The 141,220-nt window shown below is 51.2% G+C and overlaps 6 protein-coding genes across 12 annotated transcripts in view; 1 reads left to right on the plus strand and 5 right to left on the minus strand.

Annotated features, from left to right (window-relative positions):
* Positions 1–4,967: 4,967 nt before the first annotated feature.
* On the minus strand, positions 4,968–14,387 carry LOC108924836 (eukaryotic translation initiation factor 4H-like). Of its 6 annotated transcripts, XM_018736441.2 has the most exons (8): positions 14,373–14,387; positions 13,363–13,571; positions 9,617–9,807; positions 8,441–8,505; positions 8,165–8,258; positions 6,924–6,992; positions 6,384–6,530; positions 4,968–5,876 (listed from the first exon to the last, which is right to left on the minus strand). In XM_018736441.2, the coding sequence occupies exons 2-8, from the start codon at positions 13,419–13,421 to the stop codon at positions 5,737–5,739; spliced, it is 765 nt and encodes a 254-aa protein (XP_018591957.1). In that variant the 5' UTR covers positions 13,422–13,571; positions 14,373–14,387; the 3' UTR covers positions 4,968–5,736. The 6 variants fall into 6 exon arrangements, with proteins under 6 accessions (XP_018591957.1, XP_018591958.1, XP_029106314.1 ...); XM_018736442.2 differs by lacking the exon at positions 14,373–14,387 and having other exon boundaries at positions 9,617–9,804; positions 13,363–13,601; XM_029250481.1 differs by lacking the exon at positions 14,373–14,387 and having other exon boundaries at positions 13,363–13,601.
* A 252-nt stretch (positions 14,388–14,639) lies between these two features.
* mybbp1a (MYB binding protein (P160) 1a) lies at positions 14,640–29,281 on the plus strand. Of its 2 annotated transcripts, none has more exons than XM_029250642.1 (27): positions 14,640–14,873; positions 15,293–15,388; positions 16,011–16,094; positions 16,730–16,804; positions 17,936–18,043; positions 18,438–18,628; positions 19,479–19,646; positions 20,442–20,559; positions 20,673–20,962; positions 21,940–22,050; positions 22,189–22,314; positions 23,195–23,401; positions 23,501–23,615; positions 23,709–23,808; positions 23,905–24,068; positions 24,161–24,286; positions 24,519–24,683; positions 24,761–24,934; positions 25,169–25,326; positions 25,411–25,545; positions 25,638–25,722; positions 25,854–25,985; positions 26,953–27,021; positions 27,201–27,314; positions 27,846–27,947; positions 28,079–28,203; positions 28,389–29,281. In XM_029250642.1, exons 1-27 carry the CDS (start codon positions 14,667–14,669, stop codon positions 28,768–28,770), a joined length of 3,927 nt encoding a protein of 1,308 aa, XP_029106475.1. In that variant the 5' UTR covers positions 14,640–14,666; the 3' UTR covers positions 28,771–29,281. The 2 variants fall into 2 exon arrangements, with proteins under 2 accessions (XP_029106475.1, XP_029106476.1); XM_029250643.1 differs by having other exon boundaries at positions 24,546–24,683.
* A 2,167-nt stretch (positions 29,282–31,448) lies between these two features.
* On the minus strand, positions 31,449–37,718 carry LOC108924742 (thread biopolymer filament subunit alpha). The gene is made up of 10 exons (XM_029250560.1): positions 37,055–37,718; positions 35,879–36,090; positions 35,699–35,759; positions 35,480–35,575; positions 33,989–34,165; positions 33,387–33,512; positions 33,115–33,228; positions 32,919–33,025; positions 32,090–32,472; positions 31,449–31,885 (listed from the first exon to the last, which is right to left on the minus strand). The coding sequence occupies exons 1-10, from the start codon at positions 37,688–37,690 to the stop codon at positions 31,866–31,868; spliced, it is 1,932 nt and encodes a 643-aa protein (XP_029106393.1). The 5' UTR covers positions 37,691–37,718; the 3' UTR covers positions 31,449–31,865.
* Positions 37,719–42,776: 5,058 nt separating this feature from the next.
* LOC114910168 (uncharacterized protein C11orf87 homolog) lies at positions 42,777–43,291 on the minus strand. The gene has a single exon (XM_029250094.1). It carries the CDS (start codon positions 43,275–43,277, stop codon positions 42,777–42,779), a length of 501 nt encoding a protein of 166 aa, XP_029105927.1. The 5' UTR covers positions 43,278–43,291.
* An 18,520-nt stretch (positions 43,292–61,811) lies between these two features.
* On the minus strand, positions 61,812–121,081 carry ddx10 (DEAD (Asp-Glu-Ala-Asp) box polypeptide 10). Its single transcript, XM_018736455.2, has 17 exons — positions 120,725–121,081; positions 120,130–120,190; positions 119,789–119,919; positions 118,412–118,570; positions 117,946–118,066; positions 117,681–117,870; positions 117,031–117,157; positions 116,505–116,667; positions 115,960–116,044; positions 114,104–114,205; positions 109,657–109,744; positions 108,265–108,353; positions 105,503–105,863; positions 75,129–75,248; positions 73,206–73,367; positions 70,297–70,353; positions 61,812–62,157 (listed from the first exon to the last, which is right to left on the minus strand). Exons 1-17 carry the CDS (start codon positions 120,944–120,946, stop codon positions 62,020–62,022), a joined length of 2,376 nt encoding a protein of 791 aa, XP_018591971.2. The 5' UTR covers positions 120,947–121,081; the 3' UTR covers positions 61,812–62,019.
* A 2,234-nt stretch (positions 121,082–123,315) lies between these two features.
* Positions 123,316–141,220, minus strand: part of LOC108924766 (ATP-binding cassette sub-family G member 1-like) — an 18,717-nt gene continuing 812 nt past the window's right edge. Inside the window, exons 2-15 of the mRNA XM_018736318.1 lie at positions 140,157–140,394; positions 132,320–132,437; positions 130,352–130,484; positions 129,309–129,359; positions 128,730–128,875; positions 127,525–127,648; positions 127,168–127,282; positions 126,885–127,033; positions 126,686–126,787; positions 126,428–126,596; positions 126,229–126,329; positions 124,925–125,083; positions 124,525–124,643; positions 123,316–124,405 (exon numbers count right to left, since the gene is read on the minus strand). Of these exons, the coding sequence (XP_018591834.1) occupies positions 124,177–124,405; positions 124,525–124,643; positions 124,925–125,083; positions 126,229–126,329; positions 126,428–126,596; positions 126,686–126,787; positions 126,885–127,033; positions 127,168–127,282; positions 127,525–127,648; positions 128,730–128,875; positions 129,309–129,359; positions 130,352–130,484; positions 132,320–132,437; positions 140,157–140,394 (1,953 nt within the window). The 3' untranslated portion in view covers positions 123,316–124,176. The remainder of the gene's footprint in view (positions 124,406–124,524; positions 124,644–124,924; positions 125,084–126,228; positions 126,330–126,427; positions 126,597–126,685; positions 126,788–126,884; positions 127,034–127,167; positions 127,283–127,524; positions 127,649–128,729; positions 128,876–129,308; positions 129,360–130,351; positions 130,485–132,319; positions 132,438–140,156; positions 140,395–141,220) is intronic.

The following is a 141,220-nucleotide window of genomic DNA, read 5'->3' on the forward strand; positions in this document are numbered from 1 at the left end:
GAACTGGTTCAAATTAGTCACTGCAAATGAAAACAAGAATATTTTAGATGGAAACACAGTGACAAACTCAAAAAGCATCTGCAAGTGCCCTGAAATACTTCTTAGTTACTCATTCAGCTTATGGGAGTGTCCCCACCCCCCCGCAGGGACACATCACCTGTCCCACCTATTCCCGGAGCGCCGACATTCCGTCCAAACATTCAGCTTTGATCAGGCAGTGAGTTTGCTCATGCAAACACTGACATGACCTGCAGCTGAAGGCTGTAACTACGTTGGAGCAGAACAAGTGCAGCATTTTGGTGGGGAAGCAGAGAGGTTCGTCAACTCTGCTCTGCGCCCCTCCACCTACTGCACATCACACAGGTGTGTGTACTGAATATGGGAGCGAAATACACACACACACACACACACACACACACACACACAAACACGTATATATACGTATGTACTGTATATGTACACACAACTGTTATATTTCAATGGTGTAACATCTAACTTCATTTGGGAAAGGTGACTGAACACAAAATGATGCAAGAACGTCAGACCGGTTCACAAGTCAAAACCAAAGTTGCTTGTACCTCTTTTGGATCGTGTCACCTTGATGGTCCGGCCCTCGCTGCTCCTGATGGAAGTTTAAAAAGCCGTAACTGTGAGATCGTTTTGTGTTCTTCGTCTTATTAGCTGCTGTTGGCCCAAGGCCACGTTCGAGAGTGGGGTGCGCAGCACACCTGACCTCTGTGTGAGGTCAAACATGTTGGCTGTGCACTTGTGCTCTCATCAAGTCACACTTTCACACCGTTTCCCTTTTAAACTTCCCTGTTTCACAGAGGACTTCAGTTCCCTCCGAATTACACCTTGAGTTCATAGACGTTCACCGTGAAAAAAGTTTCAACTGCACCGTTACTATTACTATAATGATTACTGCTAAATAAGAGTTCAGGCTAGCGAAACATATTTGATGTCAACGTGTTTCACTCACAAGTGCTGTGGATCGTACAGGTGGTTCTCCTCCTGGATGATCTCTTTTAAAGGAAAAGGAAAGAAAAAACCAGAGCCTTAGAACATACCACGCTGCTACGAGAGCACCACCTCAGACGTTCATTTCTACAAGCAGAAGGAACCCTCGTAATCACTGTGGGGTGATGGCACTACGGTAAAACCAGGTAAAGCAGAGACTCACTGGATCTCTTTCGGCACCGCAGACACACGATGAGCAGGACCCCCATGGACAGGAGCGATGTGACCACCAAGATGGCTCCCTGCTGGCTCAGGACCACCAACATGCCTTTTGGGGAGATGAGGACAACAGTGTCGTGAGAACGAGTGGACCAGGATGAACCAGGTGGATAAAGGTCCATGTTTCCCCGAGTGTGACACGCACGGTTTCAGACACCGGCGACTGCTTCCCGCCCTTTTCTAACACCCGTCGCACATGTGCCGTGCATCGCGGACAGCGGAAGCCGGGCTGGTGGACTGAAACCCCACCCCATACGCTCCTGTAAGAAGGTTGCAGTCACTCTTCGACCGGATGTATGCTAACGTGGCAAAGCAGTCAGGGGCCGCGGTTTCACGCGGCCACCTTAACTGCGCTTATCGAGCCCAGCAAGACTGTGCTGACTGGCAGGAAAGCTGAGTACCTGGAGAAACCCTACGGAAACATGGGTAGAACATGCAGACGAGCACCGGTGGGGGGGTGGCGTTCCGATGGACAGCTGGACTTGTAACCAGAAGGTTTCCGGTTCGAGATCCACTCCCTAGCGGCAGAGCAATGCACAGGTAGCACTCTAAGCGTTTTGTCCTTTGGTCAGTGTATGGTGCCACCACTGACCAGTTAGTCTTGTGTGTGTGTGTGTGTGTGTGTGTGAGAGAGAGAGAGAGGAATAGCTGAAGGACGAGCACAGGGCATGATGCCACCTGGCAGTTATTTCCAAACCAGTGCCGCACATGTGTCCAATGGTGCCCGAGCTGCACGGTAAATTAGAGTCAAAAAAGGTCAAACGTAGTGCTCAGCCGTACACCGTTTACCGTATTCACTGCAATTAGTACACTGTAGTTGCTGCCTGCAAAAATTAGACTTCTGCAAAACATCATCATACCCTGTTCACGAAACATGGTAACTTGGTACTTTCACAGATCTTGTGCTGTTTTTACCTCACATGGGCAGGCTGCCTGAAGAGGTACTCTATTTCACACTGTTTCCCTCACTTGTGCCGTATATTTTATGATGGTGAGGCCCAGATCATCTATGAAACACATCATCATGTGTGTGTAAAGCACTGTGTTCCATGCTGTAAAACAGGGTAAACTTTAGGGTGTGAACGTTGTCTGAGCCCCCCCTCCCCTCCTCCACAGAATCCTGTCAGGAGAAGTGGAATAAGGGTGTGAAAGGTGTGTAAAAACCAGGGTACGACTCGAGTTCGGGGGAATCATGTCACTCCGGTACCGTCAGCGGGCTCGACCCTTCTGGAAAGTACCTGAAACTAAGCGCGAGCGACGAAGACCGTTAGTGACAAAAAAAGGCTGATTAAAATGATCAGAATTAAAATGAGCGCTTAAAACTGTGTGTGTATTATATATTTATAATTATAAGTCTTGTGTGTGCGCGCCGCTGACGAATCGAATAAGCAAACTTAAGCTAAGTACCACCAACTCGTTCTGTAACTTGTAAGTTACAACGCGACGCCTGAGGTAAATGTGCCCCCGCACCACAGTACCGCAGCTGTCGCTACGAGCGATGCGCGAGACTGAGAAGCACCGTCAGTTTTCCCGCCGCTCCCCTCTTACCTTCAGCGGGGTGTCCTCGCGCCGCAGCCGCGCATCACTCCGTCCGTCCGGCTCGCGCTCCGAGCTCTGCGGGGGATTGGCTGGGAGCAGCACGAGGCGAAGCGAGGCGAGGCGAAACGGAGTCACTCGCCCCTCTCACCACATCCGCGCGCAGCCTTATCCGGCGCCGCCTCTTCTGCGTCCCTCGCACCCGAGCTGAGAGCCGAGCTGCGGCCCTTCCTGCCTCCATCATCATCATCATCATCGTTAGATTGAAGAGCAGCTTCCGCTCACCCTCTTTACAGTGTCTGCAGTGTAGCTCTTTCTTATTTACGGGTACATCATCATGTTTACACGTACCTGTGGTCACTAATTAGCCTAATGTGAGCCTTTTTTCTCCAGAACCCAGTGACACTTTCACGCACATATATTGATACATTTAATCATTCATTGACAACTTACAATTATTTACCCATTTATACACGATCTGGGTAATTTTACTGAGCAATTTAGGATAAGTACCTTGCTCAAGGGTACTACAGCTGGAGGTGGGGATCAAACCTGTGACCTTCAAGCCCAAATGCAGCAGCAGCTCTAACCACCACACTACCAGCTGTCCCAGATACATAAACACACAGAAACACAGAGTAGATACCTATCAACACACACACAGCCTCTTCTGCGGAGAAAACACACTTTTGTGCCGCTATCTGCCCGGAGGCCCGAGCGCTGGAAACGCGTTCGTTCTCAGGTTACCGTGGTACGCTCAAGGAGCCCTTGTGGAAAAGTCCAGCCGCCGTGCGAGCCATCGGTTGGCGAGCGTAGTGTAAAGGAGGGACAAACGACACCGGCAGACTTGCGTTAAACGTCAGGAGACCAGAGCAAAGATTTATTGACATATTCCATGTAGTCGACACACTACTTGTAAGACTCTGTCAGCTTCTTCAAACGAGAGCACTGAATGGAAAAGGTACATTTGTACACACTACACACTTACTGGATTATTGATCATGCTCACTGCAAATTTAAAAGTGGATCTCTTCTCCTGCTCTCCTCTCCTCAGCCCTCTCATACCTGTAGTATTTCTAAGGCAATTTTCACAGCTCATACCCTGTTTCACCTCCAACTATGCAAAGCTGTAGTGTACCTGTGTGCAGGGGAGCCACCCCCAGCGGCCTCGAGTGAAACGTAACTGTCCACAAACGTGGTAAAACGACAGCCACGATTTACCAGGGTTATCACAGAGAACAATGTAAAAATTTACAAATGGATCAAGCAGCATAAGAAGGTGCGAAATTAAAGAATGACAATTACTGGTTTTCACAAGATCAGTGTTATTTAAAAAAGAAAAAAAAACATTTTGCTTAGAACAGCAACAAAGAAAACATTTTGGGCTCTCTCATTCAAAAGTTTCACAAAATAGCAAATCTGTGAACCTGTGTTTTTTGCTCTTTAATATTTATGACACCGATGTCAACACGAGGGGAATCCGTTGCTTAAAATCAATGCAGCCGATGAGAGCGACAGTTTCTGGTACAGAGACACACGCGGAAATCACTGTTGTCTCAGCAGGGCTGCACTCTAAAAAATTAGTTCTGCTAGTAACGTTAAACCACACCTGGACACATGGTCATTCTGACTGGCATCACTGCAATCACACATTTTATTGCCGAAAACATTTGTGCGGGAAGGAGGAAGTTCTCTGCAGAACAGGCAAGCTGGACGTGTGTGTGGACGTGCGTGTGGACATGTGTGGCGCTCAGAGTCACTGCACTTTGGACCGTTCACTACTGGGGGGAAAACCGGATCACTGAAACTTCAGCACAAGTAGGACCGTTACTGTTATCAACACCACACGCTCCAACATGTGACACACCGTTCTCGTAAAAGACGAGATGAGATGGACACACACTGTGTTGGACCAACTCGGGTCAGAAATCCTTAAAATGTGTGACCGTTAGAACACAAATACGTTTAACAGTTTAACCCTTATCTGACAGAACTGTTTCATGCACACAAACATATACATAAAACATGGTAAAAATAGAGGTGAGGACAGCAGCTCAGGAGAACCCCCAGTTGAGTACTTAAAGTCACTGCCCACTGAAGAAGCCTTCAGGAAGCGTCACTTCACACCACTGGAGATCTTTGAAGAAAAGAACATGTGTGCGTGCACGCAGACAGACAGAGACACACACACACACACACACACACACACACACACACACACACACACACACACACACACACACACACACACACCACTGCTCAGCCGTTGTTCACAGAACAAAAAGCCTAACAAAAAAACAGAAGAAAGGTGATAAAGAGCTGGGAATGAGTTAGACAGTAAACCAGGTGGGTTGGAGACCAGTTTTGCATGATTAAAGTGGAAAAAAACCCCAAAAATGCACAGAGTTTCAGCCAAATCAGGAAACATGAGCACCAGTCACACAAACTGCGCATCTCGAGATTGTCGCAGAGCCCTTACCCCTCGTACCCATCACCCAAGTGCCCTTTACGCTGCCCTCACCTGTAAGCTGGGGTGGGGGAAGTACTACACATCACACACTGCTCTTCAGCTCTCTCTCTGTGAGAGAGACACACACACACTTACAGAAATGGGGGGAAGAGGCCCCAGTGCCCTACAGCTCTACAGTCCACCTACAATGCAACGTGTACAAAGCAGGCACTAAACACAGGTATCAACATAAACAATTGCTGTTAACCGCTGACATGCACTCGCGGCTGCTTGCTTCACACACGCTCTCTGTGTGTGTGTGTGTGTGTGTGTGTGTGTGTGTGTGTGTGCATGCGTGTGCAGCTGAGTACATGGTTTGTTTGACAAGGGTGCACACAGAGGAGGGTCGCAGCTTGTCTAGCAGGAAGGAACAGTAACGGTGGCGACAGATGATACTCCCCCTCAGCGGCTGGGTCTCTACAGGCATGCCCCCCCGTTGCCCCCCCCACCGCCCCTTAGTCCTTGGCTTTGAGGATGACCTCCTCCCGCGGCTTAGCACCACCAAAGATGGCAGAGTTCGGGTTAGCCACCTGGTTCAAGGGGGCGTCAACCGTGCGCGGCTTCAGCTGTAGCCTCGGTCTCTGTGCTCTCTCTTCTGGGGACAGAAAGACAGACAGACAGTTAGACAAAGAACCCCCCTCCGCAGATGAGATGTTCAGCAAAATGCCACGGAAAATTCATTTGCTCCTGCGCTTGTTGGGATAAAACACGGAAAAACAACCCCTTACAACTGCTCAGAGAGAAGTTCCACAGGGCTGCACAAATACACAAGGGTTGACCAGAAGGTTTTGAAGCCGATTGATTGAGACGTGGAATCGACATGTGGAAGAGAGACGACAGCCAGGACGCTCATCTGACAGAGAGGTGAGGAAACACTATGGCCGTAGCCTTGGAGATAATGGCCAACAAGCAGTTTCTGCAGGAAGTGTGTGGAGTATGAAGGAAGGTCTCTGGAAAGGAGAAGCCCCCCCGACTGTGAGGGACCTTCAGACGCCTCATGACGGGTATCGTCTCAAGACCTTTCAGTGAGCCCTCGTAATTAGCAGGTTGCCAGAAGACCAACGTAGGACATAGACACGAGAAGCCAAACCAGTTTTGACACCTTCAGAAGGTTCTCTGAAGTCTGTGGGACCCCCACGAGGTCCGTCTCTGTAGCGGCCCATGCCTCCCGAGCTCCCTCCGGGTCCCCTTCTGTCCCCAGGACGTCCCCCTCGACTCCTCCCACCCATGAAGTCGTCATCTCTGAACCCTGAAGGGAGAGCAGAGCATTTAGGGGCAGAAACCGGGTGCGAACGCTGCTGCTCTGCTAACCAGCCACCTGTAGAGAGAGCGATGGTGATGGGTATGGGAAGCGACGTTGCTGAGACCAGCACACAGACACTGTCTCACTTTCTCAGACAGACACAGACACAGACACAGACACACACACACACACACACACACACACACAGTTGAACCACGATCACAGGAAGGATGCAAACACTGATCTGCTATCTAAGCTCAGCAGGTGAGTCTATATCATTCAGCTTGGTATTTCAAGGGACTCTGCCGCATTCCTGTAAATCCCCACAAACAAAGCTCAGGAGGTCAGTAGGTCTGGCCCGGCGATGGGGGCTGGCAGGGCGGGGCAAGCTTTGCGCACCTCCTGAATAGTCGAAGTCATCTCCGGAATCGCGTCCCCCTCCTCTGGGACCACGTGAGCCACCACAGCCTGCAAGCAACAGGGCCAGTTACTGAGAGCGAGAGGAGCCACAAGGCCTGGGAGACATCCCCACTCTCCCTCTTCTTGGGGTGTTCTCGGGGCTGGGACAAAAGAAACCTGGAGAAGTTGCAGTTTTAGAGCAGCAAAAGTTGAGGGCAAAAATGGGGGGGGTTTCAAAGAAAGCATGGGACCGCAGGGCCTGGTCCAGAGCACACAGAGGAAACTCTGATTGAGAAGGCCCAGTAATGGTCAGTTCATGTGGCAGAACGCCTCCGAACGACGCCACGGCAACATGATGACAATGGATGGATGGATGAGGGGAAGGACTGTTAGTAGCAATCAGATCCTGCAGAATACATTCACATGCACTCACATTCACATTTAAGTTTGAATTTTCATAGGTACAAGCATTTTTCCAGTTTATTATTAACTGCATTTCCTTTGTTTTCTTCACTTCACTTCACTCTGTCTGCCCCCAAAAAAGTGCTATTGCAGTGGTGTCTAACTATGCAAGCACGAGGGCCAGATTAATTTAAATATTTACATAATGTCAGATTAAGAAATTATCAGACAGCTGCTAGTGTAGTGGTTAGAGCTGCTGCCTTTGGACCTGAAGGCTGCAGGGTTGAATCCCCTCTACAGCTGTAGTACCACTGAGCAAAGTACTTACCCTAAATTGCTCCAGTAAAAATACCCAGCTCTGTAAAGGGGCAAATAACTAAGTACCTTAACACTGCAAGTTGCTTTAGAGAAAAGTGTTGAATGAATGTAAAGACTATAAACTAAAAATGTTGTTAACAGAATACATGTTAAGGAATACCCAGCGAAGACAATAAAAATTGCAGCAGCAGTGTTTTTTTTTTTATATTTTAAAAATGATATTGTCTGCGGTCCAGAAGAAAATCCTCACATTCAATGATCTTTCCACTGGTACAGTTACTCCTTGTAACCAATTACACTGAGTTTTTCGGCAAATGCAATGAACTCAAAGTGATTTGAACCATAAAATTCCTTCATGAAGTCAAGGTTAAATGTAAGCTCATGCTGAACTAAGCTCAGCACAGAGAGATAAAAAACACAAAGAAACCAACAATGTCCATAAAACAACTATGACTAAAGCTCAGAAGCACTCTGTGGTAACCAGACAGACGTGCAGCCAAAACACACAGTGCAAGAGGTACCTCCTCTGTCATCCTTCCGGAACCCGAACCCTCCGCCCTTCTCTTGCCGACGGCCCTCTGCAATGTCTACTCGCAGCGACCGATCTCCCAGGAGCTGGAGAGACACGCCACACAGCAGAGACATTAAACTCCCGCTCTGCACAGCAGTCAGTTGAAGAGCAACAAAGTTCTGGCCTCTACAAATCCTGCAGTATCAGTACAGTGACAGCAGTGACTATTGCAAAATACTGTGGGATACTGCAGAAAGGAGAGTGAAACGTCAAAGGACACACTTACAGCACCGTCATACATCAAGGCTTCTTTCAGGGACTCCAGGTCATCAAATTCTACATAACAGAAACCTGAGGGGCAAAAATAACTCCAGTGACACACAGGACATTACATCAGTTACTCTGCTACACCTGCAGTGCCGTGAAGAAGGATCTGTACCTTTCTGTTTTCTCAGCTTTCGCACATCTTTTTGTCTGGTCTCGTGGAATATGAATGGAGTTTCAAATCAGACTGATGGCCTGAAATTCTCCTTTAGAATGTCCTGATTCAAGGAGGAATTCATGCCTCCTTCAGTGACATCCCCACAGCATCACCCTGCCACCACCATGCTGGACTGTCGGTCGAAGCTTCTTACTCTGAAATACCGTATTTGGTTTTCACCATACACATCCAAAAAATTCTACTTCCGATTCATCAATAAACAGAACATTCTTCCAGAGGTGTGGAAAACATCAAGGTGCTTTTTGGCAAACTGTAGATGAGCTTCCACAGTCTTCCTAGTGAGCAGTGGTTTCCACCTTGCCACTGTCTCATGTATCCCATCTTTGCACAGTGTCTTTCTTACTGTGGGTGAACAGTGAGATGGACTGAGGCAAGAGAGCCCTGCAGTTCCTGGATGTTATTCTTGGTTCTTTTTCAGCTCATTAATGATTCTACACTTTGCTTGTGAAGACAACTTGGCCATGTTCCACACCAAAGAAATAAACACTGGTGTCATATTTTCCCCACTCAGGTTCCATTCACATAGTACTAGAACTGATCTGATCATTTTTGATGACAAAAAGCAGCAACAATATATGAAATGGGGGCAAGGGAGGAATACTTTTCACAGCACTGTAAACATACTTCTGCCCTTGATAAATACAGCTCATCTGCACATGGCCAGACATGGGAATGACCACACAGTCCAGTCATGTCACTTCCACACTTGGAGTGATTTAGTTACATAAAACTTGTAACAAACAATATTTTATTACAAATGCAAATTTATTTTATTCAGCCACTACACAAACACCTATGTATGGAACAACTGTCTGTTGTACTGACTCATGTTATTAAATTCTGTACAGCTGGTATGGAAAGAAAGCAAAAGCATGGCACCGCTGTCATTAGGAGTGTCCGAGCGCAATGTTGCCATTAGTGTAGTAAAAAGCAGCGAAAAGTGGGAAATTGACGAGATACCTTTGAACTTGTCTGTTTCTTTGTCCCGAACGAGCCGGACGCTTCTGACGTTGAGGTCTTTGAAGATGACGTCGATGTCGCCCTGCACTGTGTTGAAAGGCAGGTTGCCCACGTAGGCCGTGTATGGCGGCTCCGTTGGAAGCTCTTTCTGCTTGCGAGGGGCCCCCACACCGCTTCCGCCGCGGGGTCTTCTATTCAGAAGAGAACTTCATAAAGGGAGTCCCCGATGGCCAGAGGAGCCGAGCATTCGAAACGTTTGTGTAGGAACTCGTACTCGGCCTTTGCACTGGGAGCCATAGGGAGTAGACTTAGCGCGGCACATGTACACCAGTGCGCTCTGTGACAGCATGTTCACGGAGCTGCAGTTTTACTCCACTGGCCTCTGCGCCAAACTGGACGTTCACTAGATCCAGCAGGACGTCAAGGGGAAGAACACCAGTACAGGACATATGAACACAGCAGTAATACCAAATGCAGGGGCAGTTCCACAAAAAGGCAAGAACTCGAGAAGATGAACTTATGGAGACTTAAGGAGAGCACAGTGAGAGAAGCCACAAGAATCTCTCTCTTAGCAAAATATATTTTAAAAATATGATAGGGATATGCGATCACACTTTAAAATACCTAATTTTATACCTAGGTAACCGCAGGAGACAAAACTTAAATCGGAACCAACCTCTTATGGCCCTTAAGGAAGTACTGAGCTCTTAATACTACTTTTCACTCATTTGGAACCACTGTCATTTATTTATTCCTGTGTTATTCCCTTGTGTCTCTCACTGCTCTGCAGTATGTGTGCTGCTGTAGCCTTGTACAGATTCCTTTGGGATCGATCAAGTTTTTATCCAAGTACATCTGACCAAAGTGAGTGAATCAACAAAAACAAAGCAAAAATACAGCACGTTCGCTCACGCGGGCCATTCCTCCTCACAATGAAGTGGGAAGTAGGGACAGCTGGTAGCATAGTGGTTATAGCTACCACCTTTGGACCCAAAGGTTGCAAATTTGAGCCCCACCTCTGGCTGTAATACCCTTGAGCAAGGTACTTACCCTAAATTGCTCCAGTAAAATTACCCAGCTGTATAGATGGGTAAATAAGTGTAAGCATACAATAATTGTAACCTTAACATTATAAGTTGCTTTGGAGAAAAGTGTCAGCTAAATGAATAAATGTAAATTATGTGAGAAAACCACCAATTTCTGCATTATCAGATACTTTGCAGCACTTGTGTAGAAGAGTCACTGTCTAACATGTGGCCAGGGTGTCAAAGAGAATGTGTTGCTTGCTGCCATAGCACTGGGGCACCGGTGACTTGGCAGCCCCACTGGGACATCAGGGAGAGACCCAGGCTGAGCTACTTCCTTCCTGCGGAAAGTGTGTTTAGAGGAGCTGCACACACAGCTGCTTCCGACACACTGTTGCAATACACACTTGAAAAACTTTACACAGCACACTGAGACAGGCCAGGGTAAGAGGAGAGGCACAACATTGTGCTGTAATTGCTGTGCCTCATGTGCCATCCTGCATGATGTGAAAAAAAACAAGCCCAGGCCCTGGGAATGACACCAGTTTACCGTGTCACATGGCATTGCTCAGGGGGGCCTAGCCGAAAGCTGTCATCGCCACCAAGTGGTGGCTCAGTGCCCGTATCAAGGGTTGTTCCAGCGAGGAATAAACCTCCGACAGACAGCATGCACAAACAGGAGGAGCAGGAAGTGTAGAGCAACACAACAAGGGCCAAACCACCGCCCCACGAGACCTCTCCATCCAGCCTCTGTGTCACCGGCCGCTTCCATTTCCCCAAGTCTCCTGTTGGACTGCACTGGGAACTGGGCAGCCGGGGTACGCCGCAGCTGGCACCGGGCCGAATTCGGAAGGCTCTGTGCCAGCTGCATTCCGGCAGGGTCAGCAGTGAAAGGAGGGGCCTCAGACTCCCTGTGTGGACGCTTAGCGGGAAGTAGTGGGAGCAAAGCCCTAAGTGTGAGCGAAGAGGCACCTCCTGAGTTAAGGACAGGGAGCCGTACCTACCGCAGCATCAAACTACCATATCAAAACAGGCAGCGAGCCTGTTATTGTTTACGTGACGGCTGTGTGGGGTCCCTCCAGTTGGTCGGTGCTGTTAACACTACAGGGTCTTAATCACAAATCGACAGACTGAGACGGAGCAATCGGGCCAGCAAAGGGTGAGCAGCTCATTAACCAAAATACTGAATTAATTACAGAATACAGCTTTGTAAAACATTCAATATTTTCAGTGGATTAAAAGGAGTATCAGCGCTGATTTTTAACTCATGTTAATCGTACTTGTTTCTAATCAATGATTATTCATTTCAATTCATGGAAGAATTCAAAGAACTGGAAAGCACTAACATACTGCAATACAGAATAATGCCATGATAAAAGACAGTATTTTGAAATAATTGGTATACGTCAGTGCAACCTGAACAGTGTGACTTGCTGAACAGCTATATCACAGAAAATCAGTTAAATACAATTCTTATTTATTTATTTTAAATGTTCTGTCTACTGCTGTTTTCTGAGGGTTGCCACACAAAATTTCCTTGCATAGCATACAATGACAATAAAGCACCTTATCTTAAAAAATTCCAAGGCACAACTAGGGAAAAAAGACAGGAAAAAAGAGCACAGTGAACCAGGAACCGAGTCTGACACCACCGGTCCGAGAACTGCACCTGAAATCATGGGAAAAAATGTTAAAACGAAGGGCATTCTCAAAGTTTGGGAACACATGTAATAGAAGCGAAAAGGTATCATCACAGGTATCACATAAAGAAGTAAGAAAAAATCAAGTGTAAGACCTTCACGTTACTTTTTTCAGCAATGACTACTTTCACAAGTGGAAAAACCAGCGAAAACTGCTGCATCTTGAGGTGTTACAAAGGTTATGGCAGTAAAGACCGTGTGAATAACTCAGAAAAACACACGGGTACTGCGGAATAGGAAAACGAAGGCACCGATCTCCTTGTCAGCTTGGTGAATAAGGCGTGTGGGCTGATAACTCTACACACAGTATCCACTGGAAGTCGCTTTGGAGAGAAGCGTCTGCTAAATAAATACATGTAAATGTCTGACTCGTGGTCAACAAGCGATGCTGGAATGCAACCGCTGACCCCACGCTGTTGCTGTTTACACACACATGACACAGCACACAGGTTCGAGTCCCACCTCCCGCTGCAGCACCTACCTCTGTCCATAGCCTCAACTGCTGTACATCAGTGTAAAATCAGTGTAAAGCTCATCAACTACCAGAAGCGACTCGGATGAATGAGAGCAACTCATAAAAACAACAACAACAACAAGAAAGATCCTCAGCGGTGGAAGCCCCGGGCCATGATGTGCACCACCTGATCTCACCTCACCTCAGTCTGCCGCGGGTACCAAATAACCAAGCAGAGAGCGGACAGCGCGCGCGGGCGGGCGAGCGGCTCGATTTCCGCACACTCAGTCAGTCCCGCTCCCATTCATCTCCGCGCGGCTCCTTCCGCTCCAGCACTGACTGACTCGGGCCACAGAGACAGAGGGACAGACAGACAGAGGGACACACACACACACACACACACACACACACACACACACACACACGGCCACGGGGACACAGACACACACACACACACACACACACACACACACACTTTCGGCCTCGGGAACCACGCCTCGGCGCTCTGCGGAGGGACACAGATTCTGTGACAGAAGCGCTCCGCACCGCCACCGGCTGTGTTCTTACCCTCTGCCGCCCCCGAAGCTGCCGTACGCCCGATCATCGTAGCTGTCGAAGTCCGCCATTGCAGCGAGTGCTGGAGCCTCGAGCCCAGCGAGGACCCCAAGATGGCGGAGGGCGGGGCTGCCCTCGTGGCGCCTGACTGAAAATGCCCGGTGCCGCAACAGTCGGATCGGCACCACATCAGGGGATCACAAGGCCACAATCATTTTACACTTCAAGTCATGATGAAGTAAAGAAGAGAAAAAAACTGTTATAGTCGGTAGTGTTGGGTGTCAAAGCCCTCGGCCGTGCGCGCGTGCGTGCGCGCGTGCGTGTGTGTGCAGCGAGTAGCACTCCTAACGCACAGCGCCTGGCCTGGGTGGTGCGAGAGAACGGGGGTTCGATCCCCGCTCAGTCTCTGTGGAGTTTGCATGTTATCTGGGTGTTCTGGTTTCCATTCACACTCCAAAGATATGCTGTTCAGGTTCACCTAGTGTGTGTGTGTGTTCCACTGATGTATGGATGAGTGACCCAGTGTAAGTGGTGTATCTAAGTCACTGCAGTGAATAAGGTGTGTGGGCTGAAAACACTATGTAGAGTTTATTGGAAGTCACTTGGAGAAAAGTGTCTGCTAAATGAAGTAACATGAATAGTTACAGTTCTGACTAAACATCACCCCTGGGGACACAGACCTACTGTTACCATTATTTATTGCTATTGCTGTTGCACTACTCAAGTGTCATTGCCATTGTTTTGTTTGTGCAGTATTTCTGTTTTCTTTGTCCATAGTCTGTGGAGAAGCATTCGGGAAGATTTTCATGATACATGTACATCCTACATGGTACTTGTATCTATGACATGAATAAACTTGAAAGTTGAAGATGCCAGGAAATTAATGTGGTGCTCTATGATACTTTACTGGCCAGCAGGTGGCTCAGTGATTAGAGCTGCATCTCGCACACCACATGTTTGAGGCATGTTGGTTCGAATCCCACTTCCTGCTGCAGTGCCCATGAGTGAGGTGCAGTACTTACCCTGAATGGATACAGCACAAGTAGCCACCGTATAAGTGGGTAAATAAAACAGTGAAACAGCAGCACTGGGCGGGGCCTCAAGGGCAAAGTGCTGACGAGCAGCAACATGGGAACACAAATCACCGTCCTGTCGTTTCCCTGCACGGCTGTAACCCCTGAAGAACTACAGTATTTTACAGAACTACATAACGTACCGCTGTAGTGCGGAAGTGCAGCGCGGAAGAAGGCGTGGCCAGGGGGTCGCTTCCGCTTTACCCCGGAAGAGGTCGGCGCCGGGTCGCAAACTCGCATGGCATGGCCGCCGCGGCAGCAGCAGCAAGCATGGGCGAGATAGACGGCGAGGCTGTCCGGCCCAGAGTGAGCGATGCGAAGGGAATCCTGCGGCAGAGTCGGGAGTTCCTCGACTTCTTCTGGGACATCGCGAAACCGGAGCAGGAGACGCGGCTGAAGGCGATCGAGAGGCTCACGGAGCACCTGAAGACGAGCGAGAAGAAGAATGAGGTGCGCGCGCCGCGTTCAGATCTCAGACTCAGAGTCTCACACACACACAGCCAGGCACGCGCTCGGCTCGGCTCTGGAACAGAACTCACGTCCAGTACTGGAGAGCTCGTGTAGTGCAGCTCCTTATACTGGTCTTATTCAATTATTGGTGTTTTATATTGTTCTCCGCCGAGATCCTCCCTGGGCGCACGTCACACACGTGGCTGTAGCTACTCTCTTTTACACTATAGTCACACACTGCATACGCTACTCTTAAACAAGTTTGTCTCTCATGATCAGTGCAAACCCTTCTGTTTGTGTTCATACTGTGTGTCAGAGTGAGTGAGTGAGTGAGTGAGTGAGAGAGAGAGAGAGAGAGAGAGAGAGAGAGAGAGAGAGAGAGACACACAGACTAATGCGGTTCCTCTCGACTCGAGCAGTCAGATGAGCTCAAGTACACCCTGAAGAGGTTGGTGGATGGCCTGTCACACAGCAGGGAGGCAGCTCGCCCGGGCTTCAGCCTGGCCTTGGCGCAGGTGAGAGCACGCTCACTCACACGCACGCTCACTCACACACACACACGCACTTTTCCACTTGCACGCTCTGTGAGGCTGCGGCCAGCGGGTGGTGCGGTGATTAAGGGCCCCTGGTTCGGGTGCAGTACACGCGTTCTTCACGTAACACGGTTCATTTACTGTGAAATCACCGCTGGGCGAATTCCCCTGGCGAGGGAGTCAATTTACCGTTATTTATTTATAATGGGAAAAATGGGTTCGCTGGTTGGCTCCTTCGACCGGGTTCTCCATCGGTTCTCGGGAACCCGCATCGCATGAAATGAATTGCAGCGCTTAATAAAAAGTGTCCGCTGAACGAATGAATATCGGTATTGAACGTGCCGCTCCGGTATTTACCGTAGCGACCGGTTGGTTGACGCTGTCAGCGCGACAGGAAGTATGGAGCGTATACGGTACTTGTTGGGGTTTATGGAAGCTGCACAGTGTTTACGTAAAAGCGCGTTGATGCACGTTACACAGCGCTCCGGGCTCCAGCCGGAGGTCTCTACGGGAACCACGCTCGCCATTCTTACCGCTGCACGCGTTGTGTCCGTCGAGTGTTGCCATCGTCATTTTGCCTTCAACCCGATGCGTTTGGCTCCAGGTCCTCGGTGTGTTTGAGGAGATCCCGCTGCAGACAGCACTGGACCAAATCAAGGAAAAGCATGACCTGCACAAAGTAAAGAAGGTAGGAAACTGCTTAGAAACAGTCTAGCTACTCTCTATGCTGTGTGTGTCTTGAAGCCCTGGGCAGATGTGCTCTCTGGTGCAAATAGCGTTGCTGGCGGCACGGCGGCACAGTAAGTAGCGCTGCTGTCTCACAGCGCCTGGGTGGTGCGAGAGGACGTGAGTTCGATCCCACTCAGTCTGTGTGAAGTTTGCATGTTATCTGGGTGCTCTGGTTTCCTCACACAGTGCAAAGACATGCTGTTCAGGTTCCCCCGTATCGTGTGAGTGACACACAGAGAGAGTGTGTTCCACTGATGTATGGATGAGTGAGCCAGTGTAAGTAGTGCATCTAGCAGTGTAAGTCACCGCGGTGAATAAGGTGTGTGGGCTCATAACACTACATAGAGTTCATTGGAAGTCATTTGGAGGAAAGCGTCTGCTAAGTAAATAAATGTAAATGTAAGGTCCCTCTTCACAAAAAAGTTGAGCGCTGATTTTCTTACTCGGCTCAGTGTCCTGTAACCTTGAATCAAACACAGTCCTGGGGATCAGCCACTTTTTGTCGCTCACACAGCGACAGACATGACAGGTAGTTGCTTTTGGCTGCATTGCATGATGTCCTGGAGATGACTGGGATCGTATTTCTCTCAACAGAAACTGGTGAGAAATGCTGCGTTTGGCCGCTTCTTCGGTGTGCTCGCCTTGTCCCAGTCGACCCGCCTCCATAAGGTACGCTCGCATCCCATCCGGTCCGATTCCATTCGTTTTATTTTTGTGCATCATGCTTCCCAAGAGGGATTAGTGCTGACAACCAGACAAGCGTTGCATCACAATAAGTGTGTAATAATACAGATGTCCCTCAGTTTATTCACAGGATGGCCTCTGTAAAAAAAAAAAAACCTCAGATCAAGCTATAATGAGTAACATTTGCTGTATTTATTCCATTTTCATCAACCACATGTCCTGTGCTGGTTCTCTGTGCTCCAGAGTCTGTCCTGGAACCACACATCGTGAGTCAGTGAACGCTGTGGACGTTAAGCTTGCCCATAACAGAACTTTTATTAAGTTTTAACAAGATGTTCAGCATTTGTCTGCATCTCACAGCTTTCAGTTGGCTTTATTATCTGTACGATCTATAAAAATATGAGATGTACCTTGATTAATTCATTAGGTAGGTTTGGTTAAAGTCTTCCGTACAGCTGTGGTAAATAAACGTGCAGTAAGATTTAAAAGCTACATTAAAACTAATTTAAAATGACTAAAATAAAAGATCATCTCCACAAATAGCTATTTAATGCACATTTATTGATTCACCCCATAAACATATGCAACGTTCCTCATCTCGTTGTTCGCTGTGCGGGGGAGGTCTTCCCGGACCTGTCGCAGTTCTCCGCAGCCCAGCTGCCTCTTGTCGCTTCCTTCACCAGGCAGCTGATGGCCAGCAGCTGGTCTTCGCCGAGCTCAGGAAGTTGCCTGGAATGGCCACTAGGGGGAGATGTGACTTTGGTTCTGCCTTCTTTCATCACCGCTGCTCTTTGGCAGCCCTGTAATCGACAGTTCGATACGGCAGCTGTTAGGGCAGCAGGCTAATGGTTACAGCTGTTTCCTTGCCACTATAAGGTCCGTGGTTCGAATCCCACCTCCTGCCGTAGTAGCAAGTGCTCAGTTAATACGGTAAAATGACTGTATACAGGGGTAAAACCAAGTCGGTTAGTCTACGAGTCCGATGTTGTTTGTAACCTACGATGGAGGGAGCAGCAAAGTGACACACAATACAATGCACAGAGCTGAGTTTGTGTGAAGACTGTGTTGTGCTTTTGCATCATGGCTGCTGTCTGTGTGTTTACATGGCTCTTGAAGGAACCCCAGGTCCTGGTTCAGTGTGTCCAGCTGCTGCAGAGCCTGGCCCAGTACAGAGAACACCTGAGAGACCTGCCCAGGAAGACCATGGTGGACATCCTGTCTGAGGTGGGACAGTGGCTGTGCAGGATCTGTCCACATGGTGCATCGGGTCAGGGGGCCGCTGATGCGCGTGAGAGTCCGACAGTCAAGTCACAGCTCTGCGTACATAAGCGCTAAAATAATGGAACCACCTTATAGGCCAAATGTTATCCTGGATGACCTGGGGTCTGCTGGTAGTGTAGCGGTTAGAGCGACTGCCTTTGGACCCAAAGGTCGCAGGTTCGAGCCTCCCCTCCGGCTGCAGCACCTTACACCTGAGCGACGTACTTACCCTGAATTGCTCCAGTAAAATTACCCAGCTGTAAAATTGTAACCTTAACATCGTAATTCATTTTGGAGAAAAGCGTCAGCCAAATGAATAAATGTAAAATGTCTGATGTGACGCCCGTCTCTCCCGCAGACCAACGAGGAGGTGTTTCAGGAGGTGCTGCTGGGGGCCCTCCACAGCGATCTCTCGTGTGCTTTCAGCACCCCAGAGCAGCTGCAGCTCCTCCTCGTGGCCATGCAGAGGTTTCCCGATGTGCTCAAACCCAAGAAGCTGAAGAAGCTGCTGGGGACTGCGACTGTCATCACCGAGGAGAACATCCCAAAGTGAGGGAGGGCCTCATCCTGCCTCGTGTGTGAAGTGAACTCGTCTCCTTCTGCGGTTCCCTCACGGCTCACGAGCGGACAGCCCAGTGCATCACATTGTTTTGTTTAGTTTTTTTTTTTTAAACATAATTTGCAGAAATAAAAAAACGACAAAATTGGCAAAGTAGAATATAAATAGTTAAAAATCAAATTTTTCGACATTTCAAGTGATTTAGTTACATTGGACATTTAGTAAAAAAGAAAAATTTTCTTATAAATGCAGTTTTGGTTTGGAAATGTCGTGAACGCCGTGTCGTCTTCCAGCAGCACGGCATCGTGACCGTTAGTCCTTTTTCTCTTGAGCGCCTGGTTAGTCGATGGAATGAAACCAGAATTGATTAAAAAAAAAAGAATCACTTAATGTAAATATTTAAAGTAACTTTCAGGCACAGAGTTCTCGAAACAGAGGTGGAAGGAACTGTCATCACCCCATTAAGTCCATCGGTCATTTTTCTCCCCAGTGGTGGGTTATTGGGTGAATTAAATGCCAGATTCTTACGTGCATATGACGAGATCACTGTCACGTTAAAATGATTTGAAAAGTCATGTTCATGATACATTTAAATGAGCGCTCGGTGGTGTGAGCAGAGACCCCCGTCGGTGGAGCCCTGCGAAGATGAGCTTTTAGAGGCGCCACAGGTGCACAGCTGGTGTCCTCTTCCCATGTTGGTAGTTTCTTTTGTCCACCACACCCTTGACAAGTCCGCTCACACACAGCCGTCGACCAGGTCGTACAAACGCGCACACACACACACACACGTGTGTACACCGTTATCGGGGCTCATCAGCACGCTGCCTCCGATGTTGTCAGGTTGGTCGAGGTGTTGAAGATGGCTGCCCGCTCGGCGAAGAAGGAGCACGTGCTTCCTGCCGTGGCCCTCGACCTGCTGCAGGTCTCGCTCAGGGAGGACAGATTTGAGCTGTTCTGGAGGGAGGCCGTCGTCGGGGGCCTGCTCACGGACCAGGCGGGACCCAGCAGGTCAGTTGCGCCGCCTTTGTTCTGCCGACGTGCTCTTCTGTGGGCTTTGGTTCCGTCCCAGTTATCGCAAACGTGAAAGCGAGTCGGAAGATTGAACAAGCGACACAAACGAGCGCTGTTTGTAACTCCGTGTGTGTGTGAATCCAAAGCCCCTTTCCGCACAGACTTACTGTCAGTAAAAGTTCGTAATAAAGAGATCCCTCTGTTTGCTGGCTGAGGTCTTTAAAAACCTCACGTAAAGGTGTAATAATTTTTAAAAAAATCTTATTTCTTAGGTTTTTCTGATTTTAAGCAATCGCAGTTAATTAAAAATGACTCCAAATAAAAAATGAGTCATGTCCACAACGTCCTAATCAACCCTGACAGTTGGCTGATTGATCCCGTAAACATGTGCCGTGTTTGTCAGCATCTGGTCACTTTCAGCGTTTATTTCCCACACGGTCAAGGGCTTTGCAGTGCAGAAATCCCTTCATCTGTTAACTGGTTAGACTCGATCAAAGAGTCCCATAAAGATATAGTTTGTGTAATAATTACTGTAGCATTTTTATTCCCTCCGGAGTGCAGCAGAAGTTTAGTTTCACTTTAAATGCGGCCGAGAAACGAAAATGCGTCATCTGCACAAACTCTTGTTTCAAGTGCCAATTTTCGACAGAGTCATCCTGCAAAGGCGTGGAGTGTGTGTTTGTATCTTTGAAAACTGGTAACTGGAGGAGCCAACGTGCTGCAGTAACAAAGCGCCGTGTGTGTCGAGGTGTGTGAAGGGCTGCTCTCCCCCTCCTCTCCTCCTCTCTGCAGCTACATGTGCTACCGGCTGCTGGCGAGCGCCCTGCCCCTGCTGCCCCTCCCGCAGCTGCGCCGCATGCTCTCCGGGGAGGTGATGCGACACTACGGCCAGCATGTCGTGTCCGCTCAGGTGGGTGCGCGCCACGCTCCGGCAGCTCCGGCTTTGGCCGGCTGATTCGGGTACCGCGGTAAACGCGGCCGCGCCTCAGAACGGCAACTCCACGGTGCGCTTCTGTTCCTCAGCTTCCGGACCGCTTCAAGTTTGCCCCCGAGATGGAGACTCGCGTGGCAGAGTTCCTGACGGGCTGCTCCGACGCGGAGAAGCAGCTGGCCGTCATGGTGGCCTTCTCGACGCTCACGAACCAGGGATACCCGGTGGTGCCGAGCTTCTGGAAGGTGGTGCAGAACCTCCGGCCGGCGGTGCTGCGGCGCTACGTGGACTGGCTGAAGGACACGTTCTGCCGACCGCAGCTGGACTCCTGCCTGGACTTCAGCACGCGGAGACAGCGGGAGAACCAGGAGGAGGGGGTGCAGTGAGTGTCCACAGCGCGTGTTGTTATAACGCATATCAACAGATGGCAAAGCTGTGTGTCTCCAGCCCTCGTGGGACACAAATGCACTGCTATGGGCTGTGACAATACACACCCTTCATCATAAGGCCTTATTAGTCAGCACAACAGCGTTTTCGCCCTTTCTGTGGTCATATCGCCTCCGCAACAGGTGTAAAAATTTGATATGAGACCGCAGAGGCCTTTGCTCTGTGTTTGTCGAAGGAGCAGCGCAGTGCAGGTGAGCTGCTCAGGCCACCTTGCGCACCGGTACCCGACACGGTTCGGTAAGGGAAACGGTCTTGAAAAGCAAAAGGAAGCCAGTTCCCTGATTGAATTATATCAGCCGGTTTATTCATGATGCACACGCTTCTCTCCAAAGTGTGTTTCATCAACAGGCGGAGAGACAGGTGCACACAGTTTAACACACAATCTGTCCAGGGGAAAACGGGGTAAAGCAAAGAGCTTAATTAAGAACACAGTAAGAGGTAAGTAAGATAAAAAGACGATAAAAGAGACTTTAAAGAGGCACTTCCCTCCGTACCGGGTTCCCCAGTGGAGAAAAAATTAAACCACGATAAAAATACTTACAGGGCAGCTGGTAGCAAAGCGGTCAGAGCTGCTGCTGCCTTAGGATCTCAAGGTCACGGGTTCGAATCCCACCTGCAGCTATAATACGCTGGAGCAAGCCACATACCCTGATTGCTCCAGTAAAATTACCCAGCTCTATAAATGGAGAAATGGCTGTAAGTAGCAGTGTTGACAATGGATGCATGGAAATAAAAAGGTGATTTCATAGAGCAAATTGACTGTTATTTGAGAGATGAGTGTATTTGCCAAGGAAAGGCTGATGTGGCCTGACGTGTGACTAATGTGCGGGAGCTCAGTAAGGTTGTTGCCATGTGGTGTCTCACCGCGGACGACGTGTGGGACCGTGTTAAAAGTGCGTCCGTCGTTCGCAGGGACAAGCAGTGTGTGTTCCGCCTGCGTAAGTGGATCGTCCCACGACTCGTCTCCATCGTGGAGAACAGCCAGGTGAAGAAGGACGAGGAGCTGGTCATGGACATTGCCAGGTGAGCGATGACGCCCCCTGCAGGTGGTGCTTCTCTCGAACACGAGGTCCCATAATGAGAAGGAGACAGCAGGAGAACCAAGTCCCTCGCTTTGTGTCCTTGTTTCCACATGTTCGTGACCCATTTGTTCCCCCCCAGATTTGTCTTCTTCCATGCGTTTTTTGACGTAAAGAAATCAACCCCTGACATACCAGAGACGGAGAGCACCCTGTCTGCGCCCCTGGACACCAGCACCCGGGACGTTGTGGCCAGTTCCTTCTTTGGGTGAGTCGTGGCCTGACGTTTACATTTACTACTTATTCACTTATCCATTTAGGAGACACTACATGTCAGTAAGCAAAAGTGCATCAGCAACAGAGATCGATGGAGAGGAAGTACAGTACAGTCGTACCTTGAGTCCAAAACCACCGTGACAGGAGTACATAAGGAGAACAAATTTATGCATCTTTGAGGAGATGAAGAGAGAAGTGGTGCTGAAAGCGATGAGTTTGAGACCCTTCTGGAGTGTTGAAAGGGATTCAGCAGCTCTGAGGGGCACAGGGAGATCATTCCAGCAGGGAATGAGACACAGTGGGCTTTCTGTTTTGGGCGCCTGTGAGTAGGGGCATCAGGTGACCAGAGGTGGAGGAGCACAGCTGGGCTTCAGGGAGCGATCGGGTCCTGTAGCTGTTGGGCTTCCGATCCTTTGACGTCTTCTAGGACATAACCGGAGTGTTGGACTCGATACGGGCGGCTGCAGTGGACCAATGGAGAGAGACGAGGAGTACGGTAAACTCGGTGAGGTACTTGGAGCGTTTGAGAGGCCTGGTCGGTTCAGGGTCCGAGTGCTGCGGCCCAGATCTGTGTTGATGCCCACGCTGTGCCATTCAGCGTGTGACTGGAGTGGAGTGGCTTTGATGTGCTGTGGGAGGGAATCGGTGTCGGGTTCGATTTTTCCCAGCTGTAGAGTTGGCATCTCCCACTGAACATTCTCTTTGGGGGGGCGCTTTAGAAGTCACCTCCTCTTTGGAAGCAGCAGCTCATAGTTACTGTGGAGACAGTAGAGTGGTCAGCCAAAGGTGCCATGGCCTCGGGTTCTGCTTCGGGTTATTGAGCGATGCTGGAAACACCGCTGATGTGACCTGTGGCCCTCACACCCTCGCAGCCTGCTGCAGCACCTCAACCACCTGGGCGCCCTGGGCGACTGCACTGAAGGGATCGCTCCCCACGAGCGCCGTGTTCAGGGCGTCACGGCTGATGGCAGCTTGTGGATCTACTGCCTGGTCCAGTACGCCGACCGGCTCCTGAAACACACAAAGTATGTGTGCTGCGCGCGACCTATGACCCCTGACGAGAGGGCAGCCTGGGACAGGTATCGAGCGAACACCTCTTTGTGATGAGTGAACGTCGTGTACGTAAGTGTGTCTGACTCCTGGAAGCGCTTTGACGTGTGACGGTGCGGCCCGTGCAGCATGCTGGCGTCTGTCGAGGCCCTTCGAAAGAGAGCCAAGGCCAAGAAGATGCACGTGGGAGAAGCTTCGGCCTTCCAGCAGCTCCTCCTGCTCATGGGCATCTACCTGTTTAAGGTGGGCGGTCGCGGCGTGTGTGTGTGTGTGTGTGTGGTGTGCCCAGTGTGCGCAAATGCGGGGCGAAGATGCTCAGCAGGCGTGTCCCCACAGGCCCCCGAGGAGAGTGTGGAGCTGCTGCAGGACCTCCAGAACTGTATGGCCAAAGCTCAGGAGAAAAAGGCGAGGAAGAAGAAGACGAAAGCAGCTGCTGGTACGCGCTGTTGGGAGCCTCTCTCTCTCTCTCTCTCTCTCTCTCTCTCTCTCTCTCTCTCACGCACGCAGCCAGTGACCCTGTACTCTGCCCCAGGCGCCGCGGAGGAGGACGAGGAGCCCCACTGGGTGGAGGTCTTGGTGGAAATCCTGCTTTCGCTGCTCTCCCAGCCCAGCCGCCTCATCCGGCAGGTGTGCAACGCCGTCTTCAGCAGGATCGCAGCCCACCTCACTCCGGCGGCTCTGCACTCCATCTTGGACGTAAGTGAGGCCAAGGGCTCGTTGGCGGAACCGTCGCTCGTACCGCGCCGCCAACCGCTTGTCACGTTGCTCCTGTTTGCGTTTCGGTTCAGGTCCTGGACCCCAGGAAGGAGGGCGAGGGGCAGGACGCTCTGGTGGTGACGGACGAAAGGGACACGGACAAAAGGAGGAAGTGCAGCAGTGAGGATGAGGAAGATGAGGAAGAGGGCAAAGGCGAGGTGCGCTCTGCAGAGCCCCCCCCATCACACACACACACACACACACACACACACACACGCACACACCAGGGTGTGACCCTTCCATCTGTCTGGGGGAGGCTGCACATAGTCTGTGTTTTGTAGATGTGATCATAAATAAATGTATCCAAATTAAATGTAATATGACAATGTGGGAGGAGTTTACCAGTACGTGGTGATGTGTACGATGTGTGTGTGTCTGTGGGTGTGGCAGGTCATAACTAGTGAGCGTGTTCCTCAGAACGAGGACTCTGACTCTTCGGAAGAATATTCCGATGACGAATCCGTGGGCGACGATGAGGAGGAAGAGGAGGAGCAAGATGTTGACCAGAACTTCCGGCTGGAGCTGATGAAGGTCCTGCAGGGCCAGAACGCTCTGGTATGTGACCCTCAGACGTCTCGTTCAGGGAGACACGGGTTTGAGCGGCTGCTGAAGCAGAGGCTGCCGTCCTGCAGGCCGCCAAAGAGGACGGCAGCGAGGACGAGGAGCTGGACGACGAGGCCATGATGAAGCTGGACGGCAGCATCGCCACCCTCTTCGCCGAGCAGAAGAAGAGGATTCAGGCCAAGAAGGATGAGAAGGAAAGGCTGCGCAAGGAGAAGATGCTTGTGAGGGACTTCAAGATAAAGGTATGTTGCGCTTCTGCGGAGGCCATGCGTGAAGGAGCCTGTACCTCGATGTACCTCATTGTACCACCCCCTGTCTCGCTGTACCTCGTACTTCAATGCGCCTCAATATCCGTCACTCTCCCAGCTCCTCGTCAACATTATACCTCACTGTACCTCGCTGTCTCGTCATACCTCATTACATCTCGCTGCTTCTCGCTCTACCTCGTGTACCCTGCTGTACCTCGCCGGCTGCAGGTGCTGGACCTCCTGGAGATCTTCCTGAGCAAGCAGTCGGAGAGCCCCCAGGTGTTGGGTGTTGTGGAGCCCCTGCTGGCCGTCATGGAGAACGCCATGAGCCGGGACACGAACCAGCAGGAGCAGGACTTCCTGCGCAAGACGGCCGACATCTTCATGTGGGTCTGCGCTAAATGAGGCCGAAAGTAACCGAGAGAGATGGTGACCGGCGTCTGAGTCGGGTCTCGGTGTCGCTCCTGCAGGAACCAGCTGTGCAAAGCGAAGCGCTACTGCAGGAACATGGGCGACATGAAGGAGGAGCTCCACGACATGCTGGACAGGCTCGTGAGCCGAGCGCAGAAGCTCTCCGACTCCTCCGTGTCGCTCTACTACTTCAGGTGAGACCCGCGCAGCGGGGCGGCTTTTCCGCACACTTCGGGTTCCACATGCGTCTCCTGAGCGCGACCTGCTTTCCCGTCGTGTGTTTCAGCGCGTCCCTCTACCTGCTCAAAGTGCTACGCGGCTCGGTGTCTCCGTCGCTCCGTGGAAACGAGGAGGAAGCGTCCGCAGAGCAGGTCGGCTGCTGGGTTTCCGCACTGCGCGAGCACGTGGTGAACCTGCACGTTCTGTGTGTGTGTGTGTGTGTGTGTGTGTGTGTGTGTGTGCGCACACGCCCCTCCCCCAGTGTGACACGCTCTCGTTGCAGGCCGGGGCCATGGGTGCCGTGGACGTGGACCGGGTGACCGCTCTCTACAGGGGAGCCCTCACTTCCTTCATGACTCACAGGAAGAGTTCCCTCTCCGGAGGGATGTTCACAGAGCTCTTCACGCGCTTCCCAGTGAGTTCAGACCCCCCCCCCCAGCTTGGTCTGGACCCTTACGCCGTGTATTGGCAACACTTTGTAAAACATACCTCCCTCCGTTTATTTGCTGCTTAGATAAAAACTACATTAAACGTAAATGGTCAGTAAAACTTTTTTTGATTTTTTTTTTTTTAAAAGAGCTTTAACATGAAATTACTATAAATAAATAGTAAAAATCCATCATTTCCTACACAGTCCCAGCAGTTGACAGATTGACCCCTTAAGTGTGTCCAACAGTGGAAAGGTCTATAATAGACGTCCTGTTTATCAATGGGTGAGGTTCTGTGAGAATCTCAGATACAGCAGTAGAAGAGACAACAAAACTTTGACATTTTGTATGAACATTGAGCTACATTGAGCTCATTTAAAATCTCTCTCACACACACACACACACACACACACACACAGAGAGAGTCTGAAACTGCTTCTCCTGAGTGGGGTTGCGGTGAACCGGAGGCTAATCTGGCAACACACGGCGCAAGGCTGGAGGGGGAGGGGACACATCCAGGACGGGACTCCAGTCCATCACAAGGCACCCCAAGCAGGACTTAAACCCCAGACCCTCCAGGGAGCGGGACCCGGCCAAACCCACTGCCTCACCGCCCCCCTTTAAAATCGTCATTTTAAAACTGCTATTCAGATGCGGTTTTCTGCTTTCACCACCTTCGTATTGACGCTTAGGAACAGCAGTAAACGCTGTGGAAAGGAGTTGCATGAAGGTGGTCCCACACTCATATACTGCCCACTAGTGGCTGGGTGTGGAAAAACAGGCCAGTATTAAAACAGTAATGTGGACAAATGTTTCTATGCCTGAAGGTTCCTAACTCGAGTGTCTGTAACGTGAGCGGCGGCTCTCTGGCCCTTCGGAACACCAGAGAAAGCGCGTGGTAGCTGCAGAAACCAGGCGCGTTGTGCCACATGTCATCATTGCCGTGTTGTGCAGGTGCTGTGTGTGCGGCTCCTGGACACGGCAGCAGAATTCATATCGGGCGGCGTGAGGCAGTACCAGCAGGTAACCCCCACTCTCTCGTACCGCGGTACAGCACTCTTCTCCCTCTTCTCTTGTTTCCTCTCCATTCTGAGCGTTTCAAAGTGTGTTTTCCACGGGTGAGGCATACGAGCGAGCTCCACTTCTGCAGTGCACGTTGGGTAGAGGCTGAAGCGCCAGTTGGGTATGTTGTCGCCCCCCAGGGTGAGGCGTGTACCGTAGTGCTGAGGGGTCTGCAGACGCGTGACGTGCAGCAGCTGCTCCCGGACCCCCGCTGGAAGGACCTGTGTGAGAAGACACTGGGCTACCTGGTGGAGGTGAGCACCCCGACGCACCAGTGAACTGTACGGTACGCCCTGTGTTCAAGTCCCACACACAGAGACTGAGAGCAAAGGGCAAAGAAAGCATCACATGCAGCAGCTGGTTTCTCTTGCAGTAAGATGTATGACTACAGTAATGGGGAGAAAAGCAGACAAGTAAGTAAATAAATTCTCCTCTTTAGTTTTCCACTTCTCTCCAGTGACAGTGTGATGCTGTTATGGTCCTTATGCTCATGTACCCTTTCATATAGCAGGGTAATTTTTACTGTATCTGTCTGGGGAAGTTACCTTTACTCAGGGTCCAGGAGCAGGAGGTGGGATTTCAACCACTGCACCACCTGCAGGCCCCTAATTTCTTATTTCAGTAAATAGCTGAACAAAGTATGTTGCGATGATGAAGAGGTGAAGTGTGCAGCCAGCAGAAGGAAGAAAGAAACAGGACCACTTCGATGTGAAGCTGGAGGAAAATAAACCGCGGTAAACCGGTGCATGTCGCAGTAACCCAGGGCAACCGTGTGTGTGTCCCAGACCCTGAAGCCTGTAACAGAGTGTAAGCTCAAGGTGGACCAGGAGAAGGTACTCAAAGTCCTGGAGCTCAGCCAGTTCCTCCTGAAGAACATCCGGCAGAAGGTGAGAAGCCAGGGAAGGGTGTTGGGGTGTGTGTGCGCGCGCGTCCAAGCATGCGACCCAGGGGCTGTCTGTAGGTATGTGAGTGATTCACGCTGTCGGTGTGTGCGTGCACCCGTGTGCCCTTGCCCCAGGCGCTGTCGGTGAACCTGGAGCCGCTCAGAGACGCCCTGCTGCCCCTGAAGGAGGCCCACGGCTCCCACAGCTCCAGGAGACTCCAGGACACCTACTGGAACGTCCTGCGGCATTTTGGCATCCTGTGAGTGACCACCGTCAGTGTGTGCCGATCCACTGAACGTGAAGGGTCTGCTCTATAGCGCGTGTGTGTGTGTGTGTGTGTGTGTGTGTGTGTGTGTGTGTGTGTGTGTGTGTTATGTTGAACAGCACTGAGTTGCTGCTATTTTAAACGGTACCACGTTTCCCCACTTTTACCTGGATTTCCAGCAAACCCAAAGGTGAGAAGAAAGAGAAGAGTAAGAAGGACACCGAGTTGCAGCCCCCACAGGGCTTGCGCAAGAAGAAGGGCTTCCTCCCGGAGACCAAAAAGAGGAAGAACCGCAAGAAGCCGGTGGTGCAGGAAGGGAAGAGCCCGGCAGGGGGGCGGCCGGGCTCCGGGGCCACTCCGAGGACCCCCGCGGGGGCCGCTGCACAGGACGAGCAGCACGAAAAGAAAAGGAGCAAGAGCAGTAAAAAGAAGAGGAAGCAGCAGGGCGGCGCTCAGGGAGCAGGAGCGACTCCCGCTAAGAAGGCCAAAGCAGAGTCTGCCGAGCTCCAGCAGCAGCAGAAGAAGAAGAAGAAGAAGAAACGGGAAGGAAAGGGTAAATAAGGGTAAACTAACAACTGTGACTGAGTGACGAACGCTGTACTGACTGAAATGAGGAGCTGCTTTGTGGTGCTGCGATGCTCCTTTAGCCACATGCTCTTTTCAGTAAAACACAGCTGCTTTGTCAGTAGACGCAGATCCCAGGACTGCAGTTCCAGCAAAATGGCGCAAATAATTTGGGCCGGTGTGGCTGCACCCCCCCACCCCCACCCCCACCCCCAACAGTTCAGCTGGGGTCACGGAGCCAAGATCAGGGTTGGGGGATCACCGGCTCCTGTCCCGTTTCAGGCAGAACTGTTGGCCCACGTGGTCTAAACTTGCAACCCAAGATGAGGTCACTCACTTCAGCAGCACTAGCAGTGGGTTACCATGGTATACATTCTCTCACTGGCTTTGCCCTCCCCTGCTCTGAGTTCTGACGGTTGTCTATCTTGCTTCAGTCTTTGTGTCAAATGTTTGTATTTGATACCTTTTTTAGTAGGCAGGACGCCCTGAATTAAAGTTTCGCCATGTGCTTGTGTCTCGTTCTTTGCAAAATTGCCTATCTCTTGTGGTCATGTGCTGATCCAGGGCGCAGGGTCACAGTGCTCTGAAGCCTGGGGTGTGAGGCAGGGTTCACCTTGAATGGGACAGCAGCGCAATGTAAGGCCACCTCTCTCTCTTGCGCTCACGCACACACACCCTGCAATTTGGAGTTCCCAGTCCATCTGAAATACAGATCTCTGGACTGTGCCAGGAAACCAGAGCAGCTAGATGCAAGAATAGGCTGAGTCCGTACAGTGTGAGCCATATTTGAACCCACAGCCCAGGAGCTGCATGTCTCAAAGGTGAACGTGATGCCAACTGTTGCAGGACTTTTATTGTCTGGAAGAGCTGGGATTTGGGTGGAGATACATTCAGGAGTGTGTGTTGCCCTGGACTGAAGTGTGTTCCGCGCAAAGGGCGAAGGGGTTCATTTATGTTTCTAATGCATGTTTTATGTGCCTGATGTGTTTGTTTTTCCGGCTCACGGTTACTACTTGTAGAACTCCACCAAGGAGGAACACTCATACAAACTTATCCAACTTCTCCGCCAACCTGGTTTCTCCTCACTGACTTCCCATTAAACGCTCTCTGAAGTTTCGTAGTTACGCTCCGTGTCCAGCACATAAACGACTGCCTGTCATAGCTGGGCTCACTCATTGTTCACTATGCAGATGAAGGAAGCCGTCTGTTGATAGGAACCAAGGTACCCGCCCAGATGCCATGGACACGTGTCCACGTTTCCACACGTCTACAGAATCGGGCCCTCATCTTCCCTCCTCTTTGCTCCCCGCCGTATTCCGTCAAGGTCCCCTTGGACTCCAAGCAGCTCGGGGGGAAGATGTGCTACCTGATGGACTGAGTGGAGTACGGGCCAGAGGGGCAGTCCCGGGTTCCCACCTGTGACGTCCTTGAGCCAACCCTCACCGAGGGCTTCCGCAAGACGCACCCAGACCAACCCGCTCCTCGCTCTCCCGTCGACAGAAAGCTCCCCTCCTGGAGCGGGATACTGTCATGACCCTTGGGAGTAACACCTGAAACGGCGACACGGAGCACCGGGCCAGGTCCACCGAGCCGCACGGGCACACCCGCTCTCCGTGGACTCGACGTCCAGTTCCCATTTCTACAGGAGGAGTGAAGAGCGAACATCTAGTTTCGGCTTCTCGATCAGCCCTCAACAGCCTTGCCTACGATTAGTTTTGCGTCGTTTTACCTCGTTTCCGTATGCTTACGTTTCCGAAGTCCCGTTCCCGGTGTGTTCCTGCGCATCATCTTGTTCTCCAGTCTCGCCTTTGCCAGATTTTCCTTTTTCCTTGTATGTCAAGTTCCCCAAGTAGTTGTCATCTGACCTCTGTCTGCCTCTTTGATCACTGTTTTACCCCCGTCTCGATACGACATCATGCCAAAAATACCTTATATTGTAGTGTTTTAATTAGTTTTGTTCGATACATTTTTCATAGGGGAACCGATTATTTATTCCAGAAGAAATTACTGCAACCGGATCCCCTCTCGATGGGAATTTGCCCAACGGAACGATTTCGCGTTACAAATTAATCCTGTTATTTGAGGAACGGCCATAGGAAAAGTACCGTAGTATTAATGTAAAACCCTGAGGAACCTTTTGAGTCGCTCTGAAGTTTCGAGGAGCTACGGCTGTGAACACCTTGCCTGAAGGTGGAGATGAATCGTTTTTCTCCGACTCTGATTGTGACTGAGATCATATCAATACCACAGTTGCAGCGGGTACAAGGAATGTGCTGGAAGGACACTGGATAAAGTCACAGTGGGGGGCACTGGAGCAGCTTCATTTTTCTCCTTTTCTCCTTTCTCTTTTCTCTTTTGGCTGCTATTGGCAGTTTTTCTTTTCTTCTCCACTGTTGCCAGCTGGTTTACTGTATTGTTGTGAGTTATGATCGTAATTTTCTATTTTTTCACTAACCCTTATTTAACATCGCAACCTTGTTCGGTCCTCTACGAAAACGAATCGAATTGAATTCACTTTTGTTGTACAAGTTTAAAATGATGAGCACATAGAAAGCATTAATAAATTCAGCTGCCGCACGTACCGTTACGCCGTAGTAGGATCATGTGCTATTTGACTTCTCGGTTATTCACCCTTCCGCGTACGTGTACGGCTCGGGACTATTATTGAGACACCGTGAACATAAGACACTTTTATTGGGCTTTGCAGGGCTTCCAAAGTCTCACTTTGTGGTGAGCGATTAAGCAATTTTGAGCAATCTTCATGCTGACGGTTACATGCGTTTTCCTTGTATTTTCTTCTGACCCAATGTAAAGACATTCGTTGTATGGCACAACACCCTCTTTAATTGCTATGAAAACACAGGTGGCATGAGGGATTTTCTTACGTATGGAGTTCGTCTCCGAAGGCTGGAATCTAGGAGCGTTTCTTACTGACGTGAAGAGTTAGCGGACAGTTTGCGGGTTTGGAAAAAGCGAGAAGCAGGAGAGCAGCGTGAGGCTTGCAGTTGGTTCTTGCGGGCGGACGGAGGCCGGAACCCTGTCCCCCGGACCCGTTCTCATCTCCCGGGCGCCGTGTGGGTTGGCGTCGCTCTTCAGTACGCGGCGGAAGACACTGTCCGACAGAGGGGCGAGAACGTCTTGATCAGGGACGGTCGCAGGAGGCGTCACGTGAGAAACGAGCTCACGCCTGTCTGTCTGTCTGTCTGTCTGTCTATATCTAGACCCACCTCAATTTCTGTCTGTCTGATCACATGGCGGTATTAGTAATCTGGAAATATAAGACAATAAACTCACAGAGAACTGAGACTGTACTCACGTGTGCTGGTGTTGAGGGTGGATGACAGGCTTCCTCCCCCGAAGGAACTCGCCCCTCCGCTCAGACTGTATCCTCCCAGTCCGCCTCCCAGTCCGCCTCCAAGTCCGCCTCCAAGTCCGCCTCCCAGTCCGCCTCCAAGTCCGCCTCCAAGTCCGCCTCCCAGTCCGCCTCCCAGTCCTGTCCCCAGGGCGGCGCCTAACCCGTAGCCGACCCCTCCGCCGCCGCCTCCGAAGGCTCCGCCTCCTGCTCCGAAGGCCAGGCCGCCGCCGGCTCCGCCTCCTGCTCCGAAGGCCAGGCCGCCGCCGGCTCCGCCTCCGCCTCCTCCCCCGCTTCCCACGACGGACTTGGACATGTGCACGGTGATGCCCCCTCCTGACTTCAGCCTGGGAAAGCGGAAGCACGATGCACCAGACTGCGTAGCCCAACAACGGAACGACATCGACCCTCATCGTTGTTATCGAACCTTCGCAGCAATTGCGTGGCTTCCCCCCCAAAACCTTCCTGCCTCGTGTCGCTCTAAACCAGTCATTTGTAGAGCGAGAGGTTTAATTCCACTTTTCCCTTCGTAACGCTGAGCTACCGCCGTGCCGCCTAATTTCGGGAAATGTACGAAGATCGCCGCTCGCGTTCCTGGCGACTTATTGCCGTTTCCGTGAGAGATCAGCCGGTGGACGCGATGCCGAGTTGCGGCCGATAAGAGCCGCTGCTGCGAGATGTCGCTATAATAAGTGCGTCCCGCTGGAGGCGCTGCGCTCCGCACCGTCCGCTCCTTCTCTGCGGAGCACGTACCTGGTCTGAGGGACTCCGCGATTCAAATACGCTGTTTTACCTGTTCTCCTCACTGTCCAGCAGCTTCTTGTAGGCGGTGATTTCTACCTCCAGAGACATCTTGCTGGCCAAGAGCTCCTGGTACTCCTGGCCGTACTGAGCAAGTTGCTGCAAGGAAAGAAAGCAGCGTTCACGGCAACGTTTCGCACGCGCTCGGCATTCGGCGCGTACCCCGCGAAAGCCACGGGCCGGCCCACCTTTCTGATATCGTCCAGCTGCGACTTGAGAGTGAGGATCTGGTCCTGGTGCGTCTCGCGGTGCGAGTCCGAGCTGGATTCGGCTTCATCCACCTGCTCCTGCAGCTGGTGGTTCTGCGGACACACCGCTAACGGCCTTCAGCACAGCACGGCGCCCGGCAAACCCACCGCCCTCGCTTTCCCCGTGTTCGCGCGACAATGTTGTTTCACCGCGGTAAACGGGGGTTTTTCTTTGCCGCGTTGCGCCTTAGCGAGCGGACGTGCGGCCCTACCAGCGTCTTGATCCTGTCGATCTCCCTCTGCACCGAGTCGATCTGCAGCTTGTAGACGCGCAGCTCCTCCTTCATGTTGGGGAGGGACTGGGCTCCCGGTTGGGCGCTGAGGGACAGCAGCGAGAGCTGCGAACACACCGGCACGCGCACGGGTGAGGAGCTGCGGCGCCGGCTTCGGCTTGAGGCCGAAAGAGAGGCTACGCAGCGGCTACGCGTTTTCACAAACGGGGGATCGATTATTTGCTTTTGCATCTTTCTCGATTGCTGAGTAAACGCCGATTGCGAACGGCGGCTCCTGTCTGCTCGGTTATGAGTGTTAAAGGTGGAGGTGTGAAGAAGAAGGTGTGAAGAAGAAGGTGTGAAGTCTGTTCACTGTGCAAGTGACATTGGTTCAGATGGGCTTTTGGCACCAAACCTCTGTGCCTAATGCTGCTACTGGCTTGAGTTTGACGCTTTGACACGACTGCGGGAAAATATGAACCGAATTGTTGGGCTCCTGCCTCCCTTCTGGATGTCGTGGTAGAAGCACGCTAGGGCTGTTCCCGGGGCGCAAGGGGGTCAGCGGAGGACAATGGAGGGTAGGAGAAGAAAGATTCCCTTACGCTGTCCTGCACTGTCAGGAAGGCGTCCTGCTTGCTCCGCTGCGCCAGCGCCTCATAATGGGCCTTCACTTCCGCCAGCGCCGACGTCAGGTCCTGGGCCTGAGCGGCGTTGTCCACCGAGATGGAGACAGCCGACTTGAGGCCACCCGTCACGATGTTCCTCACCTCCTTCACTTTCTGCAGGCGCAGAACAGACAGCGGGAGTCCAACGTCAGGTCCGAACGGAACGCTTTTTGCATTCGAACGTTTGCAGAGAGGCGACGCGATCTGCTGTCCTTCAGCCCGACGTTAGAACACGGAAAATGCCGGCGCACCTCCTCGACGCGAAAGCCGCACGAGTCCCCGCGACCCTTCGTCGGCTCGTCTTACGGCGGGGGAGGGAACGGCACCCGAAGCCTGGAGCCACCAGAGGCGTAACCAGTCCCCTCCCGTCCCGTCCCGTCCCTGTCCCGCCCACCTGTCTCCGCCATGCCTTCGGGAATTAGCATGCGCTGCGGCGCCCCGCCCGCTTTAGCTGAAGCAGGCAGAAGATGGCACTGAGAGCCTCTCGCATAATTTGAATTTCCATGATTGATGGGGAGACATTTTAATAGTACAAAGTGCTTTGGCGGGCCGACGTCTCCGGGGAGCTTGTAGAGCGACACATCTAATTCCTCATATACCGCCGGCTTAAAGAGCGAACGCAGCCCTCCTGCAACCGCGGCCAGAAACGGCGGGGCGCGTGCGTTCAGAGGCGGCGTGCCAGAAGCGCCGTCCTTCAGGGCTACCGGGGTATTACGCTGCCTCGCACGCAAACTCGCGTGAGAGCCGCGGTCGTCGGTAACTGCTGGCCCTCCTTTCTGTCCCGAACACCATTACGCTTGTTTTCTTCATTCATCTGTGTGGCGCTCCTCTCCAAACCATCCCACCGGGGCGCGGTTTGCACGCTAAGGCACGTTACACCGATTTTACACAGCGGAGAAATTGTTCCTGTGTCCGTTCAGGGTAAGCGCCTTGCTCAAGGGCACTACGGCGGGAGGCGGGATCCAAACCTGCGTCTTTGTAGTAGAAGGCACCGGCTCTAACAACTGCGCCCCCTGCAGTGACGCCGCACGGAGTGCAGTGGGAGAAAAGACTTGGCCGTTGGCACTTGCCAATAACGACACGGTGTGTTCGTGTAGCACCGCGCTGGGTGCGTGATCTCACAGGTACCGCATGCGCCTCCGTGTAGGAGCTGCAGTAAAACGCTGTGATTTTTAAACATGTCATCTGCTATTGGAAAGCGCAGCTGGGCTTTCAGGGTCGGAGGGGCTAATTAGCATATTGATCATACAGAATTACAGCACCACTGATTAACGGCGAGGATTTGTTACGATTAATGCGAGAAGGAAAAAATGTAGTAAGTGAAGATGTAAAGGGCAGGAAACAGTCATTGCCTGTAGTGCGGCACTGCAGTATTTACAATATTGCTACTAAAGTGTGTGTGTGTGTGGGGGGGGTCTGCATACTCACAGCGTCATACACCTGCTTGTTCAAGACAATCTGCTCTTCCACTCCACCAATGTTGGTTTGAAGCTCAAAGATAGCCAGGTACAGGTTGTCCACCTCCTGCAGGTACAGGCAGAGGTATGGGTACAGGTAGAGGTACAGGTAGAGCCGACAACGAGCGGCTTGCTGACACCTTAACATCTTTCTTCTGATTGTACGTGCGAGACCAAAGAGAAGAGAGACCTCTTTTAAGTGTGTCCAGTCGGTTTCCAAAGCCTTGGTCTGCGACGTCTCCTCTTCCAACCTTTCCAGGCGCAGAGATGGAAGCAACCGTGGAACAAGCAAGGCAACGTCGTGTCAATGGATCTGGATCGGCGCGTATCCCTCTAAAGTCCTCGAAAAGGATGGACAAATGGAGCAAACCTGGTCTGGATGTCGTCGATGATGCCCTTGTAGTGCTCGATCTCGGCGAGGATGCCTTCTTTGGTCGCGGTCAAGTTGTCGATCTGCGTCTTGTAGGAGCCGATGGCCGAGGTGAGGATGATGGAGGTGCTGGCTGGTCCACCTTGATCTGGGTTCGTGAACATGGAGATCTTCGCCTTCAGGATGGCGTTGCACTGCTCCAGCGATCGGGCCTGTTGGGCAAAGATTCAACGTGCGTCTGCGCGACTCCCACGAACGGTGGCTCCGCGCTCGTGCCGCACGGCAGACGGCCGCGCAGGCGGCCTTCGCGAACCGGTCGCCTGTCCGGCGGTCCGACGGCGCTCGGCTCCTGCGACGCTCTTCAACTCCGCGGCCGTCACGTCGCGCAAGATTTATTGCCGCTGCTGGAGAGCAGAGCCTCGGCCGCCCTTACATTTAATTCTCCTGCTGCTCGGCGGTCTTATTTAAGAGTTACGCGGATGGAATATCAAAGGCGTGTTTCTCGTCCTACTGTAGCGAGAAGGACAAAGCGCTTTGCTCACAAATGACAAGTGGAAAAACACCGAGAGTCACGTGGTGCCGACGTACGGACGCACGCTCGCGTGTCTGTTGATTTACGACACCGAGAGAGAGCGCGCGTCTCCACGCGGTGCGATTCGACGTAAGCGATGCTGGAAAGCGTCGCTACGCTCGTGGGGAGTTTGAAGGCGCAGCGACGTCATGACCGCCATGAGCAAATGTCATTAACGATACGACCGACGACAGCGTTTTCCGTACTCATCGGTTGAGACGCAGCTGCAGGAGAACGGAAAACAAATAGGTCGTCCGCACTATTAAGCGCTCTCATTCATTTTCACGTGAAGCCCGATTCGTGTAAGATCAGGGCCGGTCCTTCAGAAGCGACCCGGCCGCGGTCACGCCTGCTGTATGTGCGCCAAGGGAGCGGAATTCGGGCTTTGGTACCCAGCGCGTGGAGGGCAGGCACGTCCGGCGCCTCTTATTTCCGTCGTTAGATACAGCGATGAAGCGGCGCCATGTATCTCTCAGTAAATACACTCTACGCTTGTGACAATGTGCCACACTCATTTCTGACTGATTGACTGACTGATTGACGGATCGACAGGGAACGTGACTCGGAATTCGCGAGTCGAACGCTCTCGCTACGGCGCGGCTCACCTTGTCGATGAAGGAAGCGAATTTGTTGTTGAGCACCTGCAGCTCCTCCTTCTCCTTCAAGCGGGTGACCTGCACCGTGTCCGCAGACGGCAGCGAGGGGTCGATGATCGGCAGGGGCGACACGCTCGTGTCCACCGTGGTCGTGGATGTGAGGAAGGTGGGGTTGAAGCCGTAGCCCCCGATCCTGAAGACGCGGCCTCCCAGCCGAGCTCTGAGAGGGGCCACGGCGGATCTAAACGCCGCCAACCTGTTGGCCGAGAGGGCTCCCAGGCTCAACCCCGCCCCGCCCCCCGCGCCCAGCCCCGCGCCCAGTCCCGCGCCCAGCCCCGCGCCGAACCCCGCGCCCAGCCCCGCCCCGCCCCCTGCACCCAGCCCCAAACCGAGCCCCGCGCCCAGGCCAGCACCGGCTCCCCCGCCGTAGCCCAGTCCAGCCCCAAGCCCTGTGCCGTAGCCCAGTCCCAGACCTCCTCTGAAGCCCGGTCCAGATCCCGCTAGCCCCGAGGTGCCCAGTGACCGTGACGTCGCCAAACCGATGCCCCCTCCGCTGCCCCGGGCCCCCGAGAAGAGCCGGTTGCCCCCGTACATGGCGCCGAACCTCACGGCGCCCCCTTGGAGTTTCACGTTTCTCTGTGTCATGTCAGCTACAGAGCCTGGATCCAGGTGTCTGAACTCTGAGTCCTCTAGCGCAGGCAGGAGCTCTCAGGTGAGCTCTGCAGCTTTTATAGACCCGTACGCCAACGGGGGGGTAGTTTGGCCCACCGCTCCGATCCGTTGCCGCAGCTGCTGCTGTCATTCAAGAGCTCGGGCTGAAAGACGGGCCAGCGTCTCTCCTGGGGCAGGCAGCCTCCGCCTGCGTGCTGGGACTGGTGCGCGAACCCGGGGCCAGGTGCGAGTCGAGAGCCTATCAGCCGCATCGTTTTCACGGCCCGGAGCAGAGCGGAGGATTAATGCCACCGAATTATTTCCTTCATTGTTTCTGTTGCAACATCAGCTTTTTCTTCTTTGCTTGCGCGCATGCCTGCTTTGTCACGATACGTATGTCTCCACCGCTCGGAGACATGGACACGGCGCTGAGGGACGCCCGCGGCACGCCGAGGAAACGGGTTTGCGGCGGGGCTCGGCCGAACGCTGAGGGGCGCCGCCTAATTCAAATGGACAAAAGCGCCGAAGGACTGAAGAAGCGGAATCTCGCCAAAAACGTATCTCGCTAACAGACACATGTAGAGAGACGCAGACGGTTGTTGAAGTTCAGCCCGTGTCTCCACACCATCGCACCAGTGACTGCATAAAGAAGCGATAGGAAATACAGAGGAGATGGTAGCAGATGGTGAGATGCAAGTCTGTGGAGCTGTGGAGATCAGGAGAGAAGCGCATCTAAAAGATGGGCTTTGAGACTTTTCTTGAATGATGAAAGGGATTCAGCCGCTCCGAGGAACACGGGGAGCTCATCGCACCGCATGGGCGCTAAAACCAAGAATGTACAGATTTCTCAAGTTGGACCTTGGCGCCACCAAGCAGACGGAGCTGGAGGAGCACAGCGCTCTTGCTGGACTATAGGGAGAGGTCAGCTCCTGCAAGTACCGGCCGCAGATCCTTTGACCATCTTGAAGGCCCCGAGCAGAGAGTTGAGCTTCACGCAGACAGCTACAGGAAGCCAGCAGAGAAGAACAAGGAGGGGAGGACCGTGGGAACACCTTGGCAGGTCAAACACAACTCTTGCTCCACTGGTAGTGAAGATGAAGACAATGTCCTCCCTGTCTTCTTTCATGATAAATAATAAGAACGCGCCTTTCTGGGACCGCTGCCAGGACGGCTCTGCGTTCTTCTGGAAGGCGGTGAGGAACCTGGCCCCCGGCCATCGTGCGGAGCGACTCTGCTTCTGAAGCTCCATCGCTGCTGCATCTTGTCGTTTGGGCTCGGCTCTCCCGCCTGCTGACGCTGAAGCCTCCTTCCCCTGGGACTCATAAAAACGCTCCGTAAAACGTGTCCCACAACGACCTGCTGATTCACACCGAGGCCTTTTTCTCCTCTTTGTGTGCGTGTTCGTCAGGGAGGTCAACAAACACGTAGCGATGCTGAGGAACGGTGCTCGTCTCGGGTACCGAGAAATAGTTGTAGGTGGTTGCTGGTTCGAGCGCCCCCTAACTGACTCTTCAGGGTGGTACGTAGTACTTGTCGTTTCAGGAATGCTTCAAACACCTCAATCAGCAGCTTAAACCAAGCAGTCATGTAATACCTGGAATACTAGATCGTTTAACATGTCGCCTCTTATGGGTGCGACCATGTGGTCGTGGGCCGGCCACCGGAACCATCTCCTTTCTTCCGCGGCTCCGGTTCTGGGCCCGCGTTTCATTTCCTCCTTGACCGTTTCCAGGCACGACCCCCAGCAGACCATCCCCGAAGGTGCTCCGGCAGCAACATGGAGCTGCAGAAATAGGCCCGGTAATGTAGGTCGCCGAATAAAAGCTTGAGCGAAACAACGCATTGATAATAATTTGCCGTCTGTTTAAAGTGTGTGCCAGCGTGTGCCAACGTGTGCCAACGTGTGCCAGCTCCCACCGAATCTGTCTGTCTGTCATCTCCTTGAAATCCATGCAGATTCCACCCAAACATGTTTCAACTGCTCGGAGCCTTCAGCACCGCTTTGCTGCTCAGGTGCAGAGGTGTGTGTGTGTGTGTGTGTGTGTGTGCGTGTGTTTTCGGAGCCCCATCCCCACCCAGGTTGCCAGTGTTGAAAAGAGACAGGCAGAATAGCACTTTGGTCAAGAAAACAATGCACTTTTTCTGCAATCGCTCTTTTCACACTTTGCGGATGGAGAACATAAGCGACATAAAACATGTTTGTGGCGCTGGGAGCGACACTGGAGCACTTTACCATATTCCGCTGTGGATGTCCAGGGCATTTCAGGTAACAAACCGAGGTAAATGATGCTGTTTGGGTGGATCTCTTATATCGTGACGATGCGGTTCATCCTAGAAGATCTCCACTCTGCGTTTTGACCCGACAAAACGAACAGTCAGACGTTTCCGGAACAATATTCTAATCATATAGCTGTGTGCACAAAACGCAACCCTTCCGTTCATTTTCAGCAAACGCTCGCCCGAGGAGCAGCGCCCGGGCGGGTCGCCGGACACTTGAGAAAGATAGAGCGTGACACGGAGAAGCGCGCGCCGCAGCGATCCACGCAGGTCCGGGCCGCTATCGGTGCGCTCAGAAGCCGAGCCGAAGGTGTCCATCAACGAGGTGCAGGAAGAGAGTCCGGGAGCTGCCGTGTTCACGGCCATCGCCCGCAGACGGCGGTGGGGGACTGCAGCGAAACCGGTCCGCGTGCGGGACGCCCTGACCGAGCCCAGCGAGGCAGACACCCAGAAAGTGCGGAGCGTGTGGACCGGCTCCTCTGCCTCCGCTTACCTGAACGGCGTCCGAAGCGGCCGTGGGGCAAACGCCGAGCGCCGACTCGCAGCGGAATACCGTTAATGCATCATCAGCAAGCGGAGAGGCGCCACGCCGGGCGTCCGGCCCTGTCGAACGCCGCACCGCGGCGAACGAGGACGGACCCGCGTGAGGCCGGCGAGCCCCGCGTGGCGCCTTCGTGCGACTCGGGCGCACACGCACGCAGACGCGTGGCAGCGCAAGGGTGCCGCAGATGGGCCGGCTGTGTCGGGGTTGGGGGTGCGAGGGAGGTGCCGCCGCCTGGGCGGCACCGCGATACCCGGACGCTGCAAATAAGTCTCGCCGCATACGAAGGGTGCAGAAGGTCTTGCGCTCAGATGTAAAGAGCTCCGTTCTCCACGCCGGGGGCCGCTGGCCCAGTCGCGCCGTGCAGGATCCCGCGTCGCAAACGGACGCATCGAGGTCGGCTGTGTCGTAGCTGTTGTGAATCAGCAGCTTGGACTCATGCTGAGCTATTAAAAGGGAGAGAACAATTCCCACGTGTGCTGTAAAATCTTCAGTGTAAAATTTGTAATAATTCAGCTGGGAAGCAGGAGGGGTTTTCGGTGGAGCCTTTGCTCCTGAGACGCATTTGAACGCGTGCAGATTTACGCTCAAATTCAAAGACGTTCCATATGAGGGTGAAACTGTACTCACACATATTGTGTTCCCTTAGTTAAAAGTAACACGAAATGTGCTTAAAGCAGCAAACTTGAATGGAGTTTAGAGTGAAGAATAAAGTAATCGAACCGTACTTAAGCATCACACGCTTGTATCGAAGCGTCTCTTCCTCCTACTCGAATGAACACGTTGTATTTTCTATGAGATGTTTGTCACCGTGGAGGAAAGTGTCTAATAAATGAATACACGTACGTGTAAAGTCGCCATTATATTTCTCTACACGGAATACAATTGTCATGTCTCTCAAAGAACATAATTTCTACAGTTTTTACAAAATGTAAATTCTTTTCAGTGTCAACACATCTGCTTTGAACAAAACGTTAATTGAAAACAAATAACAAGAATGATGTTTAAAATGGTTCTTTTTATTTTGTCATCTTGCACTATAAATATCTGCCTTTATAAACTAAACAAGTGATAATTATCGCCTATATAGTCCAGCGCAGGAAAGCAAACTGAATCGAGAGGTCAGAGCAGCACTAAAAACGAAGAGAAACGCTCTGCAGAAGCACACACACATCCCTCCGAGTGTCCCAACTGGAACAAGAACACACTGCCAACAGAGGAAGGGCGACAGCTCATTAAGTAGCACGAAAACAGGGTGAAAGCACCGCGTGCCCTGTGTGTGTCTGTGTCTGTGTCTGTGTCTGTGTCTGTGAGTGTCTGGCTCCTCCAGTGTCAGGACACACATTTCCCAGTGCGGCCCTGGAGGAAAACGGCACAGAAACGCGTCGAACGGATTTTCCATTCGCCTCATCGCAAGATTCATCAGTTTCGATGCTGATTCCCGCCTGGAGCCCCTACTTCTCACGCGCATCCCGTCTCATGGATTGAAAAGGTTGATAAATTACATAAGAACGACCGTAAATCAGGCTCTGGTCTTCACTTGTATATAACGTAACTATGGCTACGCGTATAAACAGTAAGTTACGTTATATATTGCTAAATGTATAGGTATGAATATATATGTGTATATTTCTATTTCAATTGTATATAGATAGAGCACAGAATGTGCTACAAGTGGATGTCTTACTATATATGTATGTACAAAGAGAGCATACAGTGCACATACAGTATATAATGAGTGGCCCAGATTCAGGTCCCTTCAGCACCACGGCGGCCGGACAGCGCCAGTGTCCACGTGTCCTCTTTAGAACCCAGAGCCCAGCAGAACTCCAAGTGACTTCTCTTTGCCCTCCACAGGCCTCTCTTGGATGAAGCGCTCGAGTTTCCCAGCAGTCCTGTCGGCCGCCTTTGCCGATGTTCTAGAGGCGGGGGTGCGAACCAACGTCCACCCGCGGCAACAGACGGACGGAGGGACGCGGGGGAGGCGGGGGTGCGGGGTTGGGGTTATATCCTAAAGATGCACTTGTGCCACGTCGCTCCTCGGAAGGTCCAGAAGGGGGTCATGAAAATATGGTCACTTGTCATGCGCACTGGGGCGGATTCTACGTGTCCCCTATAATAATCATGTATCATTGTACGAATCGGCCGCGCTTTTTCTCTCTCTCTTTTTCTCTCTCTTTCTCTCTTTTTCTCTCTTTTTCTCTCCTTTTCTCTCGCTCTATTTACAGAGTTCTGGAGTCGATGCCTCCTGGTTTTGCGCGATCAAGACAGCGCGACACTTTCCAGCAACGCGCCGCTTCCCCGATCCGCGTGTCCGCTGTGGGCTTCGGAGCCGGCGTCCTCGTGCTCGCGCTCGCGCGCGTCCTCGCGCTCCTCCTCGTGCTCGTGCGCGTCGTCCGCAGGCGCGGGCGCCGGCTCGGGCGCCGCACCGCCGCCGGTGGCCGCTCGCGCCACCACGCAGTGGCGCGCGGCGGGCTTCGCGCCCTTGGCCGGCTTCGGGCTGCGACTGTCGCGCTCGTACTCCTCCTGCGCCCTCTGCATCTTGCGCCGCTTCATCTTGCGCTTGTGCGCGTGGAAGGTGGCGAGCGACACGAGCACGACGCCGACGATGAGCGCCACGAGCACGAAGAGCACGGACGTGGAGGAGAACGCCTGCAGCAGGGGCGCGACGTGCGCCGCGCACGTGCCCTCGGCGCGCGCCGTGCCGTTGGAGGCGCACGCCGGTACGGGACGCGCGGCTCCGTCCGGCGCGCGGCCACTCATGAGTAGGGGCTCAGAGGTGGGGCTGCGCGGTGCTCCTGCGGGGGGGGGGTGGGGGTGCCTCGGAGCGAGCGCGCGCTCGGGGCGCCTGGATCTAGCGGTCCGGGGCGGTGGGGCGGCTCGCCTTTCCCATAGGAGTCGCCTGAGAAGGAGCGAGAAGAAACGGGCATCAGCGAGCGTCGCCGGCCGAGAACAACAAAGACAAGAGAGCGGGAGCGGGAGCGCGCGTCCGAAAGGATGACATGATCATGATGATGATGAGACGCACCTCCTCCTCCGAGGGACCGGGAGCCGGGAGCCGGGAGCAGCACGGGCGCTGCGCGCGTGCTGCCCGCGCGCCTCCGCACCGCGCGCCCCCGCTGCACTTCGCAGCCCTGCGTGCGCGACACGCACGTCGCACCGCGCGCGTTCACACGGCTGCGGTTCGAGAAGCGCGCCGCCCGCGCGTTGCTTTGCGCACCTCGCCTGCCTGCGCGATGACGGCTGGATCGTGAGCGCACCGGAAAAGGCAGCCTTACCTGCGCGAGCTGCGGGGCTTCCTGCCGTCCCGGACTGGAGCGCTCGCTGGAATAGCGCGATCCGGGGCGCGCGAGGAGGCGCGCGAGGAGGCGGCCAATCCCACCGATGCAGTGACGTATGGCACAAATCATGTGCGAGCGCTTGTGGTCGCGCGGCGCCTCATTCATACACTCCTTCCCGACCCGAGGAGATGGTCGCGAGAGCCGTGATCGTAACAGCACCAGATCGGCGCCTCAACGACCCTATTTCTGCAAAATGTGTTCCGTTTGCCCCCCCCCGCCCCGGTGTCTCTCAGTGGTTGCCTGGGACACACAACCTGTGTGTGCGGACCAGCCGTGTGGTGTGAAGGGTACACACCGACTGCAGCGTGCGCACACACACCGCACACATTACACACGCTTGTGTGTCTCGTTTCAAAAAGGAACCCTTGTGCATCGACGGGGTCGGGGGCGAGTCGGTGCTGATACAAGAGGTGATGCACACAGATGCTAGAGATAGAGAGTGTGAATATTGATTGTTGCTGCGCTGTGATTTGTTCGGGGTTCACGAGGAAGGAATGGAACCCACTGCAGCTACTGAGCTCTCCAGGTGCGTGTGTGTTGGCGCGTGTCGCCCGGGGAGCTGTCCGGGCCTGAAACCCGGACCCGGCGCTTCCGTTCTTCCCGTGAACACGATACGCTCGTTGAAACGACGTCTCTCTTTCACGAGTCTCCCATTTTTTTACAAATTCAGCCAGTACTGGATGCGCTCTGGTCCGAATTCGGTGTCGGTTCACCTCCTGGACCTGGACCTGGACCTGGACCTCGGAGCCGTTGCTTTGCAAGCCGAAGGCTTTCGGTTCGGCGGCGTCGCTCCTGCTCTAGTGTCCTTGATGAAGGTACCTACCCTGAAGTGATGCAGCAAAACCATCCTCCTGTGTAAATCATGTAAAGTCGAGTACCTGACATGGCAGGTTCCCCTGGACGGAGGCACCGGCTACATGAACTACGTTTCGCAGAACTACAGCAAAGAAATTTGAAGACGCGTGAATGAGCTGTAACTGGTCTCTGCCACATACAGTGAACCTATTCAGTGTTTTTCTCTCAGATGATTTTTGAGGAGGTTCATTAAGGACACCATGGGCTCTACAAGTCTGATGAGTCTTTGCGTTCGTATCGCACTTTCAGTCGTTGCTGAAGTAGACTGGTTAAATCAGCGGATCGGAGCGATGCCACAGCAGGCTGCTGTCACGCACCTATTGCTATCATCGTGAAGTTGCTTCTCTGCCGTTTTAAGTTCTCTGGGACAAAAGGTGTCAGCTAAATAAAAGTTAACGATAATATTCACATTCCGGTTTCAAGTATAGTGAATTGAAGTACCTGCTTTTATACAGCTGTATCATTCAGGTATAAGAGGTCTTTTAAGCAAAAAGTTGCCAGGTCAAGTCCCAGGAGTGTCCTTGAGCAGAGTGCTTCAGTGAAATTACTAGATAATATTCATCTGTATCCGTGGGAAAAGTAAGTTATTTTAGAAGACTCTGTCAGCTAAGCAACAGCACAAGATGCAGTTAGGAAAGAGCAGTGGTCTTGGTACAGCACATAACCTTCCGCAAAAAGTTGTCAAAACGCACCGCCCAGCCACTTCATTAGCTACACCTGGCCGAGTACACGTAGAGCTCGGCCGTGGCTTGGCCGCTGGTGCCGGTAACGCTGGTCCACCATCTCAGGCCTCCCTCTGAGGCCTTTCGCAGGCTATAGTGTCTAGAGTCCCCAGAGAGTGGTGCGACAAACATAAAACATCCATTCTGTGGCACTTAGGTGGGAAAAAGTACCTTGTTAACAAGAGGTCGGAGGAGAATGGGAAGTCTCATTAAATCTAATTGGAAGGCCACAAGTGCAAAAATAACAGCACAGGTGTAGGAGGAAAACATCTCTGAACAAATTTTTTCAAATTTTATTAAAGTTATTAAAAACACTCCAGACATGTATCACAACAAAATGAACATTTCTCAATAAAGTATTAACCAAATGGAGGGGTGCAGTGGTGCAGCGGGTTTGGCCGGGTCCTGCTCTGTGCTGGGTCTGGGGTTTGAGTCCTGCTTGGGGTGCTTTGCGGCGGACTGGCATTCCGTGCGGGGTGTGTCCCCTCTCCCTCCAGCCTTGTGCCCTGTGTTGCTGGGTTAGGCTCCCGTTCGCCGTGACCCCGCTTGGGACAAGCAGTTGCACACATTGTGTGTGTGTGTGTGTGTGTGTGTGTGTGTGTGTGAGCATGCGCATTCATACAATAAAACACTAAATCCAAACATATATCATGTATTTCATCAAACCAACATTTCATAGATAGCGTTGATGGTACAGACTGGTGGTGGCAGTGTAATGCCGTGGGATAGTTTCTTGGCACACATTAGGTTTTGTTGTTCCAACTCAGCATTACTTGAACACCACAATGCACCCAACACTACTGGTGACCCGATGCATCCTTTCGTGGCCAGTCTAGACGTTCTGAAACTGATACTTGTACCTAACAAAGTGGCCAGAAAATGTACTTGATGTTTTTCTTATTCAGTTAGTACAGTGGACAAGTGTGGCTCTTAGAGCTGTGTTGTGTCCCCGGATAAAATGGGCTTCTCCTGCTCTTCTAGGATACATGGTGCATCTCAGCCAGGACTCCGGAGATGCAAACGAAACATGCCACAAAGATAACGCAGATAAACAATTTCCGTGTGCTTTAGTTCTGCTAAGTGACAGAATGACTGAGTAATTTATCAGTTAGAAACATTACAGAAAAATGTGTTTTCCTGCATCTCCAGTCAGTCCCCATTTAGCCACAGGATTGGAAAGCGAGCCTGAGTAACTAGTACAGGCTGCAGCTTTCCATCAACGTCACGCCTAATGGACTGCTGTGGACATTACTCCGGTAACAGTTGAGTTGGCAACACTCAGTCACTGCATGTAGAGGGATGACAGTCACAAGGAGGCTGCCTTTGTCTGCAAAGTGCAAACGGTGTAAAAATACTGTCTTCTTGTTGCTCATCTGAACAAACAAGCGTTCGTCCTATGAAAACGTACGAGATCCTTATGTTAGGAACGTTCAAGTTACAAATTTTAAAACCGACAAATATGTACTGTTCTGTCTTGAGTTACCGCTGCCACCCCTCAGGGGGTTCTTATGTAGCACAAGCTCCGCCCCCTTCTGGCCCAAACCATGTTCAAGAGACCCAGGATTACATGCGATGGCCAAAGCGAAACACAGAAGACATGTAGACATCCACGTACACACACAGCATAGTCGACAGACATGGAAACGGATTCGTATTTAAACATTTCACACTACAGCTGCCAACATGTTGCGAGCACCCCTGCCGGAATGGCACCTTCCTGGGGCAAGAGTGGGCGGGGCCTGTGAGGCTCCATTAAGCCCGTCGAAACCCATGACCTGCGCTTGGCATTGAAGAACCAGGACACGATACCTGAAAATAGCAGTTTGGAAAAAGTGCAGGAGCAGCAAAGTGATGCAGTAAAACTGAAGGTAAATACTGTAAGGTGACATCAAAAACATGGTTACAGGAAGAGCAAGTGAATTCTTAGTTGAAGACTGAGTAGTGGCTCTCAACTCGAGCAAAAGGGCCTGACAGTGTGTGTGTGTGTGTGTGTGTGTTGCAATATTGTTCCTGAGGACGTGCGTGAGGCCCTGCGGTGCTCGAGCACTCGTCGTGTGTGGGGTTTTCAGAGAACGTCAACCGTGAACCAGTGGAGACGCGTCTGTGTTACCGAAGCGCTTTCGGACTGCGGTTGGACGTGCGAGCAGACGGACTTGCGGCTCCGCTAGAGTGCGTATGTGGAGGACCTGGTGCGTTGGCGCGTGAACACACACGGCACCGAGACAGCGGATTGAACCGTGGCCCTGGTGCAAACCTACGTTTTGCACCACTGTTTCTGGCCCCTTTCAGCAGCGCCTTCCGCAGTCGGGCTGGAGAGCGAAGATGCCGAGCTCCTGCGGCTAGGAAACAAATGTCTTCGTGAACAAATAGCCCCCGGCAGGGGATGGAGGGGGGGCACGTGCCCGCTGTGTAGCTCGCAGGTCTCCTCCTTACGCCGCGGACGCACGGAAACGCACGAGTCCCGCAGGGGAGCGCAGGGTTTCGCCCGTGTTCGTCGACCCGCGTTCACGCTAGCGCCGCAGCGTGCGCGCGAGGCTCTGATGTCGGCGAGAGTGACGCTCCTCCGCGGCCGTTGGCGAAATGGGGGGGGCGGGCAGTCGGCCATTCGGAGCCCTTGTGGAAAATGCTGTTAGATTTTTTCATACTTTACTGTAAATGTAGCGGAGAGAAAGCGTAATAATTTGAAAAAGCTATTAAAAACCCTTGTGTTTACCATCTCATTTACTTATTTTCTACCGAAAGCCTCGAGCGTAGCTGAGCCGCCACTTTCCTCGAACGGCGCGCGGCGACTGCGGCCCCGCACACACCGGCACACGCGAAAGGAGGTTATGATTCATTCGGCGTTTCGGTAACTGCTCCTGCCAAGCCTGCGAAGCCAAGAGACGCGTTGCGGGTGTTTACTGGCTCTCATTAAACTTTCATCAAATCCTCCTCGGGACGCTTGTAAATTGTACTGGTGAGGATGGAACTGGAAAAATCCACACTTTCGCTTCCAAAGTGTATCCACACACACACACACACACACACACACACACACACACACACACACACACACACACACACACACACACACACACACACACACACACACACACCATGCAGCCCCTCACACGCCCTTCACAGCCTCCACCCGAATTACCTCGTTTTCCTTCCATCCGTCCTCTGAAGGGTTAAACAGAAAAGAGACCCGGAGAAAATGTATTGAAGGGAGAGGGGAAAAAAAAAAGTGAAGGTCATCCTGAAGATCCTTGGACTCTGTTGATGGTTGACCTCCCTCCTGGTGTCCAACAGCGTTCCTGAACAACACGGTGCTTGGGTCCCCCTCATATTTGCTTCACTTCACGGTTTTTACCGCGGGACGAAGGAGGGGGTCGCGTCCATAACGGCGCATCGCTGGACAGCGCCACGTTCAGGGCGTCTCCGCCTCCGTCTCCAGGCCTCGGCTTCCCTCTCCTGCCGTTGTGCCCTTGATCAAGGTAACCGGGCTGAACGGTGCAGTAAAACTTACCCTGCTGTGCTGTACAAAGGAGTAAATCGCTGTGAAGTCCATTAGGGACGGAGGGGTCTCCGGAATAACAGAGAATGACAACGACAGTATGTCACATGGACGGGACGGGTGTCACCTGAATAAGCGTTGAGAAACCTTCCCGAAACGTTTCAGAAGACAGAAACACGTGGAAGACACAGCGAAGCGGAGTAACTCACGAGAGGAAAGGTGCGGCGTCGGGGCGACACGCTTTTCAGTAACTGCGCTCCGGAGGGGTAGTTTGTTCGGTTCTGTTGCTGCTCTCAGGGGCAGCTGGTGGCGTAGTGCTTAGAGTTACTGCCTTCGCACCTGAAGGTCACAGGTTCGTGTCGCTCCTCCTACTGTGGTAGCCTTGAACAAGGCACTTACCCTAAATTACTCCAGTAGAATTACCCTGCTGTATAAAGGGGTAAATAACTAATGTCAACACTGTAAGTTGCTTTGGACAAAAGTGCCAGATGAGTGTAAATGTGTGCGTATAAATGAAACAAAGTAAATCTAGGGTAAAATCCATGGTTTCACACTGAGCTGCTGGGCAGAGTCACTGCTCTGTACGACACTACTGGGAGCCTCGACAGCGAAGTGCAACGTCGAGGATCGAAGAGTCGCTTTCCGTGTCCGAGTGACCGATGGAGCAGCGCTGCCCTTCAGGTTCGAGATGAGAACCCGCGACAGTATGGAAGTGTGTTCACTTCACTGCTCAGATGTGGTGCTGTGAGGAGATGAGCTCTAGACTCAGTGTGAGCTGGTGATGGATGTCTAGAGCCCCGATCTGGAGTGCGTACAGGTATGTACACACACACACACACACACACACACACACACACACACACACACACACACACACACACACACACGAGCTGTATCCCTTTAACGTCTCCAGCCGAAGGCGACGGGACGACTGGCCTCGGGCTCCACTCCGAGCTCAGATCCGGCGACGCGCCAATGAAGGGGGACCGAGAGCGGGACTCTGCGCTTGCGTCGCTCTACTGAAGCTCATCCTGTTCCCCCACAGGCGCAGCCGTGAGCAGCTGGAATCAAAGGAGACGTAAAAATGCCGAACAGGTGGGAATGTTCACGTCTGTGGGTGGAGCTCCAGCAGGGACGTCGCGTCTCGCGTCACGGCGGCAGCCGCCGATTCCGTTTGAGGACGGACCGTGAGCCTGTGGCCCAGCAGAGCGTCGCCGGGACCCTCGTACCGTGGGCACATCAGACTGGAGGGTAAAACCAAGTACGGCGTAAACAGAGGGACGGAGGACGGGAGAGGCGCTCGGCTGCAGCTGCGAAGCCGCCCGAGGGGATGGTGCGTCCTCACGTCCTCCTGTCCTCACGTCGAAGCAGCTCCTGCGAACCAAGACCCGTAGGCGTCTCACTGGGCTGCTAATATGCTCAGACTCATTGTTGGCGAGTGGCTCCCAGCAGCAAGGGGTGCAGCGCAGATGCTGTCCAGCGTGGTGGAGCCACCCTGCGTGTGAAGGGCCTGGGTTCGAATCCCACCACCTGCTGCAGTCGCCTCGATCGCTGCACTAACCCTCGATGGATCCGGCGAGAAGCAGGCAGGCGTATAAATGGGTGAATCAGTGTAAGTAGATGAACACTGTAACTGTAGACAGATGAATGAAGCAATAACTGATTTGCACGAGTGGAACAAAAGCAGAATAAGTTTCACTGAACTCTTTGCCACTTCCACCCCCAACATCAAGTACATCGCAGATATTATGAAAAAGGTGTTTTTCACAAAGAGGATGAGCAGGTCACAGAACTAAAGGCGTAGAGAGAAGCACAAAGAGGCATTAACAGTGTGTGCGGAATATCGGTTTATTCTTGGACACCACAGAGCCTGAACAGATGGCAACCCGTCAAAAGGAGGCTTGTTTGTGTTTCTGCGGAGGAATGAAAATAGCTGGATGTTGGACGACTTTGCTTCACCTGAGAAGCGGCTCTCGGTTGACGGATCTTGCCCGTGCCGGCAGGTACAGGTTGGGCGTGTGCGCGCGTGCCGTCGTCGGCAGCACACCTCAACGCCCAAAGAGCCTCCGCGTGACCGACACATACTAGGACCCTCAACTTATGACCCCACGTGGGACCCGAAGTCTGTTTGTAACTCGGTTTGTTCGTAAGTCCAACCACCGTCGACGGGAAACACGCAGCGTTTCTCAGCATCTGGTCACTTTCGAGTTCTTTTACAATCTTCACAGTCAATGAAAGTGTAATAAGAGAAACCCACTTGTTCGCTGACTGGATTCTGTAAACGTATTGGAAATAACTACACAAATAAAAAGTGCTATAAAACCTAATCTGAACCTACATTAAAATAAAAGCTAATACCCAAAAGGACCTTTTTCCCCACATTCCCATTAAATGCCGACACACTCGTGCAACGTTGCTTGTCCTGTTATTGATCACCGACGCTCAGAGACACCGGACAGGAGCTGCAAGTACGGTGAAAGTAAGTTGAACGGAGGCCCTCCACTCCATCGGTCTCACCGATCGTTGCTGAGAGTCCTGGTCACACACTGCCGACCGGGGCACGGTAAAAACACAGCGTACCCCTCCTGGGCCGGCGCGCTGCCGCAAACACCTTTGGATTATAGTTTTCAAGTAGCTCGGAGAAACGGGAACAGCGGGATTTCTGCGCACGATGAGGGCAGCGGTGTCGGGCTCAGGTGCGACCGCTGCCCTGCGGTCACGCCGCCTTTCTGCACCGTAAGCACCGCGGAGTGATACCGAGGAGCGGCGCGCATGCAAATGAGCTCCCCTGCACTACGCAACGGGGGAGGGAAAGAGCAGCGCGGGGTCCCAGCGTGCGCACAAAGCCGGGGGCCTCTCCTCGGGCTCCGCTGGGGGCCACGAGTGCGGCGCGGGGCGAGGGATTTCGACTCGAAGCGCAGCCGCGCGATGACGCCGCTGGGGATCGTGGGCTCCGCGTGGGCGTCCGTGACCCTCCATCACAGGCGCCGCCCTGCTTTGCATGCGGAGCGGGACACGATGGAAGGTCCTCCCGCGCCGTGCGTCACGGTGCAGCGGACACGGCCGGGCGCCACCCCTGCGGGGTCACGCGCAAACTGCTGGAAGGTTGAGAAGAACGGTGGAGTGAGCGTGACCGTTAGGAATAAATCGAATCGCCTAAGCGAGGCCTTGGATCAAAGGCCCGCAGGGACCGAGACGTCGCGGTCGTTAAGCACGCGGGACACGGGAGCCGAGCGCCGGCCAGAGACCGCCTCCACTTGCGTGCGGAGGGGATGAAGAAGCGCCCGGCACCGCGGTCAAAGCGCGGCCGTACGCTCTTTAGCCACGTCGAGAGGCAGCGCGGCTCCGTGAAGGCCGACCGATCCCTTCCGCTTCCACATTTAGTGGGCCTGTGGTGCGAAACACGAATCCAATATTGAACTCAAGTGGCAGGACTGTGCTGTACTCATGCGGAGAAAGAAAAGGACACCACACACACACACACACACACGCAATATTTCTTTACAGCACTTTAAATGCCCGATGTTGAGCACATTTGCAGGACATCCCGAATACCGCGGTGAGCAGAGTGACGAGCTGCTCTTTAAGTAGGTGACCCAGTATGTCGAGCGTGAACGGATTCATACGCTCCGATATATTATTCACGTTCATACTTCACGCGACCGAAATGTGCGTTCTCCAGGGGAGCCGCTGTAATGCTCTGGGAAGTAACGAGGCCCGTCTGCCCCCCAAACCGCAAGCTCCGCGACGGGAGGGAGCTCTTCTTCCAAAAATAGTCTGCGGAGGAGAGCGGGGGAGACCCGCTGCAGGTACGAGTCCCTCGTCACACTTTATATTCCGCTGCAAAAGCGGGACAGGAGGCAGAAGCAGGACGGCGGCGGCTCACGTCAGGTCCGGTACGTCACTGGACTGGGGGACAAGAAGGGAAACCGGCAGGGAGAGCAGGATGGGCGTTGACACAGACACAGACACAGCCCCCCCCCCGTGTAATCGCTAATTAAATTCCGGCTGCGTCTTCACCTCTCAAACAAAACATGTGGGACGAGAAGCCTGTCCGCAACTCGGTCCGAGCGCAAACTCAAGCACCGCGTCGCAGTCGACGAAAGCCGAATAACGGAGACTATTTATTCCCAGCTCGGGTTCTGCAAAAACCTCAGACAAAGTTCTAATAAATGAAAGTTTAGCTGTAAGAATCCTGCTTATTGCGTTTTCATCAAGCACCGCTCTGCGGGGTCACTGTGGTCCAGAGCCACTCCAAGGAAGACGGGCCGTGAGGCACAAACAACGTGGATGGAGCAGCGGCGTCGCAGGACTTTTATCGCCTTTCACACGTACAGCGTTCGTCAGCGTCTGTACTAGACACACCACCGTTTCTATCTATATCTATCTATGAAAGAAATGCAGATAAACCTTTGCACAGCTGCTCCTGTAATGTAATGTAAATGTTTCAATGTATCTGGGGAAAAAAGAAAAGTAGGAAGGTGATCAGAAACCGTCGATATTCTGAGTTTTACGCAGCTCCTCGTGTGATGAAACACCGGTTCACGGTGGAACAAACTAACTGTACTTAAGAATCGCACGTCTGCATCTAAGCGTCTCTTCCTGCTACCGTAACGAACACGTCGTATCTTCTACGAGATGTTCGTCGCTCTGGGGAAAAGCGTCTGATAAACGAAGACACGGACACGTAAATTGTGGCCACAGGAATGAAAAAGTGTAAATAAAACAGCAGTTTGTGTCGGCACTAATCCTCGGTGGTGCGAAAACGCGCAAACGTCCCGCCCGCCTTCCCAGAACGGCAGCGGGCCAAGGGGAGCCGCTCGGCCTCGTGCCCCCACCTACCGCAAAGCACGAGTGAGAAGCTGAGAGTTTTCCCGCTGAGGCGCCGCGGTTCTGCCGATTCTCTTTGGCTCTCTCGTTTTTCTCTAACCAGGAGGTGCAAAAACAACAACGGACACCCGCGAGCTGCCGATATAACGTCCCGTTGCCGGCGACGGGACTCAACTCGGGAGAACGAACCTTCGAGGATCTCCGATCTCTCCCCAGAGTGCACCGGATCCACTTCTAAGAGCAGCACTGAATCACCAACTCGGGCAGATCTACTCGGAACATCCAGAGAAATCCCCACAAAACAAAAGCGCTGCAGGAATTTATTTTGAGCACGTTGACAACAGAGCCAGACGCAGCCGCTATTTCCATTTAGACAAGCCGGTGGAGACCTTCTCGACCGCATCTTCCCCAGGCCCTCTTCTCCAAATCCTCTCCGCTCAAACAAGGCACCCGAGAGGGTCGTTCCAGTGTCGCGCGAATCTTCCGTGAAGCCGAAGTCCAGGAGAATAGGCTGAGGGCAGCGGTCACATGTCCAAATGCAGCGTGCTTTGCCACACCGAAGAGCTCGGCTTTATAGCTTAGCTCTCGACTGCCTGCGACCGTTAGACTCGCTCATGTTGAACAAACTTTGGTGAACTTGATCGGGGCCATTGGAGCGCCATCGTGGTGGGAGAGTTGTGCTTCACATGCCACACCGTGTGCATCTCCTGGGGTAGCAAACCTACATCTTGCTCCGGGGACACGCGCACACTGTCTGAACTGCTTGTCCCATACGGGGTCGCGGGGAGCCGGAGCCTAACCCGGCAACACAGGGCGTAAGGCCGGAGGGGGAGGGGACACACCCAGGACTGGATGCCAGTCTTTTGCAAGGCACCCCAAGCGGGACTCGAATCCCTGACCCCCAGAGAGCAGGACCCAGCCAAATGTGCTGCGCCACTGCATCCCCTCGCTCAGGACACAGTCTTTTTTAGTAAAAAATAAAAAAATAAAAAAATAAAAAAAGGGGGGGTGGGTCCTTCTGTAGCAAACATTCAAGTTACAAATATTCAGAAATACAAACATTTTCCCATTTATTTGCTGTCAGTTGCATTTTCATCAGCCGTCTTTTGAAAAACCTGTTATAAAGTGAACAGCTCGTATCTGCTATTTTGTAACAATGGGAAAAATCGGTCAACGATCAGCATTACTAAGGACGCAGCGGACACTAAATATTCTTTGGTTTGCCATTTTAAACGAGTTTTAACGTAGTGCAGTCAGTAGAAATGTCTCAGAGTATTTCCATTTATTGCGGCTTCGTCCGAGGCTTTTACAGAACCTGCCGGGCAAATAAAATTTATGAATAAATTGTCCAACATGCTTCCGGTCCCAATCGTGTCCCTGGGTTGAAGAGGCAGCGTATTCACAGAAACAAAAGACAAAATTTAAGAACTTTTTATAGGCCTACTCTGGACCCACAGAGTGTGAAGCTCCTCCTCAACCCACGTGTAGCAAGGTGCACTGGAGTCCAGGAGGCTACAGGTGAGGAAAATACAGCGTGTAATCGATCCGTCTGGGTCACAGCGCTACTGAATTATGGATGCCAGGTGGTGCTTCTCTCTGTTCGCTCAGGCGTTAACACACCATCCTACACTCCGTACAAAGCGAGAGCAGAGCTCCCCATCCCGCTGTACGGCAAGGTCGCGGTTTTGGCATCGCTGAACAATCACTCTCTGGCAACCGGACGCCAGAGTCGGACCTGCAGAGCTCAGTGTTACCGCAGGAGGGGGAAGAATAGGAAAAAAAAAGAACATCGAGCAAGAAATGGCAGGTGAACAAGAAATTCGTCACGCTGGCGGAGCGATAATCCTTTGAACTTTATTGGCGTCATGTTCCGGCAAGTTCCAAAGCCTTCTACACCTGCTCATTTCCAGGCCTTTCCACAGACTGCTGGGCTGTTTTATGCAAGACGCGAAATCCAGCAGAGCGTGGAAAGCGGCCACTTTGAAACCCGATTACTGTTAGTCAACATCTGTATGAGAAGGAGAGGCTAAGTGTGGAAAGACGACAGCAGTTGCAGCCGCGCACCAGAAACAGCCAACATCTGTCGCATTTCAGCACAGCCGACACTTTGCGAAAGTGACGTCATCTTTTACGCACAGCACATATTTATGCTGTATACAGTATGTAGGAGAAAAACTCAAAGACTGTGAGAAACGTAGCTACTCCGTTATAAAAGTATCAGAAAGGACTTCTCGGTGCTTTGCCCATCATTCGTCCGAACGGCTTTCAAACGGGTCGGTCGTCAAAAATGCGATGACGCCGACCCAAAGCCCAGGCGGTGCAGCTAACTGCCGTGTCCCAGCAGGTGCAGCACCAGCTCCTCGTCCTCGGCCAGCGAGAGGCCCGTGTCCAGAGCCTCGGGGCCGGCCGCCTCCCGACCCCTGGCCTTCTTCTTCGGCGCGGGAGCGGAGTCTTCTCCCGAATCGCTGGAGGATCCGCCGCGGCTCCTCTTACGCACGCCGCGCTCCGAGGACACGCTGTACGGAAACACAAAGACACGCGACGCTCCGTTAGACACCGCCGAGCTGGTCGTGACTCTCGGAGCCGAGAGCTGCCGTTAACGTCCGCCGGGTCCGAAAGCGCCGGGGTTCCTCGTGTTACGAACTGTCAGACAACACCACCGTTTTCCCCACATTATTTATTTTTAATTGCACCGTCTTCACTTGTCTGCTCTCTGAAAATGTCCATGTGCTGCAGAGCAAAAGAAACTGTTTCTAGGGACGGCCAATAGTTGGCAGTAAAACGAGCCCAGAGTAGGACAGTGTGTGTGTGTGTTTACAGCTCGTCTCTGCTGAGACTGACTCAACTGACAAAAAATTTTTAGTTTGTTTTAAAATTTGTTTCAACTTTCATGTAGTTTGAAATTGAAAATATTTTAAAATTTTTATATATTATAGCTTTATTGGAGACTTTCACGGAAAAAACAGCCTGGTAGAAACTACTTTTTCCCAGGAATTTTGCAGTAGTTTCAAATTGCATTTATTCATTTAGCTGATGCTTTTCTCCAAGGCTACTTACAGCGTTAAGCCTACAATTATTCACCCTTTTATACAGCCAGGTAATTTTACTGGAGTAATTCAGGGTAAATACCTTGCTCAAGGGTACTACAGCCAGAGGTGGAGACCGAACCAGCAACCGTTGGGCTCGAAGGTAGCAGCTCTAACCACTGCACCACCAGCTGTCCCCCAACTTAATGCTGGTGGAAGGACCAGCAGCACCGACCCCGACACCTTCCTTCCCTACTCTGCACTGAGGACAGCGATGGTTCCGGGGGTTTTGGACAAACATTTCAATGCGCTTAACGACAAGTGCATTTAATTAATCTGCACAAGTCCTTGTGAGGCCAAATGCCCGAGAAAAAGAAACGTTCCCAGGAGACCAGGTCACGCATGTTGTTCAGACCTGCAGAGATCAGTGCCGCTCAACACGTCAAAGAACCCCGGACACAGACACCAGACCCTGGACATCCTCCATCTGCCGGAGATACTGACCGTTCGCAGGGCACCACAGTATTACCGCAAAATTACGTCTCGTTCCACGTCTGTAGCCTGACGTCTGGCTTCGTGAAATACACACATGTATGTACATTTACATGCGTTACGTGGTATTTTAGAGGTGCGCAAAGTATCACATTTCCAGGGACGTAACACACACCGAACGTGTGAGTGTTGCTCTCAGTTGACGTCGAGTCCATTACTGAGACGGGAGCAAAAGGAAATGTGGGAAAAAGACATGTTTCCAGGTGAAACTGGGAGTGAAGGACAGCGATATTGAAACGGATGTAGCGCACGCACGCACGCACCGTGATGATTTATGATGACTTGCAACACGAACAGTTTTCGGAATTTGACCAGAAATAAGAGAATTTTCGCAACTGGACACGCTGGTTCGAGACAACACTGATCAGGCCCACGGTTCCGATTATAGAGGACTGGAGACCAGCATATATTTGCATATATTAACATACATTTACATACATCAACATGCATTTACGCTGGTTCATTCAGATTATGCTTTTCTTCGAAGTAACTTAGTGTCCAGCTGCTTACACTGATTTAGCCATTTATGCAGGAGAGTAATTTTTATTCTGTCAAATCAGGGTAAGTGCCTCGGTCAAGGGTACTGCAGCAGGAGGTGGGATCCGAACCAACATCCTCTGAGTGGAAGGGGGCAGCTCTAACCCCTGCGCCCCCTGCTGCCCACACAAACAGTCGCTCCTTCGCACACTACATACATATTGTCATGGGGTGGAGGGACAAGGAGCGTCTGCTGCCCAGTTCACAGGACACCAATTTACTCAGGTATTTACTTCTAATGGCCCCATTTCATCAATTCGATCAGCTGAGCGGTGACCATCTCCACGCCGACTGACTGCAGATTACTGTAAGCTCTGAGCAGGGTAAAAATTAACATTAGTAGCACCATCCTGATTCTCGTGTGTTAACTATTTCCGAGCAGAGGTTTGCCCTGCGCAGCACGCTGTGTGGTGGGGGTGTGTGTGTGTGTGCGTGCGTAACTGTGACGCATTCAGAAGAGAGAACCGGTTGAAACCAATGAGAACAAATGAGACCAAAGGACCGTATCAACCAATAAAGGGCCAGAGGTTTCACACCTGGAGGAGCTGAAAAACATCAGTGTTCACATGGGCAGGTCCCACAGTGATTCCCTGGGCAACACATTAAAAGTACGTTTAAATAAACATGACTGTTGCTGAAGGATCCAGGTTCAAATCCCACCTCCTACTGTAGAACCCTAGATCAAGGTACTTACCCCGCTTGGCACAGCCAAAAAAAAAAAAAAAAAAAATCAGTGTAAGCTGCTTTACAGAAGAGAGTGAGCTACATGAACCGATCGCAGGACTGAGCGCCCTATTTCGGCTGTGGTATATTTACTTTAATCGAGAGCTGCGACTGGCTGAGACTGTCAGTGTGACAGGAAGTACAAAGTGTGCATAGTGGCTGGTGTGTGTGTGTGTGTGTCACACAGAGTGAACTGAGTAAAATACCCTTTGTGGAAGTAAAAACACTGATATGGTGAATGGTACATTGTGTGAAAAACTATATATTTTTATTAGTCCTTCTGGAAACTAAATAATAAATGTAAATTGGCTGGAAAACATTGTCTATAAACCAAAGCGACTTATAAACATCCTCGTATTCGGGGTGCAGCCCCAAGACCCCCCGGGACCCCCCGCGGTGCGATCGTCCACCGTGTCCCATCCTCGGCGGCCCTTCACTGGTGACAAAGCGCCGGGAAAAGAGGAGAGCAGCGGCAGGAAATGAAGGAGAGCAGCTGCGTGGCGCCTCTTGGCGGCGCCCATTTGTCTTAGTTAGGGGTCTCGCGGCGGCGGAGGCGTTAACGACCGCGTGCGACAAGCCGCTGTCCTGCTGCGGCGACGTCCCCGTGAAATACGGCCGTCCGGAACACAGGGGAGACCATTCGTCATAGGAAACACAGGGCGACGGTGGAGAGCACAGCGATGGCACAAAAACAGGGTAAACCGGAGGCCGTCATGGCCAGTACTTAAGACGGCGACGGTTCTTCAAGGGTGGAGGCGCAGAAGTCCGGACGCTCTACAGACGCGGAATCAACGTGTGGAAGAGAGACGGCCAAGACAACGGCAGGACACTCATCTGATGGACAGGTGAGGAAACACTACAGCCCAAGTGTGTGGAGTGTGAAGGAAGGTCTCTGGAAAGAAGAACCCCTCCCCCAGATGGGTATCGTCTCCACACCTTCCAGTCTACGGACCAGCGGTGCTTCGGCACTTTGGGCTGCCGTCTCACTCCTGCGATGTGAGAGTCGGGCAAACAACTCTAGCAGCTCCTGCCAAACTCCCAAGAAGCTGCGGTCTGGACAGTCCTGGTGGACTTGGTCACGCACGCACGCACGCACACACACACACACACACACACACACACACACACACACACACACGCACACACACCTGCACTGTGCCAAGCATCGTTACATGTATGAGCTGGTCGAGGGAACTTCCGGTGAGGGTCCAAACCCATCCCTGGGGCTCCGGTGACGCCAACCTTGTTCTAGTGCTGCAGCAGCTAATCTGTCGCTGCAAGCCGCCTCGGATGGACAAACAAACAAACAGTAAGAACGTACAATGTGCTCCTCCTCAAGGTCCCTCTACCTGCAGCTGCCTGGAGGCAATGGGTTCGAAGAGAGAGGCGTCCCGTTTGCTGGCAGTTGCCCCATGCGACCCTGTGCACGGCGTCCTCCCTGAGGCTCCACCTCCGCATTTGGCACGCAGAGCAGGTTTGGACTTGTCAAACAGCACCAGAACTCCGACCCCCACCCCGCGGAGGTCCGGAACCTGCAGCGCAAGGCCACGTGGGCAAGAAGCTGCCACGCTTGCGATGAGCCGTCAGAAAGGCTCCGCGGTCCCTGGGGAGGGCCATCCCGGCTCGTTCGCGCCGAGGGCAGCGTGTGACCGTACGCGAACGCATCGCTGCGGGGAGGGCGCCTCATTAACACCGGCTGGGGGCCGAGAGCGCGGCACTAGAGACGTGCGCGGCGAGGACATTCACGCCTCGACTCGCACCGTTAGGAAAGAGCGCCGCGGAGACGGCGGCTGTACATCAGCTCGGCAACAGGCCGCAGCGGTGGATTTACTGCACCGGGGCCCAAAGCGAAGTGTAAATCATAGCGTGGATGCTTCCACGGGGGGCGGTGTGGGAACGGGTGGAAAACACGGAGACACACAGCATCGCAAACCCATCGCAAGCGGCCCCACGGCGGCGACCACTCGGCATCCCCGGGTCTCAGCCACTCGTCACACATTCTACAGACTTCCTGCTGGAGCCGCGTTTCCCCGCAGCACCAGGAACACGAGTCGCGTCGAGGCAGCGGGCGCAGCGTTTAGAGCGGCTGCGTCGCACCTGAAGGGCACATGTTCAAATCCCACCTCCGGCTGCAGTACCCTTGATCAAGGTACTTTCCCTGCTGTACAGAAGGGTACCACCGTAGTGTTTAACACTGTAAGAGCTTCAGTAGGACTTTGTGTACACGCCAATTTTATTCTCAGGCATTTTGAAGTAGTTTCATTGTAGCTCGAAATAAAAAAAATGCTAAAATAAAGTTCTTATGGTGTGTTTATTACAGCTGCATCTGAGACTTTTACAGAACCTGCAGCAAATTAACTGAGCTGCATCTTTATTATTACACAACTACTGAGTGTACAGATAATAAACCAAACTGAAAGTGACCGGATGCTGACAAACGTTGCACATGCCGTTTCGTGTTAATAAAAGGTAATAAACTAAAAGTCCTGTAACAGACTAGCTACTACAGCCGGAGGGGAGATTCCAACCTGGGTCCTTCAGGGACAAGGCGGCAGCTCTAACCATTACGCCCCCTGCTGCGCGGCTGATGGCCCTAATTAAGTGGATTAATAGAGGTACTATAATAATGTTCTCCAACATATGGCAGGTGTGTTTATGTGGTCCCCGCAGGCGGCGCTGGGCTCCGACTGCAACGGCGAGTGTCAAAAGGAGAGAAATGTCGCAGCTCGGCGAGGACGGCGGGAGCAGAACGAGGACGACTCCAAACAAGCCGCAGCACAGAAATCTGTCGCCGGGGAAGCTGGCAGCGGCGGTGAAAAAGAGCGAACGGGCACCGGCCGCAGGGCGCGTCTCGTGGGAACGCACTTTTACCGTGTTTACTGTTCTTTTACAGCCAATCCAAAGTGCACAGCTGCACCCCTCTTGCATTTCAACATTTCCCAGGAAGTGCCTGTGGAATCTTTTATATTGTTCTTGCATGGTCCAAAACATTATTATTAATTTTTTGAAAGCCATGTTTTAAAAACGGAACGCGCAGCAGCCTCTGTGGAAACTGAAGACCAAGTACCGAGACTAACAACAATACAAGAATCGTGCTGACACGACAGTAAAGTTGTTACAAAGAAATTAAATGTTTTAACATTTTATGTATTTTTTCAAATCACTTGGAATAGTTACTTTTTAAACAACGTTATTAAAAAATACAGACTGCCCGGTCATTCCAACATTGAGGTGTGGTCACGTGGTGATGAACTGCACTTTTCTTTCCTTCCTCAAATGAAGGGTAGCACGGCGCCTCCTGGGACTCGAACCCATACCCTAAAGGTGCGCGCCCACCTCCCCGAGCACTTCCGCTCTCAGGTGAGGCACACCGCAGTAAGAAGGAGCACTCCGGACCACGGGTCGCGCTGGTACCGTTTCTGCTCACCTGTCCTGCTCCGAGTCCCTGTGCCTGTCGGGGTCCGGGAGGGTGCTGGGGTCAAACTCCTCTCCGTCATCACTGCCGCCCAGGTAGGCGACCAGCTCCTCCTCGGACTCGTCGGCAGACCCCGCGTTGCTCTCCTGCGACAGAGTGAGGGGTGGATGAGTCAGGACATGGATGGACCACCTGGGGGGCGGAGCCAATCAATGGTTGGTGGCTCCGGTGGGGGGAGGGGGTTGGACCCCCACAGCTCTCAGTTCTGATGACCATAAGGCCTAAACCTGCAGCACAAAGGAGGCCTGCAGGAGAACATGTGCTCACCATCAGGAGCAGCGTGAGCTACATCTGCAAAACACTCTGCTGTCAAGACACTAGACAGCATCACACCAACACACACACACTTTTATTTACTGCACTCATGTAGCAGATACTGTTCCCCAAAAAAAGGTACAACTCGGAGTGAGGAGAAGCACATGAACATCAGGAAAACCACCTGAGACACGCAGAGTGGAGTGAGTGAGTGAGAGAGCGAGCGAGCACTGACGGTCACAGGTGGAGTCCAGTTCATGAAGCTGTCAGATCAGGACAGAAGTGGTTCTGAAAGCGATGGTTTGAGACCCTCATTTAATGTTGACAGGGATTCAGCAGCCCTGAGGGGCACAGGGAGCTCATTCTACCATATTGGGGGCAGAATTGAGAATCAGTTTTTGTTTTTTGTGGACCCCGTGAGAAAACACGTCAGTGCGTAGAGCACATGGCTACCTGCCTGCAGTGTGTCCATACAGCGTACGTGGGAACACACACGCGCACAAAAATACTGGAGATCAATCAACTGGATGATCACTATTTAAAGGAAGAACAAGAGCCCAGTGCAGTTCTTCAAAGGAGCAGCGAGGGATGCGAATGTGTGTGTGTAGCCCACTAATGGGCCGGCGATCACCCCAACAGGCTGCTGTCCGTGTGCGTGACGTTCGCGCGGTGACCTTTTCGCTGCCGTACCCGGATGGTGGCCGGAAAACGATAAAACAATAGAAGTTGTATACAACATATTATAGAGTGTGAGTGGAACCCGAGATGCGGGAGCGCTGGTCGCGTGCTGCAGCGCCATCCTGCTTTGCACAACCACTTTGGGTCTTCGCTCACATTCGTTCTGTCCAGGGCGCCCCCTGTCGCACGGCCCACGCTGCCGGGATCAACTGCGGACCTCCGCGACCTTCTTCAGGACCTTCTCCACGACCTTCTCCCTGCCACGCAGGCGATACCGCACTCCAGGATCCTCCGTTCACACCAACAACCGCCCTGGCGTAGCTCAGCACCTCGGCCGAGTTCTCTGAGCAGCAGGGGGCGCGGTGGTTAGAGGTGCCACTGTGCACTCAAATGATGCGGGTTTGAATCCCAGGCCCTGCTGTACTAGCCTTGGACAAGGTACTTACCCTCAAGTAACACAATAAAATTACCCAGCTGTATAAATGACCTTGTACACGTACGAAGGACGACACGCCTGCCGGGAGCTTGTGAGCAGCAGCACAAATGTGGCGAACGAACCGACGCTTCGAAAAAATGAACGCGGTAACATTTCAAGAGGGAAAGACACTTCAAAATGACTCAGGTGAGTAAACGTGTGCGACCTGAACATGGGCCCTTACTCAAGTTCCTATTATTGCTTCAACGAAAGTGTTTCGAAATTCCACAAGAGCAGTTCCAACTTGGGAGGCTTTTCGAAACTATTTATAGTTGTGCCGCCCGTAATTACAGCTTCAGTCAGAACGCCGCCGCGCAAATGAGAGTAAATTAGAGTAACCTACAGCTGCTCGACTGCACTGACTTCATGTGCTTTATTTCAAGTGCGGAGCAAACATTTCATATGGAAAATAAACACAAAGGCAGTTCGGGCAACTCGTGAGAGCGATGCGAACAAACGATTTATACTTTTACTCTTTATACTGCTGGCATCATGAGGCCGACACGACGACTGCTGCTACACCCTCTTTCATTTTGATTGAGCGCACGCACACATGCACGCACGCAGCAACGCTCTGGACACACGTGGACACACCTGGCCGTGCAGTCAGTGCATCCTTTAGGTATTTTGACACCGCGTCGGTCGTTCCTCTAATAACGCTGGAAAACATTTACATTTATTCATTTATCTGACTCCTGTCTCCAAAGTGACTTATAGTGTTACACTACTTACAATTGTCCACCCATTTATACCGGTGGCTAATTTTTACTAGAGCGATTGAGGGTAAGTACTTTGCTCAGGGGTACTACAATTGGAAGTGAGATTCGAACCTGCGACCTTCGGGGCCAGGCAGTAGCTCTAACCACTGTACCACCCGCTGTTCGAAAGGGAAAACCGCAGAAATTACAGTGGACGGTGAACCAGGGAAAATTAAATGTATAACCACGTAAACACCCCTCCGCCAGCTCCGGGCCCAATTTACTGTATCTATTTCGCAGTGGGGGGGCTCAATTCTGATGCCAGCAGAGGGAGCGGGAAGCGCCGCGAGGCCCGCTACGCTTGGTGCCGACGCTGGAATGCAGACGTGCCAGCGCACGGCACCGGTCGGACCGCGTCACGGCTGCTCCGTGTCTCCAGGCCTGGGAGGAGGCGCACGCACTTTAAGCCCCTCATAAAGGGTCTGAAGACACATGCTGTGACAAAGACGCTTTTGCTCGGGGCTCCTCAATACTGTAAGGACATCAGCACTGCCTGGAGCTCGCTTCTGTAGGAGTGTTCGCAAGATGTGGTAAGGAAAGGAGCTTCATAAGGAATAGAGTACATTTTAGGGTCACGACAGCAGTCCCTCTAAATGTGTGTGGAGGGACACGTCCCCTCAGTGTCACATGCTTGCGCTTCACTCTGTGACCATAGAAGTGGTAATTCTTATAACTCTTAAGTGCCCAAATACTTCCTCTCAGCTAGGTACGTCTAGGTACTTTACCAGGCACCCCTTGCCGATACTGGGCGGGACCCCATTTGGCCTCCACAACAGCATGGGTTCAGCAACAAGGTGGTGGACACATTTACAGGGTTCCTGGTTTGTGTTCCACCTTGTCCCAAAGATGCTCTACTGACCTGAGAGGTGGGGACTGAGGAGGTCACTGCACTAAAGTAAAGGTACCGTCATGTTGGCGGAACCATCCTGAGATGATGTGGACTCCATGTCATGACACATTCAGTTTGAGAAAGACTTGATGGGCCATGAAGAGACGAACCTGGTCAGCAATAACATTTGGTACTTTGAGAAATTACCCCACACACACACCGCTCATTACAGCCAAAAATAGTGAGGGACATTTCTGCTGATGCTCATCTTTTCCTGTGCTCTGTGACTGTGTGCGTGTGGAAGCGCGATGGAGATGGGTTATTGGAAGAGACAAAGATGATGAGAGCAGCAGCTCAGCGGTGCAGCATCTCCCCTCAGTTAATTTGTGCCAAGAACAGTCCTCCCCAGAACATCACACTGCCACCACCAGTCCATCCTAGCCAGCTGTACCTAATAAAGTGGACAGAGAGTGTACGCCATAATCAGTCCTTCCTTTTCAAGGTGCAGATGACCTCCAATGCAAACAAATAGCAACAAAAGAAAAATGGAAACAAAAAAAGGAGAATGTTTATATCTTTGAAAGCGTGCAACATGAGGACGATGGAAGGAGAAAACAAATGTGTTCTCTGCTCACAGGACGACGGACCTCAGCGATCTATGTGAAAAGTGAGGCTCTTGACACTGATGGGGGGGAGCGGTTCCTGCTCAGCGGTCATCTGTCTTCCTTTCCGTCGAGAGCTCGAACCGGACCGCGGGGGTGGACAAGGAACACATGTTCTCGACAAAGAGGGCGACGCCATCGATCGAGATCCCTTCTAGGGGCGCACAGCTGCTCTAAATCAGGCAACGGAGCGGAGCGCCAGTACATCATCAGCGGTGCGCCATCAGCGCTCCATCGGCAGCTGCTTCACTACCAGCGGAAACTGGGAAATCTGCATTGGGCGCTAAGTGGGAGGAAGAACGGAGATGAACTTCGCTCCACCGTTACTTCACTTTACTTTGGTGTGACGTGAAGGAGCCAGCGAAGCATGTGGAGCCGCGGTCCTGCCGGGGACATATGGCGGCGCGTTGGCACCGCGCTGGAGATGACAGCTGCGGGAGACAGAGCATCTGGAGCGTGAGCGCGGAGACCGCGTCAAAGGCACTCGGACGCTGCCGGACATCGCGCCCTGACCTCAGGTCGTCAAATCGACGTGTGGGCAACTGGCCTCTTCAATGCAACGAGTGACTCGCAGCCACTGGGCTAATATGTTATCAAGAAGAGCACAATGTGGCAAAGTAGCCATGTAACCGTATTGAGAGCTGGACGCTCGCTGATCGCTTCAAATATTTCAATTCACCTTTCTTTTCTTTTTTCAATCATCTGTATTACATTTTGTCTTTCTTTAAATTCTGGAATATATCTTACAAGAAAATTCCTACTGCAATGCACTGTGCCTTTCAGTCCTTCCAAGGACCAACCAAAGAAGTGCAGTTGTACTATTACCGCAGTATTTCTTGTACTCTTACTGAAACTGCTACACTGATGTTGCTCGGTTATTTTGAAGTTTTATCAACATGCACACATCCACCACAGAAAACTCCTTGACCATGACCTCATCTTAGAAGGGTTGGGGGGGGGGAAGTGCGAAGACCGACGGTCGCGGACGTACAGCGCAGGTCCGGGTACAAGCACCGCAGACAGAGCCATTGCGACGGGGGCCATGGGTCACAACAGACAGATGCTGCTGCTGCTGCTGACATGACTGATCGGTGCTCCACGGTACCCTCATTCGCACACGTGTGAAGCGGGCAAAATGAGGGACCATGACGGGCGCGGTATGAACACACGCCGGGGGTCACCAGTCTGGGTTTCGTGATGCCGATCGCAACTTGAACCCAACAAAGGCGGCAAAGTGTAGCATGTGGCACGACGTCAGAATGGCGCAGGCGACGGTGTGTGTGAAGCGACCGTAAACGACGATGAAACAGCGCCTCGCTCACGTCCAACGCCCGTTCGTTTGGTTCCGGGCCAGCACCAGCATCCATAGGGTAAACGTGCTCCGGCACGGTACAATTATGGGTAAACAAAGCGCCGCTCAAATGTTATCGTGGCGAGTAGGAAACGGGCATCAAAGGAGCCGTTTTCAAAACAAAAATTATTAGTCATGGGTGCGAAGGATACAATAATACACCGTCACGAGGGAGCAGGACAGAGGCTCCTCACTACTATGCACCGTCACTCTATACACACAGGAAAACAACTACACAGGGCCCATGTGTACATCTGAATACTGTGAAAGGGTGTGTATTCTGGGCATCCACACACACACACCCCCCCCACGCTCATTACAGCCAGAAATGGTGAGCAACATTTCTGCTGATGCTCATCCTTTCCCGTGCTGCGTATGAGAGAGAGAGACGAAGTGCGATGGAGACAAGTTATTGGAGGAGGCAAAGAAGATGAGAGCAGCAGCTCCGCGGTGCAGCATCTCCCCTCAGTCGAGAATTAATTCCAGCTGTCTGTCACACCTTTACCGTTTGTTTTCATCACGCTTCAAGGTATGAAACGGGTGAAGCCGATACACTCCGCTTCACGCACCCACCTCTCTATTTTTGTCGTTTGTCTCATCGCTCAAGATAGCAGGAATAATGAAGGGCCCAGCAGCCCCGTCATAGTGCTCATTTACGCCTTCTGTGCCGTTCGCGTTACGACGTTTCCATGGCAACGGAGGAAACATTCACATGAGCTGGCCGACAGCTGCAGACCACTGCTGCTTCCTGATGGATGACACACACAGGCTGGTGCTGCAGACGGATTACGCTCAACATTTATTTACACGCAGGAAGGTAGGGCTTTGGATTCCATATTCAGAAATTTACATTTAGCAGCCATCAGAAAATTATTTCGGCAACAAGGCCCCTCGGCGACAGAGCCCTGAACCCAACATTGTTGGGAAACTCCTTTGTGGAGGTCGTGACCCACACCGCTCCACACTGTACCAGGGGCCACGTGCGTCTCCAGTTAGTAAGAAGCACAAGGCCGTAGAAATATCTTCAAGTGTTTTCCCTACAGACAATTTCCATGTTCAGGTGCCCCGTAAAAAGGCCCCAAATCACTGCATCCCACCATCCCTCCTCCACTGGTGCACAGACTAGTAGTGTTTCTGGGTAAAGGCGGATGTGACGGACAGCGTTTCTCGCAATATTCCGAGAGAGATGGGAGACGGTCGCTGACACAGGAGTCCCAAAATGAGCCCAACTTCACGCGGGACATCAAGCGACCCCGCAGGAAAACACACACACGTGTGTCGACTCAGTGTTAGAGAACCCAAGGTTGACTGGAGCCCCTTCCTTGAGACACAAGAGCTCTTGAGCTCACAGGAAGCGAAGAGAACAAGACCACCAGTTCCTTTCTCCTCTTATAAATGAGTCAGTTCTCACAGAGCATCACTAAGTGCAATAAGGCTGGGACACCGAGCAGAGTGCGTGCGTGCGTGCGTGCTTCCAATGGACACACACACACAGAGTGCATTAAATGATGTGCATATATTTTATATATATTATATGCATGGAACAGAGATGAGGGGAGAATGGAGTGAGGGTAAAAGAAGGAAAGCCAAAGAGAAGCCCCCCCCCTCCACCAACGCCCCTGGTCCTCTCACTGGCAGGGGGGGGCTGCTATTATATTGACACTGCAGAAATTCAAATATTAACACTGAAATATTCAACAGCTGTACTGGCGCTGCAGGGTACCACATCCCCCATACTCTCCAGCGCGGCGCCGAGGGGGCTGCAGCCCAGCTGTTCATCCTCGGCCGAACGCTCTGCGCTCGTTTACGTGGCCGTGCACCAAGTGCCTCATGGTTTATGAATGAGGCGGCGTCTGTGCATTGGGAGTGCGGCCCATTAGCCACGCTGAGAAGCAGGACGAGATCATACCTCACGTCCACAGGAACAAGTAAAAGAGGCCATACAGGGAGCCCACAGAGGGAGGGGTCCCAGAAGGGCACCCCGGGGAGTCGACAAAACCGCAGTTTGTGCCTTAAAAAGTGTGCGAGAGACTGTGCCCAGGTGTGTTTACTCTTCTGTTTCTCGTCCGTTTACCTGACACTTGATACGGCACGTTCATGTGGACCCTTTCAGCGCAGGGTGAGAACCTTCATCAGCAGGTGGGATTCTAACGCCAGTCCTCCGAGCGCAAGGCAGCTCCTCTAACCGCAGCTCCACCTGCTGGCAGTCCGCTAGCAGCTGCATGCAGGCACACGGCCCAAAGCGGTTTCACGTGACCTCAGCGTAGACTAGGACACGCCAAGGACAAGCCATTAAGGACACCGAGTGAGCAAGTAAATCCAGGTTAAGTACCTTGCTCGAGGCTACGACAGCAAGTCATCTCTGAGGAGCTGCACAAGCGACCTTCTGGATTCGTGTCCTTCACAGCCACAGCCGCTCTTGTCATTCGAGGACGATAACCCCCGGGGACAGCGGGGGGTGGGGGTGCAAAGGGCAGCGCCACGCAGGGCCTTTCATAACTGAGCAGGAAATTAAAAGACTGGGGGAAGCTGTGTGTTGGTGCAGAGTAAACACTGTTCGTTGGGGAGGGCCGTCTATCCGTGTCCACGGTGTCCATAGCACCTCTCCAGCCCACAGCGCCAGAGGCTTCACTGAGCGCATCCCAGTACCTGTACCTGTGACTATACTTGTACATGTGGCTGTGACCGCTGGCAGAGCACATCCAAGTAAAATCCAAGTAAACAGCTCACAGTGGGAGAGGGCTTGGTGGGGGGGGTGAGGGGGTGCATCTCGCTCCTCGCTGCACAGGTGTTACACGCAGGGCTCTACTTAAACCCCAGTCCCTCACGGGGCCGTGTACCTGAACCAGGTTGCCGCGTACTTGTGTCACTGTAAATATGTCTCCTAAAATTCACTGAACCACAAAAATAAAACATTTCCATGTGTGACAAAGATAAATCCAACATTTTTCAAAATATTTGTAACAAAAAATCATTTGCTTTTTCTGTAACACGTCACTGTCGTTCGTTTGGTATCAGAAGCGCCTGTGCGGCAGAGGTCCAGATGTGTGTCTGTCCCAGAAGTGCAGGGCGATGGACTCGCACTGTCCACTGCTCTGTCTCTCTCTCTCTCACACACACACACACACACACACACACACACACACACACACACGTTAACGAGACTACGACTGAGGCTCCCGATCAAGGTGCCCACCCTGAATGACCCCGCACTCACCTGTAGGTGGCGCTTGCTCGCCTCCCGCCGCGCTGCCTTCTCCTTGAGCCTCTTCTCCTGTTCGACACGGGACAAGGAGACAACACATGTCCATCAGAACTGTCCACACTCATTATTAGAGAACAATGAGAACAGGGGAGGGGCGATGGGGTCCTTAGGACACACACATACACACAGAGAAAAGTAGCAGCCCTGGTGGATGGAAAACCCACATGAGACCTGGCTACCTCCCCCACCCCGCAGCAAGGGGGAAGGAAGGAGCCTGTCAAGAGAGTAAAGATCAGTCTGAGGGACGAGAGCAGAGGAGCCGGAACAACCGGGACGGGAAGTGCAACCATTTCCCAAACTATAGGAGCATCACAAAGCGGGCAGGGGGGACGAGCTAGGGGACGAGCTGGGGGATGAACCGAAAGTACCCAAACGTCCTCCGCGATCGGGTGGCGCTCAGCGGTTCGGCTCTGCTCTATATCAGCTCACAGCACTTGTGCCCTCGGGACACACAGCCCGAGAGCGACGGCAACACACTGAGCTCCTCTGGTTGTGAGCACATAGAGGGGGAGTCCATCGCATAACAACACTGCTGTACAACTTTTTTTTTTTAAATTTTAAAATGAATGAAGTCAGTTAATCTGAAAAATTAAACCCTGTTTAATATTAACAAAATTAGCAAATCTGACCATTAAAACTCATTTTCAAACATACATTTAAAAACATTAATTTTTTTGAGATGCAGAATTAGAGGGAATTGCTGCAGCCCCCCCATCTCTAAATAGCTAAACAAGAACTCGATTTAACGAGAATAAACAGATGTAGTGGCGATGAGGTGTCCTGTGTGTGTCGGTACAGTGTACAGTGTGCTCCTAAGAGCTGGGCTTCACTTTCTAGTGCGCTGGCAGCAGCAGGACCGTGAGAGCAGGTAGGAGTACATGCTGTGTGTCACATTATTAACATCATCATTTCCATCATTATCATCACTGTTATTATTATTACTATGAATCCTAGTACTATTGTTACTGCTATTATTAGCAGAATTGTTATTGTTTTCGTCAGTATTATCCTTCCCTGCTCAGCGCAGCTCTGCGCTCCACAGGAAATGACCAAATGCCAGACAAAGGAAAAAACTGTATATCAGCACAGCAAAGGAAATGAACAGAATCCGTTCCGTGGCTCAGGTAACGGCCGCAATGCGCGCACACACTGACGTCTACTGAACGACAACGGGGTGAGAACCCGGTATGGCCTGAAAACGAGCCCTTCCTTCCAGCGCGATGCGTGTTGTCTGATCCACGTTCCACGTGTGTGCACGCGCGCGCCTCTTTCTGGAGAGCAGAAAGAGCTCGTTTCCTTTGCATGTTCCGCTGGAAACGGCTAAGGTGCAAACGCCGAGCGAGGCGTCACTCGTGAGGGTGCAGGCAAAGGGACTTTGAAACACACAAAGTCGACTGGACTCTCGCAGCCAGACTCCTCTCCACGTCTCTCTGCTCTGGCTTCCTGTAGCTGCCAGTGTCCAGTCCAGCACCGTGGTTTCTGGCCTACAAGACGGTTAAAGGACCTGCATGCTGATACTTAAAGGACCTAGAGGACCTGATCCACCTCTGACTGCTTGGTCGTTCCACTCACAGGGGTGCAGAATTCAAAGTCTGTAGCTTCTCAGTAGCTGATGTTCCCCATGTGGTGGACTGAGCTCCCTGAGACCCTCAGGGCTGCTGAATCCCAGTCAACATTCAACGGTTTGAAATCCATCTCTTTCAGGCCCGCTTCCCTCCTCATCTCCTAACCAAGCTCCATAAGCTTGCATGTGGTGTTGGAAAAAGTGACTGCGCTTGGAAAACCTTGTGTCTGTCTCCAAAGCTCTTTGTCTATTGTTGATGCACTTTTGCTACTCACGAGTTGTGTGTCACTTTGCAGAGAAGGCTCTGCTCACTGAGTACATTGCATTTTCACATAAATGTACTTGTAAATTGTTGTCCGTGTGAATATCTGCCCTTCCCCGCCCAGCGAGCGAACAGACGGCAGCGTCGGACCCTGAGGGCTGTGTCCCTATCGCGTGCTGGGCTGCTCGGTATGTGCCAGCGTGTTGGAATCTGTCGAGGCCACGCTCACACCGGCGCGATACCATGCTCATCTCACGGCTCCAGCACCCCTGTAAATAAAGCCCGTCTCCTGATGGAAGCAGAATGGGGCCCCGGACAACAGAAAGAAAACAAGAGTAAAAAAACCAGTTGGGCTCGTGGAGAAGGAGGGAGGCTTTCAGGACAACGGTAAGACAGGAGGATCACGGGCTAAATGACGAATGCGTTCAGTGCGACTACACTGGACTTCTTCTCTGCGATGAACATTCGAGACGAAACATGTGCATAAATCAGGAGCAAAGAGCTTCTCTGCACCCAAGTGCACTAAGAGCAAGAACCCCTGAAGCTGGGAAAGTCCTTCAAAACTCCATCTGGCTGCTGCAGCTCCTCAATCGTTCCCCAGTAATAAAGGCGCCTTGGCTGGCGATGGGAGGAACCCGCCTCCGGGGCCCATCGGCACAAACTGCAAATTATATTAATGATCTGCAACACTTCTTTTTTTTGTCAGAACTAGCCCGGAAAGTGTAATTCCCCGTACAAAGGAGTGCCTCGACGGGGCAGCTGGCACGCTTAACCATCCTGGCAGATGAGGCACCTCAGAGATATTTGAGAGAGAAATCAGAAAACCCTGAGGACGAAAACTGCTGCGATGCTTGTAAAAGACACTTGACTCGAACCCCGGGGCGAGAAGCCATCTCGGACGGCTGCTGGTTGTAACCTGGTTTTGGGAGCCGGCGGAGCTGCTCCACACCAGGCCGCACCCAGGCAGGCTCCCGAAAGTGCAGTTCCGCCACCCATCCACACGGAGCGCCCACCGCCGTCCCCGCACCCTCTTACCCTGTGCTTCTCCTTCACTTTGCGCCTGTACTCCTCCTTGTCGAACTCCTGGTCCTCCCTGCGCAGCCGTTCGCGGGCCTCGTCCATGTTGATGCCGGACGTCTCCTCCTCGTCGGGGGCCGGCACGGCGGCCCTCTGGATCGGCGGCCACTGCTGCACCACCTGGAGGCGTGAGGGCAGAGAGCAGAGCAGGTTCACCGACGGGTTCCAGCCACAGACCTCAGGGTTGCGGCGATGATGAGGTCCCACCCCGACTGTCTATTACGAGCAGGACAAGGGCAGCTGGGAGCAGAAGTCTGTCTGTACCGATTTGTTCGTAACTCCAAATCCACCTCAATCACGACACAACCAATGAAAGCTTAACAACAGATGTCTCATGATTTATACACTTCCTAGGTTCTGTGAAAATCTCTCATAAAAAATAATGTTTTTTAAAATTGTCTGTAAAATGTATTTCATTATCTGTTTATTAACTTCAGTTAATTAGAGATAAGGTTCTGAAAAAGTCTTGGATATAGCTATAATAATAAAAAAAAAGCCAAAGTATTTTGTAACATTTAGTGACTTCAAGCAACATTTCAATGAAAACTAAATGACTGAAAATGAGTACATGGTCTTTACGTACTACTATTCAAACGACAAATTCAAAAATACGTGCAGCGTTCCTCCTCTTTCTTATTGATCATCGACACTTGAAACGCCAGACATGAGCTGTAAACACCACAGAACTGAGCTGAACTCAGTGTTAAAATGAAAATGCTACAAAAAAATAAAATAACCTGGAAATTCTTTGAAAATTCGCAACCTGAACGTTCGTAACACAGGAGCCACAACACGACAGCTCCGCAACGGTTCACAGATTTCAGATTTTTAACGTCAAGGTGTTGTTTCACCCTTAAAGGTAAGCAAAGCCAGAGCTCAGTGCACTCAAAGACTCAACGTGTCGCAATGTGCGAGTTCCAGATGTCCACGCGGCCGTGTGTAAGCGGGAACGGTGACATCGGTGAGGGACGCTGCTGGCCGTACATTCGATGCTGCCCCCGATATGTCAGTGTGCCCTGTTTGAGCGCTGAGCCAAGTATCTATAAATACCAGAAAGAACCACAAGGACTGAGTGTTTTTACCCAAAGGACAGGTGCTCCTCAGCAGCGCAAGGTTACAACAGCAGCAAACTGGGTTACTGCACTACGGTCATAGTTTGCTAAAGGCATGGAATTGAGTCCACTGTTGCCGCTGCGTTACCGGAGTCCATCGGACAGTCAGAAAGGGCAGCACAGGGTGTAGTGATTTGAACTGCCACCGTGCACCAGAAGGACCCAGGTTCGAATCCCACTCCAGCTGTAGTACCCTTCATCAAAGTACTTACATTGAACTGATGGTTATAAAATTATCTTGCTGTATAAATGGTTAAATCGGTGTTAGCAGATTCACATTCAAAGTCACTCTGGAGAAAAGTGACACATTAATTAATATGAATAATAATGCTGGAGCTGCAATTTCAGGTGTGGTACTATATCTACCAAAATCGAGGGTTGTCTGGTTGCGACCATCAATGCAACAGGAAGCAGAAATTTTATGCAGCGTTTGTAATGTGTCAGATAAATGAATAAATGTAAATGCTAGCAATTCATGGAAGAAGCCCTACTTTGCATTGAAAGGGGAGTGTAAATCACCTACAGTAAAGTAAAACAAAGCTTTGAAATAGAAAAAAGATTACTTCTTTGCTCAGGGGGGGTTCCAGTGTCCACACACATCTGCACACCTGTTTAGTTTGAAACCCATGAGGGAGTGGAGTACAAGCATCCAGAGCGTAGGGGGGGACACAGTGCCAACATCATATCGTGTGTGCCAAGTCTCGCGTGTCGAACTCACGCCCAACTGAAATTTGGCCCAAGAGCACAAGTGACTCCAGTGCAGACCGACCTCTCCGTCATCCGTGAATGCCATCTTGGTGTTCACTCTTAACTTCCTCTTCATCACTTTCTTGGCTTCTTTGAACTTGGACTCCTTTTCAGCTTTTTTTGTAGGCGTCGTCTTCTCATCCTAAAAAAGGCATAAACATCATTACATAATGGACTTAACTGATAATAATAAGCCCAGTACTTTTAAATATCACTAATGAAGGTGCAAATTCAATCCATTTCATCTGTCCGTCCATCCATTATCCCTCACTAATTATCCAATGAAGGATCACAGTGGTCCAGAGCCTTCCTTGGAATTATAGCGTGATGGGGTACGAGGCAGGGTGCAGCCTGGATGGGACAACAGTCCATCACAAGATGATCTCTCTCTCTCTCTCTCTCTCTCTCTCTCTCTCTCTCTCTCTCTCTCTCTCTCTCTCTCTCTCTCTCTCTCTCTCTCTCTCTCTCTCTCTCTCTCTCTCTCACACACACACACACACACACACACACACACAAGCACAAACTAAGGAAAGTCAACAATTGGTGTGAAACACATCACCAGCACAAACACAGGGAGAACACGGAAACCCCAGATTCGGACCGACGCACCCACGGTACCCGGTGAGCCATGGAGTCGTCCCGGTTCAGGTCCGTTTATTCCGCGTCACTCAACAGTCACTTGAAGAAGAGCACGTTGACTTGGGAAACAGCGTAAAAAAACACGACGCAAGGCGAAGTACAGCGCAGATAAGGTGAGAAATCCGCATGCTGGGTTTGAGGGACGAGACCCCACTTGTGAGCGGTAATAAGACTGCGGCAGTCTCCTTCCTTGGCAACTCCTTCCCACCCTCCTCACGTATGGCATGCAGACAGGAAGGAAGAGGAATGTGAGAAATGAAACGCCACGAAAACGAATTGCATCGCAGCGAAGGCGCTGTTCATTACCGCGCCGGCAACCACTATGGCCGAGGACTGCGGTACTGACAAAGTAATCCCATTAGCAAAGGGGCCCGGAGCAGAGAGGCCCGGCCCTGCGGGACGCCCTCCATCACCATCTTCGGGACACAGTCGTGTACGTTAAATAACACAAAGCACAATACATGCACAGTCCTGTTTACATGGATTGCTTGGTTACGCGCGCACACGCGCACACACGCACACACCCTTCCCTCTACAGCCACAGCTCATTGTTACAGCAACTAAATACCTTCCATTTGATGCCACCACAAGTGAACCTGGAAACACCAGTAAAAATGTTTGTTGAAACGCGAAGAGTGGAAATTTAAGCAAAGCAGATGCGCAGACGGACGGACGGATGGACAGAGACAAACAGACAGACGTGGTGTCTGGAAAAGCTCCTACGTTACGAAAAGAGAAATACAGGAGTATGACGATGTCCTGCAAGCTGGGGGAGAGCAATGTGTGGAGGACGCTGGTCGATGGGGAGTAATCACCCTGAAGCTGTTCGCAGGGGAGCCAAAGTCAACTTATGGTTTCTTAACTTTGTGCTTTAAATTAAAATTCTGATAAATTTACAGATTTCTAAATGAGGTCATGCTGATCCATACATTTACTAGAGCAAGGAAAGAATGATTAATAACCATTATTTATCTGGCACTTTTCTCCATGGAGATTTACAGTGTGAGGTGCACACATTGAGTACTATACCACGGAGTTTAAGTTCTCATTTTTTCTTAACTTCAGGCTTGATTACATGTAAAACTTAAAACAAAAATACGTCGGGTCCAAAAATTCATGTGTTGTTCAGGAACGTGTCTAACGTTCATCATCTTGCTAACGATCACCAACACCCAGCGAACTGAACTACGGTGAGGGGTACACTCCTAACTTTACTCTGTTCTACACTAGTAACATCACACTGTCCGTGTGCGTTTTGCTGCCAACTAATGGCGGCACATGGAAATGCAGGTTATTTCCATTCTGCAACAGGCAGAAATTTCTGAAAATATAATGGCAAAGACTTCAGAAAATTTCTTCAATGTTCGTAACGCGGGGTGCTAGTGAACTCCTCCTGTCAAGATCGCATTCGATATTTCCTCGCACATGAAGCCCACTGTAAGCGAGGTGGTGACGTGCTTATCCGTGGGAAATGGTCGTTCCGTATTTGAGGCATGAGGGCACCTTCAGGTGCATTTGCTGGGAGGGGCTTTCCGTTATGTTTGCAGAAAGTCACTTTGCCAAGTTTAAGTGCCCATGGGCTGTTCAAAAACCAGGAACGTTAAAGCAGCACTTTCTGCTGAATCGGCACATGATTTAACTCATAAATACTGCATACGACGACCCCTTGGCCATGGCTACATGAGCCAGAACACCTGCTTGGGTGTCCTCCTCCTCGAAGGACAGGCAGCATGAAGAGCTGCAGCATGGAACGTGGAGGTTTGAATCCCACCCGCTGGTGTGGCCCTCTTGATCGAGGTACTTAAACTGAATTGATGAAGGAGCTCCCCAGCTGTATAAAGTGGTACATTGTTAAGTACCTTACCACTGTAAATCTCTTCAAACTTTGATGTATTGGTTATACTCCCAGCACCACTGAGAGAAGGTGCACCGATATTTTTGTTTTTGGAGAATTCATCGCCGTCTCCTATTGGTTCAAAGTTCCACCGCAAAAAAGCAACGAGGTGAAACAAACTCGAAAATGTATTTCGAACCAAACATGTAGCCGTTACCAAAAAGGCAACCAGTCACAGAAAATGACACTTGGGACAATATGACATCATTCCAAATCAACACACACTTTTCTTTTTGGACTTTTGCACGAACTCCTCCTTTGTCCTTGTAAACTGAAAAACCGAAGTTGAATGAACTCCAAGGTTCTTAGCTGAGCTCTTTGGCCCAATTTCGTGTTCATTCCCTCCCAAGGCTGCCCACTCCAGCCGTGCTCAGCTTACTATACTGCACGCAGTATTTTCAGTTCAGCAAACGTACTGTATAATATCCGCTGTCTGAAAGTCCGCTTCTGAGTTCCGGAGGGACCCGGTACCTCAACGATGTGGGTCAAGAATAAAAAGGACAAAGCTGAAAGTAACCGTAACCTCGTAGACATTTATGATAATCCACTCCATCGATTCACCAATGACTCTGCACGGACTATTTGGTTATTGATAGATGGATGAACAGAGAAAATTAATGACGAAAGGAACGTATATTAAATGTAACACTGAAAGGAAGCTGAAATACTTTGCTACAAATGTAAAACATGTTACTATTGTTATTGTCACATGTAAAAACACCTTTGATTTTGGAATTTTCATTAACGTTAGGTGACATCTGTCTGGGAACCAATGGCTTTCTTTTCCATTATAAGTAACGGTTATTCGACACGCTCAATACGGGAATTTGTCTCATGGACGATTCCAATAAACAAATTAACCCCGTTATGTAAAGCATGGATGTACATTAAACATATAATACTGCATATGAGTACTATAAAATAGACTACAATACAACACCGACCACATCCCTGTGGTCTGACCGGCCAGCAGGACACTGAAAACACAATTTGGTACCTGTGCGAAACAAAGAGGGCGACGCTCTGTTCCCAGCTCTCCACCCCCACCCTCATGTAAGCCTCCAAAATCTAATTTACAAGTGGAGAAATAATATTCTCTCCAAGAATTCAATTCCTTAACCTTCCCGGTTTAATGAATACATTATGCAAGAGGCAAAAGGGATGTCTGGAAGTGAGTTTAAACGAGAAGTGATCTCCTTCTCCGTTATTGCTTTGCATTTTTAATAGCAAATTACGGGCTGTCTTTACCCTAGGACTCCAGCTTCTCAGGCAGTCTAAGTTCAAACTGGCATCACGCTTCTGCAAATACACAGTATTATAATGTTTAAAATAAAATATTTACATAACAGTATTTTTAACCAAGTATTTATTAGCACTACTGAAGAGAAACACAAAATATTTAAATATTCTACGACAATTCCAGGTCTTCATGAAGGCAAACGCAGTATGTCGCAGAGAGCAGAGAACGGTAATTGAGAACAAGGCAGTAAAACGGGGAGGTTACAGGAACAGCCGAGTACAATATACCCCAGCAGTTAATGTCGACACCTGGAAGGACTTCCCCATCCACTGGCGGGTCAACGCCGCTGAGCCTTGAGGGCTCTTCCACACCCTTCTCCATTCATGGCGCCATTTTTGTCAACAGGAGGAGCATGAGAGACCCCACAGAGCCCACTTGTCAAAGCACTTCATTGAAAGGATTGAGTGAAAACAGCCAACGGAAGAGAGCAGCACACAGGCGCTCCTGGAACACACGTGGCTTTGTGTGGACATTCGCCTACTGCTGTACTGTCCGAAAGGCAAAGCACCACACTTCGAAGACCTCGCGTACGGTACATCGTTCAGCGTAATGTACTGGGTTGAGCATGACGCTGCTCAGAACATTGGGATCTAACTGGAAGTTTCCAAACTCCGGTAGCAGGAAGGGCCCTGCTCTTGTCCCCTTGAGCGAGGACACGTAATGAGAACGTCTCCAGTAAACTATGGTAGTGTACAAAATGCAAGACTCAACATTACCTGCTGCTTGGTCCTCAGGGACAACGGAACAGCACGTTTCGGCCGCTAAACGTTTACAGTTCCCCAAGTGGATCAAAAGCGAACGTTTCCACGTTGTTTATGATAAAGAACAGTGGTGAACACTGAAGTATTCCTGCTTGTGATCACAATTACTTTCATAAACATGGCCATCCCTCACGTAATAGGGTTAAAATTTGTGCAAGGAGATGACTGCTGGGTGAATTCTCAATGTCAGGGGATGGAAAATTTCTCATGGAGAGGAAAAAAACGAATTGTCTCTGGATGAAGAAATGTCAGCTAAAATTTCTTAAAATTCAAAAATAAAAGGTATATTTGTAACAAAATTACAATTTTTGCGTGTCATTTTCATTCATTCGTTTGCTTTGGAGAAGTTTCAGTCAAATAAGAGTTTTGAATCGGCTATTTGAGCGTTCGAATTTAATTCACGCGAACCGAGGGTTGCCGCTGCTAAAGCCCGTCAGCGTGGGACGACGCAACACGTTTACACAGTACTCGGTTCCATTACAGAAGAAGCTTTGCGGAGTGAAACACAGCTGCTGGGGAAGTAAAAGGTTTAACACTTCTTGCTGTACAGGACCGTGTTTTACGACGGCTCAGTACATAGAACCGACATCTTTACGAAAGCGCTACGAGACACTAGTAAGGAGCGCTAAGGGGCTGAAACAGAACCGACACCTTACTCTCGATGGTAGGGTAATCTTGAACACCATTTCACAGTTTCTGTCTTATTAGACGTTCACTTTGATCAAGGCTCTTTAATGTTTGTAATGGTCCTTTAGGGTAAATTCCCAACCATGTTCTCCCCAATAAAAAGTCAAGGGACCCAACGAAACGAGTACCGTACCGGGGGCAGGACAGTGATCCAATGGAACGAGTACCGTACTGGTATCACACGGTAGGCACGACGCAATTTGTGCTCGGTGGGCACCTCGGAGGAAGCCCTGCAATAAAAACATCACTTTTATCACACGTCCTTTATTTCCCCACCTCTCTCCCTAACCCGCCCAAGGGCTCAGCTACAATTATTTACCGAGTGTAAACAAACAGCAGGGACCTCAGCGCACCGGTTTTGGTTCATGCTGTTCGTGTGCCGCTCATGCACAACAATCTCCCCGAAACCCCCTGCGAGCGCTTTTGTTTGCAAACACTCGGCGAGTCGAGTTACTCGGCCGGTCGGAGGGAAAACCGCGCTCGACGGTTTATTCGGCTTCGTTGTCGCACAGACGATTTAAACAGTGATCGATGTCGAAGGGGAGAACGGGGAATAAAAGCAAAAGCTAAATGCAAATTGCTGAAGTCCTCAGCAATTCAGATTCAAAGTGCATATCCGCCGTTATGCAACCCTCAACAGATGTGATGAAAACACACTTTGCAAAACACATAAAGCCCTCGCCCTGCCACTTTCATACTTACCCAGCAGTGACTTGAACTAAGAGCTAAAAACATTTATTACTAGAGGGGCAGTAACTAAGTAGAGAAATGGCTTTAACCAACAAATCGCCTGTTGGCAGCTTAAACCCTGACACACACAAACACACACACACACACACACACACACACACACACACACACACACACACACACAGAGTTATGAGCCAAGGCCACTTGAACCCATTTCTTGTGAAAATAACAAATGTGTTCTTTTCCTCTGTCCTCTTCCACGTGGGCAGCGCTGTCACTGCACATAAAATACACACTTATACGGCTGTTAATCAAAGACAAGGTGTCCGGGATCCATGTCTGACCCTCTGCAGACGTCCAAAGCAATCTGAAAACAAGGTCAAACCACCTATTTCTGTATCTCTCAAAGCAAAGGACATTTCACAAACATTTAAGCAGATGATTACTGCAAGGCATTACTACTACAAAGTATATTCACCAAAAATCCTGTTAAAAACCCTTAGAAACACTCTGCAAATGACTTTATTTTACTGTATTTGTCACCCGGTAAGGGTGAAAGGAAGGGATCCAGGGCAGTTAGAGCCCAAACAAGGCACAAAAAGCAGTTTTGGAGCGATCATGTGGGGATTTGGATGGACACACATGTGTTAGGAGGCTAAATGTGGTCGTTTAATGCTCTGAAAGTGAAATCCCACTCGATTGTAACTGCATGTTCTGAACCCTTACTGAAAGCACATGGAGAGTGCACATTGTATATATGTTTATACACATCAACTAAAAAGGGCACTTGATGCGTTACGATGGCCGCGAGTCGGTCCGACCACCCGCTGGTGACCTGTACTGTGTTCAGCCGTCGGAACTACGCAGGCTAGAGCCTCAAGCGCTAAGGGGACAATCCTGGATCCCACAGCCTACTGGGTACTTATCTTTTAAGGGGACTGCAGCAATCCTGTATTTTCTTCTCTGAAAAACTCAGAGTGGGAGGAAAAAGCCAAAGACTTCAAAGGTATGTAAACCATCAAACAACTGCAGTTACCAGGGTTACCGGGCAAGGGGGTAAACAAGCATTTGTTGAGTAACTGAATCATTTACATCTAGTATAAATTATCACACTATCATATCACAGCTATATACATCTCTAATATAAATTATCACACTTATAAATCATTTCTGGCACTTGGACTAGCGCGAAATTACAGGAGCAGATGAGGGCCTTGTCTGTGTGTGTGTGTACATTAATCAATGCTTTAATCGAGCACAGTATGGAACTGATGAGAGGGCCCCGCCTCCACGCTGTCAGTCCTCCATCACAGCTTTAACATTTTGAAAATATTTCAAGCAGCGTTATTAATTTCCTCAGCGCCCCGAGCCGCGACGTACCTGTGCAGTGCAGCTCCCAGGCATGATTTATGAGTCCAACCTGCAAGGCCTCAATTACACTCGAGAAAGGAACAGAGGAACAGCTCCTGCCTGCTCCAGCTTCTGGAAAGATCCGGGCGAGGCGTTACACAACCGAATAAGCCCTTCCGCGCCGATTCCTGCGCACACGCATCACGGGCTCCACACACACCCAGAGCATTACATCTTTGAGAAGAATTAAAATAAAGACGGGCCCTGGGCATCACCGCACGCTACATACACTGTGGAGTGTGTGGTGCACTCGAGGGCCCTGGGATGAACGCTGCAGGCGCAGAAGAGGGAAGGGAAGGCGAAGTGCACGTACTTTCCATGTCACTGCGTCCACAACCGGAAGGGGGCTGGAGCACCAGCGTTCATATTTAAACAGCAGCACCACAGAGTAAACAGGTGTCGACAGTTCCAGAGAGCACCCTCAGGTGACGACGACGACGACTCTCCCAAAGTTACCTGTCAAATGCAGGAAAAAAGGCTGCACAGCCTCATCGGACTCGTTTACGCCCACAGTTCAATCCGATTACCCTCAACAAACCACGAGAAAACTGGCCCTGCGCGTTTGCGATCCGGCAGCCCGACGGCTCGTCGATGCTCAGCTCGGCTCTCGCGCCCCCGCAGGGCAACCGGCTGCCGCGAGCGCCGCGCCGAGACGCGTTCGGCCAACGCCGCTGACGCTCCTTCTGGAAACGAGCCGCTCGATAGGGGCGGCAACGCCCTGTCTGGTGCCACCCGCAAGGCCCTGGGTCCTTGGAGCGCAAACAAATGTGACCACTATAAGAGCCAATAAAAGCTTCGTAACACAGACGCCCCTCAATCTATTCATCTTGAGCTTCTGTAAATACCTCAGACAAACCTGGACCGGATCAAAAATTCGCAGCGAGACTTATTTCTTTAACCCGTCTTCACTGGCCGCGATCTGGACTCTATACTGGAAACAGAGGGTGTGAGGGAGGGAACATCAAGGACAGGACACCGTCCCTCGCAGGACTTTTTATTAACTCCAAGGTATATTAAAGTTAAATTCAATTTCAAATGACTGAAAATAAAAATAATTCTTCTCCATTAATTCCTACTTAATGTTGACTAGTTTACCCTGTAAACGTGCAGGGCTGTCACCTCATTACTGTCACTGGAATACCACAGTAAACACTGTGGGAGCGAGCGCGACGAACCCAGGGCTGCACTGGTACTCTTTGGCTGCTCTTTACTGGAAACAGAAGTACAGGCAGCATTTTCTCTGCAAACAAACTCATTTTTTGAAATCGGAGAAGAAAATACAGTTAAAAGCAACAGAACGTAGAAATGTTTGTATCTTGGGAAGTTTGAAAGTCGAATGAGGACCCGACGCACTCAAAGATGCACCGTTGACTTCAACAAAGGGTCAGAGGTTGCGGTAGAGCCTCTCGCAGCTGTTGAATCACAGTTCTTACGGTTACGTGCGAATTGCGCGAAGCGTGCGAGAGCGCCGGGGTCGCTGTGAGAGAACCGCGTCGGGGAGAAGAGAAGCGACGCTCGCACGCAGCCACAGTGAGACGACAAGCCGATACCAGACAATAAGAGTTAAACACGCAAGCGCAGAGACATGAAAATTCAATGAGCTCCTCTTCTCGGCCTCAAAGGAGCAGCGCGGAGACGGGAAGCGGCGCTGCTGCAGTCTGTGAGAATTCCTGCGGCCCGAAGAAGGATCAATGGAAGGCGCTCGAAGGACTTAATTATGCTAAAAACGGCCTTTATCTGCGCTCCCGGCTCTCGGCCCGTCTACAAAGAGCGTAAACAGCGCTTTCAGGGAAAGTTCAGCGCAGTATTACCTGCATCCGCTCTCAGGAGCCGAGCCAATTTGTGCTTAATATGCATACAAGAGCGTTTTGTTCGTCTTCAAAGGTGCGTTCAGTAAGCGTGTTGGTTCCAGTCAAACTTGAGCCTCCCGTCGTCGTCGCCGCTGTCTGGTGAGAGGAGCAGGCGAGGAGCAGCAAATCCCACGGCACGCAGCTCCACAATAACCTGTTAGTGCGCTGCATCTGCTCCTGAATTATTCATTGCATCTCTCTGAAAGGTTGTATGAAAAGAGATTATCTCGAAACGCAGCCCGTTTTTCATTCATTTGGTGCCTTATTAAATTACTGTTTAAACACGGTGCCACATGATCCTAAAAAAACATTAAGCCCAATCAAAGTGAATCATGCAATCAACACAACTGTCAAAAAGCAATACATGTCCTATTGGTGGAAAATGAAAGGATATTTCAATTTTACGGTGGGGACTTTGCAGGCGCCGCACAAATGACTGATGAATTGAGTGTCACTTTAAATAGCGGTAAAACCGAGCCGCGCATCCCGGGGCCTCCTCTTAAAAAAATGAAAAAATATATAAATACCATCTGAATCATGCTGTCCACTCAATGTGAACCATTTTGTCATCGGAGAAAAAAAGATCATTGTCGGAAGCCATCAAAAATGAGTAAAAACAACAGTAACAAAAGATTTACCATGTAATATATTGCATTAGTGATGAAAAAGACCCATTTGCCCTTGGGGGGGGCGTCTGCTCATTTCTCTTTTCCACTACCAGACTCACTAACACTGAAAGGACAAAAGCACTTATCGGTAACATCGCAGCACACAATCGGACGATGGTTTCATTGGAGGTGTACAGAAAAGGTGTTAAATAACAGTAACACGTGACCCCCCCCCGTGGCGAATGTTATGCAGAAAATGTCACCGTTGCCATGAAGCCCTGACTACTACTGTAACAATGAGAGAACATGAGAAAAGAGGAAAAGAACGTGTGCCTCCCCTCCGCCGCTGTACACTCACTCATCACTATTAACTCAATAAGTAGCAGGATGAGGCATCAGCACAGGGACCATGTGTTACAGGCATGTATGGAAACAGTGTAAAACACATCGGTTTTAGGGTAAAAGCTGTCCTGAACAGGTAGCAGATCATTCGTACAACTCCTGCAGCGCAGCTCTAGAGTCCTCAACTCGCACACGACACCACAACTGGGACCAAGTTGAGTTGGAAACTCTGAGCACGACATCACAATCGAAAACTTAATAATAGAGGTTCTGTACAAGCCTCAGATGATGCCACAATTAATTAAAATTTTAATGCAAGACATTTGTTGCATTTTTATGATCTATGCAGCATCCTTGCCTTCCAGAGTCTGATCTATCCTGGAACCACTGGGGGTGAGTCTATTACAGGCCTTTTATTTTATTCGCTCTTATTAAATAGGAGCAACATGGACAACATTTGTCAGCACCTGATCGCTTTCAGTTTTCTTCTTATCCTTACAGTCAAAGAGTAACTAAAGATGTACCTTGATTTATCTGCGCTGTACGTCCTGTTAAAGTCTTGGATATAGCCAAATAAAAAAAATATGCTGGAAGACTTATTTTTACATTTTTATTAACTTCAATGATATCCAAAGTAAAATGAATGAAAATACAAACAGATCCTCACCACAAATTTATGCTCATCATCAGAATCAGTCAAGAACCATAAAAGCTCCCAGATTTTACCCTGGTAATTCTACAGAGACAGAATCACTCTTCCTGTCACTATGATTCACTGACTGGCAATACGAGACACTGTAAACACTGCGGAACAAAGTTGCGTTACTGTGGCCCCATAACTCATATTTACCTGCTCTTTACTGCCAACTAATGGCTGCACATGGAAACGCAGGTGAATTTTGTTTTGCAACAAATTTTTCCACAACAGGCCAGTGGAGAAAATGCAAGAAAAACAAACAAATGGAAAATGTGCCTTCAAACCTGCGTAACTTGAACGCTCGTAACATGAGGATGGACCGTACCGCAACCCTTGCAACAGCGCGTTGAGCAAGTTGATGATATTCAATACGGCAGCATGTCGAGCGAAAAGACGAGAAGCGTAACACGGAGCTGCGGCTCGTGGGGTCGCTGTGCAGGCGGTGCGGGATGACGATGCGATGAAGCACAAGTCCACGGTTAATCGAGTTGGCCGCAACAAAAGGCCACCGTTATCGCTCTATTTCAGCGACGGCTCGCACCCCGACCGTAGGCGGTCTCCCGCCGAGGCCCCGCTGCCCATCGTAGACATTACTTTTCATCCCTCTGACCGCTCAAACCCGTGGCGGCGCCACGCTCTGACGCTCGCCACGGAAACGAAACGGGGCAGAAACACAGCAGACTGTCGGCAGCGACTCGTTTATAAAAAGCAACCATTATTTCTCATTTGTATCCTCAGTAAACCCCCAGTCCCAAAGCGTTGGCCCAGCAGCACGGGTGCGAAAACAACAAACATAATCCATCCAAAGCACCCGTGACAGCGTTCGCGCTTATTCCACGGGGTTACTGTGGTAACGGGGAGGGGGGTACTGAGATGGGAGTGAGTGTGAGCCACTCGCCCATCGGTGCCAGCAGGGGGCGTCGTGGTTGCAGCTACTGCCTAGTGCTGAGAACCTGGGTTCAAATCCCACCTCTCGCTGTAACGCTTTTGATCAAGTAACCCTGATCGATACACACCCAGCCGGATACGTGCGGAAACGAGCGCGAATGTGTGACGACACCCCGGTCCGTCAGCGCAGAGCACCGTTACACGAGTTGGCGTACGAGACGCACGTTGCCCGAAATGATCTGTTTTCCGGTGGAAAACACAAATTATCTGTGGAACAAAAATTCTGCAGCCAGCTATTTTCGAAAATCTTCACACGTTCTTTCTTGACAAGCACCCAGCACACACTCCGGAGCAATTAGGGCTCCATTAATAATAGAGGATTACATTTCCACAGCAGTGTGTTTTATTGCTAATTAAATCCTTTCATGCTAGGATTTCTGATTCTGATGAAATATGAATCTGTGTTAATTGCTCCACGGCACAGGAAGGCGGCGGCGGCAGCAGCAGCAGCAGCGGCGCTGCACTCGGGGCCCTTCCTGCTCCGCGGCCTGCGGCGAGCGCTTGGGAGAACGAGGAACACGTGAGCGCGGCCTCACACCGTTTCCCACGGTAAGGAACGCCACGGTCACCTGGAGCCAAGCGCTGCCACGGACACATTTGGATTTACACTTGCCTTTCTGTCTCTCTCTCTCTCTCACTCACACACACACACACACACACACACACACACACACACACACACACATACACCGCCAGGAGCCCGGCGCCGGAGGAGCAGTCAAACGAGTGACGTTCAATTACTTCCACAGAAAGTCTGCAGGACCCCCGGGGGAGAAAAGTTAATTTTTTTTTTTTTTTTAAAACACATTCACAAATTGAATTGATTCATTACATTACGCAAACTACATAATTTCACATTATATTTCCTCCAACTCCAAAACAACAAGTGCTACTGCTTACACCTCCCTACACTGATTTACACCACATTTACATGGTAATGTTGTTTAATCAGTGTCGGATAATGAGGGGGTGGGATCCAAACCCGGGTCCTTCGAGGGCAACGCAGCAGCTCTAAGCACCGCGCCACCTAGTGGCAGCAGTGAAGTAACAACCTGAGACGGCGCAAGGCGAGTGCGGATATGAAGGATCTACACGTGATGGAAATATGTCAGTGACGCCAAGCTAAATGTTAAACCCCGGAATTTTGCTTTGCTTTTAATCACGACAAGAAAGGGGTTTTCAAAACATGTCGAGTCGAGAGCTGGATGATGGAGAGTGTTACCACCGTCTGGACTGAACGCGACTGAGAAGGGAACGTCCCCATCATCGGGTGGCGTTTCTGGGGCTCCTCTCCACAGCTCTCCCCGCAGGTGGGACCCTGAGCGTAAGTTCAGCGACTTGTTGGGATGCTTTTAGCGACAGGATGACTTTTGGAACAGCAGGAGGGCAGCGTGGCATACAGACGCAATGTCCTCTCTCTCTCTCTCTCTCTCTCTCTCTCACACACACACACACACACACGCGCCTCTTACATGTTACACATCTCCTGTACAGGCAAAATGCTACGAAGCTGCACTCAAAGTCACTTGGACAAAGTGTCGTCTATTCCTTTCATTTCTTACTACGTTATTTACCTCATGCTTTTCTCCAAAGGTGCTTACACTGATTTTACCATGTGTAGAGGAAAGTAATTTAAGGTAAGAACTTACTGGCGATCACGGCTACGCTGTGTTCCTGCAGCACACGGACGGAGAAGCTCTCGAAGCGATGACGCGATAACGGGGCGTTCCCATCTCGGCGCTTCGCTGTCTGTCATCGGAGGCCGAAGACACCAACGAGGAGACGAATGACCGACGGCTTCAATAACGCGGCTCCAATAACGCGGCTCCAGAGAAGCGTCGTGCTGCCGGTGCCACGTTCGCGCGAGCCGAGAGCGTTTGGGCGCCAGCGAAGTACAGGCTGGCAGTTGTGCAAAGTGACCACAGTACTTTCATAGTACTTTCAGGGACATTTACCATATACCGCTTGACAAGTACATGTATGCCAGTTTTTCAGTTTCCAGGACAACACACACTTAACATGACTAAATTCTTCTTAGAATTGCAAACAATTCATTTAAAATTATGACTAATTGACAGGCTGGACTATTCGAGCGCCCAAAACAACGGCCTCAAGGCACTGTTATTGCACCTGGTGAATTCAGATGGGGGGTTTATGGGTATTTCATATATTTTAAAGGGCCACTTCGTGGTCTTATGCACGACATGTCCACAACATCTCGGTTCTGGCTCCAGTGTGGTGGAAAGAGCTCCCTCTGTCCCTCAGAGCTGCTGAATCCCTTTCAACATTCAGTAAGAGTCTTAAACCATCCCATTCAGCTGCCGCTGTCACCATCACCTCTGTACTTCCCTTCAGCTCCACACGCAGACAGCGGTACGATGTGGTGTGGGACACACCGATTCCTTCGTCTGCGTGTGAACAACACATGGAAACGTACTGTTTATATGCCCTTTGAACACAGATTGTACAGTATCCTCTGGTTCCTAGAGGGGGCGTCACAGCCGTTTCTGCTCAGTGCCGCTGCAGGAAGCCCTCATCTCACTGCTCATACATCACTGTGAGGGTGCAGCCGGTGATCACGCAGCAGAGCGGAAAAGGCAGAGCACCGATTGGCTCAAAGTTCTCTCTTTAATGGGCACAGGTGACGACGCCCGAGTTCAACAGCAGCGCGCGTCGGTCGTCGTCGTCGCTCCTCACTCCTCGGCCGAAACACCGCGAGCACCTTCCTCCCGGAGCTGCTCGCAGCATCGGGCCTCGATGCTCCAAGCACATCTTCCCGTATATCGGACCCCAGTTAGCGCGACACACACGTCATTAACTCCGTGCGCGTCACCACCGAGGACTCTGGCTCCGCTAATTAAGAACTCTGCTCATTTAGCCGCTGACGGAGGTGCGCTTCCTCTCGAGACCAACACAAAGAACCGGCGCCCACTGCCCCCGCCTGAATGGGGGTCAACTCTGATCCCCATTTTTCTCCTGCAAAGAGCGGCGACGTGGAGGAGGTTGAACGCCTGGGAATCGGCAAAGGTGCTGAAAGGGCTCCGGTGGTCCGGTGAGAAGCACCTCTGTTCACCAAAAGAGTTGCCTCTTTGGCGAAATAAAAGAGCGCATTGAGTCGTATGCATTCCACACCAGCTTGCACCGGGAATGAGCCCGCGTGTCAACGAGAAGCAGCCTGCTTCTCCCAACACCACGGTCCTGGTCGATCTAAACACTTCAGGCGGCACCGCGGCGGTGCCCGGTGCATAGCGGCCAGTTACGGAAGTAACGGAGCCAAAGAAAAGCAGGCGACTCCAGTAAGTCGGGGCAGCGGCCAAAGGTACGAACGTTCATCTCGTGCCCACAGAGGCACTCCGACAACATAACCGCTCTCAGCAGCGACCTAGAACGGAGAGCCAAGTACACTGCCACCACCTGGTGGATGGAAGAACAGAGGTGAAAAGTGTCTTCAAACTGTCAAGGTACAAAGGATAGAAGTAGGGGAGGGGAAGACATGATAAAAACGAAGGAGGGAAAAAGCGCCCCGGCGGGTGCGGAGACAAAGGTGCGGACGGTGTAAAACAAAGAGGGCTGCGCCGGGGGTCGCGGGGCTCTGCTGATTGAGCTGCCGAGGAGCCATCTTCTCGCCATCGATCTGAGGACACGACACTAAAAGGCTGCATAAATAAGACCCCGAAAACATTACCTCTGCCAGGGGTCGCTTCCAATAAATTAACAGGAGTAACATCCCTTTGAAAGTGACCTGACGACCCCCCCACCCACCCGCCAGCGGGAATTACTGGACCGTGGCCGATACCTCCGATCAGATGGCAGCCGATGCTCATCCGCAGGATGGGAAATTTCGCGCGATCCACGGGAGTCTGCTGGGACATCAAAGGTTTTCGATGTACATTTACATAACGGACTGGAGCGCGCGCGCGCACGCACGCACGCACGCACGCACGCACACAAAAAACACTGACGAGACAATAGTCAGCTCAAGTAAAGGCCCTCGTCACGAAACCTTTCAAGTGCCGCCGTCTCCATGAAAAACTTGAGCGAGAATGTGTCAAGGGGGTATTGCATCAAACTCTTAAGTTTGAAACTATTTAATATTCATATTCTTAATTGCAGTTGTGAAATGCAATTACCGCCGACTTGTTTCTCAATTCTCGTAAGAGCAACAAGGGGCAATGGGGCCTACTCCTTGTGTACAGAGACACAGACACGCTTACCGTCCTTCCGCTTGGGGATCTCTTCACTCCTTTTACTCGCACTTTGGGCGTGAAACATTGGGCTGTAGGAGCACTTCAATGAGCACTTTACAAAACATGGGAAACCTACACTGTTGTACAGTACGTTCATTCGTTCTATTTTTTCCATGTTGTGCCAACGGTCCAAAGCGAGTCTGTACTTTCGGGGAAGTTCCATTTCACAAACACCTTGGGAAACCAATTGTCGCCGACATCCTTCCAAGTAAACAAGTAAAGGGCACCTGGTGCCCAGCGGGACTCAGGTGTTCACTATTACTGTATTACTGTACCGCCCTCACACTCGTGGCGGTCCTCACTTTTACACCACCAGGCGGGGAGGGGGAGAGCTGCAATTCACACAACGATGACATACTTGTACTGACACAACGCTCAAAAGGTTTGGTGCGATATATCTGAAATGGATGCGTGTGCAAAACGTCAGATTAAAGCAAAGAATCAATGCAGATTTTGTAAACGTTTACTGCGTTTCCACGACGACAGCGAAACCTGCCCCGGGTCCCATTCCAACCCTGGGAACAGTGCAGGATTTTTAAAACCATTATAATTACTTCACTGCACTAATATTTCAATGCATCATAAAATTTAAACCATATTAAACTGAAAGAGAGGTTTCAATCATTCTTGCTAAAATCGATCGATGCTTTTTGAGAAACACCATTTAATGATGTTTTTTCCCCCCCATTTTCTCCCTTACAACTGATACTACAAAACATTATTTCAGACATTACAGTTAATACAGAGATTATAGAACTATTCTTACATCATCGGGTAGCTAACACATTGACAGTTAAGTTTGTTATACATATAAAGATTTTGTTTAAAATGTACTCTTCGTCATCCTTCAATTTCTCCGATTATAATTTGCACAGCAGATTTCCCAGCAGTGAACTTGTTTTATATCGTCTTTATGATGCAGTGCAACATTCTTACAACAAGAGACATCTGCTGTGCAACGGCTGCCGAAAACACAGCGACCAGACCGTGATGCGCTGTAGTTTCCGGAAACATCAACATTCTGCACACTGCTGTTAAATGCTACTTCTCGTGTTCGCAAACGTACTTACGGCGTCACTCTAGGTGACCGTATTTTTACCTCCTATGGCAGGCGGGATTAGCGCTGGAAACTACGAAGCAGTACCTTTCCTGCCTCTCTATTCCACTAACTTGTCCTGAAATGAAGCTCAGACTCACAGCTCTGCCATGAATCCGTCTTCTGGCGACAGTAAAAGTCTTGGATACGGCTATAACAGACAGAAGTATGTGGTGGGACTTCCAAACACTTTTATTGACTTAGTACATTACAATTAAAACTGATTTAAAATTGCTGTGTAAACACGGATTCATCGATCACACTGACGTGTATAATTATAATCACTTTTCACTGACCACGGACACAGGCAAGAGATGAGCCGTCAACACCGGGGAAGTGAGTTGAATTGGCGTGGTCCCGCACTCCTACTCTTTACTGCCAACTAGTGGCGGGAGGCAGAAATGACGACGACACTTCATACGGAGCAAACTGGGCAAATAAGTGAGTGAAGAAGAGTCCAAACGTGTGTCTTTGAAGACTTGTAAATGCGATGTTCGTGGATATAAAAGCAGCAGCGGAACGTTGATCAACGACACCATCATTCACTGCTACAGTACACGCCCGCAGGGCCAGGGAAACGGCAGCCCTGGCGAAGCACAATGACAAGAGTGGTCCCAGCGGCGACCGATGTGCAGCAATGACGGCAAGAAGGCGCTCCATAACACTTTCTTCCTGCCAAGTGTCCGCGGTCTCGGGATTTCCCGACTCGCTGCGTCAGCCCAAATCCGAGGGGGACGAGATCGGCGGAAAGGTGCGAGCAGATGGCACGGCAAGCGGACACAAGTCCCATGGGGCCACACGGTGAAGCGCAGTACGGGAAATTAATTGGGGTGTAAAAGCTGATGACGGGTAAAAGCGCGTATGAGCAGGTCTCGCAATAAACGGATGTGTTACAATTAGTGTCTCATTTATAGGCGATGCTCGGTGAGGTAACGTCCTGTCACAACTGTGACTTCTGTAAAGTCGTTAAGAGCTGTGGCAGCAGCGAAAGCGGCACATTCTGGCGCTCTGAAGGACTGAAGCCTGAGCGACGGCACAATGGCGGCACTTCCGACGACGGGTTTCAGCGACGGCACAGTAACGCTTTACTAGTGGCGCGGCGGCGCGGCAAAGGGGTGATGCCACCGTTGGCGTGAAGAGCAACGTACTCCATTTGGCCAGCACGGCTCACCGCGTCCCGTACACTTCACATTTACACACAAAGAGTGCGAGCGGCACGTTGAAACACGCAGTAAAGCACATGAAACAAATGAGGAATTTAAATGGGGGCAGGGTCTATCGACCTGGAGCTGGGCTGAAGCACTCAATTTCAAACATGAAGAGCAGGACGTCGACCGAAAGGGAGGCGGCAAAAGGGACACAAAGGCTACGCTGCATTTCACGTGGCTCACTGACTTGGCGGTGAGAAATGATGACGACCGTTGAGCGAGGCCACTGGTCTGATATACGACAACACAAAGCACCGCAAAGTAAACCTCTTACTGCATTTACCCCAATCCCTGGAGCTGGGTAAGCAAACATAAAGAGGGCTAAATCTAAATGCACCTGGAGGTGGTTCCATTATCTGCAGCCTCTGAACTCTTACTCATGCCTCACTCTCCTCTTCTCACGTGTGTGTGTGTCTGTGTGTTTAAAACAGATAAGCGGGAAGCCGTTCAGCTGTTTACCTGTACGGTTTGCAGCCACAATGACCTGCACCGTGTATCTTTTTTTTCCCCCAACCTGAATTTCTAATTAATGAGACAGGATGGAGCCGCTCGGTGGTTCATTTTGTTTCATACAGAGGAAGAACGTCAAACACCCAACTTCACGTGATCTGAGCACAGTTCGGTCCCACGATGGAGTCCAAGTCGGGTCGAGACGGGGCCTCTGACCGCTATTAACCTTCTCGTGGAAACTCGGCCTCAACAATCTCAGCTACACTTCCAGCTCTGCCCCCCCGCCATGGCCTTTCGCCAGCCGTTGGGGACCGCCCTCAACTCCGAGCAGTTGAGATCGCTCTTCAGCACTGCAGGAACCTCCCGGGGGTTGGGGGTACCGAACTTCCTGGAGCACCGTGGGAGTCCGGCATCAACTACCGACAGAGAGGCTGTCAAATAACATCTTATTTCTTTCTTTCTGCCAATTTCAGAGCCATAAAGGAGGGGGGGGGGGGGGAGTGCCATGTGAACAGCGCCAGACACAGACACACCTTTCACTTTTCTCCGAGGCTTACACACGTCCATCTCACCACATTTGTCATTACAACCCTCCATTCTTCCATAGGACCAGCATTAACTAAACATAATTAACACGCCGCCTTCCCTCAATGTGACACCAATAAAGAGCTCAGGACAGTAAATTACCAGGTCAAGACAAGATGTAAAAATACATCCCTACAGGAAGCGCTCTCCCAGCGACAGCAACCCCAGGTTCTAAGTACAGGTGTGTGTCTGACACCATGCCGTGTTCACAAAGAGCCCACGTGGAATCGCCCACCAGGGCAAAGCTGCAGCGAAAGGAACGGGAGGAAGGAAGAAATCTGTGATGTTACAGGTTAGTCATCCATCCATCCATCCATCCATCCATCCATCCCACAGAATAACCCCCTTGGCTGGGGGATCATAGCAGGACCAAATTACCATTTCATTCTAGAAAAAATACTGCTTTAACAAACCGAAAAAGCAGCACAGAAAAATGTCTACTGTGCCAGCCGACGACAGACATCAACATGTGGTGAAAATGACTGACAAAAGCATACTGGGGAAAGCAAAATGTAAACTTTTGCCCAAGATGAAAACGTTGCCATGTGAAACAGAGGTCTGTGTTGCAAAGGCCAGGAGGACAAGAAAGGTCAGGTGTGTTTGCCACAACGTACGTGTTTTCACCACTGCGTTGCTGAGTGAGTGAGTGAGAGTGAAACTGACAACAAGCAGTACAGATTAGAGGAAACAGAGAAAAAGTCATCCTGGAAAAGCGTTCATAGCAGCTGATGCACTGATGAGGGTCCTTGTTAAACAGACAATGTTCCACTGGCTCTCGAAGGGAGAGACAAACCATGGCAACAAATGTGGGGCACAGGATGCCATGGGAAAATGTAAGAAGGTCTCCAGCGTCTGGAGCAACCACACGCGAGCCTCCACGCTCAACCCGTCTGCTTTTCATGGCACGTTTCCATGGTGATTCTAATAAGAGGGAAAAAGGCTTCAGATGGCAGACGTTGGGTCCCGGTAATAAAAGCTGAGATATTGCAGTTCGCCGTCTTCACCGAGATAAAAACCCAACTGCAATCAGCCATGTATGAATGAGCCTCTGTGCTTCTGTAATAAGACTTTCTTTACTGGTACAAAACACAAACTTCTGAAGCTTCTGGGCACCAGGAATTTCTCTCACCTTTTGCTGCAACCATGACTCATCTCACACTGCTTGGCGCTCATCCTTGATCGCATGTTTAATATTCAAGGCTCAAGCAAGCAATTAACATAAAGAGAAGAAACCCGTGTGTCCTGCTTCACACCTCTTCCTCTGATGTGCTTTGTGTATCTCGAGCAGAGCTGCGACCTCAGAAGACCCTGGTCCTCAGAATAAAGTCAATACAGCTGGTTATTCTTGGCACAGAGACGAGTTTCTTGTTGTGCTTAAAACAAGAACAGAAATAGGAAAAAACAAAAACAGGACTCTCTCAATATCTTAAACCAGCTGACTTGTCAGTGATGAATTTAGGGCCCCAAACCAAAAGCCACAACCTTTGCCCCCAAACGTGTTTCAAAGAGAGGGGAACGGAGATGCTCACACAGCCTGCCCCCACACCAGTGCCCTTGTGCCATGTGAAAGATGATCTCCCTGGGCACTGGCCCTTGACTCCCTTCCGTCACTGCATTGTCATCCTGGTTTCCGGAGCTCGTGCACAACGCCCTCTGGGAAAGTCCGTCCCGCGGTCCGAAACTTTTCTCTGCAACAGCAAACGAGACGGCAGAAAGCACATTCGGGGGCACGGAGAGTTACTTCTCGTATTGGGCGAGTCCCGTTCTTTAAACAGCAGAATAGAGAAAGGGGGGGGAAAAAAAAAAAAATCAATTGGGCTGCAAGTCAATAAATGCTGTGCAAACCGACACCTTTCTCTTAGCGGGACAGAATGCGAAAGCAGCACAGAGAATTGCCCAAATCAACTCCCACCAGCCTGCAATGTCATCTAACGGCTATTAGAGCCTTAACTTATTGGCTAAGGGCCTCCTTGAAGAACTCGTCTCCCTCGGCTGCTGTCATTACAAAATGCATCATCCTGAAAAGGGTAACGTTCAAGCTGCAGCGGGCGGCTCTGACGGCGCCTCCGCAGGTATGACATCCTTCACTTTGCCGATGCTATGGCACAATAGGAGATTGCCCCCGTGGAAAGATCTGCCTGCCGCCAGCAGAGCCCTCGCTGAAAAGTGGATGTCAGCTAGCAGCAATTCCACAGAGCTGCAATAACATTTGCAGGGTGGGACTTGGCGACAGTGCAAATTGATCACGGTGCCGTTTGGGCTGGCAAGCGTAACCGTACCTCAGAAGCGTAACGACCTGCCTCAGAAAAGCAGCGTCGTTCAGTTTACTCGATATACACACGTCCCTGTTTTCCTAGAGGAAAGAACATGCATTTATTATTTGCACCAATCAGTTCACTTTCATTCTTGGGGCTGTAGACCAGGTACTTCGATGTGCTCACAGCAGACTAGTCCGGTCTGGGCACCAGTGCTGCTTCTGGTTGATCTCATTATGTGCAAGTCACTCCCTGTTTGCACACACTCCTGTGATTGAGTATTGGATTCACGGGTGCCCGTTTAGTTCCAGCGTTCGTGCTGCTGAAGCGCTGTGCCGTTTCCTTCACGATCGATAAAGTCTCCGTCTATATCTGCATCCATCTACGTAGAACGTAAATGCATCACCCTCTTACGCATCTACCACCATCTTCAAATAGCCTGTGCTTAAGAAAAATACTACTGACCATCTGTGATATGATCAGTGGTGCAGAATATCGGCTATTCCTTACTTTTAGCTTTAACTAGAACCGAAGTGCCGACAATTTAATAATGCCAACATTGACATTTTCCAAGGTCCTTCACGAAATGAAGTCAACTTTGCTGGTGAGGCTGCAGCTCCTCCTATAAAGACAATAAACAGGCTTTTGGAAAAGTGAGAAATAAACCCTGTGGAGCACTTGGCTGGTGTGACCCATCATGCAGTCAGATCACAGCCCCGTACCGCAGTATGTGGTACTCGGCCAGAATAGCAACAGAGCAGCTATGAACTGTGGGAGTGAGAAGCCTTCCTGGCATGTCTGCGGTTTGAATGCTCACTTTGGGTATTTGAGATCCAGAACCAGCAGGTAATGAAATCATTTTGACAGGCTGGCTGACGCTGACACACACACACACATACACACAGCCTGAATGTGACTGATTGTGTATTCTAGGAGTTACTTTACAAAGAAAGCATGGCCCTTCACCACAGCTGAATGACGGAGTTGAGGGCCGAGCAGGACGCCGTTATTCAGAGTGTCTGCTCCACACCGGCTCCGCTTTCCACGCTGTTCATCCGAAAGGACAATTTAGGCACGACTGCACATCCACTTATGAAATGAAGTTTATTTGCCCACGGAGTGGCCCCTGCCGACACACACCTGTGTGTAACAGAAAGTTAAGCGGCGGATTCCCGTGGGAAGGGCCCTCAGCTCCGCGAGCAGCGCCGCTTGGCATTACTTCAGGGAAGAGCAGCACGCACTCCAACTTCCATTGGCTTTAGGACTGAGGAATGAGGAACACGTACCCAGAAGAGGCAGCTGTGCTCAGAACATTATTTGTATTTACTTATGCTTTTCTCTGAAAAGACTTTCGATCTTCTTCTTACCCTGATTTACCCATTTATACAGCCAGCTTGTTTTTAATGCACCAGTACCTCGATGTAGAGCTCCACAGCGACAGGAGGTGGCATCTGAATCCAGGTCCCTCGAGTACGAGGAGGCAGCTCTAACCACTACGCCCCCTGCTGATCCCATTTTTCCTCTAACTACCGTCGACCTAATTTTTTTTCACCCTCCAAATTCCAAAGCGGTTGTTCAGTTACTGCCACATTCTGCCAGAGCAGACGCCTTCGCCAACGTGTGTGGTGGAGTGTAAGGGTTCACAGAAGACACGAAACTAGACTTTTTACATCGAACCCCAGCAGAAGCGACAGCTCCGTTTCCATCACAGCGGCGGTGACTCGCACACCCCCCACCCCACACTTGGACGCTATATTCATGACGTGCATTCGAGGACGCTTCATAGCTACCGCCATTGACCTCTCGGTCTAAAAGGAAGCCCCGCGAAGCAGACGGCGTGGTGCCGAAGCAGCCGACGCACCCTGCTGGTTCCCAGACGGCGTTACGATGCTGTGCCACATCTCACAGACCACGGGCGCTGGGCTCTGTGAGGGCATCAAGAGGACGTGTGTCTCTTTCTGCTCGGTCTTGTTCCACAGCAACCCTGGTCCCACCCCACACCCGGGACAGAGACTGCGTGCGCAAACAGATCTACGAAGCCTCATCAGCCGCTGTCCCACTGAAGACAGGTCTGCGAGTCCTTCGTATCAACAGCTTGCCCGCGACTTTCCCCGGAGCTCCTCGGAGGCGCACCACCACCACCACCAGTTTGGCGTCACCCCTTGAGGCCTTGCAACTTTGCCAGTTTAATCACAGCCCTGCTCATGCAAATCTGCTCCTGCCGGGGGGGGGCTTACGTTCATATTTTACTCATTTAGCTAACACTGGCAACGTTAAGCAACTTACAATTATTTATAGAGCTGGGTTGATTTACTGGAGAAACAGCATGAGTACCTCGCTCAAGGCGAGTGCCGACACAGGTGAGACTCGAACCCGTGACCTTTAGGTTCAAAGGCAGCAGCGGTGCCCAGGGCCTGGGCCTTCACATCCCTTCACCGCTACACCCTCTACGTGAAAACTCACAGGTAACTAAATTTAGCACCCAATTAATTCGCCGAGTAGGTTTGGGAAAAGTCTTGGATAGAGCTACAATAATTGTACAAAATATGTTGTAAGGCTTTAACTTTGAGCCACATTAAAATGAAAAGTGAAATAAGTGTAAATAGAAGTCCCATTTATTCCCAATTGTTCTTTCTTTTTCCCCACAAACGTGTGCAGCGTTCCTCGTTTCGTTGCTGAATGCCGACACTCAAACAGCAGACGGAAGGAAGAGACACTGTGGAGGCGAGTTGAACTGCGACTCCAGCTGCGCTCGGGTGCGTTTTACTGCCACCTAATGGCTGGACGTGGAGGAGCGGGTGGCGTTTGCTTGGAATTCTAGGAAACAGACACATGAAGAAGAGTCAGAACTCGAGCAAAAACCTAACAAGAGGCTCTTAAACGTTTCCTTAGCTGTCTAGTACAACAGCCCGCATGTCAGCCGCACCGTACAGGAAAGCACTTTGTAAGCAGACCATGTGCTGCAGGACAGCTGGTGTTGAACTGCGTTTTCAGTCATCTGCTATGAAGATACACACACGTCCCACGCCACCACTCTGTGCATCCCACACACACACTACACTTCCTCTGAAAACCTGGCTTTGAACACAGATTTACTCTTAGCATAATAAAAATTCAGTGTGAAAACTACACTTTTATTCATTTATATGACACTTTTCTCAAAAAAAGACTTGCATATTAAACTGTATACACTGATTTATCCACTGATTTATAGAGTGTTTTTTTTTTTCCCCCCTGTATCAATTCAGGGTAAGTACCCTGAGCATAAGTGGCTTTGCATAAAAGTTATAAGTGAATAAATAAGTTTCCAATCTGCTGTTTCACTTGTGATATTATACAGTATTGACCTTTACTGACGGTTGTGATTGGCTCAGAGTGTCAATGTGAGCAGAAGCAGGATGTATAAATGGGTATGAAGTAAGTATAAATGGGTGCATTACAATTATTTAACCTTAGCAGCATAAGCTGCTTTGGAGAAAAGTGTTGAATTAATACATGTAAAGGAAGAGAACGCAGTCAGTGAGAAGATAAAAGCACATGTTCAGATATGACGCTGAGGTCAACAGAAAATTCACGTGACCGATTCCAGTGACAGACTAGTGGAGACTTGAGGGACAACTCATCTGAAATTCCAGGGTGTCTGATGCACTGATTTGCTAATCTGACAACTTTTCTCCAAAGCAGCTTACAGTGGAAGTCGGCGACGTACACAGACTTCCCCGTTTGAAGAACAGGGTAAGTTTTACCAGCAATCCAGGGTAAGTACCTTGCTCAAGTAGACTACAGCAGGAGCTGAGGGTTAAACGTGGGTCCGTCAGGTGGAAAGCAGCTCTTCCGATCACTCCGCCGCCCACTGCTGAGCCCCACTTTGTTTCAGAGATCTGCGTAAGGGATCTCTGACCAGTTTAAAATAGGAGCTGCTGGGGAGTTATTGAGCCTTTTCACACAGAGTACTGCGGTAAAGGAGAGGGGAGGACGAGGTGGCCGAGCGAGGTCCGCGATGGATCGGGTTGACGAACACACCGCAGATGGACAAAGACTGTCGCCTGCAGGTTCACTCATGAGCCGTGACCATCTCTCCCTCTACTATCGGAGCGCTTGTGCCAGCGATCACTTACACCCCAAGCGGAGCGTCCAAGGAGGACAAAGCCATCTACAGAGGACCTGGCTGCCAAACGGTCCCCCGTCCACCCAGTTCACTGCTTGTTTACCGCAATTTGACGGCAGCCGAAGAGCGCCAAGCTCAGGGCTTCACTCCAGCTCAGCGGGGGGAGAAACGCCTCCAACCTGCTGTTGACAATTTAGACGAATCATCTCTGGAAAATGTCATTTGTCACCTGCAGATAAAGAGGGACGCTTCCTACACGGGTCTCTCACACACACGCACGTGCACGCACGCACAGCTCCCAAGGCAATACGAACGCTAACAGACTGGGTTCAGCGGACCTCGCGGACTTCCGTTTTCCAGGGATTATCGAGTGAAAAGCTATTTATGATGCGGTTATGTTTATTGTATTACGATATCAATGACGAAATGGCTGAGCGAGCCCTGGACAGGGACCTCAGAGGAGGGGGCTCTGTCTCAGTCCAAATGAGTCAAAGCAGGATTTGGGTCCTTTGTGGACCTGAAACCCCCAGCCTGGTCAACCGTGGAAATGGAGCAGAAAATACAAATAATCTCAACATCCCGATTCAGGCAGAACCACTACACAACTACGCCAGAGAGCAAAAACAAGCCGGATATCCAGCATAACTGGTATCCTAGGAGAACTCCAAGTCCTCACAGACAAATGCGTCTATACACATGGACAGATAACATTTATTGTAAAGCTCTTTGAGAAGCTACTTTTAAATGCACGATATAAAATTAATATTATTATAAGAACAGGGGGCACAGTGGCGCAGTGGGTTGGACCGGGTCCTGCTCTCCGGTGGGTCTGGGGTTCGAGTCCCGCTTGGGGTGCCTTGCGACGGACTGGCGTCCCATCCTGGGTGTGTCCCCTCCCCCTCCAGCCTTACGCCCTGTGTTGCCGGGTTAGGTTCCGGCTCCCCGCATGGGACAAGCGGTTTCAGATGGTGTGTGTGTGTGTATTATGTGTATTATTATAAGGCAATTTTCACAAGTAACTTGTAACAACTTGTCAGGTGTAACTTGTAGCTCCTCTGCTATTCATAAGGCGGTATTTGAATATTCCTTGTTAATGCAACAGTAAATCAAATCGGAGTCACCGGCAATGATGCCGCCTTTCAAGAGGATTCCTGCCATTTTGCCACTGCAAGTTCGGATTTTCAGTGAGGCTTTCTTACGTCCTTCCAACTTTGAAAAATTCCTTTAAATCTGTGCTTCAGAGCTCACTGTCATTACAGATGAGGAAGGGTCACAAGACATCTGTAAGAAGCTTGCGAGCCACCAACAACCAACGAAATTTGATGTGACGTCACCTGGTTGTGGATTTTGAATTAAAATTTGTTCTCGTAAATCAGATCAGAGGGCTTACAATGAAAACTTTTGTATACAAGTTCTCACAGGTGGAGCCATTGTTATGTGATGGAAACTTGTACTTGTTTTTGCTCTGTGCTTTACCATTTCAGCCTCAAAATCATTTCACATTTACATTTATTCATTTAGCAGACGCTTTTGTCCAAAGCAACGTACATCTCAGCAAAAGTACAATTTATGCATTACATTGAGAGGAGACATAGCTGCAGACATAACTCTCAAGCAAACCTAGTTTGTTCCCTACCACTTGCTGCACCGAGGTTCATCGTTCGAGTAGGTATCAAGTGGTTAAGGTGCCTCGTTCACATGGTTAAAGGTCAAAGGAGAGAACCAAAGACCTAAGGGAACAATGCAGTGACCCTAAGTGCTTCTGCTGTGCTCCTTGTGTACGTACCCACAGATCGTTACGTCAGAGCCGATGTGAGCAGCGCTGTGCTCCTGCAGAGACTGCTGGACGTGTGTCAGGGGGACGGCAGGACACGTGTCCCAGAGAGGTGAGGGTCGCCGAACATGTACAGAGAGGTTCGTTCTCCCATTCTGGGAGCCTTCTGTTGTGCTGCTACACATGGTGCTCAGTAAACAGTGCGGCATCACCTGGGGTGACCTGGCCATCTACCACGGCATAGAGGTTCCTTGGAAACTTTGACAAGAAGCGTGATGTTTGTGGCACAACCAGCAACCAGGTCTGTCGGAGAGCAGCGGCTCAGCCTGGAAAAGGCACAGGTGGCCATTTTTAACCTGGGTAAAGAAAGCACCGTTGCTACTGGGACCCGATGTGACAAGTGCCCGAGCCGACACCTCCGGCGCATGTCGCAGGTGTGGTTTACGTAACTTTCCATCGTGTTGTATTCAGATAATACCATAAATACGTATTGCACCTTCCGCGTGTAAACGGACACGTCGTGTTGCCGTATGTTAAACGTACTTCACTGAGCCTGAGAAACAAACGTATCATCATCATTGTCAACTTCCTGGGAAAAATGTGCCCTATTTGTGTCCATCCGTCCACCGATTTCATTTTCCAGGTGCACTTTGAGTCCATTTTTTCCTTTCATACACCTTTAATCCATCATGCTCCACGACTCGTTGCTTGCTTGTTGCAATCAAGAAGTTTGGGTTCGTACAGATAAAAAGCAAAAGTTAAAATTTCACCCTTTATCAGCTCCATATAATCCAATTACTGCGTTTAGCTATCTAATATCTTGCACAAAGTTAAATAATTACTCCGCACTGTGGATCATTTTTACAACGATCACAATCGTTTCCATGGTTTCGATGGAAAACGGCCGAACCCGCATCGATGTTCTCGTTTATCTCCTCTGCTTTTAATCAGATCAGAGCCATGAGCCGCGGTTCCATCTTATCAAAGCGTTTGAAGGGAAATTTGAAGCTAACTCGATGGGGAGCGAACAAACAAGCTAGCGGGATCAATAGGCCTCGCCGCACAAAGCAAACGCACCGGAATAACAAAGTATCCGAGCATCGCCAGGCAGCAGATGCCATTTGTTTTCCACTTGGTGAGCAGATCTGTGGAGCAGAGAGGAACTGCTTAACCTCCAGTTGCGGAATCACTCCCGGGGTGTCGGAAACATCGGGAAGAGGAGGAGAAAGGCAAAGCGACATTCGGAAAGGTGCTACAGCGGCCTTGAGCTCAGCAACACTTCTGTTCTTCGGTCTTCTGACAGCGGCAGCTAACCTGCTTCACCATCAACGAGTCCTCTAAAGAGGACAATGGGCTCCCGCGGCACGGAACCCTTAGGCCTATGAAGGACCAAGTGCAAGAAACGGTCCCTCGCTGAATTAAACAAGGAGAGACACGAGAAAGGTCCTGTTTGGGGTTGGACAGAGACAATCGATCCTTTCAGTCTCCAGAGATGGATGAGCTGAGCAGCCAGAGCGCTGCCCAGGGCCCCCTGTTGGAGCAAAGAAAAGCGACCGGGTCACTAGGAAGGAAAGGCTGCACCGCGAACCCTTCGGTGGCTCTCTGAACAAAGATGCTCGTCTGCGGAGACACAGGAGGAGCCCTTTCAACATCAGCATGGGTCACTCTGCTGATGTTCTTCTATCATATGTTCAGTGTAAAGGGTCTGATGAAAACCACACTGCAGGGCATGAAACGGTGTGAAACATACGCAACGCAGCTCATCCTCGCATGGCGGGAAGAATGGGGGGGGGTCTCATCGTGCCATCAATCACTCATTCCAGTGAATCGTATACGTGATTTTTGTTCGTGATCCTTTAGTACGACATCAGTCTTATGCATTACATTGTGTATTTTGAGCTGTGTGCTTGTAAATCTGTGGAAATACTCTTTTTTTTTTTTTTTAAACAATCTCTTCCATTTCACCCAATATAGTACCACTATGGGAAAAACTGACTATAATCGTAATTGGGGGGGGGGTGCAAGGAATATGTTTCATTCCTTCCAGTTCTGCATTTTGAAATCAAGGGCAGGATATTTGTCATATGCTGTAAATCCACTTTAAATAAGTGATTTTTCTTCAACAGTTCATGTAACACTTGGCCATCCGCCCCCCCCCCAGCTGCTGACTTCTTTTTGAAAATTGTGTTTAATAGTTTAAAAAAAAAAAAAAAAAACAACACTAATGCCCTGAACTGTCCAGTCACGCCAACCCTGGTCAGCTGAGGTCCATCATGTGCAGATGAATCGGACAATGAGAAAATTTGCATTTGAAAATGAGGAATACAAGATAAGCGAGAGCCATCCAGCAATAAAATATTCAAACAGACATAACAGAGGGACGCTTAATGCACACGTGTTCCTGTAATACATCTGTTCTTTCCCAAATTCCGTGCCTTTCCCCACCATCTGCGAGTGTGCATGTACACACACACGTAAGGTTTCTGAGTAGCCATAAATACTGGAAGCTTGGCAGCGGGTGCGAGGCGTTCTGCTGTGATTCAAAGCTCTTCTCTTGCAGCCAACGCAGCGCAGCAGAGACGGAGAGAAACTGCGAAAGGCGCTTTTGGCCCTGCTGCTCAGCGGAAGCGCTCACTCCTCCTGGCAGGCGGCCTTTATTCCCCCCTAACTGGTCAAGCTGCTCCGCGTTCGCTAATGACGCCTGGGGCTGAAGGCAGACGCAGCCCCGCCGACCCCACAGTCATCTTGCGCCATCCGTCTACCGTTCGCTGCCGACACACGTATGGCGCACGACGGAAAAGCGGACTCGCCTCCAGCATTTCACAGCGTTCCTTTCGGCAAGCTTACCTCGTTCTCTCCACCGGCCTTGCCTTCCTCCTCGAACCTGCAGCCCTCCTGCTCGAACACATCTCTTCGCTTTACGGTGAGAAAAGCGAGGTCTCCATCGTCATCCTCATCCTCGTGAGCACCCTGGCCAAGAAGCGAAACAGCGGAGCTGCCAGGCTCCTCTCCGTCGTCCGAGTCGGAGGAATCATCACCACCACCACCAGCATCCTCTTCACTGGCCTGTTCTCCGGGCTTCGAACCACTAAGCTGGGCTCGGAAGCTCTCTAGCTCTTCGTCGGAGTCACCGGCACCCCCTCCTGGCCTCTGCTGCCTGGCCTTGTTGAGGAAGCGCACCTTGGGGGCCATCGCAAGCCCAAGGGACCTGCGTGATGATGAGAACGATGATGAGGAGCAGAAGGAGGAGGATCTCGATGCAGCATCTCCATTATCCACTAGAGCAGGAAGCCAAAGTGAGGAGCCGAGAGCCCATGTGGGTGCAGATCCACTGCAGACTGCTGCTCTCCTAAACATTATTACTGTCATTCTGAAATTTAATGTAATGTGTACAACATTTTATTAAATATAAAAAACAGCCCATAGTGCTTAGCGGACACTTTTACCCAAAGAGACTTACTTAGAGGAGTGAATTTTACTTATTTACCAGGAGGTCTGAATCAAGGGCTCTGCACTGGAAGCCACACAGCGACTGCACTTCACCGTTTTTACTGCAGCAAATCCAACGTTTCAGTTCTCCACAACAGAGGACACATGGTACATAAAAAGCACAAAATTACCCAGCAGGGGAATAACTCGCGGCAGAGAAACGGCAGAGACGGAAGAGCCACGTTTTGGAATCGGGGATCTCGTTGGCTCCGTTCACACTCATTCAGCAGCAGCGCTTTGCTCATGTGCTGGAAACCAGCGTTCAATGCAAGAGAAGCAGGCAGAACGACTTCTATAGATGGCATGATTACACGAGGACTTCACTGATCGCGAAGGAAACCGAACACAAACACAGCAGTGCACACACACACGTGTACACGCAACGGTGACAGTGACTACATGTAAACAATCACATTAAGACAAGTACAAAAGGGAATAAACTGAAAGAGAAGCAGTTAAACTGAAACGAAATAAAGGAAAAACAATGCAGGCTTTAAGTTTAATCATGACTAACAGAGGACTGGAGGGACCGTCAGCGACAGGACAAACTAAGAGGCACCTTGATGGTCCAAACGCGGAAATGTCACAATTCGGGAACTAAATAAAGAGAAGCGACGAACTGTGAATTCGTGTCTGACGGTGCAAACTTTAACTCCACAGCAGGTACACGGTGAGGACAGAAAGGGTGGCGAGAATGGTAAACGCAGGGTGGACGGCTAAGGGGCCCGAGTGAGTCACAGCGAGACGTAGAAAGAGCAGTCGTTGGTGCGCGCGGTCCTCTGCTGCGTGTCTCCTTCCCAGACACAAATCACATCGAGTGGTGGATGCGACCAGAACCCCGTTATGGGCCTGGCTGGACTAATGTGCTGTGCTTAACCTTAATGATCGATTCCCCCCAGCAGCTCAAACCGGTGCATTCTGGGAGTCGAGAGGAAACTTGGCGCGTGCGACATCTTTTCTTCGTTCAACGTTTCATCGCTGCATCTGACTTTTTGGGCCATCAAGCTAAACTGGCGGCACCGAGCAGGAACATGTGTTTGGGCGGAAAAGAAGGCTACGAACGACACGACAGACACACTCAGCCCTTACATGCTGAACATATACACACGACACGCAGAGTGATGAAATGCCAACCCACAATGATGTTTGACCTTCGAAAGGATTCCCATAATTCCCCTTTCCTTGTCCGTCTCTGCCGACTCCTTGTAGCTGCGTGTCGGGTCCAACACAGGTTCCAGTCTACAGCTCCCCCAGCGACGGGAGACCCTGCTCAAGAGCTCAGTCATTACAGCTAAAGGTGACGCAACCAGCGAGTGACTGAAGGAAGAGTTTGTATCACACTTAAGACGGAACATTTAGTCGTCTTCCACGCCAAAGAGACGAAGTAAGAACACCACCGAGTTCCCGTTTCTCTCCCAAGCTCCACCGATTCGCTGCTGGGACCGAAGGAAAGATCAGATCGCATTTAATGCGCACAAGCTGCCGAAACAGACCGCTATGAAGAGGGGGCACATATTTCACACAGCTCTGGGAGTGTAAATGTACACAGGGCTCTCGTTATTCCCCAATGCAGCGACAGAGCGGGCTGTACTGAGCACACGGGTCGAACCCTCGGCCCACGACCCGCATTTTGGAGCAAAGAAACGTTAAAGACGCCACCCGATTGCCAAAAACTGCTGCTCTGTGTGTAAATCTCAGCTCCTCCAGTGGTGGCACCACAGAGAGAGGAACACCCCCCACCCCCCCCCCAATCCCTAAGTGTTCCCTGAGCTCAACCGGCTCCGGCAAAAAAGCTTCTTGAGCTCAACTGCTCTCCTCCCACACGGCGGTGGCACGGCACTCTCTGAGGCTCTTGGCAGGGTGGTATTTTTAGCCTCGCCACCGCGATCACCCCCTGGTTACTATGTGGCGAGGCCAGAGCAGCGCACGGAGAGTGGGCGGAGCTTCACAGGCTGAGCGGCGCGGCTCACAGGTCAGCGCGGAGAAGGAGCGGACGAGTTCCTGACGAGTTCCTGCAGCTCCAAGCGAACAAACTCGGGGAACCGCGGCAAGGTTTCTCGGCGCCGACGGAAATGCCCACGTGAACGCCCACCCGCGCGCGCACAGACACACACACTCACCTCGCGTACTCCGGCAGCTTCAGCTGGAACACATCAAAGATGTCCTTGTTCTTCATGAGGTACACGGAGCGGAGGTAGGACACGAAGCACTGTGAAAGGAGAGCAAAACAGCAGCTCACCGACACGTTCAGCACCATGACGGACCCCGCGGCCCCGCACTGTCCTCGCCAGTCGCCTCAGCGTCTGAGAGCTTCTCCCCACGGACCTGCACCGGTGCTCCATGCGGCCCATCGCTCTGCTTCCCCACCTTCACATCACCCTCTCAGATCAAGTGCTTTTTAAACGTTTTTTTATTCCCATAGAAGTCAAAGGAAACAAAGTGTCATGATGTTCTTACCACCCATGTGGCTGCAGGAGGCGTCACACCGTGGTACGCTGGGGCTTGCGTTTCTATACGCAAAAACTTGGAGAAAAATTTATCTGAAACTTTTTCCAATTCACCCATCTATAGAGCAGAGTAATTTCCACCGTATCACTTGAGTAAATACCTCGACTGAGGGAGCTACGCAGCGGGAGGTGGGATTTGAACCCGGGTCCTTTGAGCGCACATCTGCAGCTCTGAAGGTGATGACACCTCGTTCCTCCTATGATGCTGCTGTTCATACACCGGAAACATTCTAGAACTTTCACACGGAGGCAGAAGACGTTGTTGCAGCACCAATGTCCCGAAAGCGCCGAGCCATCATCTTAGACACTGTGCAATTTTCCACTTCCTCTGAAGCGCGAGTGCTTAAAAACGAGGTGAACTCTGCAGTTGTAAAAAGCACAAGGTTGTATTCCCTGACTAATCGATGCAAACAACATCTAAGTGCAACAGCGGCTGTGTAATATTCACCATTACGGTATTATCAGCGAATTACGGGCAACGGGATCGAGAACAAATTGAAGCGATCGATAAGTCTCCTCGGTGCTCTTCTAAAGAATTACTTCCAGCAGCACATTAGCGCCAGGGATCACTTAGCAGCAGGAAACACACCGAGGGCCTCTGCCAAGCGGCTCGGCCCCGAACCCTGAGCGCGCGCCTCCGCCGTAACGCCGAAAGGGAAGCGGTTCGAGGGCCCCGTAAGGAGCCGGTGCACTGGTGACCGCAGGGCCTCCATCACGCTCTCTGGACAAAGTGTCTCCGTACGCTCCACAAAGGGCGTGTTTCACAAACCCTCCACCTGCAGGTCACCTCCTGCGCTACGCCTTCACGCACCCCTTCCTGGGGTCCACGCGGAAACGCAGCTGGACGCCTGTCAAAGGACGCGGCTCACGCCCAGGGGGTGCAGCACAGTGCACACGGACTGGGCCGCGTCGCACTAGATACAAAGTGAGTGGCGCCTCCTTGGGCCGTGTGTGTGCGTGACGCACTTCTGAGGCTCTCAATCATCCCCGCCCGCAGACACTGACCCTCTGAGCTCGCTCCTTCTGCTCCTTCTCCTGCGCCAGGAAGGCCTCCAGCTTCTGCTGCACGCTGCTCAGCTTCTTGGGGTTGACCCTAGAGGGAAAGACACACACACAAACACACATGTCCTTTACACTAGTCCACACTCTTGTGATGCTGCTCACAGGGGGTTAGTACAGCAGAAGCTGCCGCCAGGGGGCTCATCATGGCAAAGCTGAGTACAAAGACATGGCTTCTGATGCAGACAGTAAAAAAAAAAAAGCAAACTGTGGTGAACACAGGGTTAATAAAGGCCTGACAACAGAACTGAGTGACCCTTCATTTGTCCCAGAATAGCACCGCGGTTTTACCGTAGTCTGGCGAGACGTGCAGTTTCCCTCATGAATTTTCCAAGAACTCCTTTCACACGTCAGTTTTAGTACTGGGGGGTGCAACACAAAGAACTTGTACCCTATTACATCACAGGTACCACATGTACCGCGTTCTACAGTGCAGTACAAACAGCGACAATAATGACCATAATACCGACTATTTAAAAATCTACACGCATCACACCGACACGTACCTGGTTACCCGAAGTACACATGTACCACGGTGAAGTACATTTATGCTGCTCGTACTGACAGTTTGCAGCCTGAATGACGTGACAATAAACCTCAGTGAGTCACTTATTCATTTATTGGACACTTACTTGACCAAACTAACACCAGTGAGCTTCTTACACTAATTTACCCATTTATACAACAGGGTAAAGTTTACCACATCGGTTTGGGTCAAGTACCTCGGTCAGCTCCACACGTGACGCCACCTGCTGAATGTCATGTCTGTGTGTGTATCTGATTCTTTCCATCCTGTTGCGCCACTACGGTCTTGCGGTGAGGTTCACCAGGAAAATACTGTCATTTACATCAGTATCTATGAGCTCAGGGCTGTTTCTCAGAATTCAGCTCCTTGACCTCTCAGTGCACACATCTGTACGCTCTTCCTCTTTCCACGAGCACAGACAGAGCCACTGCCTCCAAGGGGACTGGATTCCCGAAGCCGCTCAGTGCCTGCGGCCCCGCAGAGCGGCGCGGGACGAGAGAGGAGACGGGTGGGTCAAGCGTCCAGAGCGTCCGGAGCTTCCAGAGCGTCCACGGTCCAGCGGTGCGTCTGACAGGAGCGGCGGGACGGCAGATCAGAGTGCGGACGGCGCTGGGGGGACGTCCTGTCAGAGATGCTGAGGACAGCCGTCCCTCATAGCCCTGCATTATTCAACAGAGTGGGCGCCGGCTTGTGTGAGAGAGAGAGAGAGAGAGCGGGAGCCACTGGACGCCAGAAGCTGTCAAAATCTGATCCTCCCACACTCCAGCTTTTAGACCCAGAAGACGACAGCGTCTCCCGGACAGAAGGTCCAGAGCGCATCCCGGCGCCGCTGCATTATTTAGGGCGTCACACGGAGGCGTCGGGAACGAGAGCCGACACGCTCCAGCGCGCTATAAACAGCAACGACTAAAGGGCTCCTTTCTCCTGCGGCTCTCGTTCCACCGCCTGCCGCTCTTCTTCCGCACACCTTTGTCACACACTCACCTGCTGCGGTTTTTCTCAATTTATCCAACCAACTTATTTCCGGTGGATTCTTAACGCCAGTCGTGTGCCATGAGCTGCCTTCAACAGCATCACAGAGTGCAGTCTACATTACACTCGTTTAGATTAAACGCACACACACACACACACACTCGCGCGCTGTTGCGAGACCAGTACAGCAGGTGTGTGTGTGTGGAGCCCTGTCAATGAAATCCAAAAAACCGCCTGTACATTCGGCACAATAGCATTTTTACGTGCAATGTGGTCACTTTATCTCCATCGTGGTAAGAATGCCATTTGACTTTGCTCCCGTATTTCAGCTTTGTGCTAAATGAGGAATGGCGATTATGGGCTGAGAAAAGCGCTCTGAAGGATGCTCACACTCAGACGAGCCACGGTACGCCTGTTTGACACACACTCATCGCTGACGGCCTGGCGGAGCACAAAGTCATCTACTCCCACCGCACGGGAGCGTCGTTTACATTCACAGACTGGTACCGGGCCGTTAGCCGTGGTTTCCATGGCTACGTGCATGTGTGTATGTGCGCGCACGCGCCCACCCGGGACACGGCTTAGCAGAGCCCACCTTGCAAGAGCGTAAGAACTTTCCCACGGGCCCTCAGTGCCTGCTGGGTGCTGAGTGGTTAAGACGCACCTGCCAGGAGGGGCCGAGAGGAGCAGGAAGGGCAAAGAAGGACGCAGCTGGGACTGGGGGTCCATCTTTAACTCTACCGTTCATAAATCCAGCTGCTCCGTCAGTCAGCGAAAGCTCAGCACAGATATCCTTCCCTTCGCTCACACTCGTTTCTGGAAAAACGTCACTTTAATGCATCCACACCTGGTGCAACTATTTATTAAAAAAAAAAAAAAAGAGTATCTTTGCAAATTTGTAACCGGAGTGTTTGTAAGTTGGGCCCAGTGAGAGACTGAGCTGCACGGGACGCTGTGCACAGCACCGACCGCTAAATGTGTTGTGTAACATGGCGGTACTCCCTGGCACGTGTGCCGTGAACGCGCTCCTCATGGCGCCGCGCGCTGCCTGTCCGCAGCTGATAAGCTGTCGCTTTCTCTCTCGTTTGCTCTCGGGCTGGACCGGGCCGGACCGGACCGGACCCCGCTGGCGATAAGGGGACCCGGCGCCACTCGGCAGCTCAGGCGACCGACTCGAAAGCCAAACGCGGCTGGAGCGCTTACAGACAGCCGAGCTCACGGGAGCCAAGGAAACAGGCCAGCGGGGGGGGGGGGGGGGGGGGGGGGGGCGGCAGGGTATTTATAAAAGCTTCAAACCAGTTATTCATCAGCCATTTAATTCCAGAAATCTGTTTAAGCCATTTTTACTGCATTTATCATAAGTGTCGCATCCAAATTTTAATGGCCAGCATCCTAATGGGCAAAAGAAGGGGAGGGGGGTGGAGATGACCAGTGCGTCCTCTCAACTCTTCTATTTTCTCATTCCATCTACCACTTGTCCTGTGTTCCACAGTCCATCCTGGACACTGTGGACAGGACACCAGTCCATCGGAGGGCTTCGACCGTCTTCCGTTAACTTGAAACAACGTGTCACATTCGTCAGCCTCCGGTCACTCTCAGTTTTTCCATTTACACTTTATCTTTATAGACAATCAAAGCATAAGAAACATCTCTCCATTTACTCATCGGATGGGTTCTGTCAAACTCGGACACAAAATAAATATTACATTAAAAACACAGTGTGAGATTTAATCTTCATTAACTGAGATGGGATAATTAAAACTGACTGGAAATAAAAACCCAGCAACACTGGTCACCGTGGACACATTAAAAGCATGAACTCATGACAACCTCATGCTACGGTGGACACGATGCCACCAAAGTGTAATAATTGATATGGTTACTGTAGCTATTTCATGTAAAGCCACCCTTTTTGCATTATGCCTGTGCTCCTTTGTTCAGGGCTCTATGAAAACACACGGAAGTGAATAAATGTGCGCAGAGCAACTCGTCACTCATCGCTGACGGCGACAGTGACGAGCAACTCAAAAAATGCGCTCTAGACACTGAGGAAGGGAGCGAAACTAATATGGCCCCACAGTACTGCTGTTTCGGGGCCTTTGACTGCCACCGAATGGTTGGGTGAGCACATGCAGGCGATGTTTGCTACGCCACACGTTCTGGAAAACAGAACATTCTAAATAAATGGCAAATATTTCATGAAAAACGCCTTCAGTCTGTAACAGGAGGACCCAACATACAACACATACTCCTTTAAATTTAGTTTTATATCACAGTCGCCGACACAAAGGCAGCAGCTGTAGATATCAATTCCCTCCCCCATTCAGGCCTTGGTGGGTGTGGGTTTCAGTCCCAAACCTCAGCAACCCAGGCAGAAACAGAGACAGCGGTGCGACTCCACCCCCCACTGGGGAACGTGTGTGTTAACGTCTCACTGGGTGTCAGTATCTAGTCCCCTGTCCTCCGTCCACAGGGAGCCTGGGAGAGCGAGATAAGCCTTGGGAGGAAGGGAAGGGGGGGGGGTAACAAACACAGCGGTGGGTTGACGGAGACAGGAGACTTTTCTCAGTGGGCAAGCAGAACGACACTCATTTGGCCCCAGAGGGCTACTGCGCTCCTAAAATGCCCCAGGGTTCCACACAGAGCCCCCAGTGCCGTGCAGCTGTGCAGTTACCCGTAAGTCCTGCACGGAGACGCCCTCCCGAACGCAGGGCCGAGCACCACGAATATTTGGTCATGTGCGAAAATTTCCACGAATGCAACGTTCAGCCCCCCAATAAGGACCTCCTGCTCAGAGGTGTCTGTGTAACGGGGGACACCCGCGTCTCCATGCGAAACCCTGGCGTTAACGAGTGGACGACTGTCCCGTTCCCACAGACTGGAGGCTCCACTCACTGGATCCTGCTGATGGGCACCTTGCGCTCCTGCAGCTGCTCCAGCATCGCCTTCTCCTCCGAGGGCAGCAGGATGAGCAGCGCCTCGCCGCCCTCCTTGTACCTGGACGGACACATGGAGAAAGAGAGAGAGGATGGGATCAGACAGGGTCCGACTAGGGACACGTCCTACAGAAAACAACAAAAAGCAGCCGGGAGCCTCTTGAGCAGCACCGTAATTTTACCACTTTTACCATCTTGAGCTTATTATCGATGCACATTTTTTTTTGTAAAGTTTTAAATTAATAATCCATTTCTATACATTCATCATTGTTCCAGATGATTTGTCACTGGAGTTTATTATATTTGCTCGCCAAAGTTTCTTCTGTGTTAAAGAATATTCTAGAAAATCAACTGTTCAAAAATAAACTCAATAAACAAGGCCATACCATTATTGTTACTACGCATTTGTTCATCTGACAGCGGTTAAGGATACCGACTAGGAACGGTTCCTGGTTCGAGTCCCTCGTCTGCCACTGCAGGTTCGAACCTCAGTGCGAGTCCAGCTCTCTCTGTATTTCCCACCAATCAAAGATGCAGCACCACAGGAACGAGACTAATCGGAGACCGTCGCCCGTCGGCTGTCACTATTCACTATCGCTCGGCTCACACTTCTCTCCAGGGTGACTTGCACCGTCACTTACATTGATTTACCCCTTTATACAGCACGGTAATTTTAACATCTCAGGTAAGCAGCTTGATCGTCATTAATTTGAGTTTGTGAAACGCAAGCAGTGAGAGCATAGTAAAACAAGTTCCCTGATAAAGGGGGTTACAACAGGAGGTGGGATTCGAATCCAACTTCTCTGAGTGCAAGACAACAGCTTTAACAACTACACCCCCTGCTGCCCTCCTTTAGATTCAAGAAAACTTAATATGGAGGTGCCATGCAGCCAACCGTTACACCCCTACAGTGCATAACAGTGCTGTGTGTGTGTGCGCGTGCGCACACTGCTGCGGGACTACAAATCCTGACAGTTATTACAGCTCGCTATTTTAATTAGCGCCGTTTCTTCCCTCGAGTTACATACACAATTGTCTCCTTCAATCCATGCAAACAGTAAGCTGTTTACCGCGGTGTTCCAGGGCCGGGACGCTGACCAAGGGGAAAACACACACACGGTGGATGAAAGGGGCCGGTTTCTTAACCGCAGCACCACCTGGTGCCCCACTGCGTAGGGTGCAGGGTTACTGGGGACTCTTCCGGAAGGTCCAGGTGCTTCATCTGCCGACGCTCAACACAACGAGGGACTTTTTCCTGCATCTTTCCGACACACAGCGTGTTTCGCACAGACCTACGTGAATTGAGGAGCGAAAGCGTTACGCTTCCTTCTCCCGTTGCGTTCACACCACCTGAGAATGCAAGTGAAGCGCTACGAGAAATCCTTGCACCGCACTGCCCCCTAGCGGCTTTCTATATGGGTACAAAGCACGGTGCAGAGCAGCACCTCCCCGCTGGGGGTCTTCAGAAAGGGGGGAGCCATGGAAGACGGATGCGCTACAGGCAGCAGTAGTCGCCACGGTCCAAGATCCACCTCGTTCATCACAACCCGCACCCAACCATCGGCAAGGAAGCGAATCTCCAGGGAAACTCTCCCCACCGCAAGGGGGAAGGGTGGATAGGCAATACCCCGGTATGGCGGGGCTCCGCTCACCAAACACCTGAACACCACTGTAGCTTGTGAACAAACAGAGAGAGAAGGAAAGCGGTCCACGAACAACCGACTGCAGCACCACCCCACACGGAGCTGCCCGGATTTACGCAGATGAGAGGAAAGTGAGAGTCCTCGTTGGCTGGAGGACCACAGGTGAACTCACCTGGCCGTTCTTCCCACCCTGTGGATGTACGTGTTGGCGTCCTCCGGGCAGTCGTACTGCAGCACCCAGTTGACGGCAGGGAAGTCTGGGGGGGAGAGACATATGTGCCCTCAGTAACCGTGGCAACGACACACTTGTTTCCATTTGCTCGACAATCGAACGTGGCGAGACGGGCGAGCAAGCGTGGTAGTGACACTCCAACATGCCAGTGTGGCACCAGGTGAGGCTGCAGGGGGCCCCCCCACACACGCACACACACACACACACACACACCTTACTCTTGGACAGCTCAACGTCGGTAAATTGTTTGCTACAGTATTCACACCGAAGTACACTGGATCAACACTGATCAAGAATTTGTGGAGGCAAAGATTTTTACATACCGTCATTTTAGGGTGAATTTAAATTCAATGCAGTTAGAAGTTAATGACATGTCAAAATGAAGTGTTCAGCTTATCCACCGCAGGTGTGCAGGTGTGTGAGAGAGCTTCTACGAATCCAGAGCGGCGAACGCAGCGTCGCTGCCAGGCTCTCCTCTCGGTTACCTAGACCCCTGGCGGCGATGTCGGTGGCGAAGAGCACAGCGGCCTTCTTGCGCACAAAGTCGTCGTACACCTCTACCCTCTTCATCTGCTGCTGCTTGCCGTGGAGCGCGAGGACGGGGATACCGGGGCGCAGCCGGCAGAACACCCGGTACAGGTACTGCACCTGGGGAACACAGCACACGTTACAATACTTTGCCTGAATTACCGCGGTACAAACATCACATCTTTCATCGCTTTGCAAAAGTGTAAGGCGCTGGGAGAAATCGTCAGACTTCCGGGGATGAAATAACAACAGGAAAATCCGAAGGTGCTGGCAGACAGCGCGAGCATGGTAAACATGGTACAATACAGAAGGCCGTTCACTGTGATTCATTCCAACAGCGAGAATAACATGTCGGTGAGGGAATGTCACCTGTGGCCACAATCACCTCAGGGTCGGGAACCGCTGTCCACACACCCGACAGAACCAAATAGCTCCCCATCAGAACAGGTGCGTGCGTGCATGCGTGCCACCGCAGACACAAACCTCCTTGCAGCAGGCGAAGAACACGATCACCTTCTTCTGCAGGTGGCTCCTCATGAAGGAGAAGAGCAGGTCGACCTTCTGGTGCAGCTCGCAGACCACGTAGCTCTGCTCCAGCGTTGCGGGGGTGCTGAGGGCACACAGAACGGTTCGGTGCGGGAGCGCGGTCCACAACACGGGGGATCTTACCACAACGGTCACACCCTCCCCCCAACGTATATGGAACTACACCAGAGAGACACCGCAGGGCCTGGACGTGAACCCATGAGAATCCGCAGTGCTGCTGAAACTCTAACATGTACCTGTGTACCTGTTGCTGCTCCTGACTCCCATGGTAAAATGCCTGCCCCCTCACCCGTCACCAAGTATCCTTTGTGATCAGACGGTAAATACGCAGGTAAAAATACTGCCTTTCGTGAAATTCTTCACAGCTCAACTGACAGGTAGAGCTTTCCTTTGCTTTCCAAATTCCGGCACTCGCCTTAACGCTTATTACCATAATCCTGTAGAATTCTTGAAACAACAGGAAAACACCACTCTACGTCTACCTGGGGGTTTACACACGGCCGTTTACACGTCAAGCATGAGGAGGACAGCGTGCATTTGTGCCACGAGCAGCTACGTGGATTCGGGTTCGAGAGCGGCGACCCCACCTGAACTTGGCCTTCTCGTGCACCCACACGTATTCAGGGTCCTTGAGGCTGAGCCGCGCCAGGTCTTTGACCGACTTGGTCTGCGTGGCGGAGAAGAGCAGCGTCTGCCGTGTCCTGGGGAGGTTCTCCACGATGGCGTTGAGCGTCTCCGCGAAGCCCATGTCCAGGATGCGGTCGGCCTCGTCCAGAACTGCGGGAGCAGCAAACACGAGTCAGCAGGACCGAGAGAAGAGGCGTGCGCTCCGCGCCGGGAGATCGACCGCACCTAAAATCTGCAGGTTCGACGCATGGAAGGTGCACGTCTCGTCCATGTGCTGCAGTAGGCGGCCCGGCGTGCACACGATGATGTTGGTGCGGTGGATCCTCTCCGATTCGTTCTGCAGGTCCTGTGGCCACAACGACATCACACAACGCATTAATAGGCGGCTCACAAAAAGACACCGTGCTTTAAAGAAGAGGAACTCAAGGGCCTCTAGCAGTAGCCGGAGTCCAGAAATATTGCAGTTCCCATGTGGGGGGTAGAAGGTGAATTGAGACTGAGCAACAAGCAGGCGACAGTGAAGCCCTCAGGGAAGCGGGCTGTGCGCAAACCATGGTGAGGCATCATGGAAATCTTGAAAACCTGGACTTAAATGTACATACTTTTATTTATTCATAAAAAAAGGAGAGAGAGAGAGAGAGAGAGAGAGAGAGGGAGGGAGAGAGAGAACTGAGTAGCAGAAGAGAGTCACCTTTCCCCCGATGATGAGGCCCGCGGAGAACTCATGGTTCTTGCCCACTTTGCGCAGCACCTCGTAGGTCTGGTAGGCGAGCTCCCGGGTAGGCGAGATGATGAGCGCCCCCAGGCCGTCCTCGGCCGTCCACTGCTGCCGGTAGAGACACTCGAGAACCTGTGCGTGAGCAGCGCGACAGCATCACCTCAGCTGAGGCCACACACCCCGCTACGCAGCTGGAGGGCCCATCCACAGGCGCCTGGCACATGGCACTTGGTATTCCTAGACGTTCCGGCCGCGAGTTTTCAAAGACGCAAACGTTTCCCGGGTTCTGTACTTAAAAAAGCGCTTTTGTTGCCGTCTTTGATGCGGAGCAAAAGCAAGTCGCATTTCAACCTCCAGCCACTAGATGGCAGAAAAACGCAACAGGGCCGTGGCACTGCCTTCATTCAACTGGTTTTCGCTCACGTGTGCCGTTCTCGAGCGCCGTCCATCAACAACGAGGTCATGAACGCCGGATGTTTACGAGTCGAACCCATCACCAATCAGTGCCACTTTGGTCTCAAGTGCACAGGGAACTTAGGGAGCGGAAGGGCACCAGAACCCGTGAAGGAAACCCACACAACGTGGAAAATTAGGAAAAACTCTACATGCAAACGCCTGGGGACATGTTACACGACCAACTGAGAAATCTACGAGGCGAAGAACGAAAGCGCCGCGTTTCCTCTATTGTCGCTACGAGAAGAGATGGAAATCATCCGTTTTGATCAAATGAAATTAACAGAAGTGTAACAGGTTCTCCTCATCGCTGTTTCATCACAAAGTACATGAGAACAGCAGAAGCGCAGCTCCATGTTAACGGCTGCAATTCCACCTTCCCATGATCCTCCTCCCCTCACCTCTGCGTAGCGGCTCCAGTCGGCGTGTTCAAGTTCAATGCTGCAGCTAGGATCTGAAGGATCTGAACCCTAACCCTAGAGGAGCTGATCGCTGCATGCAGCCCGACGAGAGCATCGAGCTCTTCCACCTCCGCAAGGTGCGTAGGTTCTCAGCTCTGGCCCCAATGTGTCGCGGAACGAGCTCCCCGTGTTCCTCGCAGGTGCTGAATCCCTCCCAGCGCTCAAGAAGGGTCTCAAAAACTCTTTCGGACCCAGTGCTCTCCTGACCTCCTAACTGCCCCGTGAAGTCCCGCCACACCAGCCGTTACCGTCACCTCCGTACTTCCCGTCAGGTGTGATGCACACCAGCAAAACGCCACGGCGGCCAACGAAGCGAGCGCACTTCGGCAGTCGGGTGCGCGCGCGTGTGCGTGCCCCCATGGCCCTCTGCGCACAAGAAGTACTGCGGTAGCGAAGAAGGCGGAGAGCGGCGGCGGCAGCGGCGGCAGTCGCTCACGGGAACGAGGAAGGCCAGAGTCTTTCCGGATCCCGTCTTCGCGGCTCCCAGCACGTCCCGGCCCCGGAGGGCGAAGCCGACGGTCTGTCGCTGGATCTCGGTGGGCTGTCGGTACTGCGCCCCCAGCAGTCCTGCGCACACAAGAGCAGCAGCTCAGCGGAGCCCAGGAACGGGAGCTCAAAGGGTTCGAGCTCAAAGAAGCTCCAAGCTACAGCGAAGATCTCTTTCGTTCGACATCGCGACCTCGCTTGACCTTTAAGCCAAAGGTGTGACCGAATAACAATAAGAGCAACGATAAAGAGCAGAAGGCGGGAAGAGGCGCTGCAGGAGAGGGTAAATACCGCCAATCGTCTTCTTCGACAGGGGGAAATCGGAGAACTTGACCGCATCCTGGACGTTCATCTGAAACACAGAGACACACGCGGAGTAAAACGGGGTATCGTGTGGCACCGCAGGACGGAGAGAGACCCCGAGAACCGGACGTCCCTGCGGACGGGGCAGCGGGGAGGGAGCGTAGGTAGCGATGAGCCTCAAGGTCCACGGTTCGAATCCCTCCTGCTGCTCCCTCGATCCATGTACCTCCTTACCGTGGATTGATCATAGATAGAGTAAAAAAAAATAATACCCTGATTTCCTGCTGCAGCTCACTAACAAAAAAGCACTTGTTTCTTTCTTTCGTGCTCCACAGAAGAGAAGGGGTGAGGGTTGGAAAGTCCATTATCCAACAGTGTAAATTGGTGTAACGCTAATGAGTAAACTAAAAGTACATGATTAACGCGTCTGGCAGCGTAAATTACACTGATTTACCCACGAGGGTCACTCACAGTATCGATCATGATCAGGGCCCCGCCCTGGACTGGACTGGACTGGAGGTGGGATTCGAGCCCAAACACGAGACGTCGAGACTCTCAGCCACACACACACACACACACACACCTCGGAATACTTATTGAGCAGTCTGCCGATGTTGTCCCGCTCCACCTGCCACTCGGGCTTCTTGTTCCGCTTCCTCTGCTGTTTCACGCGACTCTTGGTCCGGCTGTACTTTATCTTCCATTTCTCGAAGTTCTCCACCGGGTCGCGGCTTTGTTGTGCCGCCGCCGCGCGCTCCTTCGGCGCATTTCCGCTCTGCCGTCTTCCTTTCGTCTCGCCCCTCATTCCGGCCAAAGCAAAGAGCGGCTAAATAAAACAGGGGGGGAAATAAGGCCGCTGCTCAACACCGACGCGATACCAACAACGTGCGGCCGCGGACCGAGCGAACTGAACGTGCCGTCGCAGACACGCGCGGGAGGACGTCGCATACCAAATACGTCATCGATTACGTAACCGGAAACGAGTGGTGGCAGAACTCGTACGGCGTAGAAATAGAAGTAGTAGAATGGTCTCGCGCGTACAGGCGTTCTTTTCCACATTTGAACGTCGTTTAAACATTTTCCAGGACAGAAAGTTTTCGAAAACTGCAGGAGGACGGAAGCTGCAACAGTTCGCTTTCCTTTCCGTCCACATGCTCCGTTTTCCGCGAGAACAATAAGCAGAAATAATAGCTGGCGCAGCACAGACTCGTTTGTCTCTCTATGGCTTGAATTTCTACGCGCCGATTGAGCGAATGACTGAAGGTTTCAGTGACACTCAATACTATGAATACTGTACAGGACTGCTGTATATTACTATACCATTGAATATTATTGTTATGTTATATTACACTTGCAATTTAGTTATTCAATTACCTGCAGCTATTGCAGCGTTTGTAGGGTTTGGGGGTTTGTAGCGCGGTGGTGCAGTGGGTTTGGCCGGGTCCTGCCCTGGTGGGTCTGGGGTTCGAGTCCCACTTGGGGGTGCCCTGTGTTGGACTGGCATCCCGCCCTGGGTGTCTCCCCCCCATTGTGCCATACCGCCAGGCCAGGGCCTGGCTCACCACGACCCCACCTGGGACAAGCAGCCCCAGCCAGCGTGTGTGTGTGTGTGCGCGCTGCAGTTTAGTGACCCGCTTTGGGGTGTGGTGTCCCCGGCACTGCAGCGGGCTCCCGTCCCTTCCCTCTTCCGCTGAACACCATCCAGGTTCGACAGCATCACCAGGACCAAACCGGATCACGTGATGTACAAGAGACTCTAAGTATTAGCAGCGAGACTCTCGAACCCGTGACCGCAGACGGCTCCCGGAAAACCGAAGTCCCCGGTCCCCACTTGCCCCTCGCTGTTTCACAGATGACCACAGAAATGGGTCTTGAGGCCTTTCTAGCATTGTCCTCAAATACCAGGAGTGTCCTTGAGTGTTTTTCCACCTCTTGTCGCCACCCTGGAGAAACGTCTTTCCCGAGAGAAGCTGGAGAGAAAGTGAGCGAATCCCGCGCTTGGAAAATACTGTCACTTTATTAATTCTCTTCCATACAGTGGCTACAGCGCACGTACCCTAGTACCTACCACAGGGCTTTCGTGTTCCCCGCCGGAGAAGCGTGTGACCGATCTGAGCGAGCGGTGCCCTTCGCAGCGGGACACGCGCAACGTGTCTGACAGCTGTGCGAGAAATCTGGAGAAATGATGCACCGTTCGTGGACAATATTGATAAAGAAGACATTAAGTAAGAAAAACACGTATGGAGCAATTGTGTCCCAGCATCCCATTGTACCAGGGAGGGAGAATTAATGAATAAGCGCGTCGAACGCCAAGCAGCGACCAGCACGCACGCTCTCACTCAAAAATACTGCACAGACCGTGAAAAACGGGATTAGGTGATAAGGACACAACCATTAATTACTGCAAATATTCATGCAAGAACTGTAAAAAAGTGTGTCCCGCTCTTGTGCTTTTCACTTTCTGTACATGTACACAAAATATCAATGATAAACTTAAAACTATACTCTTAAAATAAAACACATTCAGATACATAATGTGGACCAATCAAGTGGAAATTCTGTACACTTTAAAATCGTGCTTTTTTCATACTCTAATACGCTACACTGTTATACATTACGATTAAAATGCAAATACACGAGCAGAACAAAAAAGTGTGATTTTGTAAATGTTACACGAACTCGATATATCTTGGTAAAAACGCCACACAGCCCAAGAAGAAGAGAGCCCTTCGACACGCATCGTCCAGCGTTTCCTTTTTCAAAACTCTTTGAGGACCACAATCCAAACTGTTTTTTCTTGGAATTGTGGCTGCTACATCAGTTAACATTTCTTGCTTGAAATCATGAAAAATCACAGGTAGATTCAGTATTTTTATTTAAATACTGTTTTCTGAAAGGGGGGTGCGGTGGCGCAGTGGGTTGGGCCAGGTCCTGCTTTCCGGTGGGTCGGGGGTTCAAGTCCCGCTTGGGGTGCCTTGCGATGGACTGGCGTCCCGTCCTGGGTGCGTCCCCTCCCCCTCCAGCCTTATGCCCTGCGTTGCCAGGTTAGGCTCTGGCTCCCCACGACCCCATACGGGACAAGCGGTTCAGATGATGATGTTTTCTGAGACTGATGTCGCTTTGGAGAAAAGTTTCTGCTAAATGAATAAATGTAAGTTTTTCTCTGTAAAATGCATTAATGTGAGCTGTAGTAACTGCTGCGGTGTTTTGTATTATTTTCTGTTTTTCCTTGGTGTACTTTCAGCGTTAAGGTTTAACACTTCGGCCCATGTGTAACTAATGCTCTGAGCCAGGAGATGATGTGGCACCGGTGGGTAATTAACCGCAGCAACAGCTCTCCTTCATACTGCGACACTCCGGGAAAATGTGTTTAGTGCATCCGAGTGTCCTAATGGCCACGAGACGTATGGTACCGGGCGCAGTACGAGAGGGGACGCGCCGCACTTTTCCGAGGAGTCCGAAAAGGCGCCAGTCACTCGGGATCTCGAGCATTCAGCGCAACCAGTGTTCGAAGAACTGCTCCCAGGCTCCCGTACGTTTTGCAGAGCAGCTGCTGCTCTCTCGGGCATTTCGAAGAGTGCGGCTCTTCTCTTCTCTCACTTTACGGTTCTCGGTCGTGCGTCTTCATCATTGGACTCGGCTTCGTGGACGCGCCGCCGAAGAAGACTCGGGGCTCTCCGGCGTTCGCCGTGCCGAGCGTCGGACCCACGCAGCCGCCGCTGCCGTTCAGTTCTAATGTGGGGTAGGACACCACAGCAAGTGCGTGGAGATCAGCAGAAAGCGGCACCTTGTTCCAGACTGGAGCACCAAACCCTGGCAGGGTGCCCATGTAGGACAGCGTCTCACCCTGTCCGGTTCCAAGTGTACCGAGGACACCAAGATGAGACGTGTGCGCAGATACTCAGGTTTCTAAAATCCATGTTAAATGTGATGCTACTGTGGTTCAGCGCAGCCTTGCGCAGTAGGAACGGGTGCCTCTGCTAGCCGAGGTGACTCGAGACCGTCGGGTGGTCCGCTCCGCCGCGCTCGGCCGCTCTACCGCTCCGCGCTGATCTTGTAGCGCAAGACCAAGTAGGCGAGGAGGCGGATCGTGACGAAGAAGACGCCCAGCACGACGAAATCCACGTACAGCTTGGCGTTCTCCACATCCAGCTCTTTGAGGATGGCCTCCGACTTCTGGAAGTGGCACGTCTCGTCCTCGTCGCAGTGAAGGTCCTCGCGACCCAGTCCGTAGATGGACAGTATGACTCCCTCGAAGCCATATCTGGACATGAGAAAGACGTCATCGGAACTAAGTTCCTCCAGGTGGACGTGACCATCAGACGCGTCACGGGGACAGAAGGTGCGTTGCTGGAAATCAGTGTCAACAAGGCGTTCACTTGCCTGACGTACGAAATGTAGGAGATCCACTGGAGGTACTTGGGAATGGTGTCAAAGCTGACGAAAAAGCCGGAGAAGAGGAGCACTGGGATGGCCGTCACCGGGCCAACAAACGTGGCCACCTAAAGCAGAGGGAATCAGAACAGAGAGGGATGTGGTGAGGAGAGAACCTCAACTCCAGGGCTCTTCATGATGGATGGATGGATGGATGGATGGATTGGTGGATGGACGGATGGATGGATGGATGGACGGATGGATGGATGGATGGAGATACTTTACTGAATGTCAGCTGGTTTGTCATCCCAACAAACGTCACTGTCAGTACGGTTATTAACACACAACGGTACCCAGGTGTGTGTAGCACTCGTAGAGTGCGAAGGAGCCGCAGCGCGACGCAGGTCACCTGCAAAGAGTTGGACGCTGCCCCGATCAGCAGTCCCAGAGACTGGGCCACCAAGGAGGTCATGATGCCAAGCGCCAGGAAGAGGAAGAAGCGCACAGCATCGGGGGGCTGTGAGGTCATCCAGTAGACGATGCTGCAGTACAACACTGGGAACACGACCTGTGGGGTCAGATTTTCATCAGACTGGAGTCCCATCCACAGAGCTCCCTGTCTCATGCCCTGCATTTCCAGGATAGACTCTGGAACGCAGTGACCTTGAATTGAATGAGTGCTTGATGAAAATGGAGAAAATAAAGTTCCAGACCATGGTGACACCCTACGTGGACCACTGCAACTCCGGCCTCTGCCATCAGACTTCTCCAGCTCATACAGAGTATCACGATACAAGTCATGTTTGACCTGCCGAAGTGTTCCTATGTGTGCCCTCCGTCTCTCTCCATTGTGTTCCTATAGCTGCCCGGATCAAATTTAAGACCCTGGTTACGGCCTACAAATCCATCAACAGGACTGCTCCTCGATATCTACAAGAGCCGATCACTCGCTACACCCCTCCACATCTGCCCGCTTGGTGGTCCCACGCACGAAAGGCCCAAAAGCATGAAGGATTGTGGTTCTGCCTCCGGTGTGGTGAAATGACCTCCCCCTCTCGCTCAGAACTGCTGAATCGCTCTCAACGTTCAAGAAGGGTCTCAAAACTCACCTCTTTTTGAGTCACTTCTCCCCTCATCTCGTAAGTGCTTGATAAACGTGGAAACGTTTATGGTGAATAATTTTAAGAACCATTTGTTTAATTATGGATAAACCTTTATGCAGCTACTCATGTAACGTATACTAGTCGATATGGTGGAATGTAACAAATTAACAGTACTTTAGAATCGCATGTCTGCATCCAAAGCTCTCCTTCCTTCAATACGATGAACTCGTATTTTGCTCGGAGATGTACGGGTGGTCCCCGATTTACGATGGGGTTACGTTCCCCGAAACCCATCGTAAATCGGGAACCACCCGTACATCAGTTTGGGGAAAAGTATCTGCTAAGTGAATAAATGTACATTTTTACAGCTCTGTATGAGGTTTTTCCAGATTCTGACGCATGAATAAATCGTGGTGCAGTATATCTATACTGCTGAGCTTTTACTGTTTGTGTCAGCGATTCCATTTTTGAAGAAAGGGAGTTTAACGCAGACGCCCAGCCTCAGCTGCGGTCGAACACGGGGGATCTGATGTACCGATGTGCTCCTTCTGTCCTGCTCTACCGACGCTGAAAGCGGACGTGTCCGGCAGGGCAGCGGTCTGCGTGGTACCTGGAAGGGAACGTCAGCCATGGTCTTCGCCAGGTAGTAGGCCTTCAGGCTGTACCAGTAGTTGAGATGCTCTCGCAGAAACACCCCCATCTCCAGCGGAACTACGACAAGAAGGGAGGGAGCAGAGGCGTTTAGGTGTGAGACACGCCCTACTGGCCCTTCCTTCGAAAAGACGCCGCTCCCGTACAGCTCTGCTCACATGTCAGCACGGTGGGCATGAGAGCGGCGAACATGAGGAAGAGCATGGAGAAGAACAGGAAGCCGGAGTTGCTGAGCACTTTCTTGGCCTCGTTGCCGATGCCCAGATAGAGGAGTCCAATGAGGACGCCGATCCCAATGTGGGAGGTGATGCGCAGGTGAGTGAGCACCTGACACACAAAGCACATCGTCAGGCATCGAAGGCATTTCGACGGGACCGGAACGCGGCGGCCGGCAGGGGGCGGACGGTCTCCCTCACCGAGTCCCTCGTGATGCTGAGCAGCGTCCTCCTGAACAGGATGCGGAACTGAGTGAGGCAGCTGGCAGAGAAGCTGTGGCAGCCCTCTTTGGAGGAGCAGTCCTGGGCGCAGCACAGAGCTCAGGTGAGGACACGTGGAGAGATACGGGTTTCGCAGTCACCGCGCGTCTCGTGTCGCGCGTTCGTCACCTGACCTCACCTCATCGGATGGTCGATGCCAGAGGAACGGGTTGAGGGGCCCGTTCTTATGGATCTCCGTCTTGAAATCCTTCTCGCTCCTCCGCTCCCGCACGGCCTTCACCAGCCTGGCCGTCTGGTCCCCGTACTCCCCGGAGGCGACCTCCATCACTGCAGCGTGGAACGCAGCTTCAGACCGACCCCAAAAGGCAGCGGCACACGTCCCTCTCCTCACTTTGCCGCAAGTGCGGTACTTTTACAGTGACCCTTAGCGTTGCGCGTCTGAGCCGATCCAATTTCCTTACCGAAGTCAGCAGGGTTGTGGTACGTGGGACAGTTGAGCCCCAGCTCACGGAGGTAGGGCACAAGGTTCGAGACCTTCCCTCGGTAGATGCACTGGCCTTGACTCAGCACGTAGAGCTGCGGGAAAAAAGTGCGTCAGACTAACGGAGCAGCGGCGCTATAGTTTTAATGCGGCTCCAAGTTAATAACAATGTCACGATAGAAGCTTTGGTGCATTTTTCATTCATTATCTGAGACTTTTACAGAACGGAGCATGTCTCTGTTATCCCTCTCGTATTGACCGTAGAGATAATTAAGCAAAGCGGCCGTATGCCGATGGATGCCGCACGTGTCATTTCAAGCGTCTTTCAAGAAGTTACCTTGTCGAAGAGCTCGAAGAGTTTGGCGCTGGGCTGGTGGATGGTGCAGATGATGGTCCGTCCGCCCCGAGCCAGAGCCTTCAACAGCGAGAGCACCTGGAAGCAGGAGGAACTGTCCAGACCGCTGCAGGCGACAGAGAGACGACCTCGGTCACGGAGAGCGATCCGAGCCGAGAGCCTTCATTTATCTCCCATTGACCCGTCCACTTCTATGATCCGTACAACAGAAATGACCGCCGCTCGTGAAATATACGTACGAGACAATGTTGTCTAAAGTGATACAGTGAGCAATGACAGCAGGTGAGCTGCTCATGGATATAAAGGATGCTCACGGGCCAAATGGCATTTCTTTAAATACGAGTCCATGTCGTCAGTTATTATGACTTTTGTGGACGGATATCACCGTGGATATTTTGCCTGGAAAACATGAACGATTATTCCTCACTGGTCCCTTTACAATGTTCCATCACAGTAGAATTTAAGAATAATTTAATGGTTCCGTTTTAAATATCGCAACAGTTTGAATGAGTCGTGGAACAAATTTTACATCAGTAACAATCGAAATGCATCCATAGACGTAAGCAGCGTAACGGATTCTATGAGAATCTTCATTACTGTGAAGAAATTATGTCGTTTTCTTCATTCCTACACCACTGTAGCATGAAGGGGGTAAATGATCAGTAGAATGCCAAACTTTTCAGAAACCCCTTGTTTAAAGGCGGCCGTTCCCTGACCTCCTCGATGCCTCAGTTGACCTAGTGAATTCTGGGTTACCGGGTTACTAGGTGCCATGTCTGAGATCCTGTCAAGGTGCGATTAAGTGCCCGATTAGTTTGGACAAGCTGTATTATCTGGTTATTAAAAAGAGAGGTCACTGAGACATGTGCCAGGGGGCAGGTGAAGTGTCTCCGTCACACGCAACCACGTACAATCTGGCGTGTGCTCATGTGTTTGACACGCAAACAAAGTGTCCCCTGAAAACTCTGACAGGCTTTGGAAAGAGGGTTATGGAAAAGATGGTTGGATGGATGGTTGGATGGATGGATGGATGGATGGACGGACAGATGGACGAATTCACAGATAGATAGTATTGCGAGAGGGGAAGACTCTTCACAGGGCCTCGGGCTCAACGTAAAAGGCCGTGTTCCGAACGGTCACGGCGTTTCCCCATCGGATCGGGCGCGGGGGAGGGGGTGCGAGCGTACCTCGTGGGCTCGTCGAAGAACATGACGGGCGGGTTGTTGACGAGCTCCAGCGCGATGGCCAGACGCTTCCTCTGTCCCCCAGAGAGGTTGGCCGTGCGCGTCTTGGCGCACGCCAGGAGCCCCAGCGCCATCATGATCTCCCTCACCTGAAACACACCTGGTTGTGTCACAGGACGCCTCTGCGCCGCAGTCTGCAGAACTTCCGCTGTCCCCTCCCAGTTGCCCCCTGCCTTGCCGAACCGTGGCACCGCACCAACGGTAAACATGGGACAAAGGCCCTTGGCGATGTGTCCCTGGCTACGAAGCCGAGGCTCAGAATTAAAGCCTGGGCTGAGAACAGAATAACTCATCTCTTAACCGGAGGCTGCAGAGGCCTTATTGTCCGTTGCCGTTTGGAGTTCGGAGTTCGGACAGTGCGGTAAAAACGTGGCGTTACTGAACACGAGAAGCGCAGGATAAGTACTGATCTCCCCCCTGCCTCGTAGAAGCAGCACGAAAACCCCACAACCAGGCGTCAGGTGAGAGCGCAAAGCGTGCAGAAGGCTCTCTGACAGTTGGTGGCGCTCAGGATCCTCTTACCATCTCCCTGCGGCCCTCGTCCTTCTCCTGCAGCTTCAGGTTGGCCGATACCTGAGAAGCGGCACAAAGGTAGAGTCCATTGTTCGCACGGCCAGGTAGGGTTGTTGTAAAAAGGAAGGAAAAAAGAAAAAAAAACAAGCGGTTCCTGCCTGACAACATGGTTAACGCTCTGGGGCCACTCTGGGAAGGAAGGAGGTTGAAATCCAGCGAACGGAGCGAACCACCACCATCGTTTCCCAAACAACGTCCCGCTGCTACCTCTACTGGAGTCTGGAACATCGGCGCCACAATAATACTGTATTTTTCTGCTGTTTCGCGGGGTCCTCGAGTTACAAACTGTTAACGGTGTCTCCTGTATTACTGTATTTCGCTTTTTTTTTTGTTTTTACCTTCCTAGCCATGTCACCAAAGCGTAAATGTGATGGATTAAAGAAAAGAAAGTGAAAAGGTGAAACGCCAACAAACACTGGAAAATCGAACATTAAAGTTTCTTTGTTTTTTATACCTACACACATTCTCTCTCTGTCCTCCTCCTCGCTCTCTATTAGAAATACTGTAGTAACATTTATTATTATTATTATTATTATTATTATTACTGTGTTGTTATATTAAAGATGTTTTAGTGTATCCAAAGTGTTTCTTTCATGCTTTTTATGCACAGAAAGGTACACAATACACGACATACTAAGACAAGCAGTTGACAAACTGACGTTAGATACCCAACATACCGAAGTGTTCCGACTTGCGTCAAAACCCGACTTAAAGACGGACCGAGGACACGGAACTCGTTCGTAATCCGGGGACCGCCTGCAGCGGTTGGACTTGCGCACAAATCGAGTTACGAACCGATTCCGGCCCCTGTGCCCTGCGTAAGTTGAGGAGCCGGCCCGGAGCCCCAGCGCCCGTAATTTACATCGCGTCATCGCATCACCCTGCCGAGCGGACCGTCTGGAGGCAGGAAGGGACCCCTGTCTGGGATCCTGCTGCGCTTCCCAGCGCGCCTCCGTAGCGGGAAGCCCTCTGCGGGCGGAATCTGCTCGTACCATCATGGCCTCGTGCACCGTGAGATGCGGCAGCAGCATGTCGTCCTGCATGATGTAACAGGAGACCTTGCGGAAGGAGCGCAGGTCACGGGGCTGCCCGTTGATCAGGATCTCCCCCTTCATACCCGTTTCTCTGCGAAGGGACACAGAGATGAGCCGTTGAGACACACGCAGAGCAGAGGGAAGCGGGGCGAGCGCACGGCACCCGTCGCTGTCACAGGGAAAACCTTCGCGCTCGGTCCCCGACGCGAGGAAGTGACATCACCTGAACGGGCCGGCGAACAGCACGATGACCGGTGGATTCAGCAAACAGCGACACGTTTCAAAGACGCTCCAGTCAGTAGGTAATTTAAGCCATTTTGTAGAGATTCCAAGTGCAGGAAAATCAGAAGTAAGAGCAACATAATATAGCAATGCTTCGGAACGCTGGGAAGTATGCATTTACATTGCATTTACATTGCATTTACATTATGCATTTACATTATGCATTCATCGAGCAGACACTTTTCTCTTTTTGCTGGCAGACCGGCTCTCCGCCACCGACTTCCACAGCCTCTGCGATGATCACTTTGTATCCGGGCAGCAGGTGGCGCAGTGGTTACAGCTCCCACCTTCTCCTCAAAGAACCCAGGTTCGAATCCCACTTCCTGCTGCAGGAGCCTTGACCAAGGTACTTACATTGAACTGATGTGGTAAAAATTACCCAGCCGTATAAACAGGTTGTAAGCTGTTGAGGGCTCAGTGAAATGAATAAATAATAAAAATGTCCTGTAGCTGCTCTAGAAAACTGCGTGGAGGGTTTAGGGGACTGACGGCTGATTCGCTGGGGACTCACAAAGGAAACATACACACTGTCCGTATATTAAACCATATTAACGAACCCATAATGAAAATAAATGCAATAGAAGAAGAAAGGAGCGGAGACAACGTGGGCGAACTGACACTCAGTGGACGGTCCAAACGGGGACATGATCACCGACCTTATAACAGCTGGAACTACCAAATGAGGGCTCGTGGGGGGCGAGAACGGAACGCAGCACGAGCCAAAGTGTAACTGAAGAAGGCCGCACGGCGGTGCAGCGGGCAGCGCTGGTGTCTCACGGATCCGGGGCCGCGCGCTTGGATATGGGTTCGATCCCCGCTCAGTCTGGGTGGATTTCACATTTTCTCCACTGACCCTCTGCCACGATCTCACTTGTTTCTTTAGCTGGATCCCTGCTGCTGCACAGTGAAGGTAATACCATCCACCCGTTCTGCTGCTCTGGTCAAGGATCAGCAAGTAGCTGCACTGCTGTCCTTCGCAGAAGGTGTGCCAGCTGGACAGGCGTCTCCACGTGGCTCCGGTTGCTGTGACGCGCTGCCAGTTGGAGGAAAGCCCGGTACGCGTTGCATCGCTCAGCCCCATCATCGCAAACAGTGTTTGTTCACTTTCTGGCAGGATGAGTCCCCTATCTACCTATCTGTATCGATATCTGTAGCTATATCTATATCTATGCCTGTATCTACAGTACCTAGTATATCTATATCTATATCTCTGCCTATATCTATCTAGTATGTCTATATCTATATCTATATTATCGCTCATGTCTGTGTATATCTATCTATAGAAAAAAGCTGTCCATCCAGTTTCGATAACTGCTTGTCCTGAGCAGGGATGCAGTGAACTGGAGTCTATCCTGGAAGCACTGGGAGCAACGCTGAAGGGGGGGTACACCTTGGACATCGTGCCAGTCTACCACAGGACAGCCACGCACACACACACACACACACACACACACACACACACTCTTACCTATTCACACACTAAAATTCACACAAGATGACCCTGGTGCCAGGTGCGTTTGCAAGCTGAGGAGCTCACGTGTCGGCTAAGAGGCAGTCTGTGCGCTGTCCTGTCTTCTGGACTCAGTGAGAACCTGCACCTCACCTGCCTTGGGATGTAAGACTTCACCTGCAGCTCTCGCTCACCTGTAACCGGCCAGAATGTTCATCAGAGTAGACTTTCCGGCTCCCGAGGGACCCATGATGGCAACCAGGCCGCCACTGGTGAAGCTCCCCGAGATACCTTTCAGAAGGGTCTTGTAACCTGAAACCCAAGACGAAAGGAGAGGAACTCTGGGTAACGATGTTCTCCATGGGTGGGGTGGGGGGTGTGCTCACAGAGCTCTTTGTTCTTCCCTACAGGACACACTTGCCTCCTGGCCCGGCGCGCTCGGCGTTTCGCCGATCGGCTGCTGCGACCTCCGTCTCTGCCACCGGGAAGCTCATGCAAACACAAGTGGGCGCGAAAAGCCTTGAACCGAATCGTATCGCTGCCAACATTTATGCGGATGGGGCGGGGAAGGATTCCACAGTTCTCTGAGTTATGAATTCATTTACCTCAACGTTGGAGTCCGGCAGCAGGGGGCGTAGCGGTTAGAGTCACCACCTTTGGACTCGAAGGACCCGGGTTTGAATACCACCCCCTGATCGAAGTACTTACCTTGAGTTACTCCAGTAAAGAACTACCCAGCTGTACAGAGGGGTAAATCAGTGTCAGTGAACCGACACCGTAAGTCGCTTTGGAGAGACGCGTCATATAAATGAATAAACGTCGATGCAAGCGAGCAAACGTCTGGAACCCCAGAGCTGACGGGGCTCCGAGGACAACGACGAGCGGGAATGTCCGACAGTAACCCGCCGTTTATCCGGCGGCTCCAGCAGGGCCGTAATCCCGGTGATTCCAGTGCTTCGCAGGGCTGCTCTAATTGGATCTCCCCTCTGACCTGCCAGAGCGATACGCAAATACCTGCAACCTTCCTGTCCTCTTACAGGGGGGATTTGTTCCCTGCACGGCTCCTCCCGCCACACACACACACACACACACACACACACACGTGCGCACACTAGTGACCGTCCCCGAATCAGACAGCTCAGCTCGTGGCAGCCGCACAGAGGTCGTAGAGGTCAAGGAGGAGGACAGCCGTGTCTGTAAGTACCGTATGTGCGAACAGCCTGTGCCACACCGAGCAAATCCCCGGCATGCCTAGCGGCGCACGTCACCGAGGACAAACGTTCAGGCCGTGGTTTTCACTCGGCAGTACTTCAGAAAAGCAATAAACCGGCTCCTCAACTTACAAACGCAATTGTGACAAGAGGTTCGTTCGTAACTTGATTTGTCCTTAAATCCGAAATGCTTCTCAAAGCTGAGTCGGAATCGACGAGAGCTGAAGAACACAGATTTCCCTCGCTTCACGCACTTGTTAGGTTTCGTCAAAATAATAGAAATTATTTTTTATTAACTTCTAACAGCATTCAAATTCATATGAACCTGTGCAGTGTTTGTCGGCTTCTGGCCACTTTCAGCTTTTATCATGGACACGATACAAGCTTTATAACAGAAAGCCCTTCGACTGATTTAGGGTTCAGGCTCTGTGGGAGTCTCGCTGTACGACTTCAACGCTTCCATTAACTAAATGGCATTAAAATTAAAGCTCATTTAAAATAACACACACACACACACACACACACACACACACACACACCTGCCCTGGACAACTGCCCCCAGTGGTTTAGATGGAGTCACAGAGCCCAGCTGCCCACAGACCCTTCGCAGAAACCTGGGTGCCATAATATTCCCAGCATCATCATTTCATCTCATTATTAATCAGAGGAGAAGACAGATATGTGTGTAAAACAGCCAATGACCGATCTTTACATGCTACTCTGCTGCTTTATGTAGTAATTTTAAAGTGCAAATGTCACCAAAGACATTAGAGTCCTGCACTTGCCAAGGGATAATCAATTGTCTTGATACCTTTTTTCCCTTTTTTCCTTCAACCGTTCAGCTGATCGCGTATTAATTATTGTTTGCGTTATTTTACAATTAGTATCATCCTATTTAACCCTGCAGGCGAATAACAATGGACCTTTCCTCAAGTTAATTACTGCTATCGCAGTCAAAACACAAAATGGAACGGAACACGTATTCAAGGATTTAATTCACATTTACTTATTTAGCAAGAGGCTTTTCTCCAAAGCGACTTCCAATGAACTCTATGCAGTGTTATCAGCCCACACACCTTATTTACCGCGGTGACTTACACCGCTAGTGCTGTCCACCACTTCATTTCACTTATTGCTGGAGATTAAACTAAATTACAGGTTTATGTTCTGAAGTGAAATGTATGATGCTATAAATGATGCACTGTTTTTGAGTCGCAATGATGCAGTAATGAGGCCCTCACTGATCAACTGCTAATGATGGGAAACAAACCATCCATTTGTACAAATATTGACAGTGTAAAGAGGCAAAGCACAGTAAAGTCTGGATGAACAAACATGAATGAAATGCGTACACAAAAATCCATTCGTAGAATATAGTGCATCAGTTAGGAACTCAGTACACATGAACGGGTTCATAATCACATTTTCTGTGGGATAAGCAGGTAATGGGAACAGACGGCATGTATCGTAATCAGCGATTTCCAAACAGGAGGGGTCGCGGCGGGTTTGGCCCTGGCCGGGTCCTGCTCTCTAGTGGGTCTTGGGTTCGAGTCCCGCTTGGGGTGCTTTGTGATGGATTGGCGTCTCGTCCCGGGTTGGTCCCCTCCTCCTTCAGCCTTGCGCCCTGTGTTGCCGGGTTAGGCTCCGGTTCTCCGCGACCCCGAATGGGACAAGCGGTTTCAGACGACGCGTGTGCATGTGTGTGTGCGTGGTTAAAAAAAAAAACCTTTTGCCAGCTAACATGTTACGGGAGGCAACGGCACAGTCATCCGTGACTCGGCTAAAACGGTCACTCGGGAAGCGGGTGAAAGACTGGCCTGAACGGCAATTAGAAAACAGGATGAGAAGATCCAAACCCAGGGAGGACGCTGGGCTCCTTCGTTGCCTCGGTGGAAGAACTGTGCTCAGTCAGGCCCGTCTCTGTTCGTTTCCTCTCCCGTGGTGGTTCACCTTCTCCCGTTACCCCCTGAAAGCAACGTTCCCGAACCCCAGCGACGAAGGACCGGCGCCGCCTCGGTGGACTGTGTGCGTCAGGAAGGTGAGGCAGGCGAGGCAGGCGGCTCTCACCCGACGTCACTTAAAACACCAAAATATCAAATATCGTTGCGCACGAGACTGAGAACGTGAAAATGTCCGATTTCACTTTTTCCTCGCATTCTTTTAGCTTTTTCTTTAATGTGATATTTTCAGGGATTTTGTCGTATTTTAACACGATAGAAATGCCAGCTGAAGAAAAGAAGCGCTGAGCTCCTCGCTGTTGAGGAAAACCTGACCTGACAACCGAGGAAAGTGAAGTCGTGCTAAAGTCTGATCTTTTTTACCTTATTCCTGGATTCCCGGGGGTATCTTTTACGGGGGAGGTAGGTATCATAGCGGTCAGAGCCGCCGCTGCCGGAGGTCCCAGCTCTGAATCCCTCCTCCTTTGACACTGAGCAAAGTCCTTATTCTACATAGCTAATAATAACAAACACACGCGTCAGTGGGTAAAATTACGGGCGGCAGCTCCGCATTCTACGCTGCTGTGGAGAAAAGCACTGGCTGCACGAATAAGCGCAAATGTTTTCAAGAAAGCGGCTGCTGCGTGCTGCTGCCGAACAGCTCGTGTTTAAATTGCGAGGCTCTCATTGCGAAAAGTGCTTCACCGCGGAGCGCTCGCTTCCTCTCTCGATGAAAAACGAAAGGCTCCTCGTCCGCGGCAGCCGTGCGGCTCGCTGCGTCTTTTATCTGGGTCTTAAACGCCGAACCCTTTTGCTCGTTTCGAACTGAGATTGTGAACTCGGTGGGGTGATGGGGGGGTCACAGCAGCCGTTCAAAGGGAGCGTGGTGTCTACGAGTTCTGCAAAAGCACCGGAAGAAAGTCGCTCACGTGTTTTTAAAGGCCGCGATTGTAACGTTTTAACTCTGCTTCAGCCAACTTTCTGTCCTCGTACCAGTTTAGAGACAGAGGGAAAGAAAAGTCCGTTGCTTTTTAAAAACAAGGCTGCTGCGGTAACACGGCGCAGAGGCCACTGGGTTCTCACAGCAGGGCTTTTTACAGCCATTGGCAAAGTGAAATGGGCAGAAATGGCGCTATAAGAATCATAAGCTTGTATGAAGAAAGTGAATGTTGGTATATCTGCAGTATTCGGTGTTTTTACTTTTTCATTGTATGGAAGCCTGTTATTTGAGGGGTGACACTCTGACTACATGGGTGTTCCTTTGTGCCTAAAGCTCTTTACACGGACGTATATTTCCCCGAAATGACAAATAAAGAGCATTACGTCTCAGCTGAGCGTGAGGATTAAATATCGCTGGAGATGCAGTGTACGGTGTCACGTGCTGCAGTTGGGTGCTTTGAGCCATTTACAGAGCGCTGCGCTCCCATCGTTTGCTGAAACAGGAGAGCAGCAGCCAACACAGCACACAGGAGACTGAGGGTCTTGGTGACCTTGGGCCTCGCCTGGGGATGATGGACAGCGACCCACCCCCAGTCCTACACTCACCGGGCGCATTCGACAGGCCTCGAGCCCCACCGATACTTTGGTAGCAACTTCTACCCTGTCCCTCCTTGTTTACATTTATTTATTTAGCGGACGCTTTTCTCCAAATCGACTTCCAATGAACTCTATGTAGTGTTATCAGCCCAAACACTAAGGTGATTTACACTGCTAGATACACTACTTACACTGGGTCACTCATCCGTACATCAGTGAAACACACTCTGGAGGAACCTGAACAGCATGTCTTTGGAATGTGGGAGGAAACCAGAGCACCCAGATAACATGCAAACTACACACAGACTGAGCGGGCATGGAACCCATGTCCTCTCACACCACCCAGGCGCTGTGAGACAGCAGCACTACTTGCTGTGCCACTGTACTGCCCCACGTGTGTGTTTGTTCCCACTCTCTGAAGCACATTCATGGATACGGGGACACAGCGGAAAGTTGCAAACCTGGAACCGCCACATGAGAAAAGATCATCGAAGCTCTTGGGAGAGGGTAAGCAACTCTTAGTGTGGTTGGAGTCCAAAAGTCACTGAGGGTGGCCGCTTTCCATCAGTGGAGTGCATGTTAACACACACACACACACACACACACACACACACACACACACACACACACACACACACACACACACACACACACAAATTCATCGTTACAGAATCTGGATCCACACCTAGGTGCACATGTGGATTTAATGTGCTTGAGGGAAATGGTAAAGTACGTTCGTTCGATTTTAACATGCACAAGTAAAACTGGTGTGACTTTGACTTTTGCCAAGAAGATTTCTGGAAGTCCTGCTTTCGGGGAACTCTGCACGTGAACACGGCCGAAGTAAACAATAAAGAAGCACAAAAATGATGCGCTGACCTTCAGATGTGGCGCAGGGCGTAGCGCCGCCAGCAAAGACACGGCTCATCAATGACTAAGTGTGACTGTGTATCACGGGGCAATAGCTGAAACAAACAGGGAAGCGCAGGGAGCTGGCGGCTCAAATCTTTTATTAGACTGGACGGAAAACATGTTGAAGGGCGTCAGTTCGAATCCCACCTCCAGCTGTAGTAGCCTTGAGCAAGGTACTTACCCTAAATTACTCCAGTAAAATTACCCAGCTGTATAAATGGGGAAATAATTGTAACTTTAACAGTGTAAGTTGCTTTGGAGAAAAGCATCGCTAAATGTAATGCCCTCTACGTTCGAGGAGTTACGTTTTATTATCTTTTATTAACTCGTAACAACCTTCGGCAGCATCTGTCTGCGTTCAGTTTGCTTTATTATCCATACAGCCAATAAAATCATGATGACGGAGATTATCGGTGATTGATAGAGGAGTGTTAAAAAAGTTGACGTAAGACTTGGGCCTTTTTCTCACTACAGACGAGCTGTAAACACTGTGGAAGTGAGTTGAACTAATCCGGCGTCTCACTCCGACCGTCTGGATCCGTTTTCCTGTCAACTAACAGCCGGACATGGGATCGCGTTCACTGTGAAACGAGCAAATACTTAAAAGCAAACAAGCGGAAAGAGTACAATTAAAAGGAAACAATAAATGGGAAAATGTCGGTATGTTCGACAATGTTGGAATATGGAATCGTATGGATCGGCTGTTGCGTTGCGTCTCCCAGGAAACAGAGGTTCGAAGCCCACGACGAGACTCCTGTATGAGCAGCAATAACAAGCAAGAGAGCAGCAGATACAGAGCTTGTTCCCCAGCTCGACCATTCCCCAACTGTTCGGTGCTGGAACTTTCCCCAGCGCTACGGAAAGCCTGCTTCGCCGGCCTGAGCGAAAGCCCTTCGGCGGAGAACCGCTGGAGCAGATGAGCCAGCTGTGCTGTTACATCATCAGCGCAACATCCATCGCAGACACGGGTCAGGACTCGACGTCCGGCAAAGAAGAGCTCCCGCCTGTCCTGTCGCGGTAACTCGTAATGCCGTACTCCCGCAAAACGGTGCCGGACACCGGGTCTCAGTTCCCTCGAGAAGCAGTACTGATGCATGCTATACTGTACGTGCTGTAAAGCGCAGGCCGGTGTCGGAGGTGAAAGGCCGAAGGGCGAGGCTGAACTTTATGCGTTACCTTTACCGCGAGGGTGCTTACACAGTGGCGACTCGGTGCTCTCTCTGATGCTCTGTTCACCTCCTTGTACCGTATCCCAACCAGTAGCAGCACCCAGATCTCACGCCGAGGCTACACACAGTAGGGTCACGAGTCAAGTTACTCTCTTTTACAGTCACAACACACCGGTGACGGGAACAAATCCATTCATAGGGCTATTATGAAAGTCCTTCTACGTGCTCCATGTATATTTTGCATTCGGGGAATATTTTGGATACGCAACTCATATTTCACAACATTGCGATATTTCGGAGACCTGCGCGGCTGCGTAAGTACGAGCGTGTGCACAGATTGTATACAGGGAACACGCAGAAGTATGCGGTGTGTTAAAATACACAGCTCAGCAGCTGGAAATGTGATATTCCTGCAGGCATCACCCACATCTTTTTGGTGTGAAATGGTGGTGAAATTTAACACAGCGTTGAGGAACGGCGAGTAACAAACACCGCTTGTGCGCAGGACACAATGGCAGTGATTATGTAAGAGGCGTCCAACAATGTCGGGATGTAACGCGATACGATTGCATGTTGTTCGCAGGAGTCTCACTGCTCTGCGTTCCTGGACTGCTCTGTGTGTGTGTGTGTGTGTGTGTGTGTGTGTGTGTGTGTGTGTGTGTGTGTGGAATGTACCGGAGGCAGAAGGAGTTACTGTTCTCCTGCTAGAAACATTGTCTCCTACAAATCTGTGCACAGTAACAATCTAACGGGCTTCTTCTGCATATTCATTTGCATCCTGTGATTTATTTCTGCCTTAGTGCACAGTCTTCCTGGTTAATGTGTGTCGTTCTGGATGGGTTTTAGCTCGTTTATATCCATATCTACATACGTGTATGTGTGTGACTGGACCACACTTTCGATTAATGCAAAGATCACAGACACCCTAAAAGACAACAGACCTTGTGAGCTACCAAGTGCTTCACTTCAACACTTTCGGGCCACTTTTGCCACCATCGCACTGAACAAATGGAACGTACCGATTTCTGCCCTTACGTGGGCTCCGTGTAATATGCAAATTCTCTTCTCCTTTTTGCGGTGGAGTAGAAAATTGTACGTGAAGCGTTCATCCAAATGACATTTTAGTTAAGGACAGAGAAACATGAGGTAGAGAGGGAAGCACCTTTTCCAAAGCCGCTCCATCCCCAGCCGGATTAAACACTCCAGTATATTAACGATACCGAGCTATGAAGTGGATACGGCTTCACCGTAAGGCCCGCGGCGTACCTTTCTTCCTCCACCACGCTCCTTCGGGCACAGAGTAGGAGAGCTCGTGGAATTCGATGTTGACAGCAGGCCGCCGCGGCAAGTAGGAGAAGCGCTGCGCTTCGGTGAGGCTGTTCTCCACCTTCTTCAAGTGGCCCTGCAGCAACGGCGTGTGTTGGCTCCCGGTGTTCATCACTTCGTCAATGGACACACACACAGTCCGGGGGTCCAGCATGAGATCAGGGGGTCCGTTGGTGTTCTGGGAAAACCATCAAAGAAAAAACAGAAACCAAAAGGAATGCAGAGATATAAATGCTTCATGCCGTACATGTACATTACATGCACTCCAGAATATTCTATTTATTTATATAAAGAGAAAAAAAACTAAATCTAAAAAAAATGTTTTTTAACAGTGCCCACTTTGCCACGCCCACACCTTCGGACCAACACGGAACACCTGTGACTCAACGCAGACCGCAGCATAAAAGGCTGCGTCGGACAACCAGCTGATGCGGAACCTTGATCTGCTTCCTCATTAGCGACCTTCTCCAGCCATCTCCTGTTCCTGAACGCCTTCCCCGAACCCGTCCCTTGTTCCCCCGATCTACTGCCTCCTTCGGATTATCGACCTCTTGCCTGAACACTTGACTTGCAAAGTGGAAGAACATTAAAAGTTTTTTTTTCCCTTTTTTGCTTTTTAAATCCCGTTTCATATGTTGTCACAAGTGCTCGTTTAACACATGTTTCGTTGAGCAGTGAAGGAAAAACACTTTGTATGTATTTTTAATACATCTGCACCAGGCGAAAGTGCAAAGCCACTGGAAACACATATCCAGGCCTGGGCTGAGCGCAATAAAGCTGTTATTTGGTGCACTGTTTGGAGAGTCCAGAAATAAAAGAGGCAGCAGTTTAATCCCTTTCTGGGGGTATAAGGCGGGAGTGGGGGGGTTACTGTGGGACACAGATTATCGGGGCCTGGACCATGGGGACTAAGAGCGAGCGTGTGGACAAATGGAGCTCGAATAGAGCACAGCCTTCATTTAAAAATTAAACTAAATTAGAAATGTTCAAAGTCGCAATTATAA

The sequence above is a fragment of the Scleropages formosus genome, chromosome 3, assembly GCF_900964775.1.
Source record: "Scleropages formosus chromosome 3, fSclFor1.1, whole genome shotgun sequence".
NCBI lineage: Eukaryota > Metazoa > Chordata > Actinopteri > Osteoglossiformes > Osteoglossidae > Scleropages > Scleropages formosus.

What these genes read in the sequence shown, in the direction of transcription:
- mybbp1a (XM_029250642.1), top strand. Translation starts at nt 14,667, where the DNA reads ATGGCCGCCGCGGCAGCAGCAGCAAGCATGGGCGAGATAGACGGCGAG. An exon ending in ACCTGCACAAAGTAAAGAAG is followed by an intron (nt 16,095 to 16,729) that starts GTAGGAAACTGC and finishes TTCTCTCAACAG; the next exon opens with AAACTGGTGAGAAATGCTGC. An exon ending in CACTGGGCTACCTGGTGGAG is followed by an intron (nt 27,315 to 27,845) that starts GTGAGCACCCCG and finishes TGTGTGTCCCAG; the next exon opens with ACCCTGAAGCCTGTAACAGA.
- LOC108924836 (XM_018736441.2), bottom strand. Translation starts at nt 13,421, where the DNA reads ATGGCGGACTTCGACAGCTACGATGATCGGGCGTACGGCAGCTTCGGG. An exon ending in AGAAACAGACAAGTTCAAAG is followed by an intron (nt 8,506 to 9,616) that starts GTATCTCGTCAA and finishes TTTGCCCCTCAG; the next exon opens with GTTTCTGTTATGTAGAATTT. An exon ending in CCTTGATGTATGACGGTGCT is followed by an intron (nt 8,259 to 8,440) that starts GTAAGTGTGTCC and finishes GTGTCTCTCCAG; the next exon opens with CTCCTGGGAGATCGGTCGCT.
- ddx10 (XM_018736455.2), bottom strand. Translation starts at nt 120,946, where the DNA reads ATGAGGGGCGAGACGAAAGGAAGACGGCAGAGCGGAAATGCGCCGAAG. An exon ending in CATCGCCGCCAGGGGTCTAG is followed by an intron (nt 116,045 to 116,504) that starts GTAACCGAGAGG and finishes TCTCCCCCCCAG; the next exon opens with ACTTCCCTGCCGTCAACTGG. An exon ending in GTGCCCATCAGCAGGATCCA is followed by an intron (nt 109,745 to 114,103) that starts GTGAGTGGAGCC and finishes CTTTCCCTCTAG; the next exon opens with GGTCAACCCCAAGAAGCTGA.
- LOC108924742 (XM_029250560.1), bottom strand. Translation starts at nt 37,690, where the DNA reads ATGACACAGAGAAACGTGAAACTCCAAGGGGGCGCCGTGAGGTTCGGC. An exon ending in TCCTGACAGTGCAGGACAGC is followed by an intron (nt 33,513 to 33,988) that starts GTAAGGGAATCT and finishes GTGTGTTCGCAG; the next exon opens with CTCTCGCTGCTGTCCCTCAG. An exon ending in CACCCTCAACACCAGCACAC is followed by an intron (nt 31,886 to 32,089) that starts GTGAGTACAGTC and finishes TCTGTCGGACAG; the next exon opens with TGTCTTCCGCCGCGTACTGA.
- LOC114910168 (XM_029250094.1), bottom strand. Translation starts at nt 43,277, where the DNA reads ATGAGTGGCCGCGCGCCGGACGGAGCCGCGCGTCCCGTACCGGCGTGC.